Source organism: Oreochromis niloticus, linkage group LG2, assembly GCF_001858045.2.
Source record: "Oreochromis niloticus isolate F11D_XX linkage group LG2, O_niloticus_UMD_NMBU, whole genome shotgun sequence".
In the NCBI taxonomy this organism is placed as follows: domain Eukaryota; kingdom Metazoa; phylum Chordata; class Actinopteri; order Cichliformes; family Cichlidae; genus Oreochromis; species Oreochromis niloticus.
The window spans coordinates 34118592-34240487 of NC_031966.2; the positions used below are offsets into that span (position 1 = coordinate 34118592).

The following is a 121896-nucleotide window of genomic DNA, read 5'->3' on the forward strand; positions in this document are numbered from 1 at the left end:
TGGCATCATTATAAACTGTGGCACCTTCACACTGGACTCCAGATTCCTTGGATTTTGTACCTCTTCACTGTTCCTCTAGACTTTGGGACATTTGGTTTACAAAATAAATCCAAAATTTACTTTCATTTGAAAAGAGGACTTTGGACCACTAAACAAAAGTTCAGTTCTTTTTCTCCTTTGTCCAGGTGAGACGTATCTGACAGGTGAAGATCTCCAAAATTCTTGAATCAGCTTTCCTCTCAAGGTTGTGGTGATCCTGTCGCTTGTGCTCCTTCTCCAACCACACGTTTCTCTTCTTTTTATTAATAAGCGTGGAGATACCACCCTCCCAAAGATCTGTTGATCAGGAATGACCTGTGGTGTCGTTACCCTCCTTATTCAGGCTGTCATCTGGACAAATGTCAAGCCCAGATATTTTAATTTTTTCAGATGAGCACATTGTGAAATGCAGTTTGTTTTCCATACAATTTCTGTGACGCTCAACGTTGACAGTGCTCAAAGGCAAAAAGAATGCGTAACAGTGAGTGCCAATAAGTTTGTTTTCAAAAAGCAAACTTTTTTTCATTCCTGACAGGAGGAGGTCCTGTATCCCAGTTTGCCCCGGTACCCAACACAATATATCCTACCCAGAACCAGCATACTGGAAGCGTTATTCACAATATGGTGCTAGTCTCCCGCTTCTTTCCAGCTGTGTCCTTTGAACTCTGTATTCTGTTCTTCTCTGATGAAGGAAAGGGTCGGCGCTTAAAAGAAGCTGAAGAGTTCGCATAACTGAAAGGCCAGAGCAACTGCAAACTTTGACCGTGATCGCCATGATGTCCACATGACCACCGTGTAACTTGAACCTTGCAACCTTTTGGACCAATTAGTGTCACATCACTTCTGAAACCAAAGGTGTCCCCATGCCCAACACACACACACCAGTGAGGAGCGCCATGGGTAAGGACACATGCACATTCATTCTCAACCCACGGCCCCATCTGTTGCATGGCCCCTGTCAACTAAATGTCACCTGATGACATCATATGCTTGTCAACCTTTCCCCTCTTGTCTATCCCTCTCGCACACACACACTGCTCACACATGGTCTGACACAAGCAAAATCCTGTATGTGACACCTCCTGCCTTGTCCTTTTTGTCCCCTCCACTCATCTTTCTTCCTTCCTCTTGTCATCCTCACCCCTCCTTTCCCAACCCAGTTCGGACTTTTCAACTTTATTTAGCTCCTGTTTTTCAGTTTTCATGACCCTTCCTCAAACAATACCTTAGCACACTCACACTCATGTATTACTGCACATAAACTGGCATATACGTTCAAGCAGTGGTGATGTTTGTATGAAAGCTCACACACACCTTTTTGAAAATGGGTAAATAACTTCAGGACTATAGTGATGCATGGATATACCTTCATGGCCAGTAAGATGCCGTCATATTATATTTATGCACTCACTGGTCACTTCATCACTCTTCATTCACTTTGTGCTATAGATTCAGCAACGTGCTGGAAACGTTCCTTTGAGATTCTGGGCAATATTGACATAACAGCCTCATCCAGCTGCTGCAGAGGTGTGGGCTGCATATATGTGATGTGAATCTGTCATTCCACCACACACCAAAGTTGTTTTATTGGATGGGACCTTTTGATTGTGGAGGCCAGTAAAGACAGAATTAATTGGTCTTTGCTGCCATCAGCCTCATTTTTCTTCTTGATAAAGCTTATAGTTAGAGTTAGAGCTGGTTCCAGTGTTCATACCTAAATTCTAGAGCTGTAGGCCCAGCCTCCTGGTGAACACACAAATATATACCCACCACCTTTCCTCCCTTTCATCCTCCATGCATTTAAATCCTTCTATTGTATGTTATCAACCTTGTGACTTGTCTCTCCTGTTGTTTGTGCTGTTTCTTCTCTGGCCTCTCTCTCTGCCTGTGCCTTCCTGCGGGTGTCTCCGGCTCAGTAATAATTTTTTCTCTCTTTGCTCTCCTCGACCCCAGACTGTCATGGCGGACAGCCAGCCTCCCTCTTTTTCTCCTCACTGTGGCCAAAGGGAATTTTTCCTTTTTTTCTGTAACACTGTAAGGACTTGACATTAGCATGTAAAGTGCCGGAGATGGCATGCTATGATTTGGTGTTCTGTAAATAAAATAAAATTGAATGATATTGAATTGAAAAAACTGAAGGATTGTTGGAAAAGCAGTTCTGAGACAAACCTCATTCAACTTCAAGCTTTGGGATGAACTGGAAAACTCCTGACCTCATCATCATCATCATCAGAGCTCTGGTGTTCACAAATTTATCAATGCAGCTTTAATATATAAGGGCTTTTGAAAGGTTGAAATCATGCAGAGAATATGAAACACACACACACACATACTGCAGTTCTCTTTGGCTACTGCAACTTAACTCTATATATCAGTCACTCAGTCTTTTCTCACCTGATGCTAGAATCCTCACCGACTGCAAAAAAAGAAACCACATCTTCCCCGAATCAAACACCGTGTGCACCGGGCTGATTGCATGTAGACAACGGTGTAGAAATAAACTGGCTCGACTACCTGTGTGTTCTACATATATAGAACTCATTTTTACAAATTAAGAAAAGCTCTTATCGCTGGTTAATGATTATACACTGTGAGTGTGATCTGAAAAGAGGCTCCTCTAATCTGCAATGGTCAGTTGATAAATGTATGATGACAAGCCTGTGCACAGTTGGGCAGAAATTTTTAAAGTCTTTAGTTTGTTCCCAGCTTTTCAAAGCTGAAAACCCAGCAGTCAGGACTCTCGGGTGATTTTATAAAGAGACATATCCTGGTGCTAGCTCATTAATATTGATTAGAGGGCTGATTTACAGACACTATGGCGGCTCCCGGTGGGATTTCACAGGGATATGAGTACAATTTTATTGGACAGTTTTTAGAAGCTCTATGAAACAAGTGATGAAAAAAATAAGCCTCTTTTTAACTGTCAGCAAAGAATATCATAACACTGTAGATCACAGATTAAAGACCGTATCAATGTTCACAAAATATGTATACAACTGTGACGACAGTCGTGCATTTTATAATACGCTATCAAGATAATGTTACTCTTTTTGAACACTGGCAGACAAAAAATGACTCCAAAATAAGTGTGGCTTTTATAAAACGGCGCCTATTATTGCTCATTTCCAGATCCTTATTTTTATTTTTGGACACTAAAGTAGCTTTGCATGATTCACAGCTCAGTTCTCTTGTACTGGACCTCGGTGCTGCACTTCTCTTTAACCACTTTCTAAAATAAGCTTCAGTTATGTGTATATACACACAGATCAGGCATAACATTATAACCACCTGCTTGATTTTGTGTTGGTCCACTTTTAGCTACCAGAACAGTTCTGACCCGTCCAGACATGGACTCCACTGAAGCTGTGCTGTGGTGTCTGGCACCGTTAGTAACAGATCCTTTAAGATCCTGTAAGTTGCAAGGTGGATTTAACTTGGTTGTGCAGCACATCCCACAGAAGCTCGATTGGACTGAGCTGATGTCAGTTTGTGTGCAGAAGGATGGAGGAGTGGAGATATGGACACAAAAGAACAAGAGTGCGATGGTAAAGGGGAAACTGCACCCAGGAGAGAAACTTCTGGAACTCTGGGAAATTTTGTTGGTGTGTGGGACTGTGGCCACATACCTCATTTTAGAGTGTAAAGAGGAAGTAAAGCAACGAGCAGCATAACAGATCACTTAAGTAAGTAACATACTGCATTACTTTTAAGAAAAGTAATGAGTACTGTGTAATACATGACTTTTTTTTGAGTAGTGACCCCGACACTGTTCATCACTGTTCCTTCACTGCGTGCATGTAATAGGTATACTGTCCATTTGTCCCATATGGTTTTCCTCTTTCACACCTGCTGTTATTCAGGCCTGAAAAACTAGAAATGATCTTCCAGAGCCTCAAACCAAAGTTGAAACAGCTCCAGTCGCCTGCATTAGCTGAAGTACACAGAGTCTGTAACCTCATACAAGGTTTAAGCTTTTAAATCTCACTGAATTCCACAGTACAGTACAGCAATGTGCTATAAATAAAATTTATAATATCACCATGTCTTGTAAAATCTGTTCATACCAAGAGTAAAAATTCTTGCCTTTCCATCTCTGCTGCCATAGCAACCACTCCCCCCTTCCAGTAGGATAATGCACAAATAAAATAACAGAACAATGACAGAAAGGAGGATTTTACAAATGCAAAATGCTAATGCAACATGTTCTCCCGGTGATTAAATCTAAAGTGGGCAAAAGGAGGTACTATAATAATTCAGCCATTTACTGCATGAGTGAAGATCCCAGACAACGAGAGCTATTGACTAAAAATCAAAAAGGGAAAACTGAGCATATGGCTCATCTTCCTCTGTAATTCCTAGTTTAACACTCTCATGGTTACATGCGTCACAGCTGGAGCTGCAGTCACTAACTGCTGCTGCTGGACATTAAACAGCTTTGCAATCCCATTTATAGAAGTTTACACTTCTAATATTATGGTCATTAAATTCCATAAAATAATGAAGTTTAGATTCAAAAAAAATATAAGCTTGTTTTGTTTTTCAATTAAATTGTATTTGTTTAGGTGTTTTATATTGTGAGGTAAAAACCCAACAATCAGACGACCCCCCCCCCCCGTGAGGAAGCACTTGGTGACAGTGGGAAGGAAAAACTCCTTTCTCACAGGAGGGAGGGAGGACAAAAGGCACACTGTGGAAGAGAGCCAGAGGTTAAGTGAGAAACTCACATGAATTAATCACAAATCATGAATGTTTAATAGGATATCTACAGCTATTTAGCTTCTGCCCATAAACAATACAACATGCACAATATTCTGCACGGTGCTGTGCTTTCTGTGCAAACGTGCAGACCCCTAATTGTTCATGTTAACAACTGTATATGTCATTGCTGCTATAGACGAAGCCTTGTGCTTTTTGTGTTCCTCAGATTCTCCACTTATTCTTCAACCTTTGCTTTTCTTTATACTATATAGGAACTGATATAGGAATAACCAAATCAAGTCATTTTAAAAATATACTTTCCCATTATTTTTTCCACACTAGAACACTTGTAGATCTGGAGCTGAGTAGATGGGAGAGCTCCTGTCAGACCAATTTATACAGCAGCAAGTGTAACAAGAACTTTTTGTCTGACTTCACAAACTTTCGGGGCTCAGTTTTCATTGTACAACTTGAACGCAGATGTTGTAGAAAACCCGGGGACAGAAAACACATGTTGATGGTCCTTCTTACACCCAAATCTGAGCTTAAACAAACACAACAGGTTAAAGTTTCATTGAAGCTTGCAGGGAAGCACAAAGAGCTCAGAATCGCTTCTTCTTCAAATACACACATGGTGGAAAACTGGGGGAATGAAGATGGAATGAAAGAAAAAAGCTTAAGAGACAACAAGAAGGACAGGTTAAGTGATAGATAATCTTTGTTAAGAGGTTTGGTGAAGGAGCGGGAGTGAAGGATGGAAAGAAAATGAGCAGATACAGCGGTGCACAGACAGACATAATTATCACTTAGGAGACAAATGGGAGGAGCTGAGATTTGCAGAGGCCAGCTGCATGCTGATTCACGATCGGTCTCATTTACTTTTTCACTTTTCTCCATTTTACAGAAACTCCTGGCTCATCCTCATTTCTTCTGTTTTCCTATTTCACATTCTAAGGTAAAGGTTTTTACAATCCCTGCTCTCGCTTCATTCCTCTATCAGCGCAGTAGACTCTAATTTGTGAACGTCTAATATGTGAACTAATTTTCTCCGGTTTAAATAAAGGTTTAAAAAAATACAGCTAATTGGAAAAGAAGAAGAGGAGCAGTGAAAGAAAGGAAGAGAGAAGGAAAATATCTGAGGGGAAACGAGGAAGAACACAACACGGAAAGTCAAGGATATCATATTTTTCACTTCCTATAATTGGAGTGAAGTTATTGAAGGTTGTGTTGGACATACACTGGGGTTTTTTAATTAACTGGGCAAGCACAAATACCCACAGTATATAAAAGTAAGTTAGAAAAGCATCTAACCTGCCATCTCAGTCAGTGTGGGAAAAGTTTTGTGTTCAAAGAATTAATTGATATTGAATGAATACTTATAACGAACATTTATAAGTATAAATAGTAATAATAATAGTATTAATGATCCTTTTTTAATGATTGTTATGATAAAGTGTTTAACTGTGTTTAACTGTAAAGTATTCACTCTCTTCCTCCTCACCTCAAGCCTTATTTATTATTATTGTTGTTTCAGTAACTTATTGCCAGCCGACTGAGCCCTCCTGTCTCTGGAGCTGGCAAGAGCGCGCTAAACAACAACAACACTTGTTCATAACTTTGTACCGGCTAATGTTGGGCTGGAGCATCCTATAAATCACATGTTCCCTCTGATAAACAGTTTGATTACATTCTCATGTTGTATAAGTTTATTCACTAAGAAGAGAGTCAAGTTTTCTCCACGTCAAAGGTAGTTTCACAAACTCCACTACAGCAGCTAACACTGGCTAACAGCATCAACACAGTCCAGCATATCCTCGACAACTCACCTCAGTATTGCTGTCATCAGTCAGAAGTGAGCTTCTCGGACTCACTGACAAGTGTCGGAGTTCTTTCACATAGTTTTAAAGCCTCTTCCAGAGTAAATAAAGATGGACGCTCTAAAGCTTGTCGGCATTGACAGCTGAGGTAAACTGTGGACAGAAAGCAGGTCCATCCAAACTACAGCAGAAACATGCCACAAATTTAGGCATAAATCTATTGGCAGTCTAAATTTAATGTTTTTGATCTCTCATGGCTGATTAAAACATGTCCCACAGGGTCACTGCTAGGATTATGCAATCAAATTAGAGAGGTAAGAAAGCCGAAGTGCAATCTGCAATCTACTGACATCTAGTGGTGAAAACTTTACACACTGTAAATGGAATTAAGCATTAATCATCCATTTATTAATTTCAGACTTCATTGCTTGTTATTATGGAGGATTTCTTGTTCAAAACGGACTCAGACCATACTCTGAAGGCCCAGACTATGAGCAGTAGGTAAGGTTTTAAAAAGTAATAACTAGAGAATATTAAAATACTAGTTTAGAAACTGATGAGTAATGTCACAGTGTGCTCTTTTTTTGTGCAGTCTTATATACACTGTGCCAACCTCACTGTTGATTGATGACTCATGATTTATCTACAGGTTTTTATTTGAGAAAACAGCGTATGCATTTCCTAAGATGAACTTCTAAAATTACATCTTCAATATGATGTACCAGCCTTTCATATTGTGCTGTTTCATCCAGGCTATGTAAAAGCGCACAACACTGTGGAAAATATATTTCATAACCAAGGAACATATGATGTCTGCCACAGTACTGATGAAAAAACAAGTATTTGACTGCAGCTATGTATGAGTTCCTGTGGAGAGAGCTATAAATGCAATATAGACAGTAGTACACATTTCACATTTGTTTTTTATTTTAATAAAATCTTTAAAATCCCATCATCTCCAATAATTTTGACTCCAGTATATAATATTCATTTTAACAATTTTTACTTTTACAAGGAAAAAGGAAATTTTATGCAATCTCCTATATTCCTATTATTCTTTACGCTTGAAGTAACCAGAGAGCAATCAGAGTAACATCGTTAACTTTTACTACTGAATGCTTTTGTGACTCTTTAATGATTCCATGTTCAAGCTAATATGGGATGTTATGTTGGCCTCTGGGCAACTAAAACGAATGAGGCTAGGGGAAAACATGGTCTTGATTAAAAGATTGAATGGCACACAACATTCAATCTTCAGCGCCACAGTTATGTGCTGTGCGGCTGGGCTACAAGCCCAGTCATTAACCCTAGCCTCCTTCCAACTGCCAGTGCCAGTGAACATAGGCTGAGTGGCAGGTTTCCTCCAGAACATTCTTCAAAATGCAAAACAGGAATGTCTATGGGAGATGAGACAGCAAAATAGCAGAAAAGCAAAGCCAACCCAAAAAAAATGTTAATAAGTGTATATTTTTAAAAAAACAACTAATATCATAAGAATGTTGTTATATACAAAAGCATTATCAAGCAACTTATGCAGAGGCATTATTTGGAGGGATTTTGCTTTCCTTCCAGGAAGAAACTGATGTCATTGTGTAGGAAGTGCAGACTTGCCAACGCTGAATATTTTGCAGCGCAAACAAGGCACCAAGGCAAAATGATGTTAAATCAGCTTGGAAGGAGGGAAACCAATGTGGTGAATAGCTGTTCTGGCTTCTCGGGAAATAGAGCCTAATGCAGGGAGATATTTAATGATAAGAAGAAGAGCCAAACAGAAGCTGGCAATAAACCGAAGAGACAGTTTGGTGACAGAAGGGGCCATCAACAGCCAGAACCCAGCCGGAGAAGATGCAGCTGCACCTCCTCTCCCAAGATAGAGAGAGAAAAATATTTTTTTAGTTCTAAAAATGTCTTTTTTCTTTTAGTAAAAAGTAAAAGGTGTGTGAATCGATACAAGTATCAATAGTATTGATACCAACGCTGGTATCAGCTCAGTACTTTGTTTCTGTCCTCTAAGTTCAGTATGTAGCCCACTGAATTGTGTTAAATGAATTCTGTTTTTGGAAATGAAAAAATACACATCAAACATGTAAAAATAGTGAAAAACACACGATAGCTGGCAAAAATGTTATATATCTGGAGTTCAAACTTTTGGGAAATTGATACAAGATCCCAAAAGCATCACATGTCCTGCAGTTCAGGGTGTGGCCACTACAGCTCATTTGCCAAACAAGAAGCACGGCACTCCCAAGTATGCCTCCCTGTAGGAGCCTCAGTGCTGTAACCTCACCTGCCTAGTCTACCAACGACTGACTCAGCTTGTTACTGTAACAGCCATATCTGTGTCAAAATGGCTCCTACACTTTGTAGTATTTTATAGAAATAAGAAGCATGCCACATCTGATAGATGATGTTTGTCAAGGCAAACAGCGAAACAGATTTTCTTGCACTTTGTACATTTTTTATATGTGCTTTTGTGCACTCTTACATTTTGTGGTTATGCACTATGTACTGTGTGAATTTGCATATCCCAGATGGATTAGTTTTTTCTTTTTTAATGAATGAATGAAATGCTCTACTGCAGCCATGTCAGTTGTGGTGCACGCAACCTGTTGCCAAGGTCACTCCATCAATCAAAACAGGCATTATATGGCCTCACTCCTGCATGTTACCTGTAACTTACCTGTAAGTTGTATGCAAACAGAAACCTTAGAAGATTAAACCCCAAGATGATGAGATGTGTTCAAAGCCACTAAATGATGATCACACTCACTGCTGTAGAGAGTTCGCTTGGTGCAGCCATTCAGATCACTTTCATGCTAGCTACAGCCTCTTCCTGCACTAACAGGAAAACTGAGTGGCAGTTGGGCAGGTGGGTAAATAAGTGCTTTTAACACACCTGTGCTAAGACCTTGAGCATGATTTAAGGGGTTTAACAAAGATCCTTGCCATGCGACTTGCCGTTTTGTGTTATGTTTTGCTCTGTGTCATTTTTCCCTCTTTCCCAATGTGCGAGTGTGTGTATGTGTACACTGGTTTATGTGTATAGTCAGGACCGGAGGAGTTTCCCTCCTGAGGCACACACATGATGGCAATCACACACCTGTGCTGATGATCTCGTTGGGCAGCTTCATAATGAAGCAGCAATGAATCAGTGTTTGCTGGATTGTTGCCCGAACAGCAGTCAGTGAGGTTCATCTCTTACTTCTGTTAAACCTGAGATGTTTTGCAAGGAAATTCACCTGTTTGTCCCTGTGGGCAGGATTGGGAATTTGTGATGTCAAAGATAAGATAAGATGACCTTTATTAGTCCCACAGGTGGGAAATTTGTTTTGTTACAGCAAAAGTGCAAAGTTAGAAAAGCAGAAATTAGAAAACACTGGAATGCAATAAAATACAATAAAATAAAATAAAATACTATATACAATAGAATAAAATAGAAATAGAAATACTATATACAACTGAGTAGGAAAATACAAAAATACAACTTCGTCAGAAGAAGAATTGCACAAGAATTGCAAGTGGTGGTCAAGTGGTGAGCTGTGTGATTTCTGGGAGAAGATTGTCATTGTCTGGATTAAGCCTCAAGGAGCCTGGACCTCCCTACTGCTCAGACCTTGAACTGTTTCACTTTTATATACTGTAATAAAATCACTGTATTCACCTGGAAGAGGAAAGAAATATAAAACTGCTTTTTTATACCAGTGTGAAGCAAATTGTGAAAATATAAGGACTGTTTTTAATACTTGGAAGAAAATCATTGCACCTTAGACAGGTCTGCAGCTCATGGACATCACCAAATGCTGCTTTTCTTCTGAGGAAAATGAGGAAAACAGGGGAAAACATATCCCCTGTTAGCGTTCTATTTGCACTAGCTCCAAACCCAGATAAATGGAGAGCGCAGTGTCAAGAAGGGCGTCTGTTATAGTCTTTGCAAACAACAAGCATGTAAATTGTAAAGAAAAAGACTTCCATACTGGACATGGCATGGGATCAGGTTAACAACAGTTTCTGGCGCTGTTGGCCAACAGGGTGCCAATGTTAACTGTGCTACTGTTTCTACAGACAGAGAAAAGAGTCGTTGGGAGACAGCTGTGTAGGGGCTATGAGTGGTGAATAGAGGGAGCTGGCTGATACGATGTACAGATGGAAAGCAGTTGTCCACAGAGAAAATTCATGGATGTAGTGAAGGAGGACACGCAGGACGCTAAGGGATAGGGTGAGATGGAGGCATATGACTGTGGTGAAGCGTAAAGGGAGCATCTGAATGAATAGTGTACAGAGGTGAGAAAGTGACAAATCTCCTTGTTAAAATACTCTTTCACCTAACTCTGTATTAACAAAACCAAAGTATTGCTACTAATAACACACGGCCCTGTGATAGACTGCCGACCTGCCCAAGCTTGCCTCTCACCCTACGACAGCTGGGATTGGCTTAGCCCGCTCCTAATAACAATAACAATAACAATTGGGAAAGTGGATGGATGGATATTAATGCAACATAATATAGACAGAAACAGTACACCTGCGTCAGGTCACTGTCTCGGATTCGGTTTTTAAATCCAAAATATATCTAAAATAATAATAAAAAAAATTTTTTTAAAAGAAGCATACAAAGCTGCACACACACACACACACACACACACACACACACACACACACACACACACACACACACACACACACACTCTTCCTCTTCTACATTGGTTTCTGGTACTTTTAATTATCTTAAACTTTATGCGGGTCAGCCAGTTCAGCTGATGTCTGAAACAGGCTGTTCCAGCTCCAGCAGCACCGGGCGCTACCAAAGAAAGATTTCACCTCTCTTACTCATCATTTACACAAAATGTAAGTTTCTCAGATACTTTCACACATGTTGATGAATAAATCTGTGAAACAATGTGCATCAACATACAACAAACAACTGTTTTTAGGGCACCAGAATGAGCTGAGGTGCTGGCTGCAGTCTTGTTTTTGTTTGACACAAGGTTGCTTTGCTGTGTCTGTGAACTTCAGCTTCTCTTTGACTATGTACAGACTTCTGGCATCACAACAGTAACTACTTTTTTATTTTTAAAAAATCACAAAGCAATCACAAGTATATTATATCTCCTTTAAAGTTTGGACAAAGTGAGCTCTGACAGTTTAATATAGTCCTGCCTCAAAAATATGTTTCAGTTGTTCCAATAGTATTTGTGGGTATAAAACAGCACGAAGAAATATAACTTCAGATCAATCCAGGAACGTCACTGTTTTCTGTTCTCTCAGAAATTACACTGAAAGAAGTCATGGTATTTTTTTTTTAGCATACAACAGAAAACTATAATTATCCACAAACAGCAATCTGGAGTGTTGTGGTGTGTTGACACCACACTGGGAGCTAACACCCAGCTTACTGTATGAGAACACTGAGATAAAAAACTATAAAAGACTCATTTGATCGTCTGTGACTGTGTATGAGGGTCACCCGCGGGATGGTGGTGGAGGTCCTTTAATGTAAGGTGCTGGAGTTCTCCATACTTCCCTGCTTCTCACTTTTGGCTCACTGTCTGAGCACATCTACGGATCTCTCCATGTTCATTCTGTTTTGAGCATGTCTTCCCAGGTAGAGGCGTCTACTAAATATTTTAAGAATGACACTGACTTTGTCTGTAGTCTTTTTGTGAACTCTGCACCTTTCTTCTGCCTTGTTCCTGCATTTGATCATGATCATAAGTTACAAAGAGGGCAGTGGAAAATATAGAGGAAAGCGGGGACAGCATTTGGGTGCAAATTCATAAGAACTTGGGAGAACCATTGAAAAGAAAAGGCATGAAATCAAACGGTTAAATGATCAAACACACTCGTCCCCACAGAGCAGGAGTAAGTGTCCACAATCACAAAGCCACTGCAAGGCCAAAGGCACTCTGCTGCCAAGGCTCTCCTCTCCCTGACCTCAACTGCTCCTGCCTTAGGTACCGACCTTTGCAGTTGACCCCACTCAGTAATTAGGCTAGGGAGTGAGAGCAAAACACACCCACATTGACAAAATCACACTAATCCTTCTCGGACTGTTAACACACAATGCGATGGATAGCATGCACAGCAGCATTCAGTAAGGAACATTGTGTTGTGTTATGTAGCAGCCTTTTAATCGTAACGTTAGATCTGTAGCCGGTGACCACAAAAACATAGGACGTGGGAGTCCCGGTACAAATACAGCTCCTGAAATGTTTAAGTGCCGCATGATTATTAGCTAACATCCACTTGTGAGTGGAGAACGTCTCTTAAGAGACTTGTCTCAGACTTTATAGCTTAATGCAACAACTCCATCTTAGATGGTTACTGTGCTGTTGATGTCTGCTTCCTTCAGAATACTTATGTTAGTGCCTCTGCATTTCCAGCCAATACCCAGGACTTTGTGAAGGCATAAACCTCTGAGTTTGACTCCCATTTCCTGTCTAAAAGAGCGCATAGACTGTGCAGAGTTGTGCAAACGTACCAAGCCTTATTTCTTTATATTTTGATAAGAAATGGGAAATAGCTTAAGCACTTTTTTAAACATGCAAGCATGTGCGGAAATACAGTATATAAGACAAAAACAGTGTTTCTGCAATTCTAATGAGTGTGAAAGTCAATATTTGGTGTGAACACCTTTATTCTTTAACACAGCCTGAGCTCTCTGAGGCAAGCTGTTTCATCATTTCTTTGAGTAAGTCTCCAGGAATCGTTCTCCAGGCTTCTGTCCGAGGATGTTCTTTGGATGTTCTTCTTTGGATGTTGCTGCTTTTTATTTTCTGTCAGCATTATCCCACACAGCTCCACTAGTGTCGAGGTCCGGCCTCTGGGGAGACCAATCCATGACTGTTGTGTTCCACTGTGTGCTTTTCTATCCATGTTTACTGCATTGGCAGTGTGTTTGAGATCTCTGTCATTTTGAAAAAGCTGTTTCCAGTCAGATTCTTTTCAGATTATATTTGATGGTAGATCAAAATCTGACAGCTTTGCAGCTTTCATAATTCCTCAGTTTTAATAAGATGCTCAATCCAAACACAAACCATGACAGAGCCTCCACCGTGCTTTACAGATGGCTGTAGACACTCACTGTTGGATTTCTGGCCACCTCCATAGATATTTATGGATTCATCACTCCATCAGACCTCTTGGCACTGACTTTTAGTCCAGTTCTTCTGTCATTTGGCATTTGACTTTCCTAAGAATGGCTTAGGAAGCCTGTCTGAGGCTTCAATGAACAGTAGACGGATCAACTGGAGGACCAGATTCATCTCTCAGATTCTCTGTCAGGTCTTTGCTGGATTTTTCTTTCCTATTTCTCAAGGACATGACTTACAGATACTGTTCATCTTCTGTGTGTTTTCTTCCTGGTGCAAAAAATGCTATTTTATGTCTGTCAAGCTGTGTTATCGTTGGCATTTTTCATAGATTCAGCTAAAGAAATGAAAACAAATTGTGTTTTTGTGACATGTTTCTAGTAATAAAAGTTTGAAAACCCTTCAAAAAGTCTGGAGAAATACTGCTCACTTTTAAAATGAGAAGAAAGTCTGGCTCTTTGGAAGCAAAGTATCGAGAAATGACTTTCATGCAGTGAAAGTAAGTAAGTGTTTAATAAACCAACACTAGAAAGATTATCGCGTGTGAACACACCGTAACAGTCATCATCATCTACACCATGAAAAATGCGACTTGCAGTTTATCCAGTTAAACGTTAGCTGTGATGCATTTGCGTGTGTAGCACTGATTCTTGGTGAGTTGATATTCGCAGCACAGATGTATGGACTGGAGAAGCATCATGTCAGCATCAGTTTCCTTCAGTACCCTTTTACCTACCTTTACCTATTCTGTATGTGCAGATATGTGTGTGCCCCGACCTGCTGTGTTCCCCAGAAGACTTGCGTCATAGCACGACAAGTCGAGCTACACCGATACGCGAGTGTGCGTCCTGACCGTGTTGCTCCTCTGAGCTAAGCTTGTGACGACCAGCAGGATGACAATCTCTGCTACAGATCTCTTTTTTAGTGTATGTGTGTGAGTGTGTTGGGGAATAAGTAGGATATAGAGACGATAATTGGATTTTTAGATTCACCTCATTCTTTTGAGACACTTTTTTTAAACCTGTCCAATTACCTCTTTCCGTCTGGTTTCCTGTTTTCTCTCCACACCAGGTAGTGCAACATCATGGCATCCTTATACAAAAAGTCCCTCCATTGCCTCAGCCACGAGCACATTTCTTATTCCCGCTTTCACGCCTGGCTGGAAATATTTTAGACCCTATTTGATCAGAGAGGAGTCAAGACAAGACAGCACCCCCACCAACACAATTGTCTAACTCCCTGCTCCTCACATTTCCCCCATAGGTGTCAACCACTTTGTGAATCCACTGTTCTCCTAATCGGGTTGATTGCTCCCCTCGTTCTCCCTCCCCTTTGAGACGCTCCGTGGGCGCCGATGATTCAGGTTGATGTCAGCTTGGAATCAAGAAGAATGGCTTTGTCTCTGTAATGAGGTGTGTTTGAATGCATACATGCTTAGGTGGAGGACAGTGTACAGCTTATTCATTTGTTTGTGAATATGCTTTAGATGAACAGTCTAAGAGTTTAAATGTAAATGCATCTTTTGTGCGTGTGGATGTTAAAGTGAAGCTCCAGTGTGACGGTCACAGATTTCAACAGCAGTAAAAAGGAGCGTTTTTTTCCTGTTCATCATGGCGCACTCGAGTAAGCCCTGGATGCACAGTTTAAAAAACAGTTTAAAGCTAAAAAGAATTTAGAAAACCATTTCATGATTTTATCAAACCAAGCTGTGAGTCAGCGTCAGTGTGTCATGTTTTTTTGGATTTAGATGCTTGTAGGTGATGCATCATTGATTGCTCATTTCAGGAAACACACAGAAGCCAATAATTATATAAAAGCAAACGCATTTACTACAATTTACAAGATTTTCACCCCATCGTGCCAGCATACTCGCATATAGATGATACATTTTAACATGTGTGTGTTCTTTGATTGCAAAGCCATTGCATATGTCTGATTTGCAACCCCACAAATAATTTTGTCAGCTTTAGGATTTAGATTAAAGTTATGCTTCAGAAAATTGCTTTCTCACGTGATCTTGGTGCCTGTTCAACTCATGCAGCGACACACCTCAGTGATGTTGAACAGTTTAGCCTCAGACCGGTTCACAATCAGATGTCCTTTTAAAATACTTGTCAATCAGCCATGCAGGCTGGAACAGCTCTACCAGACTACAGCAGGGGTCAGGAACATTTCGTTTCAGAGGCAACTAAAGCAAGCAAAAGGCTGCACTGTGAACTTGGTAGACGTGGTCTAATCTGGTCTACCTGCGCCACTCCACACCACTGAGGCAGTGGAGCTGCTTCTCCCTCAGACTGATTTGACCCTGCTGCCATAAAGAACACTTCAAGAAATCATTCCTACAGGTGAACACATCTGTGGCATGTTAAATAGCTTCTCAACTAGTTTGCTTTGCATTATTGCCTTTTTGGCACTTTACACTTCAAGTATCATGACAGCACGTTGTGACAGTAACAAGATCTTTCTGATTATCAAGAAGGGAAAGTGAGTATAAAAGCTGTAAAGACTGCTGGTTTTATGGTGCCACAAATATTTAGAAGAAAACTCATTATTCTCAAGAGCAGGGCAACAGGTTCAGGTGAACACTGCACTGAGTGCTATGATTACTTTAGATTAAAAAGTACAGGGGAAAAAATAAAAGAGGGGAAATCCAGTGTGTGACATCAGGTCTGTATGACCATTAAAGCTCTGCTGGCACCAAACTCCAGTGACGAAATCTTTGTCCTGTAAGATGACAGTAAAATACACAAATGCTTGTGTTGTAGGTGTAAGGTGCTGAAAGCTGCTTTTTTCTGTCATCATTGATCCTTTTACCTCCGGAGTGAAGAGAAGCTGTGAGGAAGCAAAGACAAACCAAACTTTAGGCTTCTTGTCCTCACATATAGTGTGGTCCTCATCATCCTGCTTCAAATATAATTATCATACACAGTGATAGTGCCAATGTTGCTGACACTGTATATATAGTTTTACATAAATGGAAGCTAACATGTAGCAACAGAAGGAAAGGAAAACACACACTAATTAGCATAAATAGTTAAACTGTAGATACAATACAACATTGTTACTATTGTCCTTCCTTACACCAAGAGAAAAAAACAAATCGAGAAATGGAAAACAGCCATAATAGCATTTGCATGGATTTAATTATTTCCAGGTTAAATCTGTGTTTTAATTAAAAAGACATTTTACCAATATATCACTATATAACCCCCAATATCTGCACATCATCTACAGAGACAATAACAAAGACGGGCACCTCAACTTCAACTTTATTTATATTTCAATTTTGTGTAATTGGGATATTTATGTTTTAGGTCTATTTTATATTATTAGAGGTATCTTGTGATATCTTGTATATTGCAATATCTTATATTGGTACTTTAACTTGTTAGTTATTGTTCTTACTGTCTTGGAGCGACTGTGACCACATAGTTTTCTCTGGGATTAATAAAATATTCTGATTCTGATATCTGCTGAAAGTAAATCAAGAAATTAATTAAGATTTTCATTCTTTGTAATTTGGTAACAAAATTTAAATGAAAATCAGAGAAAATGATCGTTGTATTTTCAAGTTGACAGAAGATCATGATAATAAGTGCTTCTCTTATTTACCTCGATGGGATATAATTATGAGCTTCCAGATAAAGGTTGGAAACCAGTGGTGTTAATGGTCCTCAGCAGGACGACTGTAAAGAATTCAGAAAGCAAAATTCAGAAACGTTCCTTCCAGGCTAAAGGTCATGCACAGGTCAGTCAGCCCAGCAAACAGTGCAGGCAAGAGGCAAGTTGCAGAAAGTATTGCAAAAGGTCACACAAAGAGAAATAAATTGGAAACTGAAAAGTACAAAAAAAAGAGGCAAACCTTCAGAATGTTCTACGCCCTGAGGAGGGACTTTCCCCAAAATACTGTAAGAGGGACCCTGGTCCTGATAATAGAAACAGTCCCCAGAGGATACTGAACTCCCTGGGAAGTCAGGAAAACAAGATTATCTGTTGTCTGTGAAAGTTCTCAGTCATCCGGGTCATCGCAGTCTAAGGACTACGAGTTAGGGATGGGTATCGAAACCCTCTTGTTGAGAACCGGTTCCCACTGTTCCTTGGAATCGTTTGCCATTTTTGCAAACGATTCCCTTATCGATTCCAGTCGCCCCGAATGACGTCACCACGTTGCGGAGCGTCATTTACCTGGCAGGGCGCCTAAGCGGCTCAAACGCTCAAAAGTTTGGTTATACTTTACGAGAACGGATAACAACGGGGCAACCTGCAATACTTGCAAAGTACATATTTCATTTAAAGGAGGAAACACTACGAATATGCAAAAGCATTTGCTCACAAAACACGCGATGACCTTAAATGAATGTCTTTAATTCCGCTCCGGACTCGTGAATCTCAACCCAGCAGCAGCGGTAACGTTTGCACGTCCTCTCCCGTTAATGCAGCAGGTAAATAATCAGCTAACAGTGCATATTATGTTAGCGCGATCTGCCTTATTACAAAACCTGCCATTACTGTGCATTTAGGCGACCATGATGAGACAGACAGAGTCTGGCTGGCAGTTCTCGCTGCAGTCTACCGGTAGCGTCTCCTTTCAGGCCAGGATAGTTTGTGGTCAAAGGCTTGCACCCATTTGCCACAGCAGATGCCCCCGATTTTCAGTAAGTGAATGTGTTTAATTGTAGGCAGGGACATTACTGGATATTCTTGTGTAATTGCTACAGAATAATTTATGTTATACTTTGTTATTGCTACAGAAGAATATTTATTTTATTATTTTACATTTACAATTTTTTTTCCTGGGGACCCTGTGACACCCCATTGAAGAGCCGTAGGCTGTGGATCTCTTAAGAGCTCACTGTTGGGTTTGTAAGGCCATGTTACTCCTAAATTTCTATCTTGTTCAAAGAGAAGATATAAAACAAAGTTCTAAGCTAATCGACCTTAGTGTTCTCCTTTTTTAAAAGAATCGATAAAGAATCGAATCGTTAAACAGAATCAAAAATGGAATCGGAATCGTGAAAATCTTATCAATACCCATCCCTAACGACCATACAGGCATACATCATAGTCTGTCCATACACAGACTATGATTATCTGCTGGCTACAAATAAGTACATTGCTTTCAGGGACCTCATTTTTAATTTTGTGGTCAGAAAGAATTTTATCTTGAATAGTCTAAGGAGCTTGGAAAGAAAAGCGTCTGGACTTCTGTAAGTTTCCTTGAAGACATTTCACCTCTCATCCCCAAAAATAAATTAAAAAAAGATCAAACATTACCTAAAAGTTCTAAATAGGTTTGCATGTCATTAAAAAAAATAAGCATTTCATTCCCTAAAACCCAGCCGGTATTCTGGCTCCTAAAAATTGGATGTGGTTCCATGTGGCACACAGATTACAATCAGTTGATCACAGATACTCTTGATTTCAGTTTGTTATGTGTATAAGCCACACCTGTCCACATATTTTCTTCAAATCAAATCAAATCAAATTTATTTGTATAGCACATTTAAAGACCAAAGTACACCAAAGTGCTTTCCAGTAAAACCATGATACAGATAAAATCCCAATATAAAATGTAAATTACAGATATAAAGTATAAAATAATTACATAATCTAAATGCAGAGCCAGATGTAAATCACCCTAATTAGCCTTGAATGCCAGGTTAAACAAGTACGTTTTTAGACATGATTTAAAAGATTGAATAGAATCTAATGCGCGAATGTCAAGAGGAAGATTATTCCATAATTTGGGTGCGGCGATGGCAAAGGCACGCTCTCCTCTGGTCTTCAGCCGAGACCTAGGTTACACTAAGAGCAGATGATCTTAGTGCTCTCTTAGGGCTATACAGACAGAGGAGATCCGCTAAGTAATCAGGTGCCATATTATTTATAATTTCTTCCATTCCGACCTCTCAAACACCATGGGCAAGAGCAAACAGCTGTCAAAGGATGTTGGAGACAGGACTGTAGACCTTACAAGATAAGATAAGATGAACCTTTTTTAGTCCCATACATGGGAAATTTTTACAAGGCTGAAATTCAAAGGATTCAAGGATTCAAAGTGTTTATTGTCATGTGTACAGAAGAAATAGAATTTCTCTGTCCAATGAAATTCTTCCTTTGCTGTCCATACACAAATGCCAAGTTAGGTTGAAGGAGCACGATAAATAAGGATAAAAATAAGACATGACATTAGGATAAATAAAGATAAAAATAAGGATAAAAATAAGTAGGTGAAGAAAAGTGAGGTATGCAGATGTAGATGGATGTACAAAGGAGCTTAATGTGCAAAATGAGCTTAGTGTGCAAAGTGTCCTGATGTGCAAATTGCAGTTGAGGTAGGTCAGCTGTTCAGGAGTCTGATAGCAGTGGGGAAGAAGGAGTTGTTGAGTTGGGACGATCTGGATTTCACACTTCTAAACCTTCGTCTCGAGGGCAGAAGTGTGAACAGTCCGTGCTGAGGGTGTGTGGGGTCTTTGAGGATGGAGGCAGCTCTGCTCTGGACTCTGCGATGGTAGATGCTCTGCAGGCTACAAGTAATGGCTACAAGACCATCAACTTTGCTAAATTGCTAATGAAAAAAATTGACCAGTCAGCTGCAGCTGAGCAGCAATGTCCATCCAACTATTTTCACGGTTGTTGTGGTCGTGATAATTTTGTGAGGCCACATCGAAAAGGTCCCGATGAGCTTGCCAAAGTTCTACAAGTTGTGCCTCCATCACTTGTGTCCAGATAACCCGCTGCACTGCCGTGCTGCTCCGTCTTTCTGCTTCCATTTCTGTTGGCGCGTGCGCAGTGTGGGAGGCTGCGTTGACACCCTCACGAGGGTCAACAGGATTTCAAACAGGTTTGATTTTCTTGCGACCATACAATTGATGATCGAAGCTGGTCGTGAAGTGTTAATCGCTTCTCGTTGCCCCATGTGTACTACACGATGCACGACACCGTTAAGGCGAAACTCGGGCCGATCCCCAAAACGGTCGCACGACTGGAAAATTGTCTCAAAATGGGGCAAAAATCCCACAATGTATGCCCAGCTTTAGTTTCATGCTGTGTTGCTCCTTTTTGTTGGGATTAATGTTGGGGGAGGTACTTGCTAGGACACTTACTTTAACAGTGTTTTCAAGTGGACAGAGACAGCTGAGCAAAAGTTAAATTCCATAAAGCCACAAGAGGTTCAAGTAAACTTGTGAAGACAAGATGCAGACGAGAGGAACACAGAAGGCAAATGAAATGAAAGACTCAGGAGACAGAAGCAAAACAAGAATTAAGGATTACAGCATTAAAAAGGGCAATCTTCTGTTATAGAGCCTTGAGTTGAGAAAGTCAAGAAATCGGTTCATTACAAGGTAGCCTGCCATCCTAAACTGCATTATAAACATCAGGCTATATTAAAAGAAATAATTACTACTAACCTCATTGGAAAATACAGGTGATCAGCTGTCATGTTCATTCAGAAAACTCCTGCAGGGTAAGTTTTGTTTATGCTTTAAGCAGACAGAAACGTCCTTGCATGACAACGCAAGGATTATAACCACCCACAGTGCAACAACCATATAACTGGATTTTCTAAAGGGAAAAAAAATCAGATCACGTCACCATCGGTAACAAAATGAAAACCCTGAAAGTTCAAACTGGAATCAACATTAATGAAGTCTGTTTGGGACAAACAGAGCAGCACATGGTGACTGTCCACCAGCGAGAAAGAAACTGGATGTAATGAAGTTAAAATGCCAAGCAAATGTCAATAAGCTGAAATATCACAGGCGAAGCTGAATTTGAGTTAATTCTAAAGACAAACAGCCATGTGATCAAAGATGGCGTGTGATCTATTAGAGCGAGGGAAGCCTTCGGTCCCAGGAGTGGGGCGGATGACCTGCAGTGTATTAATATGGATGAGGCTCGTCCACTGTGGGTATTTCTAATTCAGTCTCATTTGCACACTTGCACATAAACAGGCTCTCATCTATTTGTCAGTTCACTTCCTTTTAAAGATTATTTGCCTCCCTCATCCTCTCTTTGTGTTTTCCCCCGAGGAGCCTGAGAACAGCAGTACAACAGTTTATTATATCAGCGATGAAGATATTAATTTGTTCAAAGAGACAGAATGAGTGAGAGTGGGGGGGAGGGGCGTGGGGCTGGTGGGATTTTGATAATGATTATCTCATTCATCATCTCTTCATCACTTCATCCTTTATCTTTCTGTTTCTGTCCTCGCTCGTCTACTTCATGTCTCCTTATCTTTTCAGTTTTATTCAGTTTGGAGAGAGAGCGCAACCTCAAATGATGACTAGAACAAAAACATATAAATAATTACAAATATGGAGTTATTATTTAAAATAAGCATTAAAGTTAAAAGCTGTTATTCAAATAAATATGGGATTAAGGTTTCTACTCCTTTAAATGCTTTGGAAGAACAGCCACATACATTACACCTGATAATGACTCTGATAGCGACTAATTACAATGACTTAATTAAGAAATGGAATATGCTTAAAACATGCAGAGTCCTAAAACAGTTCAGTAAGTAAAATATATTTAAAGAGGCATTAAAGGGCCCATTTCACACCAGGCATGACTCATTAACAATGTAAAAGAAAAAGCATTTTCACCTTAGCTTCAAGGAAAGCACACGGAGTCCTTAGCTGTTGAGCATTGATAACCCTCTATTCTAAAATATAGTATGACCTAGATTTTTATTTTTTACCTAAAATGAGTGGCGTAGCCCGTAAACTCAAGAAAGTGTTTGCAGATGTCAAGTAGCATAGCCTTATATAGGACTGGACAGTGAAGCTAAGAGATTAGATGCACTGCAAATTAAGACGGGACCAGCAACTGAAAAATGTTGCTTCTGTTGTTTGTCGTTTGTGTGTGTGTGTGTGTGTGTGTGTGTGTGTGTGTGTGTGTGTGTGTGTGTGTTAATATAATCACATGCTAACAATAAACAGCTAATAGCCAGCTTATTTTGATTTCTGTTCCTTCACATTATTATCTCCGCAGCAAACACTTCCTTGTGTTTTGGAAGATTGTATTTTTTTTCTACTTCCGTTGTGTTGGATTCAACTTCTGTTGACTTGGGGTTTTTTGTTTTTTCTATTACTGTTGTGTTTTAGTCCAGCGGTCCCCAACCTTTTTTGCGCCACGGACTGGTTTATGTCCGACAATATTTTCACCGGACCGGTGTTTAGGTTAGGGTGACCAACCGTCCTCTTTTAACGTTCTGTCCAGGGCGTCCGGGGGGATTTTCGAGATTGATAAAAATGTCCAGGTTTCCCTATATTCCGACAGAGGACCCATGTGTGTGACGTCATCCCCGAACTGCTGTTTTGTGAGCGTTTGTTCTGCGCTCACAGACGGGACTGACAGCGCGCAGCAACGCGCCTAATGATGTTTAAAAGATCCCAAAGCGCAAGTGCATCTTTTCAGACGAACTGCAAAAGAAATTTCCCTCCTACCGACCATAGCTGGACTGGCCCTCGGGCATACCGAGTACTTGCCCGGTGGGCCGATGGTAATTTTTCGTTTCTACGGGCCGATGGTTTTGTTGTTGTTGTTGTTTTTGTAACAGTGAGAGGTAGTGGTTTGGCCAGATGCTGGCCGATGTGTAAAAATAACTCAGTTATTTGGTGGTGGCTATGGCGGAGCTTCCACAGAGGCCAGCAGGTGGATGAGGGAAGGGGAGGCAGGAGGAGGAGAGACTCGAGGCGGCCACCGGTCCAAGTGTCAGGTAAACTGAACTTCAGGTAAGAAGTTATGACCTGTAGTCTATCTGGGTCAGATATAAACCAAGTTTAGGTGGAGTTTATTTTCGTTGTGCTGACTTTTTACAGTCAGTTACAATAACTCGTACTGCGTGCTAGCTAGCATGATGGAGTTTCTATACAGCTGGGCGGGTGCTGTGATGTTTGGATATGTGGTGAGAGGGAAACATGCAGATGAAACCAGATGTCCTTACTGAATCATCAGAGCTGAACAGGTGATGGAGAAACAGGTTTACCTTTTAGGTGACATGAATGAGTTGAAGGGAAGTTATGAACTGTTTCTGAGAAATAACACCAGGATCCTTTTCTATGTAGCTGACAGCTGGTAACTGTGCAGGGGCGGATCTAGCAAAGTGTTGCCAGGGGGCCAGGTAGGGCATTAACAGGGAAAGGGGGGCACAAAGAAATACTTTTCTTTCTTATTCTCATTTAAAATGTCTCGCTTTTATTAAATAATTATCTGAATCTTACAACCAAAGTTTTCATCTGATGTAAAATGTATAGAAATCATACATATACCAACAAGACAGTGTACATCACTGTCACAACAGCCTTTGTTTTCATTCAAAGGCTTTATGGCTTTTCCTATAATACCTGGTGAGCCGGTCTCTAGTCAAAATGCCCCGGTCAATTTTTTTGTCCCAGTCCAGCCCTCATACCGACCCAGTACTGGTAATTTTTCTTATGCAGATGAAGCATTATTTCTGTACCATTATTTAATTCCAGAGGTTTTTAAGCTATTTTTTTTGCACTTGTTGACTTGTAAAAGCCTATATGACATATTTTATTTCATAATTCATTAACCACACAGAGGAGGCATCGTTTAAATATATTAAATATGTTTCTTTAAGCAAGTTGTTCATGACTGAGCTAAGTGTCCTCTTTTTTTGGAAATCAAAATATGGTCACCCTAGTTTAGGTGTTGCGGATAAATACAACAAAATAAAACCAGTACCGGTACCAAAAAAAAGAAGATATATTCATAACACACAGGAAAAGACCCAGGGAAACAGAGTTAACAATAAAAAGGATAAAAAATAACAATAAAAACCCTGAAAACCATAAATTTCATACTCGAGCTTCAACTCTCGCGGCCTGCTACCAAACCGGAGTTTGGGGACCGCTGATTTAGTCTACTTCTATTTTTCTATTTTCTGGTGCTTTCTTAACTGCAGTGCGTTTGACCTCTCATGGCCACCGTACAGAACTTGTTTACAACCACCACATTTTCTGAGCCTGAAGCTAGATTCATGAGCTTGTTATTTAAGGAAAACGACAGTTAGCATTAGCAGTTAGCAGTTAGCATTAACCACAGCTTACCATGATAAAACTGAAATAGTCACTTATAGTGTACTATATAAGCCTGCTGTAGCAAACATATTAACATAAAAACATTTATTTGGAGCTGTTTTTGTCTCTCTGATAACACCATCATTTGAACTTTTCCCTCTGGTTTTGTACCCGAGACAGTCAGCAGCCATGCTAGCACCTCTTTGAGGCGACATTTACTGTGCACTTACACGATCCTCAGTGGTCTCATTTCTAATATGTAAAGTTATAGTTATCCATAAAATAAATAATTTACCCAGTTCAGAAATGAGCTTCTTCTGAAAGGTAGCTCAGCCTTAGAGAGGGTGAGGATCTCACCCTCTGAGTAGAGCTGCTAATCCTCCACATGAAAAGGAGCCAGTTGAGGTGTTTTGGGCATCTGAGTAGGATGCCTCCTGAGCGGGTCCTAGATGAGGAGGCCACAGGCAGAGATTACATCTCTCAGCTGGTTTAGGAACAGCTTGGTGTTTTATTTTAAGACTATATTGCGGGGTCAGCACACCTCCCCATATTTCATGGCCACCCTTTAAATAGATTTTCAGTCACCATGTGCTGCCCAGTGTCCACAAAGAAAAAGCTGGATGACATTAAAAAAGTCTTCTTTTTTTTTCTGCTTGCGTAGTGCGAAGAGCTGCAGAGAGCTAAAGAGTTGAGCGATTACTGCCTGCAGCTTTGAAGTGACACCTTCGTCAATACACAAAGTCATTTAGTTGCCAGTTTAGAGGGCTGCAGCTGTCTAAAACTAATGCATTCAAGTGCTACAGCACTGCAATAAATGTTAATGTTCACATTTTATGAAACTGATTTTGGGAAGGGCTGATTCTGCTTTAAAGATTGCGCTGGGAGTGCTCGCACTCTAACAGTGACAGCAGGTTAGGTATTAGCCTCTCTGTAAAAGTGTTTCTTTTATGTAAGAGTTGTGCACTAAACTTAATTTTGCCCTGTGTGCACACTGCACAAGTGCATGTTTGTGTACAGCGGCACTCGCTGACACGCAGAGCACGGTTGAGGGAGACAAATCACCTTTCTGGCCCTTCACGGTATGGGACAGCTCTTTGACAGAAGAACACAACACACAACAGTGCTGTGACACACACATATACATACCCTCGGTCCCTCACTAGATTCCTGGGTAGGGAGGCAAGCGACAAGCTGTCAGTGTGAGAGAATCTCTTCTTAATTAGCAACCTATTCTGATGACAACAGACTCGGGTCAAACTGTGCCGGGCTGCGTGTGTGTGGGCGCTAAGGAGCGTCGTTTGACTTCCCTCCTCCGTAACACGTCTGAGAGCTGAAAACACTCGCTAATCACTTCTGAGGCACACACCCCCACCGCCGTCACCAGCAAACTCACCCACGCACACACAGTTCATGATGCGTGCTGATGGATTGCACCCAGCGCGGGCAGCGTATAGCTGCTCTTCCCTTTTGTTTCTTGTTTGCTGAACAGATGCTTCATAATGACGCACACGCAGGCAAAACCTGGAGCTGCTCCATTCAAAATCAACAGGAAACAGCCTTTGTGGATTCACTGCTTGTTCTCCTAAATGATGACTTGTTGCGATGAGTCCTTTATCTGCAAAAAAACGACTTATTTTTTTTTGTTTTTAAAACCAATCAGTTGAAATGAAGGCATCGTTTTATGCCAGAAATAACCTTCTTCATATTAACTTTGTCCAGTCAGCAGTCTGACTCGCTGCTCTCTTCCCATCAACAGTGGCTACATGCTACATTCAGCCAGCTAAAGCTGAAGGCTGCACACTGGCGCAGAGGCATATCTTTGAATTAATGGCCATAAGGTTGAAGGTTGCACAGAAGGCAACTGACCCAGCTGTGTATGATGCTTTAAGTGGTTAAGTGCACATGATTTAATGATATCATTTTGTGTTTTACAATGATGTCAGAAGAGGTCCAGTTCTACGAGTGACTCGTCTGCAGCTGGGCTTTAATCCAAGCACTTGAATGATGCAATGGCTGCTTTGAATGGTGTCTCTTTAAAAAGTCACATTACGCTGAGGCTGGAAAGTGGCGTTTCACTGCTTTCTCTCAGAAAAGGTTTCGTGAAAGGAGTAAGTCAGGGTGAGAGTTACAGTGAGGCGGCGGTGGGAAGACTGAATATATGAATCGATGAACCTGAACCTCAGTCTGCATTTGCACAGAAAATGACGCGAGCAGCAGGGGCAGAGTTGCTGATTTAAATGTACAGCAGCTTATGCTAAACGGAGGATGCTGTGCAATTATTTTTAATCACGTTTGTGCATTTGCAATTGCGCATTCCTCACTGGTGAAGCTGAAGTTGAAGTTGGGGCCAGCTCCAAAAGTGAATCACCACAGACTCCCGTGTCAAAAAGCCCAACTTTTGCCATGAAAATGACATATTTAAAGCCTGTAAACATTTTTTGATCTCTATGGCTAATTTCATCCTTCTAGAACTCATCCAGGTGGATTTGGTTAAGGTTTAAAAGTAGAGATGTGACCCCTGTGTGCCGACGTAGGCTGCTATAGTCAATGGCTGTTAGCTACATGTCAGTAAATTAGAGTCACTCTTCACTGTGGACTATTTTAATGGTATTTCTGACAAACTGTGCCGCCTGCTGTTTTGGGAAGTGAAACTCTACTCACTGTTCTAAAGTTTCTCTGTCTTTTGCTTAGCACTAATTCAAAGTTACAGCTCAGAGATGTAGCTTGCTAGCCAAGCTTGTTAATGTCAGGTGATAACTTAGGACCACCCTCTAATCTAAATATGGCCACTCCTGGCTCCAAAAATAAAACCCAATAAGGCAGGAACTAAAATGGGTATAAAAAATAAACGTTGGTACCTCGGTGGTAGCGCCCTGCTTTTTATATGCAGCCTGTGGCAAAGGAACGTCTTAAACAACTCTCAGCTATTGAACTCTAACTTAAGTGTATTCAGAGCTTAACTCTAAGCTCTTGCACAACAAAGCTGAATTAACGCCATGTGGCTCTGTGGAGGAGACCAAAGCCCACTGAGACATATCCACTGTGTCTGGGAAAAAGAACATCTAGAGGATGCTGCTTAGAGTCATTTAGTTTTACAAAACCTCTTTGGATGGATGGATTTTTTGTACTCACAGATGAGGCACTATTAGGTCAGCAGACCATAAGATTAACAGCTGTGTTAGAAACCCTCTCTCATACATGCAGGTATGAGATTAAACTTTTTCTGACCTTTCTTTGCTCTCCCATTACAAACTCTGTACTTGGAAAGGTTAGTGTACCCGACCTGTCAAACAAAACCTTGTAAAAAAATAAGTTGGTTGTCCATGTTAAGCTTCTGCTATGCATGGCTATTACAGGAGTGCAATATTAAAGGTTTTTTGGGGGGGGGGGGGTTCTTCTCATCTCTAGACAGTTTGAAATATGCCTGGCACTATTGTCACTCAAGAATAAAAACAATGTGACCAAAACCGCTCGTTTTTCATTTCCGTCAGAGGTAGCATATTTCACGAGTTTTATTTATCAAATAAACGAGTGGAAGTAAAAACTAATTCAGATATTTCAAAAATGTGAGGTTAGACAGCTGACAGTTGGGTGGGAATGCCGCTGAAGTGTTGCTGGCTGTCTCTCCTGCCAAAAGCTGCCTGCCTGTGTCTGTGCGCACTGCTGCCCCTTCTGCTGCCATTATTTAAATACTTAACGCCATAAAGAGATACAGAATAAAAAGAACAGAATGGGGCCATGAGGCAGCAGTAAAGAGCTTGTAATGGACTATAAAACAGCAGTAAAATCCACACACTTACCTTTACAGTCCAAATAGGACACACACACACAGAAAAGCCGTATCTCTATTTGTCACAAATTGCCTTAGCCTGACACAGATCAAATGATGGTGATAAATAAACACACATGCACCTGAACAATTGCATCGAATGATGACACAAAGGGAACCGTTGTCTATACAACACCTACCGCTGTGTGTAAAATTTGCTTCAGAAGTGATTTTCGGTCTGCTGGAAAATGTCAATAACTGTAATAAAGGAAAATAGAATTGAGGAATACAAATAGGAATAGACATTGAAGCAGACAACGCACACAGGCCCGATGAAAGTCTTTGGCACGGCAGTTTGGGGATTTGTGTTTCAACAACACCCTGTATGATATTATCATCCAGACTGGTCCAGTGAAGCACACTGCCACCATCACCAGTCCTGTTGGGTACATCCATGACTCTATTTCTAAGCAGAAACCAAAAGTTGTGACTTCTCGGGCATGTGGAAAGTAATTCTTCACCATAAAAAATGTTTTGTACAGTAAATGTTTGAATGAAAGTGTAAGTTCTGATTCATAGTTTAATTAATTAACTTAATTTCATTTAATACGGGCGATCGTGGCTCAAGAGTTGGGAGTTCGTCTTGTAATCGGAAGGTTGCAGGTTCGAGCCCCGGCTCGGACAGTCTCGGTCGTTGTGTCCTTGGGCAAGACACTTCACCCGTTGCCTACTGGTGGTGGTCAGAGGGCCCGGTGGCGCCAGTGTCTGGCAGCCTCGCCTCTGTGCGCCCCAGGGTGGCTGTGGCTACAATGTAGCTTGCCATCACCAGTGTGTGAATGTGTGTGTGAATGGGTGAATGACTAAAGCGCTTTGGGGTCCTTAGGGACTAGTAAAGCGCTATATAAATACAGGCCATTTACCATTTACCATAATTGGATTAATAAAGGAAGTGTAGGAACCATATATCCTTCACCTAATCCAAGCTTCTGCTCCTGCCATAATTTTCTGGAGGACTGAGATCTGGAGACTGAGTAGGCCACTCCATGAGCTTAACGTGCTTCTTCTTCAGCCACTCCTTTGTGGCCAAGGTGGAAGACCCATCCACAACCCCAAAAGGTTGACTCTATTCATCTGGACATTTTCAATGGGAGAAACATTTCGTCACTCATCCAAGTGACTTCTTCAGTCTCAGCTGAAACTAGAACCACTGAATGAAAAAATGGGCTGGGAGGTCGGTTCCTTGATCATTAATATGCAAATTCTCATGACCATTGATCAACAACTACTGATCAAAGACCAGAATCAAGAATCAACCTTTTGGAATTTACTTACCTGGATGACTGAGCATGCATCAAGACCCATCCATCACCCATCTTCAGTGTTCTGCTGAGGGAATAAGGTTCCCGTTCAAGATTTTACGTCCTCTCACTGTATCTTTGGGTCATACTCAGCACTTCTCTTCCTCCAAACATGATCACGTTGGAGAGACGCTGATGCCAAAAAGCGCAATTTTGGTTTGATCTGACCAAAACACTTTCCCCCCAAGCCTTCTCTGAATCATTTAGATGTTCACTGGCAAGACCCGTACATCTGCCTTCTTGAGTACGAGGACGTTTGTGCGGATGTGTGGAGATTTCAGTCCATCACGGCGCAGTGTCTTACCAATGGTGTTCTTAGTGACTTTGTGGCGATCGTGGCTCAAGAGTTGGGAGTTCGCCTTGTAATCGGAAGGTTGCAGGTTCGAGCCCCGGCTCGGACAGTCTCGGTCGTTGTGTCCTTGGGCAAGACACTTCACCCGTTGCCTACTGGTGGTGGTCAGAGGGCCCGGTGGCGCCAGTGTCCGGCAGCCTCGCCTCTGTCAGTGCACCCCAGGGTGGCTGTGGCTACTACGTAGCTTGCCATCACCAGTGTGTGAATGGGTGAATGACTGGATATGTAAAGCACCACGGGGTCCTTAGGGACCAGAAAAGCGCTATATAAATACAGGCCATTTACCATTTGTTCCCAACTAGCTTTAGATCATTATTATGCTCCTCCCATGTAGTTTTAGGCTGATCCACCACCTCCAGACTGAGGGTGACTGATGGTCATTATATATCCTTTGACAGCTCTTTGGTTTTCCCAATGGTGGTGGAGAGATTGGAATGGAAGAAGTTAATTCCATGGATAGGTGCTACGCACACATAACAGGCTGGCATCAGTGTGTCTGTCATCGAATGATTGACTGTCACAGTTGTCTCTAATTCTGATTCACATATTGTGAAAATTTAGCCGCCACTTAAGAAAACCAAAAGACAAACAAATCCCCTCCTTCCACCCTCCTGTCACCTTCATTCCTCATCGCTTGTCTCCAGGCTACACGCTCAAACTCTGTTTCCTCTCACCGAAATAATATTAAAACAACCCTAGCAGTGAAGTAGAAAGAGGGGAAAAAATCCCTCTGTCTTCATTCAGGCCGCAGGCGAGACATCAGAAAGTAGACACCCTAGTTTCACAGTAATCTCTGTGCTGCTACCTGTAATCTGTACACTGAGACACAGGCTCGAAGCTAAAGCTCTCCCGTGTTTCTGGAGGGGAAGATTCAATTCTTAGACTTTCCAGCGACAACATGTGTGCGCCTGTGTGTGTAGCAAATACAGTTGATAGCACTTTGAGCTATTGTTCAATTAAAGACAGTTACTCCGTCTTCTTCTGTGTCTCTGTTCGCTCATTCTCATTCCGAGTCCAGCTCTCATTTCCTCCGTCCCTCTGTTACTCGGGGAGAAAGGGAAGGGAGGAGAGAAGAGGGTGGGTGGTTGTTAACCTTTATAGAGATGCCACTTTGTTGATTTTCCTCTGTGTTTCATCACACACTTCAACTAATTAAAGCCATCAAACACACACTCACACACAGCTACAGGCATTTCTTAGTCTGCTAATTAAAGCATCTGTTTTTACCTGATCTCTACTTCAAATACTTCCCTCTTTCTCTCCATCCCTCCATCACCACATCCTCCATTCAGCATAAGCTGCTGTACATTTAAATCAGCAGTTCTGCGTCTGTGCAAATGCAGACTGAGGTTCAGGTTCATCAATGCATTGATTCAATCTTCCCACCGCTGCCTCACTGTAACTCTCAGCCTCACTTCCTCCTGTCGGTGAAGACGCTCTGTCATCATTATAGTAACCTCTGCGCAGTTCAGCAGGCCCTACCGGGATTTCCCTCGAATTTGGACTCCTCACTTCCACGGACTGAAATTAGATTTCTGCGAGAAAGGTGAATCAGAGTTCAGCAGATGGTAGATTTTATCGATTTAAAGCGTGAAAAGAAACGATAAGCACGTCAAACAAAGGAGCCAAATGCTCTTACAGATAAATGCTGTTAAATTCTCACCAGTAAAAGCAGTGATTTCCCAGCTTTCGTTAAAGTGGCCGAGTGACTTGACAAGCCAGCTGCTACAAAACGTCCAGTTGTCTTTTCTCTTTTTTTTTCCAGTGGCTAATTAAAGGAGCAATATGATGAAAGAGGTTGTCAAATTTAAATGCTGACACTCAGAAAAAGACTCACTCAAAATGCTTTTTCTTCTGGTTTTCAAATGGACTAAACAAGAATGGTATTTCTTTCATTTTTGACTTTTTTTAGTTTTAGAAGCAGCTGAAAATGTTAAAATGTTAATATCAACTGTGAGACGGGAAGTCTGGAATCTTAAGTTAAACTTTAAATATTGTTATGGGGAACGGTAAGGGATATAGGCTCGCAGGGGGGTAACGTGTAGCGCGGACCAAAATCGTGTTTGTCAGCTCCTGTCAGGCGTTGACGCTGAAACAGAAGAAAGGTGGAATCTACCATAGACTGTATATAAAAGATGGATGTAGCCCTGAGCTAACCTTTAGCATACTGTGGATATCGTCTTTTTCAATGTTAAAAATTAGCATAATTTAGAAAATGTTGTATTCTATATGATGGTTTGAGACCATACACTCAAAAGACAGTTTTTACTGAGGTCTTACCGATGAAGCAAGCCGAGACCTCGACTTTGTGGATGTCTCTCTGCAGCCAGTCGCCCTCTGCTGGTGATTTAAAAGAATGCAGCCTTAACACAATTCCAGGTTGGCATCACTTTTCAGACCCAGAAGTCACGTCTATATTTTTTACTTTCTATGACTCTTAAGGGCCATTTTTACTAGCATGGTACACCACAGCAAACTGAGCTTTGGCATTTAAAAAAAAGTATTCTCAGTATTTACAAAGAGAGCACAGTGACAACAAGACTGTGTGGAAAGCACAAACTATAAGGAGGAGAATATTTAAATCAAGCCCACAAACTGATTTACTAATGTTTGCGACATGCAATTTACTGCTATTTGCACCTAAACTTAATGGTGAAACATGCATTTCTTATTTTTTGTGCTTGATATTAAAATGAACTGACTGTGTCTATGTTTAGAAGCAACTTTTGTAAATCACCTGTGAAATTCACCACACCTATGAGCTCTAGTCGAGGATTTTGCCTTGTTTAGTAAATTTGGCCTTAAATCTGCTTTTGTTCAAAAGGCCACCAGGGGGCAGCTCCTGTGGTCACAAAATGAAGTCGGGTTGTATTGAAGTCAGTCCGCTCCCTCCATCTAAACCCTCAATAAACACATTTAAGATGCATTTACGGGCTCAGTTTCTACAACTCACTGAATCCAACGTGATGTATATTTTGTCAATTATAATCCCCATTAGTGTTCAGAAGAACAACAAAGCAGAGAACTGCAAGGTTGGCCTGCCATAACGCACTAAGGTAACTACAATATAAGCATGCATTGTTCTTCACTTCACAGATCTTACTTGTCTGTTATTAAGGTTCAAAATATTAAAGGAGGAGTACCGGAGGAAGTCTAAAATAACAACTCTGGTCCAAGAGGTAAGGTCAAATGAAGATTTAATGAACACACGTGTGGGAGACAAACCACTGAGCAGAATCAGCATTGATCTCACTTAACAATACATGGAACCAAGGTTTTATACCCTTGGGGGTAATACAACGCCCCTTTTGCATTAAGCAGATACCATACATGCATGCGTCAATCCAAAACCACAAACATCTCCTAACGACTCTTGACACAGTTTAAAAGAACATCATCTCTCGTCTCCATCCTGGTGTCTTCCTGTCACCAACGGACGCTCGCTTATCTGTCTGGAACATCAAGCTCGGCTCTGCAACAAACTGTCACATCTGCAGGCACAATTTTGCAGTTGCAAGCAAAATATGATTAAACTCTTACCTACTCTACCTATTAATCTAACTACTGTGTGTGTGTGTGTGTGTGTGTGTGTGTGTGTGTGTGTGTGTGTGTGTGTGCATATCTGGGTGTGTGTGTCAGCCTCTGCCCTCAGTTTCACCTCTCACCTCTAAGGCTCACAGTCATACCGAGGCCGCTCTCATATGTGTATCAGTCTAAAACTGCCTATGTAGCATATTGACTAAATGTTTCACTGAAATGTCCTAACTGCCGTTACTCAAAACTTAATCTTCTGTCTAGTATAAGAATATAACTGGTGATAAAAGATAAGGATAATAACTCTCCAAAAGTTGAATCTGTTCATCTGGACGTAGCGTTTTGTGGGAGAAACGTTTCGTCACTCATCCAGGTGACTTCTTCAGTCTCAGCTGACTGCAGGTTTCCCCAAACCTTATAAACAGTACATTTGCATAATGACTGAAACCAGCCCACTGAGGGAACAATGGGCTGTGAGGTCAGTTCCTTAATCATAATAGGATAATAACGAATAACCTGGTATAAATGTGTTGTAAGCGTGCATGCAATTCCTTCCACAGCTCTTAGTCAACCTCACAGTAGATTGGCTGATCATAACGCCAGCCAAAAGTTTTTGACCCTCAATTAACAGACCGAGCCACAACTCCTTTAAAAGCACGGGATGCAATGTGTTATAAATTGAACATAAAATGATTATAGCCATTCCTTTAACAAGGGTTACAAGTTGCCAGTATGTTTGCTCTTCTTAATATAGTCTGAAGCTGTACTTGATTAATACAATATATATGCTACTGATTAAATGATAACAAAAACATCTTTCTTCACCCCACACTGTACACCAGGAAAATATTCTAATGTGCCAGTGTTGAACCAAAAAAAAGGAGAAAGAAAATAGTAACTGTGTATCTGTACTACTGACTCCTGCAGCATCTTTTTGTTTCTTTTTAAACACAAAAGTTTTAAATCTGGGAGCTGACCACCTACTCGCCGTGTGCGTACATTGTGTAACGCCTACGCAGTTCAAACAACAGGCAGCAAACCCCGGCCCTGGGGATGTGGACTGTCATGAAGTGAGGGTAGGACACAATGCGAGGATGACTTAAGAAGCACACAGTTCATCCGCTGATCTTTGTTACGAACCCTCCGCTGCGGTCATGAAGGTTTAGGGGCGACTGTAAGACCGAGATCAGAAAAATGTGGACATGCTCATAGAATTAGAATCCAGACAGAGCCGCTGCTCCTTAGTCTTAAAGACCGATAAGGACACATCCCAGGGCACGAATTTCAAAAGGACGAGACCCCGAGACAGATCCGAGCAACAAAGGAGGGATTACATGTCCCACAAGGCATCGCAAAGCCTTGGAAATCACCCAAGAAGAATTGGGTAATTTAAAAGGGAAGATTTAAAAGGATGGAACCAGCAACACAGGCCTTTTTGGCGCTACTTCCTCGATGACAAACAGGTGATAAGAAGTGGGTGGATGAAATTCTGTAACATCGGGCACAGATCAGAAGAACCTTAAGATGTTGAACAAAACCTGGACTCAAACCAAGCCTGGTTTGAATTCTGATGTGAAGGTTTTTGCCACTGACGGCTGAAAAATGTGTCCAACAGGCAAAAAATGGTGAGGTTAAGCAGCAATCACGCACTACAGGCTGTATTTCCTCAAAAGTCGCAACCCTTTGCAGCTTTAAGCTCTCTTATCTTCCATTTTACATCCCTCTCTTCCTCTTTTATGGCCGCTGCTGTCCTCTGTGCGAAATAACAATATATAAAAAAAAAAAACAAACAAATATTTGGTTTGCACTCAGATAGCAGGAAAATAACCTGTTTTTCATAGTCTGCTGCGCAACATGGTCGAAGCAAACCATCTTTTCTGTCAGAAATCCATAACTCTGCAGGATGTTCACTTCAACCAATCACAAAGCGAGAGTCTTGCCAGTGCTCCCCTCCATCTCCCCATGTCCCTCAACGATTTTTCCCCCCCTCCTGCAACACACACACACACACACACCCTGTCGAGCAAGAGACTCTGGGTTGGCAAATGAGTACCGCTGTCATTTGTCAGCTACATCCCAGAGGTAACATAAGGGATAGGCCACACAAGTGTGTATCTGCACAGGCAAGTGTCTGCGTCTGTGTGTGTGTCAGCTAAATCGGGCGTAGCGGTGATGTTGTATGGAATGATCAAGCGATTGATCCAAAATTTAGTCCAATGCTTCCCGGCTTGAACTTCACGAGTGACAAGGGAGAGGAGGAGGAGGCGGGGAAGGGGATGAAGAAGGAAGGAGTGGTGTGGAAAAAGGCAAACAAACAAAGAAGAAGTGTGTTTTCCTCCAAGGCTGAAGGTGATACACCACGGCCAGAGTTCACAGTCTCAGTCTGCATACATTTAAATATGTTCTCATCTTTTTAATCATACTCACTGCGCCCACTGAAATGAGCCCAGCCTGGCTCATGTGTGTGAATATGTTATTTCACAGTCTGAGATTTATTCTTGGGAGAGAGCCTCTTTAATTTACAGTACCATGAACTTGTCCAGTGTAATGCACTACTGCCATCCAGTGGTGGTGCAGTGGAATCGCTGGCTTCCAGTAACAACTTTAAAAATAGATCGAAAATTGTATGCAGAATCTTCAAAAAGCTTTTTTCCCCTCTTTGTGTTCAGTTTGAACTATGGCAGCCCTGTTCCCCGAAACACTCAGATATAGATGTGCAGAGATCATTTATATCATTCATATCCACACATGCACGCCGTCCCACTCAAACTGCATTGGGCAGTGCAGCCCTGATATCATCCATTACACAGTGATCTCCACTAATAGGGCACTCCAGTGGCAGGCTAATTCAAGAGACTGATTAGCATAAGTGAGCTATGGCTTTCATTAGCCTTATCAAGGATTCATAACGCTGACCAAAATGAATGGGATCCTCGGCACGCTGTCCGAGGCGAGCACCGAAGTCATTTACACAGGCGGCATTTTCTCTGCACCGCTACTGACACACACACACAGACACACACACACTGTGAGACAGCACACGTGTAGTGTGCCCGTTTTATCTTTAAGGAAATGGAGGCCACAGTTGATTGGCCACTGGATTTGATGACAGTGAGACGAGTTGTTGTTGCCCCGTTCTTGTCTGATATAACATTCCAGCTGCTCAGCAGTCCCGGGTCTACTTCTTCTGCATTTTTTTTACATTTCATGATGGGTTTATTCTACCACGAAGCAGTGCTGTTGTAACAGATGCAGTTTAGTCTTGCTGAAATATGCAAGCTCTCCCCTGAAAGAGAGATAATGTGGCGGGGAGCATATGTTGCCTAAAACCTGGATATACCTTTCAGTGCTGATGGAGCCTTTGCCAAGTGCAAGCTGCCAGGTCTATAGGTACTAGAATTGGATATCTCAAGACTGGTCTTGGTTTCGAGACCACTTTTACGTGGTCTTGGTCTTGTCTTGGTCTCACTGTCTCGGTCTTGCTGTCTCAGATCGACATAGTGGCCGGGAGATTTGGAGTCAACAGTATCCATGACACATAACGTAACGTTCGATAATGTGTCATGCGCAAAAGCATCAGCTCTAAGAGCCGTGCTTAGAGAGTGCTTTGTAGTGAATCAGAAGAGTCGACTCCCATTGAGCGAGAGCCGGCTCCTCACTTAATTTCCTTTTGCTGCTCAGCTCTCACACAGTGGCTCAGCTATGCTCCAATCCCTCCATATTGTGGCCAATCACATGCGAGGATATAGGATAATATCATTATGTGAAAAACAGAGAGGGTGAGAGACGTGACAGCGGTGAGGAGGGCTGTGCGAAAGCAAAAACACATAAATATGCCTGACACCCGTAAACGAAGCAGCATCTGGCTGCAGCTTAAAGACGTTTTTGTCTCGGTCTTGGTCTTGTCTTAGTCTCATCTTGGTCTCGATACCCTCTGGTATTGGTATTGTCTTGGTCTTGGTTTAGGCGGTCTTGACTACAAGTCTAATAGTTACCAATGCACCATCAGAGATGCAGGCTTTTGGACTGAGCGCTGATAATAAGTCAGATGGTGCCTCTCCTCTTTAGTCTGTGGACACAGTGTCCATATTTTTTCAAACAATTTTAAATTTTGATTCATTTGACAGCAGAACAGTTTTCCACTTGCTCAGCTTCTTCTTCACGTTCCTCTTCACTTTGTGGATGTCAGGTAGTGTTCCTGAGCACATGCACTGATTTCCATGACAGTTCTGCTGGGAGCCCAAAGGTTACGAACACCCAATTTGACTCATTTTTGGCCTTGTCCCTTGCGCACAGAGATTTCTCCAGATTCTCAGAATGTTTTGATGATATCATGAATTGCAGATTGTGAAAACTTTAAAAACCTCATAATCTTACATTGAGGAATATTATCCTAAAATTGTTCCACAATTTGTAAACAGTTTTTTTTACAGATTGGCAAACCTCTGCCTGCGTTTACTGCTGAGGAACTGGCATCAGACCAAGATAGGTGTTAAAAATTCTGCAGACTGAAGCTACAGAACTGCTGCAGACAGCTTAGCGGTATGTGTCTAACTGCAAAATCACAAAAAAGCACCGTAGGAACTGTGTGCACGTTAGGCTCTCAGTAAGACTGGAAAACATCCTCTATGGGCTATTAATGACATTTAGCCCATTTGAAGCCTGGAAGGTAAACGTGTGAGAACGCTGACTGTGTAAATGAACAGGCCTATCAATATCACAGCTCTGTTATATTTACATCTCTAACGTATTAATCCCTGATTTGGCATCCACCATAGAGTGTAAATATAAAAGTGGAGGATTTCAGGATTGCAGTAACTTAAAAAGTTAAGGCTTTTTTTAAAAAGTGATGCACATGCACTTCATGTTGTTATGAATCGTGGGGGGATTTTAAGAGAAAGATTTTTCTGTGAAGACTGACCAAATAATGGTTTTCTGCTGGACCTCGTCTGCTTAACTCACACCCGTGGATTCAGTTTGATATCGGCTGAAATCAGCCATTTTTAGATGTCCCACGTCACAAAACAACCGAGTATAGATTTTATAGACGCCATATTGGACATTAATCCCAGCTGTCTCCATGCCAGATGCCAACAGGGGAGCGAAGGCCTTCCTGCTCTCTCGTGGTTTGGGCTGGGCCTCTAAGTTAAAGACCATAAAATGTGTTCAGAGCGATAAATTGTTTCAACCAAGTGAAAGGATTTTTGCCTGGACAATCAATTTTTGGATGAAGTTGCGAGTCATGCTATGTTGCTGTGGCCTTCCTGACTCAGTGTAATGCTGAGTGGGATGCAGTGTGTGTATGTGTGTGTGTGCATTTATATTGACACTGGGGTGTCTGGTTGAGTAATGGGGGCATAGCAGAGTTTAGATGGCTTCTATCCTCCTTCCTATCCAATGCTGGAAAGGGTCATCACTCATACAGAGTGAGGGGGAGGCGGTGTGAGTGGGTGACAGTGCTAGTCCAGGAAGGACCGAGAGAGTAAAGAGGTGAGGACGTGTGCAGTGGCGAGAGAACGTGGCACACAAGACAGTTTCTCTTGTTTGGGATCGTACAACCTTTACCGCACAGCTACCAGCAGAACCAGTACAAAGCCAAAAACACACTACAGTCTCTGCAATCAGTGCAGAGATCCAGTCTCCCACCACACACAGCAGTAACTCTGTGTTCATCCCCCACTGCCACTGAGTTTGGTGGACGGATAAACAGAAATGGTCCTTTTTGGGTATTAATCCATGTCTTGGATTCACGCCATCACGTGGTTTGTGCTTTGTGTGTTCGTTCTGCTGCAGAAGACAAATGATAAACAAACAGCTACAGGCTGTGCAGCTTTTGTGCCGTTTTCTCTTGTTTTGGTTGGGCATACGATGTAGAGCACGCCCGGCTCTCGCGGGTCTATCGAGATACAGAGAACATGATTCATTGATTCTGAGAGGTCACGATGTTTGTCAGCATGTGTTCTCACTGAACAGAAGGCAGCAAACAACGTTCAAGTTGAGACAAATCCTAGAGCTGCCCGACAGACCATGTGTTTAAACCTTTACTTTTTACGTCACTGAGAGTCACAAATAATGACAGCTAGTATGTTAGCAGCATTTTCTGGGTAGCACAAAGAACCATTTCAGCTCTGGAATACATATGTAGCAAAAATGCTTGTTCACAGCTGAAGTAGCTAACATTCATACCACTGACCAACACTTAGGAACACTTTCATGGTCATTAAAGCTCACACTTCAGCAACACTGCAGCATGAAACAGCCATCATGAAATTTAACCTGGCCGGTGCTCACATTAGCATTAGCCATGTAGTAATATATCGACTAACTGGCTGTAGTTGGATCAAACATGAATAATTATTGCAGGTTAGATGTTGAGCTGTGACAGAACCAGGGGCGGCTCCAAAATGTTTTCATAGGGGTGGCCATATGGGGACCACTAAAAATATTTGAGGGCATTACAAAAACAGAATTTCCAGTTTTATTATGCTGTTGTCAAATATAGATTACTTGAAATATATGGCAAAAAAGAGAGGATGAAAATAATTGTAAGCCTAGTTAATTTCGTGCTATTAAAGTTGATATCACTGAAAATAGATGCATATGACAACAAATAAGAAATCCATAATAATCAGTTTTAAGCAGGAATAAATAAGAAGTTAACATTTCAACTCATTGTAGTGTTTCTTCCTCTTGTGCTCATGTTTATTAAGATAAGATATGATATACCTTTATTAGTCCCACAAGGGGAAATTTCATGTTAAGGCTGCCGACCTATTGCACTCAATGGCGGCGCCATCTTACCCTCCGACCATACATACATTACACAAAAACATCACATGGGGAAGACAGGTCAGAGGGGTATAACAATGGAAAATGCACAACATGAGGAAAGATAAGAAGAAAAAAATAACTCCCCCCAGACTGAGCTCCAACAGGGAGATCAGTTTGAGAACAGAAAAAAAACACCTCTGCACATAGCACATGAAAAAACTGTTAATACACCAAAGAAACACATGACAAGAATTATTACCAACATATGGCAGTCTTGACAGAGTCTTGGGGCCATCGGGGGAGCCAGCAAATGTTTTTATTTTGGGAGGGGGGGCAGTGTCCCTCCTGCAACCCTCCCTTGGTGGCGCCCTTGTGCGGAGCAGCAGGGTAAGCAGTAAGCGTAGCTGAACTCAGGAGAGTGTGGAGAACTAACCCGAGCAAATAAGAATGAAATCCAGAGCAGAGCAAAGCTGAGGATGTGAAGACCTGCAGACTGAGTGAAAAGCACAATACTGAACGCTGGATAAGAGACGCTGCAACTGATGCCACAATATATCCAAAGTGTATTTGAAACTGTTCTGTAATGCTCTTCTTCGACATTTTTTAGACTTGTTTATGAATAGGTTCAAAATATTTTACTCTGACAGTATGAGAGAAAATTATCTAAATTTGCTAAAAATAAAATGCAAAAAGATCAAAGCTTAATCTGAAAATTACTCATTTTGATAAAACCTGTAACTTGTGTTAAAATCAGTTTGTCTCGGCTGCTATAACTTCTGTTGCTGCAGGATCAAATTCTTCTCCGTGGTACTGAAAATAGTATTGCATTTGAAATTCCAGCATCGTGACATGGCCTTCTTAATGACTTAATGCTACTTTGCATGACTTGGCATATGTAATTCATATTTACATGCAACAGTGAATTCTTAATTTAGCCATGCAATATGAATGAAAAGGGAGAAAATGAACCTTTGAATAATTGAGGGAAAATTGTTGACATGAACATAAATTACAGGAGCAATTTGCTTTAGCGATGTGATGTCTTGTAAAAGGAAGCAAACCAAAACAGTACATAAAAGTAAAATATAGTTTATTTAAAAATATATTCAATAAAAAAATAATTTACATGTAAAAGAACACGAGGGTTCCCACAGTGGATTACGACACTGAGGTTTCAACAGGAAAAAAGAGAAACATCTTTGCCTTCACAGTAACTTACACCTCCAAATCTTAGGAGACAAGGTGCTACGTTGCCAGCCGCTCCCTTCTTATCACATGGTGTAAACACTTCAGCGTGTCCGATGTTTCTGGCCGTATCCAGCGATCGGTTTCTATAGAGCCCTGACGATTATGAAGAGAAAACCGCGGAGGAGAGGCGTCGTCGTCAGACAGATCCAGCGGTGCTGAAGAAAAACAAGTGAACACAGAAAACATAAATCTTCACTGTGTTATTAACAAGCTGGAAACAGGCGGCTACAATGCATCCTTTATATAAGAACAAATATTTGCTTAATATATATTGTTAGAATTTTATAATGATCGATATATTAGACCATGAGCTTCATATTCCTGAAGATGAGCAATCCTGGCCTGGGCTTTTATACAACGAGAAACTTATTTACACAAAAAATATGAAGTCGTACCAGCTGTGTTGCCACGACGACTGAGAGCCTGATGACCCGTCCTCTTCTGGTTTCCCCATTCCCCATCCTCATTCTGCCGCTGTCTGGTTACTGCGTGGTCGGAGTAATCATCATGACGACCAACAGGGTGGCCAGAAGCAGCTCGCTCCTGAAAAAAGGGAAGAAAAAAGTTAAAACTTCAGCAAATAAACTTCGTGTTTGACCAGGACTCGCGGATGGTTTTTAGGAAGAACACCTGTGGGCGCTGTGACTGTCTGGAAAGCCTCCTCCTCTCCCGGGCCGACAGCTGACGAGTCTTCTCGGGTTCTGGGGTTTGCAGCACTGACGAGCCATCGCCTAGAGGGTCTTAACACACACAATCAAAGTCAGTCATTTCAAACATCGCCGCAACTTTTTATGTGATCCTTGTCACTTAAAGCATCCTCAACATTAAAAAGTTCCAGATGTCATTTTGCAGTACACAATTTGGCCCCAATAAAATATAAACTTTCTCAATAATAAGATACATCCAAGTGTGCGTCATACTTCTCCAGCATGAGCTGAACAACACTTAAACATGAGGCACAACCAGCAGGAGGTAAATTATGTTTGTGATCCAGAGAACAAACGATGTCAGTACAGTAACAGCTCAAAGAACTCGCGATGGCTGTCTGCCATGAAGACTCGGGTCTTGTGAAGTCAGTGAAACGCCTGCAGCTCTATGGCTCAAAAGGAGAATGTGGATTTCACCGGCAGTAAAATGCTTTTATTTCAGCATGTCTTACCAATGAAAGCACTCTCTGACTCCAGCAGAGAACCTCTTGCAGATCCCCTGGTCTCGCTCCTCTGAAATACACACAGCTCTTTTCACAGTTCCACTCTAATAACTACAAGCTGGTGGATACGGTACAAATCACAGGATTTTTGTGCAGCTTAAACATTATTTCTCACCAGTAGATCATTTTGCTGTGGTGGGGACAGGTCGAAATAATCTGCAACACAAGTAGGATATCTTTAATATGAACAATGGATGGCACTTTGGGCCTGGACCTGCTGTTGAAAAGTAATAACAGGGTAAAAAAATAATTGAAATAAAGTCTGACCGTCCTGGACCGTAGACCTCTGGCTGCTCAACTGGTGATATGAATCCCTGTAGTCCCGCCTCCGTCTGCTGGTCCCACCTACTTCCACTAGTTTAGGATCTTCACTGGAGTCCAACCTCAATTCTTCATCTACCACATTAGAAGTAAATGTAAACCAATAATAGTGAAGTAATGTTGGTTATTAAATGAGTACAGTCAACACTTTGAGATCACTGTGTTACCTCTGTACTTGAGCTGAAGGGAGTCGTGGATCCGTAACAAATTTCGTGGCTCTGTATATCTAGAGTTAGGCCTACGAATCGGAGCCTGGAGCCTCAGCCTGGCCATATCAAACACATCCACCACAGGACGCTCGCGATACCTGGAGGAATGGAAACAGGTGTACACACAGAAATATCAGTCTCTATGAAAAGCAGAGCAGACTTTAGTCTTTTTTCTGAGTTTGGCTGTACTGGTAGACAATGCCGAGGATCAACGACGGTCAAAGCGATAAGCAATAGGTCGCCAAGCTTTTTAACTCATTTCCATGATTCAGTCATTGATCTACATCTAGTCTGCCTCGCTGTAATTTCATGTTGCATCTCCACATATACCAACACAAACATGTCTGGATGTTTATGCCCGCGTGTGCAGAGTGGCACACTGACTCATTATGATCAAATGAGAGATGAGATGGAGGTTATTTCTGACTGCTGGTTTGATTTTTAAATTATAACTCAGTAAGTCTGCACTTGCACAGACGCTTGTTTATCTCATCTCCTCAACTCCCACCCACCCCACCGCCCACCAGCTGCTTTTGTCAGTGGAAAACTTGTGTGTGAGGACAGTACAATGAAGAATGAGAAGAGAGAAAGGGGAGACATTGTAAACATACAGAATCAGACTGTACAAGCACAACTATACAAAGCGTTAACAGCCACTTGCATCTCTTCAAGTGGTTGTTAACATAAATACCCAGTCAGCCAATCACATCACAAAGGGAAGGAAAGGTGGTTTAGGTCACTTTGAACATCGAATAGTTGTTGGTGCCAGACAAACTGCTCTCAGTATTTCAGTAACTGCTCATCTGCTAGAATTTTCCCACACAAGTGGGAACCAATCAGCTAAGTAAAGACAAATGACAGTCCATCATTACTTTAAGAACTGAAGGTCAGTCAGAAAATTGCTAAAATTTGTCCACTTGTTGTGTAATGTGTCCACCAAGTGCAGTCGCAAAAACCATCAAGCTCTACGATGAAACTGTCTCACATGAGGACGACCCAGGAAAGGAAGACCAAGAGGCACACTGACCCAGCATGGCTACCACAGCGTCCTGTAGCAACATGCCATCCCATCTGGTTTACGTTTAGTTGGCCCATCATTTATTTTTCAACAGGACAATGACCCCAAACAGACCTCCAGGCTGTGTGACCGAGAAGGAGAGTGATGGAGTGCTGCGCCTTATGGCCTGGCCTCCACAGTGACCTGACCTAAACCTGTGGAGATGGTTTGGGATGAGATGGAGCGCAGAGTGAAGGCAAAAGGACCAAAAGGACCAACATGTGCTCAGCATCTCTGGGAACTCCTTCAAGACTGTTGGAAACCATCTCAGGTGACGACCTCATGAAGCTCATGGAGAGAATACCAAGAGTGTGCAAAGCAGTAATCAAAGGGCTGACGGCTATTTGGAGGAATCTAAAATATAAAACATGTTTGGAGTTATTTCACACTATTTTGTTTACTACATAATTCCAAATGTGTTCATTCAAAGTTCTGATCCCTTCAGTGAGAATCTACAATGTAAATAGTCATGAAAATAAAACCATTAAATAAGAAGCTGTGACCAAACTTTTACTGGTATTGTAGCTCAATGCGAATGATAGTGTGTATTAAACACTCGGTTTCACTTGAGCTCTTTGCATTTGCTAACGTCACTCTTCTTCATGGCTTTCTGAAGGACAAACAACAGCACAACTAAGAGCAACCTGTAACACAGTCCCCTGGTGACAACATGACAGCAACAGCCTGCAAAGCTGCTCGTCGACAAACACAGAGAAGAACACTTCTGGTGGTTACAATATGAAATATCTAAGTATGCAATGTGCATTAACTGATGCACAGCTAAATCCAATATATAGTCTGATAAATGTATATGCATCCATTAGTATGCCAAAGGTTACAGCATGAGTGATGAATGTGTTTTACCTGTTATTCAGAGGAGACTCTAAATCCTCCCAATCCGCCTGCTGCAGGTCACCTTCCAGGCGTTTTTGTTCATTGCGGAGCTGCCGACGCAATGCTGACAGCTCACTGAACAGATCGCAACGGTCTCCTAAAACACACACAGTCTATAGCTGAAACTGTGTTTTCAATATCATTACCCTTCTCAGCACCAACCTTCGCCCACTACAAAACGTTAAAGAAACACAGCAGAGTCAATGTGTAAGAAAGGACGGCTCACTCTAAGTGTCAAAGAAAATTTAACACTGTTTATGGGAGACTGAACCCAACACAAAGATCCTGCAGATATGATCAGAGGCGTCTATGTTTGCTCTCACACAGTACCTGCAGCTCGCAACTGGTTCCTACAAGCAGGGACGGGAGGGGACTGCAGACCGGACAGAGACCGCTCCTTAAAAACAAAAAGAATAATTCATGAAGGATTTTAGCAGAAAATATTCTATTACAGAGAACTAAACTAAATGTTTTCTAACTTTTAACTAAACTGGACCCAGAAATGTTTTAAAAACAGTGCAGATATAGTAGCCTGCGTTTAAGCCTTTCAAATATTAAATACACAACACTGCTGGTAACGTTGTCATTCAGTCATGGGTCACTTTTACTTTAATGCCTTTCACAGCATCATTCATCAAAGTACAGATGTGATCTGTGCAAACACTTGTAGAAAAGACTTGTTGCAGGTAGTTAGCACCGGCTAACTGTGACCTGAGTAACTCTGAAAAGTTATGCATAAGAGACATGACATTAATTTGTTCATGTGTAGCAGGCTGAAACTGACACAGTAAGTGTTACTCAGTGTGTGTGTGTGTGTGTGTGTGTGTGTGTGTGTAAGAGACTTACAGACGATGGGACTGTAGAGTGTTGGCTGTCAACAGTGGGAGGTCTGGGGGTATACTGGTGAATACCACATTTCTTCTGCAGAGTGGGGATTGGAGGTGAGGGTTCCCTGTGGACCTGAAGACACACAGCTTGTGATTTACTACATAACACTTTAAAATACTACAGTTAATATAAGCCAACTGATTATTTGAAATTTATTGTTCAGAATATTTGGATGTTATTCCAAGAAGGGTATAGCAGTGTAGCCACACACACACACACACACACACACACACACACACACAGCTTTATTTAATGAAACATAGTGATATAAAAATTGTTTCATTTTATTTTTTCCCCATCACCATGTTTATATTGTTCTACTGTTAATAGTATTTTGGTGCTTTGAGAATATCTTTTTCAGAAACCATCATGCCAGTAAAGCATGACTGAAGTGATCTGAACTGAGTGAGAGTGTCCTGAGTGGAATCGGCGACGGCCATTTTCATCTTGAAAGCTAATCAAAGGAAAGAAATTGAAAGAAGCAGCTGTCGCCCAGGAGGTAGGTGGCCCACTAACCACAGGGCTGACAGGCTTGTCCATCTGTCAGAGTGTCCTTGGACAAAACATTGAACCCCAACTAATTGCTCCCAGTGCTCACACCAGCACCATGCATGGTAGCTCAACTCCACTGGTGTGGGAATGGATAAACCAAATAGTGGCACTGTTTGGTATTTGGATCAAAATACTGAAGGGGTGTCTTCAAATAATTCAAGTGAACACACAGACACATACAGTATTTGTATGTTGGTGGTCAGCTGGTCTTTGTAGTTATGTGTGTCTTGAAATATGAAACACAAATACAACACCTGAGCATATATTTGGTCACATGGAGGATGATGACTTTTATTCTTCAACATCAAATGTCTGCTTCGCATCTCATATTTCTCTAACTGTTCCTTGTACAAACTGACTTTAACCCTGATAGTACTGCAAATGATTGTGTTTCACAATAAGTGTAAACAGTTAACAAAAATGAGAATTTCGTAAGTCGAGTAATCGAGTTCATTTTGTTCATCTGGACTCAGCGAGATCCAACCTCGAGGATCGGGTCCCTCAGCACAAAGACCAGTATAGTAACTGGACTGGTATTTACCGTTCTGCCCAATTTAAACACTCAAAGCACTTTCTCAATCACCCAATCTATCCATGCCTAAGCACTTTCCAACACACACACACACACACACTCCTGAGATACTAGCCCTGGAGTTCAAGTGCCAAAGCATTGAAAACCAAACAACTTCTGGCTGAGCAGATGGCTCAACACAGAAGAGCTACCTCATCACGCTGGGACTCAACCGGCTATTTACCAGCTCATAGTGACTCCGTCTCTGTCCAGGAGGTGTACAAGTTCATCACTGAAGCAGGATCACAGAGTCACAGAGACCATTTATGTGAAAAGGGAATGAGCGTCTCTGACCCACCGAGGGTGCTAAAATGGATCTTTCACCATGTTACAGTCCTGTGATTTCAGCCATTCCCCAGCTTTTTCTGATCAGTGCTCATAGTGATTAATGATTGGGACAATCTGCTTTCTGGGATTTTGTTACCTGGATTATTAAGTAGGCATCAAGTCAAACAATGGACAGTGTGATAGCATTTGCTGTACATCTGTGAACTGACCTCTTCCACTCGTGCCTGTCTCTCGCTCTCATACTGTCTCCTCAGTATCGCACTCTCCTTCTCCTCTGCTTCCTTCTTTATCCTCTCAGCTTCCTTCTTCCTCTGTTCAGCCAGCTGAATCAGCTCCTCATTCTTGGCCTTTTGCTGAGAGAAAGACAGTAAAATATTAGAGGAAGTACACAAGACAAAGATTTAGCGAAATGAGAAAGACTTGCAATGTGTTATAAGTAGAGACCATCACAACATCCACAATCCCCAGCAACATGCTTTACAGTCCAACCTGTGTGCACTTGTTACTACATGCGTGTTCACTCTGTAGGGGTTGGCCAACGCCCATCTCTGGACTTGATTTTAAATTCAGCTACACATCTGCACAGTTTCATGACTACATCTTGCACAGCACGGAAAAGATCGGTCAACAGAGAGGCATAAAAACACCTGCCAATAGGGCTGTGCGATATGACCAAAATCTCATATCCCGATATTAAGACATCTATCGTCCGATAACGATATAAATCACAAAAATGTAACATTTTCTGTAAATTCTGTGAATCTCGGGCAGCTCGACTTGCGTGAAGTGTTTCCAGCTGGGCGTCGTGTACCTGGAGTCGAGTGTTTTAACTGATGCATGAAACGATACATTTTTAGACATAGGTTGTAACGGCCGGCGTTTTCTTTGTATTTATTACACAGCGTGCTGCGGGGAAAAGCCTGTTCTAACGTTTGAGTCTAAGGTTTATATTTTAGCACCTGACGGCTCTTTTTTGCTTCTCATCCGTAAATACTCTGCATCTTTCACGTGATTCAGTTTTAGGGCTGCCACGATTAGTCGACTAGTCACGATTACGTCGACTATTAAAATCGTCGACGACTAATTTAATAGTCGACGCGTCGTTTGAAGCTTTGTAAGATCCCAAAAGACGCAGGAATAAGTAGTAGTATTTAAGAGTGTAATAACGGACTGAAACAGAAGATGGCAGCACTGCATGTACAAGGATGCCAGCTGCCGTTAAACCCCGAAGAAGAAGAAACTGTGTCCCAGAATTCATAGCGCGGCCCAGCGCAGTTGTCAACAATGGCGGCAGCTAGTTAGTTTTAATATTACTCTTATTATTCTTTCTGGGTCACAAAATAAACGTTTAACATATTTTCAGGTGAGAATGTAGCTGTGTAAACCTCAAATATCTGCTCAGTCTATCAAGACACCACATATTTTCAAAAGCGCTCCGACGTTTTCGGAGACGTCTGTTACCCACCAGCTCGATAGCGAGCCGAGGTTCTAGGCTCATTAGAGTCGGTGAGAACATCGGACTCCCGGCAAATCGTTTTCAAACTCACCGCCGTCTTTCGCTACTCAGGTTAAACATGTAATATAAGTCACTTAGATAACTTAAAAATGTTATTGTTTGGCTTTTTTTTAGTATTTTATTTGTTCCTGAGTAAATTGGTTTGGCTGAGAAATAAAGTTATAGTTTTTGCACAGCTGAATAAACGTCAAGCAGACAACTGATTATCAGAAGTGTGAGATGTTCGAGAATATACTCCGGTGTCCTGTTATATTTTAGATAGCAAGGAGCAGACGGCTGAGTTTATTAAACTTCACTGAAACAATCTGCAAATTTCATTAAAAGTGTAATAAACTATCATCTTGTCTTTATTTTTAGTTAGCACATACCTTAAACACTTCAAGCTGTAAGCTAATGATAGTTATATAAGAGCAGACGCATGCTGGTGCAATAAGCTGTACATTTTACGTCCAATGGATGCATGATCTGATTAGTCGACTAATCGCAAAAATAATCGGTGACTAGTCGACTATCAAAATAATCGTTTGTGGCAGCCCTATTCAGTTTATTTTGAAAAGTCTCAACAGGATCTTGAGCTTTATTGTGAAAGGTTTGTGGAAAATAAACAAGCGGACACGGCATAAAAACAAGCGCTTGTCCGTCTGTAGTGTGGTTATATTAAATATAAGAGAAAGAGAGAACTTCAGGAAAATATAGCCACTACAGTGACCATCAAAATAATGAAAAAATATTGCCGTAAACAGTTTATTTTGCGACACCACGAAACAAACGATAGCGTAAAATGAAACGATAGACGTTTTTATATTGTCATCCGATATATATCGTTATATCGAACAGCCCTACCTGCCAAAGTACTCAAAGTGACTTAGTCAGAGAGGAAGCCTTTCTCTCCTTCAGATTTTAGCTTCTCACCTCCATTTCCTTTCGTTTCTTCCTCTCTTGCTCCTCCTCGTACTCCCTCTGGATGCGAGCCCTCTGCTCTGCCAGCCTCTTCTCCTCCTTCTCTTCCTCCATCCTGATTCGTTCTCTCTCTTCTGCCCTTTTACGCATTTTCTCCTCGATCTGCAAACAAATGCAGGCTGATCAAGAACTAAACCATCAGCGATTTTCAACAACACAGCATAGCATATAATACCGACAGGAGAAATGCCCCCAGCGGCGTAGCCTTGTACCTGCTGTTTGAGGTAAGCTTTGTACTTGTCCTGCTCCTGGAGCTGTTGCTCTGTGGGCTGGCTGGCAAATACTTTGCCTCTGGCAAACTGCGGTGTTTGTACATGGGTGAAGCCTACAAAACATGAAACAGATCTTTCAAAATAAAAGTATCAGTCTCAATGCTGTTGTTTCTGGATATTCTGATGTGCTACTCGGTGGTGATGCCAGTTTCTGAACAAACAGCCAGTTTTCTTTGCGTTTTATAGCCGTGTGGAATTTTCTCCCTTCAATCAAGATTTAAATACCACACTGTAGTTTTCTCTGGGGCTTCAATGGAAATAATTTTAGCTTACAAGTGTCAACTTTTCTTTGTGTTATTGAGAGTGCAGGCTGTGATGTCAACAATAATCTGATAGCAAAACAAAGCTAAACAAAGCAAAGTCATATTTCTAGTGGTATGGATGCCACACTACCAGAAACCCTCTCATTGGGGTCCAGGTGCTCAGTCCGGCTGGCTGCCGCAGCAGCCGTGGCTCTCCTCTGCCGCTGCTCCGGGTTGCTGTACGCCTCCTCGTTCAGCTTGTGCATCTGACTGAGATCAGCTGCAGAGTCAGGCAGAATAAGTTAGAACAGCTCGTCTGAATTCGTAACATGCTGCACACTATAAAAAGACGGTGCACAGCGGGACATACCAATGAGATTTCCAGTGCTGTCCCTCAGCGGCGCTCCTCCTCCGCCTCTCCCCCAGGGCTGGTGGTTCTTCATGTCAGCCTCCAGCTGAGCCTCGTAACGCTCCCTCTCCTCCCTCTCCTGATGCCTCCGCTCCTGTTGCTCCTGGATCTAACAAACAGTATTTCTCTGTTTATTCAACACTCATCAAATGTCAGCAATCAACAACTATGTTCCCAAGACACTGTGAAATGTTCTATTTTCACCACAACTATCTGGCCAATTGATGAAGACAGTAAGCCTCAGTGATGAATGTTACCACTGTTTTCTCATTAAATGTGTCAAGATGCCTATTATATAAATTCAAAAACATAAAAAAAAAAAAGAAAAGTAAAACTGAATATCTTATGTTGACTTCATGTGTTCCAAGTTTTACATTTCAGCTCAGTTTATCAGAAGCTTTCAAACATGGGCTGCAAATATGGAACCAAAAAAAAGCAGAAGAATTAAGTTATTACTGCACCAGAACGACAAGGAACCAAAGCACAGCGAGGAACTACCTGGAAAACATTTTAGGGAGTCTGCAGTGATCTTGTATGCTAGAGAGAAGACCAGGGAAAAATGCACGCTAAGCAGAAGGAAAGAGGATTTTCACAATAAAAGGGGTCAGGGTGGGATTTGGTTATGAAGTAACTGAACAGAGGAGGATCTCAGAATTACTTCTACAGCTACTCGACTAATACAGAAGGACCTTTTGACTCCATATAACTTACATTACTTACATTACATTACACTAACTAACATCTATTTTACCTTGCTGTAAAGCTCGCCGTTTCCACTCGTGGAAGCTTCCTGTCAACACATCACACGCTAAGATGCAGTGAAATTCCATTACCTTCAACTCTCTACCAATACTGTTTTCAGCCAAATAACAAAGGAGGAGCCCAGCAACATCATCACCACAAATGTCTGTGATGGCCAAATTTATTTACCTTTAAATATGAACAGTTCTGAATACTTCTCTGGTGATTTAAAGCCCCCACCCCCCTACCTGTTGTTTCAGAGCATCCCTGTAGCTCAAAATCCTTTCCCTGGCTGATCTGGATCTCTCTGAAGGGAATATGTTGGCTCGTGATGGCCCAGTAGCCGTCTCGTTGCTGGGCCTGTTGGAGTAGTTGAGACCCGATGAGCACTTTGGTTGGCGTGTCTTACTACCATGTCTCACAGCAAACACAAACAGGAGTTAAAGCCACGTCCTTACCATTCTGTTGGAGACTAAAATGAGTTTATTTGGCCTGAGCAGGATGCACTAATATGATTGTGTGCGTGTAGGTATAACAGATATAATTACTGCCATCTTGGCTTCTAGAAAACTGTAAGAGTAGATATTTACTGCATAGGAGGCTCTGGAAAGCTGCTGTCGCTGTGCTGGCTGTGAGGGCTGTGGTTACCAAGCTGGCTGGGCACGGCTTCCCCCGGCGGTACATTCAAGTAGGGCGTGGGAAAGCCAGCACCAGGAGCAGGCATGTGCCCATCTGAAAGAAAATCAATCACATAATAAGCTAACAGTAGAACACCTGTCTAATATACCAGTTATACTCTGATCACATTTTCTGATGTAGACCAGAAAGTGTTTTTACTCCCGTGTAACAGAGACCCGGACTTACAGTAGGCCATGTTTGGATCAAGCATGCTTCTGTTGGCGTAGTAGTGATGTGGCTCTATGTAGGGGCTTCTGTATGCATCGCTCACTGAAGGAGGTGGGCGGGGATGAAACAGAGGATATCTGGGGAGGAACCATTTCAAAACATGTGATTTGTAACTAAATAAAATAATAAATCCTGAATGAATTTCTGGATTCAGCTGGGACTGGGACTAGTTAGTGTTTTTTTAAGTGTCTTAAAAGGGTTCATGAAGACCTGCAACAGTCAATCAAAAGAGTTTCATTCTAGTTTCTCTTTAAGGTCCTTTTCATTAACTGCAGTTGGGGCTGTGCGATATGACCAAAATCTCATATCCCGATATAAGACATTTATCGTCCCGACAACAATATGTATCACAAAAATTTTACATTATCTGTGAACTCTGTGAATCTCACGCAACTCGACTTGCGTGAAGTGTTTTCAGCTGGGCGTCGTGTACCTGGAGTCGAGTGTTACATAAGTTGAAACGGCCACAATTTTCTTTGTGAGTATTTATTACACGGCGTGCTGCCTGTTCTAAGGTTTTTTAGCACCTGACGGCTCTCTTTAGCTTCTCGTCCGTAAACACTCTGCACACTATTTCACGTGATTCAATTTATTTTGAAAAATCTCATATTCTTCAACTTTATTGTGAAAGGTTTATGTGGAAAATAAACATGCGGACAGCGGAGCCACGTGATCGTTGTTGCTAATGACAACGCATAAAAACAGTCGCTTGTCCGTCTGTAGTGTGGTTATATTAAATATAAGAAAAAGGGAGAACTTCAAAAAATTTTTACAGTGACCATCAAAACGATGAAAAAATATTGCCGTAAACAGTTTATTTTGTGACACCACAAAACAAACGATAGCGTATAATATGAAACGATAGACGTTTTCATATCGTCTTCCGATATATATCTTTATATTGAACAACGTTAACTGCAGTGTTTGTCGATTCTGCTGGATCCAGATTCTTAACACACAAACACATACTGGACACTGATTCCCAAAACAAAACGGTGTATTATCAGTCATTACTGTTTTGATCTCACTGACATGGGCCTTTATATTCTGTTTACTCTTCCACAGCTGCATTCAGTTCATTTAAACATGTCCTGCTGATGCTTCTTCACATTAAAACTCACATTGGACTGATTACAGCATGACATCATCGCTATTATTAACTGACTTCTTTATGAAAACAATGCAGACATATTTGGCTCCACTGTCAACAAACTTGCTGCTCAAGTGTTGCCTCCTGTCCTAATCTCAAGTGTTGCATTATGAAATCATTCAGACTGGAACTGGTGTAAAGTTTCGTATTACTACCTAGGGATGTCCATGGACGTCACAGGGTTGGCAGGCTGGCTGTTGGGAGGCAAACCACCTCCAGCTAAGCCCAGAGCAGAGCTATACTCCAGCAAAGGGGACTGGAAGGCCACGTGAGCCTGCTCGGGGGGAGGCATTTCCCTCTCTCTAGCACCAATCTTCTCGATGTCAGGTAGAGCACTTGATGATGATCTATCACCTGTGGTTACAGGATCTGACACCTGGCCACCTTTTCTTCTGCTCAGTCCAAACTGTCTGATTCGGTCCGGCTGGATAAAGAAACAGCTGATAAATATCCAGTATAAACATTCTCAGAGTAAAGGAGAGTTGCTTACGAGCTGTAAGCTGACCTGTTTCTCAGGGTCATTTATTCCTGTTGCTGCGACTTTCAACTCGAAATCTTTTTCCCTGAAACAAAGACACAAACAATTGTCCGCTTGTATCCATTTCTGCATTTCTGCTGCCTCTGCAAGTCATAACTAAGTGCCTAAAGTGGTGAAATATTTAGGGCTTCTAGTGAGCACCATAAATAAAGACGCACCTCTTCTTGTTGCGGTGCTGCTCAGCTATCTGCTCCTGCAGCTCCTGTCGGTAGCGCTCCTTCCTCCTCTGCAAAGCCTCACGTGTATCAGCTGTTCCTGAAAACACGGGACCGCATCTGAAACCTTGAATTCATTTTCAATAATTCTTTTTCACATTTAAAGATTTCATAAGTTTTTAACTGTATTTTCAGAGGAAGTCTTTTTACCTATTAAAAGACCGGTGGCAAACTCAGCATCTGCAGATTTGTTCCGCACTCTGGATGTCTGTCCATCTCTGGTAACACCAGCTGAATCTTCCCTAAACACACAAATAAAATGAGGGAGAAAGAAGTCACTATCTTTAACACTATTTTTATCATAAACACATAAAGCAACACTACAAAAACAAAACAACTTCTACCTGCCATCGGTCTTTGTAGGTCGTCTCTTCTCATGATTGCCATTAACTGCCATACGTCTCGTCCCTTCAATCAGCTCCAGTTCATCTTTACGCTCCTCTTCCTCTGACTCTTGGTCCGTTGGCCTCCCCAGCCTGTCTCGATGCCTCATGAGTGCTGGTGACTGCCTCTCTTCATCCTCAGCTAGGCACAGAGGCCTGTGTAGCGTTCTGCTCTCCTCTGTTAGAGTGGCTGCGTCCTTCTGTTTGAGCACAGACAGGTGTGGCTAGAGGACACACCATCAGGGTACACCCTGGACAGGTCGCCAGTCTGTTGCAGGGCTAACACACAGAGACAGACAACCATTCGCACCCACATTTGCTCCCGCATTCACACCTATGGGCAATTTAGATTAATCAATTAACCTAACCCCACAAACTGCATGTCTTTGGACGGCGGGAGGAAGCCAGAGTACCCGGAGGGAATCCACGCAAACACGGGGAGAACATGCAAACTCCACACAGAAAGACCCCGGCCTGATGGTGGAATTGAACTCAGGACCTTCTTGTGCGGCTTGTGTGCGAACCACCATGCTTGTTTTATCATGTTAGATGAAATCAAGTACAGTAACAAAGCTACGGTCTGATCTTTCATTATCACATCAGAGTGGATTAATGGACTGTCGAGCTGTCACTACTGCATTTGTACGAGTATCACTTGGAGTCGTGCTATTTCAAAGTTTACAGCTTTAAATTGCTTATAAAGTTAGATGAAAGCCTTTATTGTTGTAACAGTTTACTAGGGATGGGCACCGGTGTCTGACATAAACTGTAGTAACCAGACCGAAAAGCAGCGCACATTTCGGTGTTTTATTTCCTGAGCTGTGATACACTTTGGATTCTAGCCAATCATTTTACCTTTGCAAGGATAGTAGGCGGGGCCAGGTACATACGTTCTTTTAGAGCAGAGCTACAGATTAAAAATGCCCAAGGCGAAGCGGTCAAAAGTCTGGCTGTACTTCACAGCAAAAGATGCAAACTCAGCAGCCTGCAACAAGTGCTTTAAGCTGATACTGTGATACTGTCAAAGGAGGTAACACCTCGAATCTGATGAAACACCTGGCGACGCATAGCGTTTTTTTTTAAGCCGAGAAATGCGCCGTGTTTGATGGCTTGCTGCGAGACCTCACACCGAGCACATCTACTGCGGGTGTGGTGCCTGTTATCGGACCCGGAGTTAACAACATCCCCCAAAAACCCGAAGAGTAGAGTCCTGGCCCCTAGCCCTGCCAGCGTAGCAGAAATGATGAGGATGATGATGGCAGCAGCAGCCGTTCTCCTCTGCGTGAGTAGCTTCATGTTGTTCGTGTGTAATTAACGTTGAGTAGGCTAACCACATTATTACATTAATGCATGTAAGGTGAACTAGCAAACACCGTCGTAGTTACATGCGGCTGCCTTCTTGTTTGATGGCAGATACTCCCTTCACCCTGGCCAAAAAGGCTAAAATGACCAAAGAAAAAGTGGAAAACAGTTAAACATGAGAGGTTTTTGGACAAAGTTTGTGTTTTTTCCATTGTTTAAGCACTGCTTCCAGCCAAGAGTGAGACCATATATGCCCTATAGCTGCAGAAAAGGATAACATTGTTATCTTGTTACAAAAAAAACAGCTAAACATGAGAGGTTTTTGGACAAAGTTTGTGTTCTTCATTCTTTAAGCACCGGTTCGAGCACCGTTTAACCACCGGCACCGTTTCAAAAGTACCGGTTTGGCACCGGTATCGGATAAAACCTAAACGATACCCATCCCTACAGTTTACTCAATGTGTTTAGCTTTCTACGTCAATCACTGCTGTATTGTTTTAGCTTAGTTTTTAACTTTAGTCTTCACTAACATTCACATGGTGTTTGTGCACATATTGAGGGGTCTCCATCTTTTATACACACACTGAAGCCCTGAACGTTTCTCAGCTCTGACCCAACAGAGTTGTACGTAGGAAGGAAAATGTCTGTTTGATGTGTGACTGTACCAGCAACAGATAGTGCCAGCAAGCAGACATTGTACTGCTGCGTGCTACATGTGAAAAAGGACAGCTTCAGCACTGCCACAACATGATCCTCCCAACAATCACATGGTGATTCATGCAGGATAATGGCTTATGTAACATCTGGTAACAGTAGAAGTAACCGCTACACTAAATTGCCTGGATTGGGAATCACTGATGAAAACACGTGTGGGCTCTTTCACAGTGCATCTTAACTGTGTTTATAGTCTTTTGTGTTTATAGTGTTTTGGTAAACAACCGTTTTATCCCAAATGAACGAATGAGAAAATTCTTTTCAGCAGGACTGTTGTCATCTGCCATCCACTTTGGCAGCCAATCAGTAATAATGAGTAAGTATCTTCATTTTCTGCTATTAATAATGAAAAACATCCACACAGTCACTCTGTTCGGCCAAGCATCTAATCTTCAAATATATTAAAATCATAAAAGACATTAAGACAATTACCTTGACAGGCCTCCTGTTATTGAACTGGAGTAATGGTCCTGCAGTCTCAACAGGTTCAAACTGTTTTTTCTGTAACATAAAATAAAAGCAGAGATTAAACAGGAAAGAAACGCTGGTGTAAACTTAATGAGCAGACTGTAGCTAGAATCTAAAAACTGGCTTTGATGCTAGAGCTGCAACCTCAGGTGTACAGATAGGTACGCAACAACGCTAATGTTTACAGTCACGTGTGTAATATTTCATTTGTGTCACTGTATTACATGGAGAACAACTGAAACTGTCTTATTTTTTACTTTTTAACACAGGATTAGCAACATAAACAGGCCGAGCAGATGTTTAGTTGGGTTTCTATGTTTCTTATTCCTGACTGTCTTTCAATTGCCACACAACTTTGTCATATTTGTGACACAGCATGACGAGCGCTTTATACAACATGCCTCATTCACCCAATGTGTCCAAGTCCTTTCTATCTAACATCACATTCACACTTTGGGGGTTCAGTGGAGTTCAGTATTTTGCCCAAGGAAGACATCGAATCACCAACTGTCCGATTAGAGGATCTGTCCTACCTCCCGAGCCACCGCCACAGAAATCTGTCTGCAATCTCTCTCAGAACTATGTCTAAAAAAAATGTAGTTTATTGAACAGTTTCTCACCAATAAACTGCAAAGAAACAATGCTCCATTTTATTCTAAATCCTTATCCAGCAAACCTTTCCACGATGGGGAGAAAACCCCCACTCAGCACAGTCACACACATCTAAAGGTGTGACCTGGTCAGGCAGTCAGTTGGTGAAATTTGCCTCCTTACTGGAGATTTACACTTGAGCGGGAAATTCATGATATTGCTACGTTGTAACTGCAAAACCAACTGAAACCCTACATTGCAACTAAAGTGCACCTCCTTGGAAATGTAACTACATGTCAAGAATCAATCTAAGGCCTCACAAATGTTAGCAAATTGCTAGAGGGGACTGATATAGGAATGGATGTGAGGATATGTACAAAGAAGTGGACAAACTGGAAAAAAAAGGAAGATGACAAAGAGTGGGGACCCAGGTGGGGGAAAAGTCCCAGCATTTTATTTGTAGCTATCGGCTGGCATCATGTATAAAACACAATCACAATTTACTTAATGGATAATGTAGCACACACAAGCATAAATGCCAGCAACAATTTCAGCCACTTACATCAGTAAAGTCTACAAAGATTCCCCACAGAAGTCTAAATCCACCTCAGTGATGCTAGCAGCTCTCTTTAGGCTGTGATGATAGCGCTGGGTGAATTGTGACAAACTGTGATGTTTGGGTCTACTAAACCCCAACAATTTATAGAATGGAAACAGTTTGATACCTGAAAAATTCTCAGAAAATGAAAAAGATATGTGATTTTTTTTGTAAACCTGAGACAAGCGATAGCTAACTTGCAGCATAAAAGTATACATTTAGAATAAGCATTTGACACATATAGATTGAAAACTCAAACTCACTACAGTGTTACACACACATAAACAGGGCAGTGTGTGGCCGTCACCTCAGTCATGTAGCGCCTGTAGTCCATACGAAGCTCGTGCTGCAGCCTCTGTTTCTTCCTCTCGTACTCCACACCAAGGGGGAGACCCACACTGCAGCTCTCCTCTGAAAACACATAACATTTAACAGAGATAGAAGGTAAACAGTGTTATGCAAAACAAATCTCAACTGACAAGTGAAATACTTAACTAATATTTAACTTAAAGTATGAACTGACGTGACAAATTGTGGCCAGGATCTATACCTCTTCCCTGTGCTTTTGACTTAGGAGGGATGTTCTCCTTAACAGTAGACCCGTAGCCTCGGTAGGGTTTTGCCTGTCAGTCAGAAGAAAAAGAAGATTCACATTACTTCTTAGTTACAGCGTATAACGGCAAAGAGGGCGGCTAAAGTTTAACTTCAATAAATGTCTTATTTGGTCTAAAATGTGTTGTTTTTCAGATGCTTATCAAAATGTTTGCCTTGAAAATGATCTATTTCTAACCCACCTTCATTTCCATGTATGGGGGGTCTTGTTGTAAACAGGCTTTATCCTCTGCCACCCTCGCCTTGCGTTCCCTGATGAAGGTATCCAGCTCGTCGTCCATCTCCATCCGGCGAGGTTACACAACCGAGTTGGAAACAACAACTTAGTCCAGCTTACAGAGAGCTCACTGCAGCGAGAACAAATGATAAAACTGTATGTTATACAGGGTTCAGTACATCACGGCCGTCACTGATATGAACTGCAGCACACACCGGTTCGCATGCAAGTCGGTTCTATCTCTTTAATTTACCGTTGTCAGGCAACCGGCGTCAAGTTCCAGGCACGGATAGCATTAACCCGCTTAACTGTATTAGCTTAGCAACTAGCAATATAATAATGCAATTAGTATGTAACATGGAAAGTGCTCGTAACTGTAACGCCCTGAACGTGTTTAGTTCGTTTAAACCGACTTAAATTGCTAAGGTTCGCTTGCTTATTAGCTTTGACTAATGGAAAGCAAAGTAAAGCTAGCAAAAACACCACAAAAACACATGAAAGCTAATCTTAGCTAATGAGCACTTGGCTCCGAGCTGCTAGCGTTAACTTTCTACTGGAACTCTGTACTGTTGTTATTAGAATGAAGTCAAACCTACCATTAAGTGGTGTATGATTGCGAGGCAGTGTTCGTTAGCTTGAAAAGGCTGGCGGTGTCTTGAGCGATTGTAATATCGCAAACAAATAAAAGTACTTCCGGTCGCAGGTGTCGGAATAAAATACTGTGTAGGAATACTTTGTGATGTGTCTGCTATCAGAAACCATTCAAATTTGAAACTATGTATCCGTGTTAATAGGAACATATTTGTTTTTTATTAGAGAATTGATCAAATCAAGTTTTCTCTGTATCTCCATTATAAGCTAGTTACGAAATTTCATAATCGTTCACATATCACAGGCTTTTCAATCTCATGTTCTCTAGCATATCAAGAATATCTCTCCACAACGTTACATATTCCTTATGTACGGGGTACGACCCCCCCTTGGTCTTGGCGTGTGGATACTTCTTTGAGACACTCCGGCTTGCCCGGCCACGCCCCACAGGACACGTATAAAACAGCTGTGCAGACGCGACACCGGTGATTAGTGATGTTAAATTTGATTCTTTTTACTGAATCGAGTTTTAATGAATCACTCACCAAAGTGAATCGGGTTTTTTGAGTCATTTGATTCACTGAGTCAGTTGACCAGAGCGTGCAAAAAATGTACATTTTCACTCAAACTTAATTTGTTTTTTTTTCTTTTCATGTAAATCCTACTGCTAAGATGAGTGATTCTAAAAGAAAACAACTATTTTATAGAGCAAAAAAGAGCAAACAAATTTCTAAAGGGAACATTTATTTTGTTTATTTTTATTTTATTAGTATTTTCCTTAAATGTGTCAAATATATATTTTCTCATCTAAATGTCCACTGAGCTGTGAGCCAGGGGGCGGTAATGCGCCTTGACATTGGTTGCCAACCAAGAAGAAGAAGAAGCTGTGAGCCAGGAGGGAGGGGGTGGGTGAGTGAGTGAGTGACAGTGTTTTGGAAATGACAGTCTTCATTACAAAGCTTTCTTCGTTATGAATTAGCATACATGTTTTTATTGAACATTTGAAGAACTAGCAAAAAAACCAGAAACTGTTGTAGAGGACATAAAGTCAGAGACAGAAACGACAAGGAGCAGGTGCATCTAGTACAGGTAGAGCTGCTGCAAAAACCCACAGAGCTCAGCAGCCAGCGCAGCAAATTCTGGATCCTTTGCTTTTAGTTAGCAGTTAGCATTAGCAGCACATCCTGCGTCCGATGTGAAAGGACCTTTATGCTGCGCACTGTGACTCACAGCAATGGTCCCGGGTCAGCCCTGACTTTATGTTAAACTAATCCTAAAGTAATAATGGTATTTCTAACCACTGACATACCACAACTTTATCCTTTCAACAGCTGCTGAAAGTTAGGGGACCTAACTGCTATCGGATATTTATATAGAGATCCTCCAGCTTCAAACTGTATTACCCTTCAAGGACCTGCAGTTCAAAAAAGTGCCCCTCCGACAGCCAAACCCATCTGTTCTCTGATTGGATTGTTACATTTGTGATTGACATGACACTGACCAATCAGATGACAGGAAGAAAAATAGGGTCAAAATTCGTACTTGTAACTTGCAGGGGGTTTTTTGGCTAAGTCCACACACAAATCTTTTTTACACATACAAATCTTTTTTACGCACGCACAAATTCTTTTTACACATACAAATCCTGATTTACAAGTACAAAACTGATTTACAAGTACAAAATATTTATGACCACATTTTGAGCCCATAGGAGTGTCTTAAAGAAGTATCCACACACCACGACCGGGGGGGGTGTCATACCCCGTAGATATGGAATATGATAGATAGTCTCCCCCTAAGAGAACCAAGGTTACACAGCAACCGTACGATATATAGCTCAAATTCAGAGTTCAGATATATTATGCAAGAAATAGTATTTAAGCATATCTGTGTGTCATTTTAAGACCATTTAAACCCAGGAGACAGTTAATAAGGTTTGCATGTGTTGTTAACTTCACAAAGATTTAAAAAAAAAAAAAAAAAAAAAAAAAGACTTTTTGAAATGTCATGAAAATGTCAGAATTGAAAATTAAATGACCACAAACCAACTCTTGCAGGCTGTTAATTCCACCAGCCTACCCTACTTAGGAAATGTCTTTGTTTCACACACACACACACACACACACACACACACACACACGTACGTATATGTGTATATATTTTAAAGAAATACAAAGGTCACAACAGCTTTTTGTTTGCAATTTATTGCTTATACAAATGCTCTCTAAACAATTTTTGGTAAAAATAAAAATCTATCAATAATAAATCATAAATAAAATCATCACAATGACTTACATGACATTATATTGCACAATTATAAGCCTTATTACAAGAATCACAGAACACAAGTGTTGTTGCTCAGGTTGTGTGTAGAAGGAATGTTCAGAGGTCCGTGGGCTGGGACTCACAGCGGTCGCCTCTAGAGGGCAACAGCGAGTCTGACTGTCGGCTGTCTTTTTTTTTTTTTTTTTCTCGTCTTTAGTCAAGTCAGTCGATTATCTGCTCTAAAAATTAAAGATGAAACAAAGAAGTTGTCAACCAAACCACCATCATTTACATTTGAGCAAAACATTTCATTTCAGTCTGTTCTGGCACAGATGCTGAATGTCAGTGCTATTGAAAGAATTATAATTATTTTTAAAAGAAAAAAAAAGAAAAACACAGATGTGAGTTACTTAGGTCAAAAATACACTTTGTTCTTCTGTGATCAGTCTCGTCAGACTGCAGTCTAGATAGGAAGAAGTCCCTGTGGTTTCTCCCCGTCCAAACGCAGGTTTAGAGATGCACCCTTCTGTCAGCAGCTTTGTCAGGAGAGCGTCAGGCCAGCTTTTCACCGGTTCAAAGCAAATTTCTTTGAACAGAGTCTGCGTGCATCTCAGCTCTGACCAACGCAGCTTGCTTTCTGTCTGAGGATTAACCAAATGGCCCTCTCCCTGTCTGGCTTGGCAGTTTGTGATTGGTCAGCTACAGAAAGGCCTGAAAGACGAACCAGCCGATCCTCATTTTCATGCATGTGTTCAGATACTGTCCACCTCAGCCCTGAGCTCAGGACACAGCTCCTTTAGTAACATTTCCATCAACACCTAACAAACACAGGGAGACAGGGGAAAAAAAGAAATTGCTAGGAAATCTGGTTTTAATGAAACGCGGATGTTGGAAATGTGTGTCATGCTTACATAGAGAAGATGCTTATTGGCATTGGCCTCCTGCAGAGCACTGAAGATCTTGATGATGCCGTAGCGGGCATTCTGCTGCCCAACTAGATTTGTGAGTGCATCTGGTGGACAAGGAAAAGCATGCTGAATCAAGCACTTTATTCTTTATTTCTTTTACACTGCAAATATGTGCCATCATAATAAATGAAATAACAATAAGTCACGCCTGTGTGTGTGTGTGTGTGTGTGTGTGTGTGTGTTGCTACCTGGGATGTTGTCAAGTAGTTTCTGCTGAGCGCGCTCCTTGGTCTCAGTGCGTTCAGAGTCCGTTCGGGCTTTGATATGTGGCGCCAGCTTTCCATCAGGCCAGAAGGTGTCCCTGAACACACTGATGTAGCACACCAACATCTGTTCACAGAAGATCCAGTTTACAGTGTCCCGGATCTGTCTGAAATACACGAGAGAGGCCTGAAAACTTTCATCTCGGGTAAATGTACAGTAGGTGTTACACTCTCTACCTTGTATAGGTTAACAAAGCCTCTGGATCTGGACTCTACAGATGAGATATTTTATTGTGGATCAACAATACTGCCAGACCACTGACTAAAAGAGTACTTGTCAGTACTTACTTGTTGATAGTTCGTCCAAATGTCACCTGGACTAGTGCAATTAAAGTCTTCCTCACCCACTTAAACACTGAGTAGGAAGACAGACAGAGGGAACGTGGTCAGATAAACAGACTCTCTTGTGATGTTACACACGCTTGTGTTGGCGAATTCTAACAGTGTCCTGCTCACTTCCTCTGAGTTCAAAGATCTCTCCTATGAGCATGAAGCAGGGTTCAGCCAGAGCATCTTTCCGCCCGTCTGTTTCATCGTAGTCTGACAAGTCACTGTCGTCATCGCCATCCTCCTATGAAGAAAACGCGCAGCGCACATCATGCAAATGAGGATGCAGGACAGCCTGGGAATGCTGCTTTACTTGTCGTGCATTAGTGTGTACCTCAGTATGGGAGAAAAAATCTCCAGGTAACCTCTCCAGGAAGGAGGCCAGTGAGAAAGAGGATTTCTTCTGAATAGACATCACCTTCAAACGTTATATAAGATATCATTACTATAGAATGGTCTGCATACAATGGACAAAATCATCCAGATAACACAACCATCAGGAAGGTCTGAAACATGAAAGGATCCCTGTGAATCCACAAACACGGCCCTGTTATCAGTGTCTCCTCATTAATGATGCCAGTGTCAAATGAGTAGTGACCCTTGTAGGAAGCGGCTCTGCCAGTGTTGCTGCTCTGACACTGCACAAAGCCATAAACGTGCGTAAAAGAGCACCAATAAGCTGGTGGTAATTAGAGCAATAACCTTGTATTTAATGGCCCATATTTGATGTAAGTAATTACCGCTCATTAAATTCACAGGGTCATAATTTCAAGTAACAAACAACTCAAGTCAGAGAACTTTACCTGATTAACTAATACAGGAAACTAATGCTTCTTCTGGTTTTGGGTTTAAAATTGAGTTTTAATGAAGTTAAATGGTTATTTAACTTTTAAAAGCATTAAAACAGGACAAAGTGGTGGCTTTGAAAAGAAAGGAAATATGTGATACATTTTTGTCATTTCACACTGTACACCCACACCGTGGATTTGGAATAAGGACTTTAAGGTAAAAAAGAATGATTAAAAAACTGCTGTAACATTCATGAATTACAGTATTTTGTCACTGCACTTCCATTTAATAGACGCTAAATAAAATATACAATTGCAAGACAACAATTTCACACCCGGCTGGGGCTTGTTTCTTCATTATTTTATGAAAAAATAAAAATTGAAATTTATAGCCGACGACAGAAAAATCCAACATCACATGAGGTCTATGGGATGCAAACCTCCGGTAGTCATTAAACGTGAAGAATTAAGAAAATAATCATATGTACAATCTTATCGCTTATGAATCTGTAAAAATAGGGAAACTGTAACACCTACAAGATGATCTAATATGTCAGTTAAACCCATTGAGTTAACTTTATTTCAGATCCATTGTTGTTATGTACAGGCAATAAATTTAAAAAAAGAAATGTCCAAACACTTATGGAAATAAGCATATATTATTCCCTGTTCTTTTTAAAATTCAAATATGAGAAATGGCTTACCTTCAGATGCTCTGGAGACGGGCTGAGGAAAGCATAGAGAGCCTCTGACTGGCACAACCGCTCATCTGTTAGGAGACGCTAAAACACACACGCGTACACACGCACACACACACACACACACACACACACACACACACCTGAGGTCATCATCAACAGCTGTGATTATAAGCAGAAGAAGCTTTTGTGAGCACAGACTTTGTAAGGTTACAGACCTAGTTACAGTGTAATATTTAATTAAAAGAGCTCACGCATGTCATAGACTGAAATAGGTTGAGATTCAGCGCCCTGGTTTTTGTGTGTTATAATTAACAATGTAGAGATAAAGTGAAGCATTTGTAAATGTATCACAGCAGGTGATAAGAGATATAAAATATAGATGCAGCAGCTGCTCGTTTACCTGGAGAAAGGCGTTGAGTTGTGTTTTGCTTTTGTCCAAAAACTTCTGGTCAATGGATTTGAAGGGAAGCTTACTGAGTGATGGTAACTGGACCTTCTTCAGTGATGGAAAACACTGAAGGAGAGACACATTAACAGGTGATGATTTTACACTAACAGGAGGCAAAATATGTGTATTTTTGATTTAAATAGCTACTCTGTTTACTCTTGTTAGATTCAGAAATGCATTTACAACCATAAATTAGTCAGTAGAGCAGATCCACTGACTAAAAGCATGCAGCTCTCCAGATGTCACAGATATTAGATTTCATCTAAACCAATTTATCACTGTACAGTGATCTCATTTAGTCACACAGAGGACTGGAAATGCTTCCAGCAAACAGCAGTCTCTGCTTTCTGTGGCATGTAGGCTGCAGTAAATCCATCATCATATTATTTTTTTTGTTACGAGTCTTTCCATTTCAGTGCTACACAGGGAGCTGCTGACCTTACTGGTTTATTGTGCAGGAGACATGAAGCATTTAAACAACGAGGCAGCAGCAGCTGACACGTCTGTGTGCAGCTTTGGTGCCATGTTACCTCTGTGAGTTTGCGGTGCAACATTTGGAATTCAGTGAGTTTCCTCTGGACGCTCCAGCGACTGTTGGCTGTTTCTTCTCCTTCCACCAGGCTAACACACACACTGTAACAAGCTACAGTCTCACCACCTTCCTCTGCAGCCTGAAATACACACAAACATACACAATAAACCACCACCTCCTTACTCTGGAGAGAGCTTACTTGGGAATTTACAAAAAAAAAACCCAAACAAACAGATGTAGTATCCATACAGGGCGTATGAAAAAGAATCTGATATCAAAAGGTGACATTTTTTTAAAGTAAAGAATATAAAAGCTGAATGTAAAGTTTTATGCTGCTCACAGATCCTCTCTTTTTAACAGTGCGTGATTCAGTCGTTATCGGTGAGTGGCCTTGAAATTAAACTCTTTGAAATCAGAGGATTCTTTTTGACACAACCTGGATATTCTTTATTTAGGCACATTAATATATATGTGGTGGGGTGTGGTTTGTGGCTCAGCTGCAGGGGACGGGTGGAGCAGTGGAGTTCAGAGTGTACTGTCAGGGGAGGCTGACACACCTGACCCTGATCATCTAATGATGTCTCCCCTGTTAAAGATGTTGCCAGGACCGGAGGAGAGGGCGGTGTTGTGTGCTACAGGAGCAGGGCAGAAGGCTGCGCATGTGGGGAAGTCAGTCAATAAAGGACGTGTTAAACTGCAACGCTGCTGTTGTCGGGTCCTTCATTGTAACAATATATTTTTATAATTTAGTATAAATTTAAAAAGCATATACACACGTAAGTACACGAAAGACCAAAATGAATGTAATGTGAATGACTAGGGTCAGATTTAATGACAGCTGGAAAAACAATCTTTTAGCATTATAAAGCTACTGTCAATATTCATTAACATAGTGCAGTGTTAGGGCTGGCCTTAGTGCATGTTATTTGTAAGAGTTTTGAAGGACGAGGCACTCAGGCAAACCTGAAGTGTGTTTGATTAACATCCAAAAGTTACAATGTTTAACACTGACTTTTGATAAAAACATGCAGCCTGGTGAAAAACTAAAGAAAGAAAGAAAAATATATGCTTCTACACACATCAAAGTAACAGTAATATTTTCTCACACACACACACGATCTGACTGTAAATGATGATTTCTGTTCTTCTATGAATTTCATGTGCACTGTTGGTAGATCAACCACAGCAGTTTCCACTCCCACTGGGCCATTTCTGTGATTGCTGCATGAAGTTTAGTGAATCTAATCCTGTATAGATAAAGAATAGAAATGTGCTTGAGCTATACAAATGTATGTGTTGTCCAATCTATTTTCTATACTAAAGCATAAAGTATGCTGAGTATTTCATTATCTGTGCTGTGTGGCTCATTTCTGTTTCTTCTGTGCAAGAGCATAAAGCATGAAGGGCATGCTTGCAGACTGCTGTAAACTGTTTAGGTGAGTGCATCATTTGTTTCTACACTCAGGTTCGTTGTTTCCTTTTACCTCAGCTGTAGTTATCGTAGCCCTCCAGTTCCCCAGGTTTTCACACCACCAGTCGGTCCTTGTGATGTGTTGCTGAAGTTCGCTGTGTTCTTTTTCCATGGCTCCTATTTCTTCTTTTAGTTTGCTTACTATCTGCAAAGCACACACCAGAGGCAGATAAGCACGCGAGTTACAGTAAGATGGCATTATGCTGAACCACAGTAAAAGTCTTTGCATTAAGAGGTGTTTTCAAAGCACTACATTAAAGTTGTCACACATCTGTAGATCCTAACAGGGACCACATCAGATGAATGGGATTTTAAGCCAATCAGACATCCTGCAATTGGTTCCACTTCATTCCAACATCCCGATACTCAATACTGAAGTGATCCAACAGACTGTATTTAGCACATTGACCTATATTTTGTTACCTTCTTGTCTGGTTTGGGTGCATTCTGGATTGAGCCCAGGGCTTGTCGCTTGTACTCCAGTTTGTCATAGAGCTGGCGTAGTTTAGTAGCAGCATAGCTGGCCTGCTCATTGATTCCTTTACTGCCCTCGTCACACACCTCCTCTCCTGTATCTAGACCCTGGCACTTCACAGAGGATACAAAGAAATAGGCATCAAGACTCACAAAGAAAAACAAGTGTTAAACACATTCATGTAGAAGTGTATGCATGTGTGTCATTTGCGTATGAATGTGTCTCACCCCTTCTCCCTTTTCCTCCGGGCTACACCGCGATTGGCTGTGATGGTCGTCTCGTCTGATCAGCCTATCGTAGAGGTCGGACACCAGGAAGGAGGGATAGTAACGCTCTCTCATTGTCTCAGCAACCTGAGGCATGTGTGAGAGAAACACAAGTTTCCACTGTTACACACGCTTTTAATGATCGAAGTTCAACAGCTTTCTTTTGAGATTTTCAAGACATCCACCGTCAGCTGCTGTAGCTAGATGTAGCTGCAGCTGGCTAAGCAGAGCAGCACATACCTGTTCTTGTAGTTTAACAAAGACTTGTGTTCCTCTGTTCCCCACCAAACTCTGCTGGATCTCTTTCAGAAGAAACTTCTCCACTGGAATGTCTCTGCTCTCCACAAAGAACTTTTGGTAAATTTCCCCAACAATTTGGGGCACCTCATTCTGTCCAACACAACAAAAATTATTTTCTCACATACTTTTCTCACCGTTTTCAACATTTTTTGCTTCCCTTTTCTTTTTTTAATTATATATTCACAAACTGTTACAATGGCTGATGCTCATGACCAAAGTTTTGAATAACAAATAATCTGAATAAAATTATCTTACTTCTTCACTCACCTTTTTTTCTCCACTCACTGTGTTTATACATAGCTCTGCATTTATCATTAGTTAGTATTAATCTCTGGATCACTAACACGTCCTGTCTTCCTCCCCTCACCCTCAACCGGTCACGGCAGATGGCTGCCCCCACCAGAGTCTGATTCTGCCTGATTTCTTCCTGTTAAAAGGGAGTTTTTCCTTCCCACTATCGCTGAGTGCTTGCTCACGGGGGGGGGGGGGGGGGGGGGGGTCATTTGATCGTTGGGGTTTTCTCAACAGGCAAATGTGATTTGACACTATTTAAATAAAACTGAATTAATGTAATCCCTTTGAGCAAAAATCGCAAGTTTCTGTTTTTCTTATTTCTACCCTTAAGTCTTTATGTGGTGAGAATGCAAGTGGACATCCTAATTTTGGTCACATCAGTGGTGTTAAATGGAGAGGAGTGAAAATAGCTTGTTTCAGACGGTAGATGAACTAACAAGCTGCACCAAAGCATTTGATAAAATGAATAAAGTTTTCCCTTTTGTCATCAAGCACTCCCATTTTCTACTTTTGTGTACATCTCAGTATGAATGCTATCTCCTCGTCACACCTCTTGAGCTCCTGACAATGAAACAAGTAACTTCAAACAGGAAGCCTAATAAGCCGTCTTTACTTTGAGCAGTGTTGGGGTAAAAATCTCTAGAATGTGTGTAGTGGTTACCTTGTTGGCAGTTTTCAGTGTTTCCACCAGTTCCCAGAAGCTTATCAGAGCTCTCTTATCTACTCTCTCCATGTAAACTCTGAAATGATCCCTGTAACTTGGATTACACAGGATGTCATCAAACTGGAGAATCTGCATAAGGGGAAAGAATTTTTAAAAAGAACCAAAGTAATTTCACACCTTACAGGAAATAAAGAGAGACCGCATCAGTTACATTATATTTTAGTTACCTTCTGGCTTTGAGGCTCATCGTTGTCATCGGCCCCTCCTTCCTCACTGTTCTCATAGTTTGGCCCTCCAAGGAGGCGGATCCTTTTTTCACATTGTTTCTTAGCAACAGTCAGCTGATTGATATATCTTTTCATATCTCTGGCTCTCAGCAGGTCGGCCTTCATGGCTGCTGACTCTTTACCTTTTTTCTCTAAGGGAGAGGGAAAGCCTGTCTGAGCAAGTTCTGGCCACATAATAACACAAAGGCGCACAATCACCTGATGTGGAGCCACTGAACTATCGGGATAAAGCTGATACATACCGATGGCCTGATTCCATGAAAATGTGCTTCAAGCCAAGCACAACAGCAAGTGAACTTTATTGGTCATTGATTTTCAGATGCAGCATGTGAACGCACTTGCAGTTTCTACAGCCGACTGGCCTTTAAATGTACTCATGAATTCATTCACTGCTGAACAGGTACTGTGCAAGAGTCTACCAGGTGGTAGAGCAGGTCACCTACTGATCGGAAGGTTGGTGGTTCGATTCCTGGCTTCCCCTAGTCTGCATGCCAAATATCCTTGGGCAAGATACTAACCCCAAATCGCTCTCCGATGCATCCATCAGAGTATGAATGTGTGTGAATGTTAGCTAAAAGAAGCACTTAGACAAATGTGCTTGTGTGAATGGGTGAATGCACAAGTTGTGTAAAGCGCTTTGAGTGCTCAGAAGAGTAGAAAAGCGCTATATAAGAACCAGTCCATTTACCATAACAACAAACGGCCTGTGCAAACAGAAACCAGTACTGGGTCTCCAAAATCCCCAAAAGCAAATTGAAAAGTGCTGGTCCAGAAATTGTAGTGTAGTCCAGCAGGACCACACAGTATAGACAGGATAGTGTTTAAACGTGCACATGGAGACAGATTATGGACCGTTCCCCCCCCAATCAATGAGAATAAAAATTAGGCGCTGCACTGCAGGGCAGTTCAAATCCACTCATTCCCTTGTTTTGTTTGTAAATCTGTATCATCTGGTGCTGTGTGTCCATCCGTTTCAAACTTTTACATGTGCCAATACTTTCCTTCAGAGCCAGCCACCTGCAACACTAATGATGTATTCCCATCAGCCTTTGCTGTAGCACATTCACTACTGAAGTCGCTCTGGTGATGTCATAACCACGCTCACATCATTTCCTGAGCAGAAGCTCACACAGCTGTCCAGAACCATCACTTTCACATTCTGCTTTAAATGTCACTTCCTGAGTTCAGCCTCGTCTTTGACACGAGGCTGAACTCAGGCAATATTGCAAGTGTCTGACAGATAAAAGTTCACATCACTTCTCTGCATATTGTTGCAAAACAAGCAGAATTGTGACTGTACTCTTGTTGTTTACTTCTATGAATAAATGCCTATATTGCATACTAGCTAGCTTTTTAGGGGCAGTGAACGTGAACTGAAACGCTGCCATACTTTTGAGGTTTTAAATAGTGATGTCTTGGTAAACAAAGCCATCGTCTCATGCAGAAAACTGTAGTGCTGTCTGTACCTTTCTGCTTCTTGAGCTGAGGCAGGCTGCTGATGGTGGTGGCATGAATAATCTCTACCACGATCTGATACCTACAAAGGAGGAAAGACGGGAGACAAATACAATTATTGTTTCCTGAAATCAAAATGAGTGGCCTTAGATGAATTACGTCAAAGAGAGATGGAAATATAGTATGGAAAGTGACGAGGCCAAAATAAATCAAAACAAACAAAAAGAATAAATATTTCAGAAAGAAGCCAGTACTGAGCCACAATTTCTCAAACTAACGAGACAATATAGCAGTATCATGTCTACCCCGCATTTAGATCAAGGATATTGCTGCAGAGACATCGTCTGTTCCCATGGTAACCCCTGAGCAGCAAACAGATTTGGTGGTTAAGACTGCCTGGTTAACATGTTTGTCATTATGTATACAAGGACACACGTGGTTTGTTTAATTGGACTCTATGTAGGTACAGGATAGCCTACTTAAATGAGGTATCTACTGTGTGTCTGTGTGTCTGTGTGTGTGTGTGTGTGTGTGTGTGTGTGTGTGTGTGCGCGCGCGCGTGTGTGCGCGCGTGTGTGCGCGTGTGTGCGCGTGTGTGCGCATGTTGTCACTGTCATGCCTGAGTTGCTTGAGGAAATTGACATCAGTAGACGTTGATATCAGTTTGATAAAGTCTTCATAGGAGGCAGCGTAGGTGTAGGCTTTCTTCTGCTGCTCAGCCTGCTGCTCCCTCTTTTCCAGCTGAGACAACAACATCCTGTTTATGGAATCTGGATCGCTGAGTACCTCTACCAACGGCTTCAGAACTGGAGAACACACACAAAGATAAAAATACGTTGACGTAAAAAGGAAGGACGAATGCTCTTGATGAAGTTAGAACCACAGATTTCTGTGATGCATAATAAAATGGGACACTGATCTAAATGATTCTCGGTGTGGGAAATGGGGGAATGCAGTTCTAGAAACAGAGCAGCAGCTAGACATCAAGATAACACACATTTTCTTATGACTCTATCATTTCATCTGTTCCTTCTCACAGTAGGAACACAGATGTAATCAATACCCCTGAAGACAACAGCTGCATTCAAAACAACACTGACAACACACCTGCTCAAGAGGAAAGGATGACCACAGAGTTTGTAAGATTCCAGTTTTTCTTAGTTGAATTCCAACATTTTTGAAGTTTTCCGGTTTATCAGCAGGTAAATTTCCCAGAACAGCTCAAACATGCAGCAAAACAAATAACAAAAGACCATTGATTCATGTGTCAGGCCAGCAAAATTGCACATTTGTTTCACACCATGCAAACCAACGTGTACTCTGGAAACAAGAGCCAAGTGCAGCAGTAACAGTGTGGTAATCACTGCGCTCTGCTGCAATGCAGGACAAGAAGAAAAAGCATTCTGTATTTTCCTGTATTCCGTTTTCCTCTCCTTGCTTCACTGCCACACTTCCCTTATGAGTCAGTGCTGTTACAACAGCTAAAAGTACATTTTGCAATGCTCAATAATTACATGACAATTAAATTATTTATAACATGCAGTAGTGTCCAAAGGTTGTGAGCCACTCGTCATTTGTTATATTTTGTTACATCCCTGCCTGCAGCTGCCACACGTTTTCCTCTGAGGAGCCACCAGGGTGGAGCATGCTCTGCTCACAAATCATCATCCAACACTATAAAAAGATCTGGTGTGGAGTTGCTCGGACTCAGTGTGTGCCAGCCTGAGAGTGATGAGCTGTAGTGAAGTGCTTTGCCTGAGTTTGGACTGAAATTAATGGTGGAGCTACTAGTGAGCAGCTCGTGGCTGCTGGCAGCAAAGCCTTTTCCTTTGGCTATTTAATCGTCTCTCTGAGTTGAATCCTTTTTAAGAAAATTGTTATTTTCACTATTGTTACTCCCCTCATCCCCTGGCCTTTATTCAAGGACGTATCAGTGAGGAAGGCACAAAGACTGGACAGGCGCTTTGTTGCTAAAAGCCTGTCACAATAATATTTGTTCCAATTTCTTTAGTCAAATCTAATAAAAATGCCAACGGTAGGACAGTTTGACTGGCAGAAAATGCACCAACAAGGCGATCTTGTAAACCTTGTCAAGATATGACATGTACATGGTTTAAAATAAGGGAAAAAGAAAATGAGGAAACTGGCCAAGTCGAGGACAAAAGAAGAAGTCACAGGCATAAAAAGCAAGCAGATGGAGAGTAAGTGAAAGTCATGTAATAGGCAAAAACCAGCAAAGACACAGGACCTGAGAAATGCATCTGACCCTGCAGCCGATACTGCAGCTACCGTTTGTTCAAACGTCACCAGAAATGGTCTCGGAAGGCTGACTGTAAAGAAGTCATTCTTAAGGAATGGGAACAGGGAGAAAAGATCAGTGGCAGGAGTAAGTGATAATGGAGTGATGATTTTACCAATGCAGTAAAACCATGCTTGGATATCAAAAAAAGGGAACACACTGGAACACCATCAGCCACAGACTGGCCTCCGCAGAGCACCTCAACATTACCGAGGCAGTGTGAGATCATCGAAACGAACAAAAGACAGCCAACACCCAAAGAAGACCTTAAATGGCTTGAATGCCCTTCAAGCCTGGAGAACTACACCAGCCTGTGCTGAAGAATAAAGGTGATCATACAAATATTGACTTTCAAGCTAGTGAGAATTGTACAGACTGGTTTTGCCTTATATTATTGTATTCACATGTATGCTTGGATATGACTCAATAAATCGCTGCACCTGTTTCTTATTTTCCTGGCAAAATAAAAAGAAACGAAAGAACTCAAGAGTTCTACATAGTACTGTATATTAAAGAGTAAAACTATTCAGCAGAATATTGTATATTTATTCTTGGTAGACATTTATCAAACACCTGAAGAGCTGCGAGTATTATGCATCTATGTCAACAACACCTCTCAGTGTTACATCTTTCACTGAGCAGGTGCAACTATTAAACAACTAGAGGAAATGAGACACCATTTGTGTTTTTAATTACAACTGTGCTTATCATGAATTGTGTCCTAATGTGTTGAGTAAAGTTTCATTCTATTCAAATGAAATCCATTCACAGTGTATGTTTAATTCCCCAATTATGGGAGTGTGACACTGACAAACGGTCTGTGTTATGTAAGGCAGGAGTCCACCAAGAGGATGGTGGACATTTCATCACCATGTCTGCACTGTGGAGCAGTTTCAACTACTCTTGTGTTTAATGACTTTGAGTAGAGCCAAAATAAAGATATAAACACTCAAGGACTGTGCTACTTGTAATAACAATCCATAAGACAAAAAAAAGCAATGACTCATAAAAGGTACATTAAAACAGAACATATTATTCTTTGACAACAATAATGAATATATGTGACTTCACAGTTTGTGACCACGACCAATTAGAATCAGAATACTTTTTTAATCCCCAAGGAAGTTATGTACCTTTAGTAGTGATGACTTCAGTGAGACAGCAGCGTAGTGTGTGCGACTTGGCATCCTTTTGTGGCAGCAAACACAGCAGTAGTATTCTGGCTACACAGCGGAGGAAGGCCAGCTCCGATTCCGGACTGACCAAACAGGGATGGAGAGGAAACGGCCGAGCCACTTCCTCTGGTCTGGACACACACACACACACACACACACACACACACACACACACACACACAAGACACAGATTCAGAGACAAAGACAGAAACACAAAGAGACGGAGCTGCTGTGAAGTGTTATTCTGTCACAGCTTAGATGTCATATTATATTATGAGAGCTAAAGCTTCGCTGCCTCTGTTATTCATACTTCAGCAGTGTTCAGCTCGCAGTTTTTGCTTCTAAAGACACGCTGCTGCTGCTACATTGTTCCCAAACGATTAGAAATTAGGCAGGCCAGACATCACTGCAGTGCAATCAAATCATAAGTCTCGTCTGACTGGCCAAGATAATAAAACCAGATGATGTGTGAATCATCGCTCTGCCTGCTCTTTTTCCTGCACATGCCTGTGTGATAGTGTACCTGGCACACACTGAAGGGGGATTTTAATGCTGTTACGCTGGTCCAAATTGCAGCAATTTCACACCATCTGTGTACATAAAATTATGGTACTAGGTATGGACACTGGTGGGAAGGGAAATCTTTTCAGTAACAAATCAAAGATGGAACATATTTCCTGATAAACAACTGTGAGTCATACCTCTGTGCAAAGAAAGCTGTTAGAGGCTCAGCGGCTCCGACAGTAACACATTATTTGACTAGCTTTCCCATCCTTGATTTGCAGGTGATGAATACTGTGGGAGAACTTCATATAATTAAAGAGTGTGTGCTAGTACACCTTGCAGATGCAGCTTTGAGGTCGGTGAAGTGTGTGTGTAGAATCCGGATGCTGTCATAACACACTACGTTGACGAGGTCAATCTCAGCAAGCCTGGATCTCAACTGCCCAATCATCTGCCACCAGTCCTCTGACAGCATGGAGTACAACTGGCCTTCATCATGACTCAAAGGAATGTACCAGGACAGGATATAGTCTCTGTAGGCATAGTCAAACACTGCGGAGAGAGCGAAAGAAAATCTAAATGCAGTTTTTGTTAGAATAGACAAACAGCTGCAGTCAGTACTCTTCTGACAGTAACACCAAATGGTTTTTTTTACATTTCAAGCTTTTGATGCACAAAAAACGCTGTCTAAACTCTGTTTTCAATGAGCCACTGAAGAAAGCAACGGGTGCATCGAGTTTCATTTCCCCAAAGCCCAGGTGCAGCTTATGAAAGCTGGAGGGTGGTTCACACTTTCCATCATCTACTTTCTGTGCCCACTTTTCCGTAAACTGTCCCCAGCCCTCCCCCCGAGAGCTTATCCCAGCATTCATTCTGTGAGGGGAAAGCTGTAACTGGAAACGTCACCACCCCATCACAGAGCTGACTCATAAAGACCCTTAGATACACACAAAAAAAAAAAAAAAAAAAAATCACTGGCAATCCCTCAATTTCAAATGATGTAACTACAGGAAGAATGTAGCAGGAAACTACAGCACCTGGAGAAAACTGACAGAAATATATAAATAACACCCAGACTCCACACAGACGGCTGCAACTGGAAGGTTAATTTTAACCCTGGGAACACCATAGCTTAACAGTGAGCGGTCTGCTTTAACTAGCCGCTGAAAACCAGATTTTACTGGTCAAATCTTTAACTTACAAACTGCACAAAAAGCAAAATCACAGAAAACAAAAAACAAAAAACAGATGCAATCTAAACATGAGCAGCTCGTCCAGTATTCTAAACAGTGCTACATATACAAGAAAAAATGAATTCAACTGTAAAAATTAAATTAACATTATCACTTGAATAACTGCATACTGATCGAGTTTTGCTTTGAAGAACAGTGTGGCACGTCCCCTTCTCTGTGAAATTCAGTTTTAATGTGTGAACCAAACCAGTTGTTCTGTTTTGATCTTTTAACTAAATGCAGTCTCTCTGACTTTGAAGTGTATGCAGTGATCCAAGCTAACCCTCTGTAAATTACATACAGCACATTATCAACATCTGATCTGGAGGAGAAGCACCCTAATATCTCACAAAGGACATGACCAACAGCCGTCTTGTAAGGAACGACTGTAAAGCACATACTTTGTCACCTTCTTGGGGTTTTTCCCTTTAACCAGAGACATGCAAGTTAAGCGACCCTACAACCTATATGTGACAATGAGTTACTGCTGTAACCAAAATGCATCCGTTCAGTGTGCAGCCTTTAGGCACTGGAACTGACCAGAATCAGTGCTTTAGAAAACAGATGAAGAGGGGGGATGAATGCACTCTAATAACAGATAAAGACCAATCTTGCACAAGTGGATTTGCTCCATTTCTCAGTTTCCACTTCAAACAACATTATGCTCTTACACTACTTCTTCATCTCAGTTAAAATAAATAAATAAAATAAATGAGACACAGTTCAGCAGGTATTTTGTGTTGAGCAATCACAGTAAGCTCCTCTGGAAAGGTTCTAACTAGAATATAAGTACTCTGCTTGCTTTAAATGCATCACTCTAAAGAATCCCACAAAACACATCAAGATACATCAAGGCATCGGTTCACGGACACAGCACATCTTGATTATAAAGCTAATAATATCATAAACTTGTATCACACAACAACCAAAGGACCTTTTTTTAAAAACACACAGAAGGATGTGCAAACACACACACCCTCGGTTTAAATCCTGGAGCCATCTGTTACTTGGCAGGCACACACACTCATCTACTGAGCGTGCATAGGTGCGCGAGTGTCTGTTTGTGGCTCCCAGTGTGTACGCGCCTTTAGCGTTCTACTGGTTTAATGTGTGGGAGAGATGGGTGACAGGTCATGGTGGATGACAGAAGCAGAGCTCCATCAGTCAGCAATTTTGTCAAAAACAGAAGTTGAAACTTTTTCCATCAGTCAGTCATTTCAGGAAGGGTCTCCTAATACTACTGAGAGTGAAAAACAGATTTTACTGCTGTGTAAGCTTCGAGTTTTCAATATGAAAAAAAGCAAAGTTATTTTCAGAACAGAGCACGCCACAATACAAATCAACATGGCTATCCTTGTGAATCACCAGTGTCAAAGTGCAATGTTATACAGTGTGTTGTAATGCCACCAAAATATGTCTAATTCGATGACAGTGTTGACCCTGTAAGGTACTACATTTTAAAAATTCTGAATGACACCAGTCAGAATGGATGTCCTTATTAAGGTCATCTCAAAGTTTATGACCACAGCTGCTGTTCATGTCTTTTGTTTGAGAGTGGCAGCCAATCAGTAGCATTAATGGACGGTTCATAACACTGTTTCAGACAGTGTTATGAACTGAGGGGCTAGACCAAGGCCAAGTGTAAGATAAGCTACTACAGTAGAGTCCACAAACAAAACAAAAAAAATGCAGAGCTTGAAAAGAGCATAACTGTTAAAGGAAAAGTCCTTTTATGGAATTTTGAACTTTTTTTACTTGAAATTCAAACAATGAAATAACTGAAACTGAAATTTAGAGGAAGACACATTTGTGTTTGCTTCTGAAGTCCTTCAAAAAACTAGCATGAATAATCAATGAAAATCTTACTCTTCTCTGATAGCCAATTTAAAGCCTTTCAAAAAATGACCACACTTGACTCTCAAGTGATCTTACACATCTGACTGTCATATGATCCAATTTCAGAATCCTGATTCGCTCACACATTTTACTCTATAAAGACAGGATGCCACAAAAGTGCCAGAAACAGAAAAAGCAATTGGTAGAATATCAAAATCTCCTCACACATCAATAGCTCCTTATGTATTCACATAAATGTGCCACAAAACAGGTGACTAATTACCTTCCTTCAGGGCTTTGTCCACATTGTGCGACACCACCACTCTCCTGCTCTGGCTCGACTCCTGAACTGGCACCAAGAAGCGACCCTGAAAAGTAGCCAAACAGGCAATTCCAGTTAAGGAACAACATAAAAACAGGAAATACAAGGAGAGAGAAGAGCTAGGACTGAGAACTGCGCGTCTAATAGGCCTAAAATCATGACAAATGAAGCAGCCTAAACTGGTCACAGCTCGTGAAACATGTCACTCAGACTAATGTTTGTGACAATACTCATCCACTGTCAACATCAATAAGTCATAAGAGCCACAGAACAGCAAACAACACAAATGAAAGGCAGCCGCTGGGCTGAGGGATGCCACCAACCGGCTGCAAACACCCAAAGGCTTTCCTTAAAGAATAAATTACCATTTGTTGTGTGTATGCGTGTGCTCAGTGTGGCGAATCAGGCTAAATCCAGAAGAATGACTGTACCTCATCTATTATAGAACACAGCAAGGATAAAAGAGCAGGGAGACATCATCAGAGAGACAGAGGGTACAAATGCTGAGGTGGAAGGAAAATAATTGGGGCAGGGAACGAGAGGAGGGTGAAATGGTTGAGAGGGCCAAAACAGGAGGCAAAATGGAAAACAGACGCTCAACAGGTGTGGTTTGTCAATAACGCAGAGTGTGCGAAAAGCCCTTAGATATAAGTCTGCACGTGTCAGCAGTAGAGAATGTTTTCTGATGAGACACAGTGTGATCCTAATGAGATGTCGCACAGAGCTACAGTTTGTGTGTTCCTGAAGGTGTGCTGCATGTCCCTTAATGAGTTTGAACAAGCGGTCTGCTTACCATGAGCTTGTTGAAGAACTCCAGCCATTCAGAAGGCTGCCTCCTGCTCCGGTTAAAGCAGCTGACTTTGAGAGGACTCTTCCTGACCAGCAGGGCAAAGCTCCCAGCCAGGAAACACAGGAGGGCGAATGACACATAGATGAAGAGCTTTAAGAAGAACGAGGTGAGAGACAGGCCCCCCCATGCCAGCTGAAATACTACTGCTGCCACCACGCCCAGGCAGAAGGCTGGGACGAACCGGAAAGATGAGCCGATGGAGGAGGTAGAAGCGGCGGACATGGGCCCCTCTTCCTCTCCCCCGATACTGCTTCTCCCTCCAGCCGGTGATGTAGTGGTACTCGAGGGGGTGGGCATACTGCGACCCCACCATCCATATATGTGTCACTGCTAGTTATGCTGAAACGTCGCTCCGCTGGTCTGCACGCCAAGTCCCAGCGGGAGGTATACTGTGTACACTCGTGTATACCCTCGCCTACAACACTGTCTCCAAAAAGAGGCATCCCCGCTCTGACATCTCCTCACCAGACACACGCCGCTATGTTCCCCCACGCTCCTAGCGTCGGCCCGCCTGGCAGCAACAATCACGGATCCCCGAGAGCTTTCTCAGCCACAATACGGCGCTCCAGACAACAAAACAGGACACCGGGCTTCTCCTGGGAAAAGGCGTCAGGCGCTATCAGAAAGCAGAGAGAGGGAGAGAGCAGGGGAGTAAATGAATGGAGAAACAACCACCGTCACCTTGGAGACACTTTCGGTGGAAGGGTAGCTCACCGACTGTCGTTTACAATCTACGCTAGCAAGAAGCTACGCTAGAAAGCCAGCATGAGTTGCTGTTACCTGCTTTAAAACGAGGACGAAAACATCATAAAATACAAGGAAGAGTCAAGCAACCTCGAACTTCTGTCTTATTTGGCTGCCAAGCTAACTGCAACAGGCGGCTAACTAGCTCGCGTGCTAATTAAGCAATTTAACATCAGCTAACGTTAGCTTACTCACCTATCGTTAAAAATGGGGGTGGACGATAACACCGCTACATTCCCGCTTTTCGCTCTGTAAAAGAATGTTCCACAGGGCGTTTAGTAATGGATTAAAAGTACCATAAACGCTGTGAGAAAAAAAATGTCTCCAGTTCAAATGCCTCTGAAAGATAAAAACAAGTACTGTGTTGTTTTACTTGAGCTCCAGCTGACTGACAATCTCTCTAAACGTGAAAGGGTGTTAGCCAATCAGCGCCGGCGTTAACCACCGACGGTGCGTCTGTTTTAACTCTGGAGATAGTGTGAGTGGACGGGGCTTTCGCTTGAACCTATCTGTAGCAGGGAAAGCACCGCCCATCGGGCAAGTTGGTTATGCTAATTAAGCACACCGCCAGATAGAGGATAATAGTTGGCTTCTGATTGCGCAGATTTTTTTTTTATTTTACAGACACTGGCTTAAAGGTGATATTGTGTATTTACACAATGATAATTTAGATTTCACACATATTTTTTGCATTCCTATTTCCTGTTGCCCTCACCCCTATTTTCTATAATGATAATCACAGGCTTGCATTTTCTTATAATTGCTGCACTTGTAATGATTGGCGTAAATTTGTAGTTAGGCCATTATTAGCTCCAAAAGGCTTTATGCAAATAAAATAAGCCATCTTCCTTTGAAAAATCCAGCGATCCATAGATAATACACAGTTGTCAATTCATGAATTCATTGTCAGTCAAGTGAACTGGGTGGCTTTCTTTTATTGTCAGTATCCTTCTTCAGATTACATAAAAGCATTGCTGTTTGGGCGCAGGCGTTCAGTCCAGCCTAACCTAGATGAAAAATTAAACATTAACATAAATCGATTCATACATTCACCTATCACAATATGTAGGCAACCATCTGAACAATCCTGTACAAAGTCATATGGGAGACTACTATTTTCAAACAGCCATGTCTATGATGATTTAGAAATAGTGAGCCATAAACGGTACGGAATAAAGAGTGCAAAAAGTTGTGGATAAGGTTAAATTCCACCTTTGAGTGACAGTGATTTGGCATGTGGAGTGGCTAAATGTGCTTGGAAAACGTCAGAATTCAAATAAATATATCACTAGAAATTTGATATTTAAAGTTTTTAATTAAAGATCAGAAACACAAATACAACAGCATTAAAACAATGCAAATAGTTAATTCAGCATTATGAAATAACTCCATGGACAGGGAGGATTTGCATGTTTTATTTCTGGAATCATGGTTAAAATGCAAATAACCATGCATAGTATTTTTAAGCCTCTATTTGTGTGTGCCAAAGAAATAGAATCCATTGGTTTCAGTGCTATGTTGTCTATCTTTTCTGTCTTTATGACTTTATGACAACATCAACTCCTCTTACAGCTATTTTCAGTGACATGATAATGGCTCCTTTCAGTTCAACGTTTGCGCCTGTGTCTGGCACACACACTGACATCAGATTCCCCTTTACTCCACCAAAACAGACTGCTGTGTGTGCATTCTACTTCCTCTTGCAACATGGAGCTATAAAACAGGCATTTCATAAGCATCTCCTACTAAGATAAGCTACAGAATGGTTGTTTATTTTTATATTCCCAATACTGGTATAGGAAAAAAAGAATTTGAGTCAATCCACTTTTTACTTCTCCTCTTGCAATTTACCATTAAGATATAGTCCAACAACACAGGAAAAAAAATGTTTACAGTATTACTGTAAAATTACTGTTTGCTAATTAGTTTCTGCCCACAATTGATTTGAGATCTTCTTCCACCTGTGAATCGGGGCTGCGATGAACCACATTGGGGTCATCAATGGGAACAATTTCAAAGGCAGTGGGTCTCAGCTTCATGATGCTGGTTTTCAGCGAGTACCACCACCCTCTCCAAGTGTACCACACTACACCATCATCTGTTACAGAGTTGTAGTACCCACTGGGATAGTACTTGCCATTGAGATGGGCTGAGTGACACCTGGGGAGTGTGAAAAAACAAATATCCTTCTGTTACTTTTTATGATAATAGATGACTGATTAATGCTTTTCCATCTTTGCGAATCTTTTGATGAATGGGCAAACTCGTACTTGTTGAACCACCAGCCTCCTTTGTCTTCTTCGGCACAGTTTCCGTTGTAGTTATCGTTGTCCTGGTCATAGGTGCTAAATTTAATGCCTTGGTGACTGGCCCAGTCTGAAACCCCAACCTGATAGGTTCCAGAAAGAGCATCTCCAGCTGTACCTACATAGACTCCAAAGCTAAGGCAGTAATGATCCTAAAGGAAAGCATGTAATAAGAGATTGTCAGCTACTATAAGCTTAAAAATACAAGCTGAAGTACGATACAAGTCACCCAACTGACGGGAAACCCAGGGGAAGACCCAGAATCTGCTGGAGAGATTACATATATTTCGTCTGGTCTTGGAATATCTGGGGACCCACCAGGAAGAACTAGAAAGTGTTGTTGGGGAGTGGGACTTCAAGCATGCTGCTGCCATCATTTAACAACACATAAGATGAAGTTAATGGATGGACTGCTGGATGACTGGATGAATAAAATTCAATTAGACCGACTCAGAATGAGGAAACTAAACCCTCTTATTTTACAATTCCCAATTTTTAGTCTTTATGCTATGATAAGCTAACCAGCAGCTGATTGAACAGAAATATGAAGCTACAATCTCTTTCAATTAGCATCAAGCCTTTAAGAATGTTATAATCTCATAGAGAGAAGAAAACTAGATGTAAGATATATCAGAGACATGCATGAGATTCAGGGTTATTTTCCCCAGCAACAATCAAACACATTAAATGACTGTCAAGTCTACTATCTATTAGTTTAGTGGTCGCCTAGCATCATTACCTTTTCATCGGCGACTCTAAAGTTCTTGTACTCAGCGTAGCGCTGGTTACCATCGAAATCTTCCAAGTTGATTCTCAGAGTATAATTCCCTGGAACAAACACACGAACATAACAAAAATGGCATTTCAAAAGCAATTTAAAATCTTGACCCCTGCAAACACAAAAAAGATCTGTAGTAGTTTTTTAAGCAGTAATAACTTCTTTTGTGTACCATGTGATTTTATACATTCAAAGTTTTTGTACTCAAAGCTTTCTTGTAGTCTCCCTATAGTCCAAGTATTGACCAATCACATTACAACAGGCTGCATGTGTTTTATAGGAATTTAGCGTTACTAAACCGTGACGGTCAGATGTAGCTGTAGCTAGCACCTCACCTCCTCTAATAGCATTCACTTACCTGTACCACCCAACAGTGTTTGTGACGTTTGTGCATATTGCAACAGGAAGTCTGTGCCTCAGTTTTGGTGAGTGAGATTCTAGTATTTTGTTAATGCTGCTTACTTAACACTAATTAGCAGATATACTACTACTAATAATAATAATAATGGATTGCATTTATATAGTGCTTTTCAAGGCACCCAAAGCGCTTTACAATGCCATTATTCATTCACGCTCACATTCATACACTGGTGGAAGCAAGCTATGGTTGTAGCCACAGCTGCCCTGGGGCAGACTGACAAAGGCGAGTCTGCCATATCGCGCCATCGGCCCCTCTGGCCAACACCAGTAGGCGGTAGGGTAAAGTGTCTTGCCCAAGGACACAACGACCAGGACAGAAAGGCCAGGACAGAAAGGCCGAGGATCAAACCGGCGACCTTCCGGTTACAGGTGTGCTTCCCAACCCCCTGAGCCACGGTCGCCCCCGATATTTGTGTTTGTGTGTTGCACTATTTCAGTTTTAGAGTTTATGAATTCATCATGCTAAGCTATCAATGCTAAGCTGATAGCTTAGCATTCCACCTTACCGAAGTAGGATAGCGTCTGGCTTCAAAAAAATATAATAAAATAAAAAGATGATAATAACAATAATAATAATAATAATAATAATAATATGGTGGGGGCCAAAACACTATCGTTGTTGCGTCAAAATGTGTCCAAAACCTTTAGCTACGCCACTGAAGCCCAAGGACACCGACTTTTACCCACAAGTCATTGCGGGTACAAAACAAGAGCAGAGAGCAATGTTCTGCCATTATCATGTTCCACTTGATAATATATGGATATCAGTTTTTGCGCCTTTACACAATAAGAATAATATAGTACATTGTTAATACCTTGTTCGGTGATGTAATGCAGATTGTCATTTCCGAGCCAAAATTCTGCATCCATGTCCCCAAAACCGTTCTTGTACTCTTCCCATGACCTGATAGGCAGATAGACAATTTTTAAAATTTAAATAATTACCTTTTTTACCCTTGCTGTTAGATGTAAGACACACCTGTTAAATGTCTGAGCTCCGCTGTGCCGTCTCTGTATGATGGTCCAACCACCTCCTTCGCTCATATCGCAGTACACTTGGACTGGAGAAGGGCTGCCATTGGCTTTGATTCTGTATAAACCACTGGATTTGTGGCCAGCACTGAAGACCTGGGAGCAGTCTGACGCAGACACCCTCAAATTTAAATATGTAAAGACATATTTTGTATTTAACACATTATCTGGTTTGTGATTCTGCGACAGGAGATTTTCAAAGAAGATATTTTTAGTCTAGTCCTGAAGGTGTTGCCCTGACCTGCGTACTGTTTGTCCTGGCTCTGGTCACCTCTGACTTTGTAGTTGCGAGGCTGGTTCAGGAGCTGTAATCTGTGTAGAAGGAGCTCTTGTTTCTGAAGTTGGCCCTTCAGAAGATTCTCCCGCTCCCGCAGACGAGCCACCTCCTCATGGCAACTGTCTGACGCCTACACACATAATTGTACTGCTGTAATAGTAAGAATCATCATTCATTCTCATTCCCTCCTCTAGACATAGCATATGATAGGTTTATGACATATCATATGTTATGCTGACATACAGAGTGAAACATAGATTGTACAACAAAACTGAATCCAACCCTGTAACACGTCACTAAAACTTTTCTTTAATAAAAAATAAACATCAGCTTCCAGTCAAATCAACATTTATCAGTTAATGTTTATGTGCATTTGCGGTTTTGACAGGTTGAATAACTATAATTCTGAAATCTGATACACCACATAAGGTGCCATTGTTTAATACTTTTACTTTTATTCTTACCTTAAATTCAAGATCAGGCTGTACAATTCAAACTGAATCATGTGGGGAAATATGGACTGGTACGTATACAGCAGCCTTCCACTCTTTATTGCCTGCCTAAGCACTTTGCCTACTATTGACACATACACTCACACTCGGGCAATTTGGGGTTCAGTATCTTGCCTGTGGAGACCAGAAGAGCCAGTGATCAAGCTATCAAATTTCCACTTGGTAGGTAACCCACTCGGCCTCCTGAGTGGTACAATTTCATGTATCTGATCTTACAGTATGTTTAAGGTCATAATCAGCAATAGATTACCATAGCTTAGCTCAAGGAGCGGAAACAAGGTAAAACAATCTGGCCTTTCTTTCCACCTTGTTTCCTACATACTCCATAGGTAACGATGTTTGTCGTACACAACTTAGTGCAAATTAGTAAATTTTTAAACTTATCTTTTGATATGTATCACTAACCAGAGTGAGAACATTATTCTTGAAGATTTTATGTAATTTCTTGACCAGGAGCAGTTACTTGCTAGAAGTCCTGATTCCTGGGCCAGGTTTATGAGAATAATATACACAGGAAAAAATATAACATGTTAATTAGCTTAAGAGGGGCATTTTTACTTGTGATAGAGGGTGGCTGATTTCTGTTTCCAGCTGGGTGGCTGTAAATTAGACGTCTACAGATATGCAGTCAGTGTTGGTCAAGATCAACACACAAGATCAAATGTAAAGAAGCGTATTTGTTTAAAAAAGTTCCATAGCTGACATGTTATCTCATTTCATTGCTTCACCTTGTTTGTCTCCCTCTGTTTTAGAAACCACAATGAATCTTCATAAATATTTAAATATGAACTGTTCTGAGTTTGTATATATGTCCTGCAATTTAAAAAAAAAAAAAAAAAAACATTGTTGATTGGTCAATACGACACACATCTAACATCATACATTAGGCAGAAGAACATTTGACATTTTCTGTGGTTTAGGAAAAAATGAAGTTAATACAACTTAAAATTAAATTCAAATGATCAGCCTACCTGGTAAATTATGTACAAAGAAACGTGTCAGATCCACGTACTTACACACAGAGACTGGATATAAGCTGTCAGTATGAGCAGCAGCAGCAGAAAGCCTCTCATCCTCTTCGTGTTTGGATATCACAACACCAATAAGATAGAAGTCGCAAATGAATAAGTATTTCGCTTTATCCAGTTTGGTTTTATCTCTTTGATTTTTGCTCCTGAGCAAATGCTGGTATATGGATCTTCCCCTCAGCTGGAACAAAAACCACAATTGTGGCCAAGAAGAACAAGAAGAACTTGACCAAATACCTGATTCTCTACAGTGAAGAAATATGCAGCAAATATCCAGAACAGATGTCCGCTTCCCAAAATCCAGCCACAGTTTCAGGAAAACACCATAAAATGAGAGCACAGACTTCTTTCAAACAACTTTGACAGAATTCATTCCTTTGCAAAAATGTGCATTTGATGATAGTCCTCAGATCCATTCTTGCACGCGCACTTATCACTGATCTGTATTGCATTCTTTGTCAGTGTCATTAAAGAGTCAAGTAGTCATTTTGTTGATGAGCGAGTGTTGTGCCATTTGAAATAGATGTTACCAGCAGCTAAATGCCACTGAAGGTCAACTCTAACAGGAGCAGGAAGAGCAGAAGATATTTTATCTCAAAGGATTACAAAGAGACTCGACTGTACTTTGTGGCTTTTAGTGATTTCATAGTATTCAAAGGGAAGAAGAGGCAAGTTTTCTGTTGGCTGAAAAAAGCAGCTTTAATAACCAAAACAATGACAGCTTTAGACAGTGGTGCTGTAGGAGGATGTAATACTATATAGTAGTGTTATTGGCTGTCACAGCAGGCACACATTGTGTAAATATGCCTTTTTCTTCAGTAAAGTAGTGAGCCAGGGATCTCACATCTGTATGCTAAATATGTAGCTGGAGTAGTGGGGGGGGGGGTTAGCTGTCTGGGGTGATGAAATGCATAACAGGACCCAACTGAATACGAATACATTGGTTATGTTCATTTTTTTAGTTTTCCTAAGTAAGGGGATGCCATTCATTCCTTAGCCTTTCTTCTCAGCAGGTTCTTGTGAGTTTGTTGGGTTTCCTGTTCTGAGGTTCTTGCTCTGGTGCATGAATCTAGACACACATACAGAAACAGACATAAAAGTTTCATCAACAGTTTCCATGGCCTGCCAGAGGTTTAGTAACAATCCTACTCAGACTTTGTCCAAAAAAACCCAAAACATTATTATAAACTAGCTAAATTAGATAATCAGTGTCTGGTTCCAATAAAAAAGAGTAACATATAGGAAATTGTATATAATTTTATATATATATTACCTTTTGCTATCGATTTCCTTGGTGGTGAGAGCTCAGGATCATCTGATTGATCCTCATCACTCTTCTTATAGTAATATGGTTGATCAGGGGGACCAAACCTCTGTAAGCAAGCACACCACACAGTTAAAGATTTGGGTTTTTGGAGCTGTCGTATTTCTCTGGAGGACCAAACCACTCTTATGTATAATGTACCTTGTCTGGCCACATGAAGCTTATGAAGAGAACGATGGGGAGTCCAACAACAAAGACATAGAGACCCCAGAGCCAGGGACGCTGGAAGGTGGCCAGAATGAGGGTCTCTATCATGCTCGGCTAGAGCGCACATAAACAGATATGATATGTCATTAGATAAATAAAGTAACTGCACATAATGATGGATAAAAGATAAAAAATCAAAACAGCTTGTAAAATAATCACATGAATGTAAAATGCCAAAAAATTAGAAGAAGACAAGTAAAGAACAAAAGCACTGGATTTAAAAAAAAATGTGACAAAGACCATTATTCAGGGTCGTAAAATCAGCAGGAAACATGACTGTGACTCATTTTTATGCCATGCATTTCTACATCTGACCACTAGGTGGTGTGTAAGTAATCTAGGTGCATGAACTGCAGAACAAAACTACTATCAACCCGCATCTATAGTGGCAGATTTCTATGTTTTTTTAAGCATGCCTTAAAGATAAGATAAGAAAAAGAGTAATAGTAATAAATGTTTTTTCATAATATTACACTGTATACAATCTCTATACAACCTTTAGTTAATACAAAAAAATAATAAATGCAGCAAAACTCTTACATTTGCTGTAGCAGAAGCTGGTGTCACATCTGCTGCCAGCATCATGCACAGCACCAGAAAGCTGGTGTCCATCCCTAAAATACAAGTACAGATGTACACACACACACACACACACACACACATGCAGTGAGATCTGAATGTCTTTAGACTCTGTTTTTGTTTTTGCTTCAAACCTGTTTTGAAGTTTATTCAAAATAAAAGATTAAGATATTCCATTTGTTATATATAGTACAGACCTAATACTGTCTTATGATTCTCTAGAATTGGCATAGTCCCCAGTAAGTTCACAGAGCTGTCCCACACCCACCCACCTTCTTTTTAAATATTCTCATGTGACAGTATGACTACCCGTCTAATATTGTGTTGGTTCCCCTTATGCTGCCAAACCAGGCCTAAACAATTGAGGTTTGGACCATTGAAGGTGTGCTGTGGTATCTGGCACCAAGATGTAACCAACATTAAGTCCTGTAAGTTACAAGGTGGGGCCTCCATGAATCGTTCTTGTTTGTCCAGCACATTCCACTCTTTGTGATAGTGGCCACAGCCATGAGGGAGTACTGTTTCCATGAAAGTGTGTCCATAGCCTGCAACAATGCTTAGGTCGATGGTACGTGTCAAAGTAGCATCCACATGAGGCAGGACCCAAAGTTTCCCATCAGAACATTGCCCAAAGCATCACACTGCCCCCGCCGGCTTGCCTTCTTCAGGTAAGTGCTGCAAACAAACCCGACCATCCAAATGAAGGCCAGGTCACCTTCTTCCATTGCTCCAGTTCTGATGCTCTCATGTTCATTGTTGGTGCTTTCAGCAGTGGACGGGGTCAGCATGGGCACCCTGACTGGTCTGCAGCTATGCAGCCCTGTACTCTATGACGCTATGCGCATTCTGACACCTTTCTACCAGAACCAGGATCAAGTTTTTGGCAATTTGAGCTACAGCAACTCGTCTGTTGCATTGGACCACATGGGCCAGCCTTTGCATGATCCTGTCGCTGGGTCACCGTCATTCCTTGTTTGGCCCAGTTTTGGTAGATACTGACCACTGCAGACCGTAAACCCCCCGATCTTTTAATCTTAATAAATGATAAAACACAAAAGAAAACTTTGCGAATTGTACGTAGGACAAAAATAAACACATAGTGTTTTGACATGAGTCACAAACACTAAGCTTAATACATTTTCAGCAACACTCATACTGTCCACAGGTGTTACTGTATACACATGGATGCACTAAACATCCTTGGGTAAGACCACGTTCAAAGATTCTGAAGGAAGAAAAAACATGATTTCAATCATAATCATTCTTTATTTATTTGTTGTGTGACTACAATGATCAGGGGCAGGAAGATAAAGTGTAAATACAGCAAAGGAAAACAAGAGGATGAAATCAAATGCAAGCAAGAGAGAAAAGCAGAGACAAGAGAGATAAAGATTAACAATGAAGGGTGAAAATAAAAGAACAAGGAAGCAAATAAATTGTTTTCTTTACCTGCTTTTCAACAGTGATCTTTCCCCGTTCCTGGAGATCCTTAAAAATCACTTCCTGAAATCTCACAGCTATGTAGTGTTGGACTTTGCTCTAAAATCAGTTGCTGACATGACTGCAGTTATACAGTTACCATGTTATAATGGGTATGACACCGTTATTAACTTGCACACACACACACACACACACACACACACACACACACACACAGTATAAAAGAATGCATTCAAATCATGTAATTTATTGTTAATAAATGTTCAGTATTTTTGTTAAAAAATATACAGTTTTAATAACAAAATTGTTCATATTTTTTCAGAGTTTCTGAGAAACAGACTAAACTGCATGCTAAAAACACTGAAAATAATAACATGACTCATGCTGTTTTATCTGTGATCACTAAGACAGAAGGATGAAAGACGTGCTCTGTATTAATCTCTTTAATTAGAGCAGATGAAATGAAATGAAAGGAAATGGGCTGTGACAGAAAATGTGATCGGTGGAACACTTTGAACAGAAGGAGTCCTCATAAACTAAAAATGCACACTGTATGATAGCATAACGTAGATAAGAGGGACCCAGTCTGAAACCATTTACAGGCTGAAAGTCCCCTCCACACCATGAACTGAATCCCCAGGATATCTGATCCAAATGTGTTATTATTTCTTGAGAAAAAGAGGATTTTTTCAGATGAATGCTTAAGTTAATCATTTCTAAGTTGGAGCAAGCCCCACCACTGATAAAAGCTCCATGGGAAAAATCCTGCTAACAGACATACTAACAAAGACAAACCAAACCAACCACAGGACCAGAAAAACCGTCACACTTATGTGATTAAGTTTAAAATGATTTAACGGAATAGTAAGTCTTTTTTTTAAGTTATTTAACATAACAATACTATTGTACTTATATGAACACTGATTAGAGTCTAATTAAGTCTACCAACAAACTGGTCCATTCTCATAAACTTCTAATTAATCCATGAAAAATACAAAGTGGCTTTGTGAAAGCTGCCATTTTGCCACACAAATCTTAAATACAGTGGACATCGCTGCAATCGTGTTTTATGTATGTGGCTAGAAATAAGTGGCAAGATTGTTCTCATTCTCATTAAGCCTTTATGCCTCCATTCACCTCCTACACCCTTGCCCACTTCCCTTCCTCATTTGCACCTCATTTTCTTCCTCCTCACCTCAAGCCTTATGTCCTTAAATGAATTTGGGGCTTAAACATTTTCATCACTGTGGCAGTTAGCTAGTCTCAGCAGTTTAGGCATGCAAACCGGCTGTTTTCAGACTAGCCACTAAAAAGCAACAACAACAAAATATAAGCTAACATTATACCAGCTAATGTTAGGCTTAAGTGTCCTAAAACTCCCACTTTCCCTCTGATAAACAGTTTGATTACATTCTCACATCGTAAGAGGGTTTTGTTACAAAGTGTTCAAGTTCTGCACATCAAAGACAATTCAGCTGCTCTAAGTTCAGCCACATGATGAAGGAAAACATTCTGTTCATATCCGAGTTCAGTAAACTTTTCGACACAACTTTACGTGCATTCACTCTAGCTAGCAGTCAGTGCAGCGCATGCTGTATGTGAAAGGGCCTTTGTACAGCTGAAATGTGAGGGATAAGAAAAGAGGATTTAGTTGACTGCAATCTGCAATCTACTGACATGTAGTGGTGAGAGTTTACATACTGTACCTTTAATGCATGCCAGCAAGTAGATTAAGACATAATTAGGACATAAGTCAGCTGTATTTTTCTTCTTTAGGTTCCCTCTCTCTCAAGCATGGTTTATTTATTGCATTACTCTACTGTATACTTGCAATTGTATCTATATATTTAATCATAAAGGTGTGAGCAACTGTTCAGTGGTATTAAGAAAGCTTCACACTAAAAGAAACTTCTAAGAAGAATTTGTCCTGAATATTTCAGGAAAACTAATTTAAGACATTTTTTAAAATGAGTCCATCAAAATCGGAAGGTAATTTCACTTCGCACACCGTCACCACCAGAAATACTCTCATTGCCATCAGCATCTGACAGGAAGCCGCTGCCAGTTGCTGCTGTGGGGATGTTGCTTTCCAGGGCCGTTATTCGCTGTTTCAGTCGAAGCTGGGATGAGTTGAATTCACTCTGCAGACGGGCCAAGCATGTCTGAAAGTAACATCAATGTTATTAGTCATTCTAATTTTTCAAAAACAAAGAGCCATAATACAAGAAACTGTGTTATGAGAAACAAGACCACCAGCTACTATATTCAGCATAAGAGTACTGACTTGGAACCGATCAAGACTGGTTTCTAGCCTCTCCACCTTCGTCTCCAACTCCTCCCCTGCAGACACATTCACTTCCTCCAGAAGTCCCTCCTTCATCAGGATGTCCCGCCCCCTCTGCTCCAGCTGTGCCCTGGCATGGGGAAACTCCTGTAATGCCTCCATCAGGTCTTGTTTTGAAAGGCAGAACAGGTCAGAATATCCCAGGCTCCTAATATTAGCCGTGCGTCTATTCCCCATCTTGCTGCCGCTGATGTTTAGGATGCTGATTTCTCCAAAGCAACTTCCTGCGGTTAGAACAGCTAACTGTGTGACTCCATCCTCCCCAACCACTGCCAGGCGGCCCTCTTTAATTATGTACATCTCTTTACCCACATCTCCCTTGGATAAAAAACACAGACAAAAAATATATATTAGTGTTTTTAACAGCAACACTGTATCAAGAGAAATCAGAATCAGAATCAGAATCAGAAAGGGTTTTATTGCCAAATGTTGAGCAGGTTTACAACATTAGGAAATTGCTGCGGTACTTAGTGCAAACATACTGTTATACAACTCTTAAATAGACATAAAAATAAGAATTAAAAGTGCTAAGAGGATAGATATGTACATGAGTGCAGGTGGTGATCAGTGCCAAACATGGAATGATGCAGTGAACACAGTGTAGGGTCACGTGTTATTGGTGGGAACAGTCATATGGTTATTGTTCATGAGTCCAACAGCAGAGGGGAAGAAACTGTTCTTGTGGCGAGAGGTTCCGGTGCGAATGGACCGGAGCCTCCTGCCTGAGGGGAGCAGGTCAAACAGACTGTGTCCAGGGTGAGAGGGGTCACCACTGATCCGAGCTGCACGCCCCAGTGTCCTGGAGGTGTACAGGTATGATATGACAACTATCTTGATAACCGGGTATTGCTAGGTATGTTACTAGCTTCAGCTACCAAGAAGTAAAGGTGTCTATGAAGTTTCTGGCTATTGGCAATGATATGGAGCTTTTTTGTTTTTTGTTTTTTTTTTACAAGTGTTATAATGTTTTGCTTGTATAAGAATGCACATGGATGCACAGCCTTGGATGCACGCACAAGCTAATTCTGTGGGTGATCCAATAGCTTGTAACAACAGGTCCTATCCCCCTTACTTCCAAACATCCCCCACAGGACACAGATACATGGTTGAATGCCTTCTCCAAGACCACAAACGCATCTAGACTTGCTAGGCAAACTCCTATGCACCCTCAAATATCTATGAGGAAAAAGAACTGGTCCAGGATTTAACAACCAGGAAGAAAACCACATTGTTGCTCCTGGATTTGAGGTTTGACTAACAAGTGGGCTTCCCCCACCAGCACCCTGGCATAGACCTTGCTGGGATCCAAGTGAAGTTGAAAAGAAACCAGCACCCAATTTCTTTAATCCAAAGGCACTGGAACTTCCAAAGGTATGTCAACCAGGACAGCCCCACCACATCCAGAGCCTTAAAGAATTTGACTGAAGTCCCATCTGCCTCAGAGGCCCAGCCACCAAACAGTTTAGGAGAAGGCGTAAGAAAGTCGAAGAAAAACTGTTTTTATGAATTTACTGTTGTGTATGTGCTTCGTAAATTTTAGCAGAATTGTTGGACAGTGATGTTGGACAGCCCTTGTATCTATTGCATATATACAGTTAGGTAAACCAGTAAACGTGATACCTTTCTACAGATGTAATCTCCAGGACTGAAAACTTGCGGTCGGAGTTTTAACACCAATTCTACAAGGAGGCCTGCCTCACAGTCCTGGAAGATACGCACCTAGATCCAAAACAGACACAAAAGCAACATTTAGGAACTTACCTTTAGATCGTTTGACTACTTTTGAGGTAAAAGGGTAAGACATGGAAATAGAGACAAGGGTCTTTACCTTCTTAAGTGTGTCCAGGTGAACATTAATAGCTATCTCTGCTCTCAGTTTGTTAGGCAGACTCTTGAGGACTTCTTGTTCATCAATTGTCTTCTGATTGGTCCAAAGGTAGTCAAACCAGCGGATGACACGCTGCTCCAGCACCTTGCTGACATGTCTGAAGTGCATGTAGTGTTTGAGTCCATCTACACGTGTTTGAAAGGTTGCTCTTGTTGCATTCATATTAGAAATCATGGATCCAACATTACCCACAATGGAGGCAAATATCAGAACACCAACCTGGAGAGAAATACCAGCGGTAATTGTTTTAACAGACTGGAAAAACTAGTAAACACCTTTTGTATAGGGTTCGAGTCAGCTATAAACCTACCAGAAAGTCAAATATCAGGAACAGATATTCTTCATCTCTAACGGGTGGAGGAGTTTCTCCAATAGTGGTCAGCGTCATGGTGGACCAGTATAGGCAGTATATATAACTTCGTGACAAGGTGCCAAACTCAGGGTCAGATGCATTGGGATAAACCCATGAGTCAGAGCCCAGTCCCAGGATTTTGGAGAAGCTGTAGTATCCGCAGGCATTCCAATGGATTATGACCAGGATGTACAGAATCAGTTTACAGATGCGGAAAGCATTGGGGTAGCCTGTTCGTGTTTCTGTACGCTCAAAGAACTCAAAGAGACGGGACAGGCGCAGCAGTCTGTTGAATCGAAGAAGCGGAGTGTAGCCGATTCCAACAATCAGGTACAAGAGGTCAGTTGGAAGAATGGAGCCGATGTCAAACTGACACTGTAACGTTCGAATGTAGGTTTCTCTCAGACGGCGCACATCTTTGATCATCAAGCCTTGATCCAAGAAACCTTGATGTACATAATAAATGTAAATACAATGTCCCACTTCTGGGATTTTTAGAAACCTGAATTCCATCAGGGAAAAAAGAGATCAGTGTCATAATATTTCATGTTCAGTAGTTTCTTGTCTGCTTCATAATGGAAACTTATCTGAGTACCTGTGTGTAGCCGAACAGCAATATCCAGGATATAGACTCCATCACAGGTGTAGTCCAGCACTTGCCATATGAGCACGTTTCTCATCTGGAGTTCATCGAAACAAGCCCTAAAGAAATACAAACACCAAACACCTAACAAAAAGAAATCAATCTGCTATTTCAGACACGTGTCATTGCCCCAAAGACGTGTTAGTAAGAGTAATAACACAACCAGGAATCTGTTTCTGAGAGGGAGTTTGACCATTTGTATTAGAGGAAGCAGGCACTATGGGATCCAATATCAGCTCCCTACCTGACAACCAGCAGGGTCCAGTTGTAAAAAACTGCAGCACCAATCACCATCAGCCAGTAATAGTACGCATCATCAGATGGAGATAAGACCACAATATTACACTTTTTTCTCCTGACAAAGAGAACCAAAAAGACAGACAGTGAACATCAACTGAAGTTTCAGACTGTTTCCATGTTAGCTGTTGTTTCCTTACGTGCGTCTGGAGTGTCTGATTTCGTGATCTGCCTCTGAGCCGGTACGGCTGTGGCTGAACCTGCTGGGCGGGGCCTGTATGTCCATGTTAGCGGGGCCTCTGAACCGCTCCAGGAAAGAATCCGGTCGCTCCGTCTCCTCTGCCAAACTCTTCTGTGCCCATTCTCTCAGGGTCATCACCATACTGACTATCCTGAAGACAAACAGGCAGAAAGTCTGATTGATGTTGTATCCAGCTACAACACTATCATTATTGTACTTTTTTACGGTCATGCTGTTAATTCTCCATTATCATCTGAATATCAGCTATCATACCTGGACAGAGCACCTCGGCCACGAAAGGAATTCTGGGAACCAGCTTCTCTCCTGTCAATGGCTGCCATTTGCTGTAGCTCTGAAGAAGTGTCGTCACATATTGACTGTCCTCTGTGTATTCATGCACATACAAAACACATAACATACAAACCATGTAACTCAGCAAACAGTGTGTAGAGCAAGAGCTTTCAACAACTTTACTAAACTAACAAAACTAGTAGAGTTATCGCAAACAAAGCTGGGGATAAAAAAACAATCACCTCCAGCCCTATAGGCTGAACGATGAAGCCCGTGTGCCGTCACTCATTGTTTCTTGTTTTAAAGTCTGAAGTTGTTAGGTTTTTTTAAAATTAGACATCATGAAGGTGGACCGGATCTAACTGGGACCAACTCCTGGGACACTATATATTCCACGTGGTACCGTAAATCTTAAAACATATCTGTTGCTATGACAAATAAAACTTGAAACTAGTGATTAGGACCATAACTTTGTCAGGTTTGAAAATCGAGTGAGCAGTTAGTTCATTGTCTCATATCCTTCTGTCCACTTGGACTTCTTTTTGCTATCACAGTAGTCGCCCCCTGCTGGCCATTAGAAAGAATTTAAGCATCAACTAAACTGTAACTGTACAGCATCATCGGTGTGTGTGTGTGTGTGTGTGTGTGTGTGTGTGTGTACCTGCTAAGTGTGCTCTCAGCTCGGTCACTCTCCTCCTCTGTCCATGTTTTCACAGACAGCCTGTGAGAATCCTGGACCGGACCCGTCATCCTACGGACGCAAACACAGCAAGACTCAAGACATTTTCATTTTGTTCACTGCGAAAACAACACAAAACAACACAACAAAACACACACATGGAGCCAGGTCGGCTGTACCCAACTTAAGATCCCAAGCACCGTCAGAATATGTGTCAGAACACACACTCACGCATGCACACTCACACCCACATATCGCAATTATGTGGACCCACAGTAAGAAGGAAGGTCATCTAGTGCGAGGTCATCCTTTGTCGAGCATCACCACAGAAACCAGATGACATAGCAACAAGCTGTACAGTAGTTATGACAACAGATCATAAGAGGGAGAGACAGAAAGGCAAAAGTGATCCATACTGCAAACCTGATAACTGTTCTGATGCTCCAGCGTTCGGGTGCTCAGTCCATCAGCTCAGATCCTGTGCATCTTGCCAAAGTATTATTTCTTTTTAAAATACTTTATTTCTACAGGCCATAAGACATGAGGAACAGACTCTAGTGCAATACACATGTGACACGGTGGATAGAGTGAACAAACGTAACCGATAAAAGGAACGATCACGTGGTACTCGGGGAAAAAGCATTGTTTAAATTGCAAATTGTGTGTGTACGTGCATATATGTGCGTGTGTGTGTGTGTGTGTGTTCCTTTTCACCAGCATGCTCATCTGAATTCAAGAATCTCGTTTGAAGTGGGCTCTGATCTGGAAATGTGTCTTTGTGCATGTGTGTATGTATTCTGCTGATTACTGAGAGAGAAGCATGTTTTTATGAGTGCACCTGCACTATTTCAGCTCTGTTCAGATGGATTTCAAAACAACACAAAAATATACCCATCTATCCAAAAATGTGTTTTGATTGGTTGTGAAGGGATGTTGACATGTCTGTTCAAAATGACAGAAAACACGAGTGCCTTTCGGGGTAAAAGTCATTTCTGGGATCGATTGTCACGCATAATTGGCTCAGTTATAACCAGCACACATTTAGAAAGTGAAGCAGCTGCCTCTCAATCATGATAGCAGCTATCCCTGCAGCAGTGATGACAAATACGCCACACTGCAGACACATTAACAACCTGTCAGAAGCACAGCTGACCTGTCCCAGTTTTCCCTGTTATACTGCAGGACAGCTGCAAAGGTTTAAGCCTTTGTTTCACAAAAACAACTCCTGCTCATTTTAAGCCTGGAGATAGTCACCTTGCTGTATATTCAATAAAGTTAACTGCATTCCACCCATGATAGGTCATGCTACTGTGCACGCTGCCTCCACTGAAAACATCACTTAAACCCTTGATGGATTCTGTCATTTTCCTGAAATAGCAAATCAAATATAATGTTGGTTCCCATCAGTGTATTAACACCTTTTAGCTTAATGCTTTGTTTGTAAATCATAGCTTAGCTCCTTTTTGCTTCAGATAACTCTGAATTCGTATTTAACACTCTAAGCCAGGGGCATCAAACATAAGGCCCGGGGACCAGAATCAGCTCAGCGAAGAATTCCAACCTGGGCAGCTCGAAGGCTTTGGAAAATGTGAAGGAGTGCATAGATTTTGAACTTTAAACTGTTTTTTCATAAATGTGACAGTTTTCTGTTGATAAAGACTTTCACACTACACCAAATAGATAGATAAACAATTCAATGGAAAAGTTACAGTTTTTCAACTACCTGCCACATAATAAGCTACAATTCTATTCTATTCTATTCTATTCTATTCTATTCTAAAAAGCCTTTACTAATTCTTGTACATGTACAATAACAATATTAAGTCATCTCAGGGATTAAGTGTTTAGCTAAAAGTCTTCACACTGACACAAAGGGGATTTTCTCTGGTCCGGCACATAAAGAAGGGCTGTATGTGGCCCACAGTGTAAAATTAGTTAGTTAAAACAAGGTTATGGATCGCTAGCACTGCTATTGTTTGCTGTTTGCTTGTCTGTGCATACATTTGGCTGTGATTTGTGTTTTTGAGTCCTAGGACCCGCCCCCTGATGATAGATGTAGTATAGTGGCTTCTGCCTCAGCTCTTTCTGCTCCTTTACGCTTCCTCGTCAAGCAGCCTTTGTGATAGATTGCTGTTCCTTTTTGGTTTTGTGCTTTCAATATTGGTTAATATATGAGCTTCAGGAGCCTCCCTGTGATCCTGATAAGGATAAGCGGAATGGATGAATGGATTGATGAATATGACCTTCATTAGAGAGTAAATGGTTGTTGTGTTCCAGCCTTACGAGCCAACCGTAACAACGTCCTGATAGTTTCTGCAAAGTTTATGGAAATAATTAGTAATTAGATTATTAAATCTGTGACAGGACTGCTGCTATCTACCTGAACGAATGTGACTGGTGTTTGTTTTAGAACTTAGATTTTACACTATTTATGCCTCTTTTTTTTTGCTGCTCTTTTTTAAAAACTTATTCTTTTTAAACTGTGACACCTGGTTAGAAACAGTATTTCGTTTCAGGCTGGGTAACACCATACGACATGACAATAAACTTCTTGAGTTCTAAAAATAAAAAAAAGTAAAATGGCCACTTTCTTAGGACCAACTGTTCAGCTATTTGCTAATGTGAATCTAATCAGCCAACCACAGGGCAGTAACCCAACAGATTTTTGGCAGTGCAGGAAAACGCACTGAAGTTCAGTTTGAGCATCAGAATGAGGAAGAAAAGTGATTTAAACAACTTTAAATGTGGTGTGGTTGATGTTATCACACAGGCTGGTCTCTGATCTGCTGGGATTTTCCCACATAACCCTCTGTATTGTTTACAGAGAGAAGAGGAAATATGCAGTGTGCAGCAGTTCTTCTGGCAAAAATAACTTGTGGATACCAGCAGTCAGAGGAGAACCAGACTGCTTCGAGCTGACAGGAGGGCAACAGTAACTCAAAAATGGTAAATGGCCTGTATTTGTATAGCGCTTTACTTAGTCCCTAAGGACCCCAAAGCGCTTTACATATTCAGTCATCCACACATTCACACACTGGTGATGGCAAGCTACATTGTAGCCACAGCTGCCCTGGGGCGCACTGACAGAGGCGAGGCTGCCGGACACTGGCGCCACCGGGCCCTCTGACCACCACTAGTAGGCAACGGGTGAAGTGTCTTGCCCAAGGACACAATGACCGAGACTGTCGGAGCCGGGGCTCGAACCAGCAACCTTCAAAACCAACCAAGTCATATAGAAGAGCACCTCTGAATGTGCTATACTGTTAAGCAGATGGGCGACAGCAGCAGAAAACACACCAGCTGCCGCTCCTGTCGGGTAAAAACAGTACACTGATGCCACATTTCACACATGCTCACCAAAACTGGACAACAGTAGACTGGAACCAGGTTGCCTGCTCTGATGAGTCTTGTTATTTGCTGCAACATTCATCCTGCCTTCTATCAGTGCTTCTGGCAGGTAGTGGTGGTGTAACGGTGTGGGCTGATGCTTTCTTGGCAAACTTTGGGAGGATTGAGCATAAATGGCACAGCCTACCCGAGTACTGCTGCTGACCATGTCCATCCCTTTATGACCACAGTATACGCATCTTCTGATAACGATCCATGTCACACAGCTCAGATCATCTCAAACTGAGGAGTTCACTCCACCCTCCCAATCCAGTAGAGGATTTGGATTAACCTGCTGCTGTTTGCATACTGACTGAAAACAGTCCATTATTAAATCCAACTCTTTAATGTGATGTTTATGCAGCGCACACACACACACACACACAAAAGAAATGACTGGTATATATAGTGTGCTCTTAAAAATTAAATTTTCATTTATCCTTGATATCCTGTTTCAGTAGACCAAGAACATTCAGAGAAGCCTCAGCTGTGCTATCAATTAATTACATGTAAAACAGTCTTAAACTGCTAAATACAAATAAATACAACATCCTGCTATTTGTGATGGAATGATCTAAATGGATGGAAAGCGAAATCTCAATAATAATATTTAAAGAAATTGAAATGAATGACTGTTATTGGTTCTGTTCAGTAAGTAAATGTGTGGTTGTTGCAATAAAACGCTTGAAACTCCAACAGAACAAATCCCACAGAACACAAAACTAGATAATATATGAAAAAAGATTTTATTATGTAACATAACAGACGTAATTGTGCACACAGCACGTTGAAAGTATTGCTCGCATCACTTTAGATTGATCCAGACTAAACCTCTGAGGTCGTTTATTGCAGTCATCATGGCAGCAAAGCAGAGCTACTGAATTGAAGTGTTATAGACCGTCTACAGACATGGTGTCGATGCTAGAAAAAAGCACTACAGATGTGTTGTTCTTGGTTAAAAATCCTAGTAAAAGCATTTAATACACATTGAAGGTTAAAACAGTTTTCAGTTTTGTATTCTGTGAATATATAAACTGCCTGTAATCTAGCACAGCTTTGGTCGTATACATGAAAGATTATTATGGCTTAAGAACAATAACTGACACATGGGAAGTTGAGAGGATGAAGCAGCTGAGAAAACGTTAAATATGTTCAGCAATGAAGGAAAAGCAGCATTAGGTGCTTCTATGTGACATGTGAAGTAGTTGTTTTTGAATATTTGCCATGTGTCATAACTTAAAGATAGACAAAAAGACACAATTTCATATTTTCTTACAGGTTTCCCCTTCACACGGTCCTCGCATGCATTGCTCAGACCCTGTGATAGTCAGTGCTCTATTAGATTCAACTCGGCGAGCAGCACAGACGACGATCGCCGCTCGTAAACGATCGTAAAAATGAGATCCAAAGAAAAGCCCCAAACCAAACCTCGACGTTTAATGTCATGTAGCCGTTAAAGAAGTCCCACTTTACTGCACTTTACTGTTTACGCTCAGATTGGATTCACTCTGTTTTGGCTAGCTCAGAATAACCACATAAAACAACAACGCAGTACACCTATGCCCACTACACGTGTGTCTGTTTGTATTTAGGTGCAAGCGTGTCTCCTTTAAGCTTTCTTCATCCCTCTCCCCATCAGGCAGGCGAAGATGGTCATCACCATTTTGGGGTTGACCTCTACCAGGTCTTCAGGCAGGGCGTAGACTTTGGCACCAATCTTCCTCGCCATGGAGATGGCATACCTGGAAAAAGGAAGGATGGTTATTAGAGCGTATCACCTCATCATCTCAATAAACACAATAATCAGAATGCCCCACTGCCAGCTAAGGTTCTAGATAGCAATGTAATGAAATACAAAAGCCCAGTAACTACTGAAACAAACAGAGAGCAGCAGAGGTGATTACTTGGCATTGTTCAGTTTGTCTTCATCTGACAGATTTTCCTTTTTAACCAGCTCAAAGTTCACACTCTGCGGCTGGATGGCATCAATCAGGTCGAGAACTGGCAGACTGCTACTGATTGTTTTGTCCTAAACAGAGGAGCACACAAGCATCACACGTCCACAGCTGGCCTTTCACTCTTCACAAGCAATAATCCACAATGACGAAACAGAATATACATGTGAGGATAGCTCACATTACACTAGTAATTGGCTAATTTGTGTAATGAATCCATACGTTCTCTGGTAAAATGTAACTTTTTACCTTAAAGGTTTTTATAGAGGAAGTCTTGCCAGCACCAGACAAAGTCTTGTTGACCCATGAAATGATCAAATCATCTCCAGCAACTTCTCCATGTCCAAGGTCTTCAAGGACATTTAACGTGTACCTGCATGTGGATGTGAGAATATTAGCCTCATCATTGAGCACTATATTTCCCATAAGCCCCGATGTTTTTAATCATCAGTGCACCGATGTGTCTCATCATAACAGCTCAGTGCATTAAACTCAGTGAACTTGCTGAGAGAGCTCTGACTTTTTCAGTTTCCATCCTGAATCAGCAGCACCCCCTATCTGTCCTCGACTGTACTGCAAACCCAACATAGGAATAAAAAGAAAATCACCTCCTCATCAGCTGCCACACCAGTGCCAGGGTTAGAGTAGCGTTTCCGTCGTACAGGTCCTGTCCACCAATCCCCACCAGGGAAAAACCGGCTTTTTGCTTCCCCAGCTGCACGGCGTAGTTACAGTTTTCAATCTGCAGTGCGCACAAAGACATTTTTGGGATCTGCAACTTGTTCTTTACACTTTACACACTGTCCCAACTTTTTGGGAACCCTAGTTTTTACACGCACACAAACAAAACATTGCAAATTTCAAAAGCCACATTTACTTTATAATAGAAAACATATCAAATGATTAAAAAGAGTAGATTCCCATTTTAAATAATAATACTAAAAAAGGTCAATCTGTAGATGCAGTTTTAATGCAGTAAAATATGGATTTATGAGATTTGTTAATGTTGTTGATGGATGTCCTTAATATGGTCACCTAAGCTTAGACTGTCAGCGTAGAAGCTCCATCCATCTACTGATTAGACTGTCTTTGTATGAGGGGCAGCCAATAAGAAAACAGTTGTCTTAAAGAGACGGGAGGAATGTGTGTCAAATGTGAAACAAAATGAGGTGCTGCACCAAGACCCAATCTAAGACAAAAGGATTATTCTCAGCCGTGAATAATGCAAAGCTACTCTTCTACAGTCCAAGAATAAATATATGAAGCTGGAAATGAGCATCATACACACCCATTAAATGTGTATGTGTCGTTTCCACGTGAACATCTTTTATAAAAACTGTTCTTTGAATGAAGCAGTTTGTGTATTTACCTTTTTTAAGTGGCCTCCTCCTGTTGCTTTGAACGGAGGGCGATTGACTTTGTCCCAGTCCACTGGAACCTTAATCTTTTCATAAAGCTGCAGAATCACTATGGCATTCTGCAGATCACTGTACATACACACAGTGGCGTGTGAGGTGAACATGCACATGTGAACTACATATCAGAGTGTTGCTAAACGGTACAGATCACACACTGACCCATAGATATGATGAACATTTGGAGAGACGCCGAGAGAGTTCATCCAGTTCCTGAAAGTTCTCTCCTCCCTGGTCTCACCTGGAGATCGCAAGAGACAGACTCAGCCACAGGATCTTACCTCAGCGACTACAGGAGCGAGAAAGAAATACTCATCCATGCTTACTCTCCACAATCCACTCTTGGTTCTCTGGTTTAGTGAGAGCCGGGTGTTTGTTGAAGAGGGTCGCCACGAAGGCCATGTTGAGTTTAGCGTTTCCACTCACGACATCGGCGGCAGTGACAAACTGCCTGCAGCCCAGACGGTTGGCCTGCTGCAGCATGCACTCTGCTCTCTTTACCAGATCCTGCTCCTGTGACACACACACAGGCACAGAGGTGTGTAATATACATGTACTTAAAAGACAGATTCATCCTCTGTATTGGTTTATTTTCAAGCGTTCAAATAAAGAAATTGAACCATTTTCTCTGACATCACTGGGGCATTTTTCTACTGTGTGTGTGTGTGTGTATGCAGGGTGTGTATGGAGGGTTAGGCCTGACTAGAACAGCACTACAAACAAAGAATCTACAAGGCAAACGACACACTGCCTTTCAAGCAAACTCACATATAGACCACTCATTTCAATGTTAACACGGGGAACGTCCTCTTTGCTGCCATCTGGGGCGATCTGCTCGAGCAGGTGGAAGTAGGCCTTGGAGTCCTGCATGGAAACAGAGACAGACACGTGTCAGACTGCACTCATGTTTATTCCCAGCGCTAGAAAAAAGATTCTGCACCCGCAATCAATATGGAGTAAAACTCAATTAAATGTAACATTTATATTCTACTTGTAATTAGCGTAGTTTGATTAGTTGAAGTCAGCATTTTGAGAGTAAACATACATTCAGGGTTGATTTCAATAGCATTATATGTTGTTGCAATATGTGACAATACTCATGCAAAATAAATGTAAATGTGCATTTAATGTGTAAATGTGTGCAAAAATAAATGTGCATTAACAAATTTTTATGTGAGAGTAGAATACAGTTAACTGCAGCCAACTATAGCCACCCTGCCTTTGCTTTTTAATATTTTACTGAACATCTGTTTCATCTGTGCCCAACCTTTTTTGCACCACGGACCGGCCTTTAAGATGTCGCGGATAAATACAACAAAATAAAACCAGTACCGGTACAAAAAAAGAACATTTATTCATAACACACAGGGAAAGACCCAGGGAAACCGAGTTAATGATAAAAACGATCTATTTAATTTGACCTATAATTATTTGGCTCATGCTGGGCTTTGGTGGAGACAATCAGTTCATCCTCTACCTGAAACAAACTACCCTCTGTCTTTAAAGCGTCCCTCCCCTTTAGCCAGCTTCCCTCTGATTGGCTGTCCCTCATAAAGAGAAAGTTCAGAGAAAAGCAGGTAGCTGTGAAATGACCGTATTAGGAATGTGAAATCAAACAGAGCCGAGAGTGGAAAACAAACACTCTTCTGTTTCACAGGGACTATTTGTGCATATTCTGCCCTCATCATTTAAATATTCTAGTTTAATGTTTAATCTAAGCAACTATTCAAACACCTGTGTGTGAGAACTACAACCCATGAATAAAGTGTTTATACTGTCACAGATATATTAGCCTGAAGAGAATGTGAGATTTTTTTAATTGTGACCCAACATCTGTAAAAGATCAAATAAGGCTTCAGCTTCTGATACCAAACAGTGAAGCGACTGGTTACATTTTCTTACCTTAACATCAGCAGAAAAGTTTGATATCTTCATCCCGACTTTCTTTAAATGGAAATTGACCCAGCGGAGCAGCAGCTCTTCAGGACTGAGCTTCATCAGTTCCTCCAGACTCTCACCTTCCTCTAGCAACGCTGCAATAGCTATACAGAGAGAGGAATGACTAATAAACTCCAGCATGTATTTAGAGGACAACTGCTATATTAACTTCCATGTTTTGATCCTGGGACTCTCCTGTTTTTATCTACTATAGTTTAAAGTTCAGCCACCAGTCTAATAGTGTATATATACAGCCTGGACAGGAAACCCATCACCACCTGGTTTTAACTAAGCAAATAGGTAGGAGCCTTCCATTAACACACAGACACATCCTGTACATGTTTGTGTCTACTGTACGAGCCTGTGGGGGCAGGGTTATAATCTGAGGCTATGTCCACACGTACACGGGTATTTTTGAAAACGGAGATTTTCCGTTTTCGTTTTAAAAAATAATCCCGTCCACACGTAAAGGCAGAAATGAAGGAAAACGCTGCTAGGAACATGCCAAAGCAGCAGGTGGCGCTATATTCCTAACCGTGTAGAAATGTTGGCCAATCAGAAGTCTAGAAGCCTCGGTGGGAAATAGTAAACAAAGCTGGGGCATAGAAGCAGAACCGAGTCGTATGTGTGGAGGGACAGTAACTGTGTGTGTATATGTAAGCATTTAAACACTGCAGAGAGTACAATTAACAGTAACAGTATTGTAGAAATTCATTTCATCGAAACAACAACGTGGCGCACACTGTGACGTCAAAAAAGGCGCACACCTTTGACGCTGCGTTTTCTCCGTTTTTCTCGTCCACACGTAAATGCAAAAACGGAGTTTTAGAAAATATCCACCCTGGCCGGAGTTTTTAGAAATCTCCGTTTTCACTGACCGAAAACGCCGTTTACGTGTGGACGAAAGGTGCAAACGCATAGAAAAATCTGCGTTTTCAAAAATACCCGGGTACGTGTGGACATAGCCTGAGGCTGCTTCAGTCAGTTCAGGATGACAAAGCCAGGATTCACTGGGCTCAAATTGTCAAAGAGGGTTCAGATTTTGTCAAAAAAACAGTGCAGCTTTGGATAGAAGTAAATGCAGTGACACTGCATAAGCTTAGTGAAGAGCTAAAGGCAGTTCAACGGGACATTTTAGAGCAAGTCACTTTTTTGTGGCCGGGAAGTGAAATGATAGAAAATATAGGAAAAACAAATAATGGGTCCCCTTTAAATTGTGTTTTACTTTTTGCATGTTTGCAAAATTCCCTCTCCACAGACGAATCTATCTGCACTTCTATGTGCTCCACCTTCATTGCGGCTCAGCTCGATATCGGCAAACAGCCCTATCTTGATAATCTGCCAGAGGAGCCCGAGCACCAGGTGAGGTTTCCCCTCCTTCAGATCTTGAGCTCCGATGTTGACGACCTGGCACCCGATGGCTGAAGCTGAATTCAGAGCCAAGTTCAGGTTCTCCTGTAGGATATGAAGGGTCAGGGGTTAAATCGCTTTAAGCAACCACGCGATTAAGATGTGAAAGGGAACCAACTGACCTGTTTGGTGAAAGGAGTCAGTTTCTTTTTGTTGATGGTTCTCTCGTCGATGGTGTCAGGCACAGAGAGGTTGATCAGTTTACTGAAACAGTGAGCGTGAGGGAAGCATCTTAGCGCACTGCCTGGACGTGACACTTGAAAACAGCGTCTAAAGAAAACTGCTTTACCAGAGCATGATGCCATCTCCGACAGCTTTAAACAGATCCTCGGTGTTGGGGTTGATGGGGAGAACGTGCTGACAGTCGGGATCCTTCTCCAAAGCCGAGTTGAGGTAGTTGGCAAAGGCGAAGCGCTCCTGCTCTGAAATACGACAGAGCCAAGTGTCAGATCGGTTTCTGAGATGACTAAAACCTGAGGCTGTTTGATCAGAGAGTTCTCTGACTCCACTGGGCGGTGACACCACACATATCATATAAGGCGTTACTAACCAGAGATCGAATGTTGAGTTCCTGCACTTGAGAGCTCGCTGGTGCCCCCGATGGCTACAATGCCTTCTTTCTTGTTGAGCGCTTTCCTGAAACTCTGGGCTATGCGGTCATCTTTGAGTTCCTTAAAGAGCTGAATATATATGCAAACACACACTAACTTACAGACAATCAAACCATGGTTACTGTACATTTGTCAAGATAATAACTGATATAAGTCGTTTATCACTTAATATGTTATGGTAGTTTGCCTTTCTCTATAGTACATTAGTATATAAACAGAATTTTATGTAACATGTTTACTTTTTCGGTTGTTGTGAGTAAACTGTTAGTAAAGCTGTGAATTACTATGGTTAGTTAGTTAACTAGTGTTACCTACAGCCTCGAACTCTGATAATTCAATTTTGCTGTCATTGTTCAGGTCCAGCTTCTGGAGGAGTTGTCTGAGCTGATATCCGGGGACAGGACAGCCAACCTCTCGGAAGAGATTGCCAAGTTCGGTGGAGGAGATGTACCCATTGCCATCCGCATCTACACGTGGTGGGTCGAGACAGGAAATGAAATGAAAGAGAATTTTACTCAAGCTTAAACTTCTACTCTTTATTTCTTTATTTACATTTTTCCAGATATGCAGGGCAAGATTTAAAGTGCTGCCATTGTGACAGCAGAGCGTTTCCTCACAGCAGCATGCTCCATGCTGAGAGTCAGTGCCCTAAAGTCTTGATGTTTACTTTGTAGTATTTTCCATTGAAATGATGTGCAAATCATGGCATTCTTTTCTCTGCTTACATGTTACACAACTTTTTTAGAGTAAAATTTGCTGAATTGCTCCTTTAGACCAGCGGTCCCCAAACTTTTTTGCACCACGGACCGGTTTAATGTCAGACTGTATTTTCACAGATCGTCCTTTAAGGTATGGCGGACAAATACAACAAAATAAATGATACAACCAAGACAAAAACTGTGGTATTTTGTAAATATAATAATAAACGTGAATTCACTGTGTAATTGTGTAACTTTATTAGCAGCGTCCTCCTGAAATGCGCCGACAACATTGAGAGTAGCATCCTCCTCTCTCCCCCTTAATGCTCTCTGGTCGCTATGGTAACATGTAAATATTTCTTTCAAAATAAGACGCGATAAAACAAGTATAAACTACATGAAGATATATAATTCACCATAACGCTAAATCAATGAGAGGGGAGACAATGACACCTGAAGTGTATTGCTTATGCTCAGCCTGCTCTGCAATTTCGTTTTGGTAGCTGTAACCACAGAAAACGCCGCTTCACACAGATAGTGTGTGTGTGCTGTTGTGGCAATCTTGGGGTATTCTGCCATGACTTTTATCCAGAGTACCGGCCTGGTACCAAAAAATGGGAAAAGACCCAGGGAAACCGAGTTAGCGATAAAAACCCTGAAAACCATCAATTTCACACCCGAGCTTGAACAACTCTCGCGGCCCGGTACCGGTCCGTGGCCCGGGGGTTGGGGATCGCTGCTTTAGGCAATAACGGGAACGTTATCAAAGCTTCTGTCTGCCAGATCCTGCACACGCATACAGGCGCGCACAAAGAGCGCCTTTAACAGTCATATACACCACACAGTCAAAAATAAGTGGCTAATTCATAGATATCTGCAATGTGAACGCACACACACAAACACACATTTTTACTCACCCACTTTGTTAAAGGCCTCCTTTATCTCCGCCATCTCCTCGGCACTGAAAGACTTTGACATTCCGACACCTGTGAGACACCTGACACCTACACAGGCAAATGATGCACGTAAGTGCTGCGTACCAACTCCGGACACGTCACACAGAGCATCAGGAGTAATGACCATAAAAGGCTTTTAAATGCCAATTCCTTATGCATGCATTGTGACTGGACTGGCTGCAGTGCTTCAGTTCGCCCTGTTTCAATAATTTTCTTTTTAGCAAATGCAGATTTATCTCAGTGATTACATTACTGCTGGTTGGAATAGCATTTCCCAGCTTTCCGTGATAGCGCTTAAACAGTCTGTTTGTTTAGTTTCAGATACATGGCTGCACTTGAATAAATCAGTATGCCTCAGTATGACATACAGACAGTTGTATTACTGTATTATTCATTATTTCTGCATTTACTGTTAAATGCTTCTCTCAACCTGGAGCCAGCTGCAGATCTCACACAGCAAAACTCTGATAACTCCGTCAGGAAGAAGTCAGTAGCTTGAGCTATCACAGGCAGGGCTCTTTAGCAGTGTAGTTACACCAGCCTATCATTGCTAAAATCTTCTAAAAGAATAAAACAGCCACAGGCATTCACTGGCCATTTCATCAGGTGCACCTGTTCTTTGTTGGCATACTTTAGGCCCCTTAGTACTAACCGAACATCGTTTAAACACCATCTCAAAAGGACTTTGTCTCAGTTCCCTGTATGCAAATGTCCTGCACAGTCACCAGATCTCAGTACTAAAGAGGGACTCTGGGACATGGTGGAATGAGAAATTTGCATCATGGATGTGCAGCCAACAAATCTGCAGCAACTGTGTGATGTTATCATGTCAATATGGACCAAAATCTCTGAGGCATGCTTCCAGCACCTTGTTGAATCTATGCCATGAAGAATTAAGGCAGCTTTGAAGGTTAAAGGGGGTGTGACTCAGTACTTAGAAGGTGTAACTAATGAAGTGGCAGGTGAGTGTACATTACAGCATAGAGCCTGAGTGGGATAAAAGCCATACACCAATATCATTTTTGAAAGCAGCTGTAAATAGAAGAAAAGAAACTTGGTGTAATGACACAGGTTGTCCAGCAGAGCGGCTCCAAATACACTGTTTACAGTATTTATAGCAGCTGGCACCAATTTCCATTTTCAAGGTCAAAATTTCCAGCAATGATACCAAAAATATTAAATGTTATTAGGGATCATTTCATACAGCCATCCAATAGGCCAGTGATTATCAAAGTGTGGGCCCCCCCTGGTGGACCACGCAGGTACTGCAGGTGGGCTGCCGTAATAACAGAAATTGAACTAGAAATTAATTAAATGCATGTACAATTACATACTTATATTAATACATTTATTTAAAAAATATTTATATAATAAAGGAGTTTTAACAGTGGTAATAGGAAGCAGTTAGTTTGATATTACTTGCTGCTCTTGTATTAAAGTTTGTGTCCCAGTGGCAGGTGGGTGACACATTGGCCTTAACAATGTGCATTTGACCGGGCAGCTTTAGCAATTTATACCCAGCAACCTGTAATGTTTTTGATGGTTTTGAGTGAAATTTTAAAGTAAATACATAATTTTCTCTTGTATTTCGATTAGAGTGAAGATTTAAGATATGGTGGACCTTATGGGATTTTCTGTTTTTTAAGTGGGTTGCAGCACTCGTGACTTTGGGGATGGCTGCAGAAGGCTAGTTTAAGTGTTTCCTGAATACATCTGTTTTACCTGGAAGGTACATGAAAAAAAACAAATTCAATCAAATCAAATAGCAAATACACAACTCTGTAGAAGCTTGACCACTCATTGCACAGTTCATAATGATGCAGTACTGTGGCTATACAGGAGGTAGTGAGGCTAGACTGCACTGTATATGATTTAGTTTGAGAACGAGTTTTCTGCTGCAGAGACCAGAGCCCAGTTACTAGAAGGCATTCCAACTTGATGTATCACACACTCAAGACAATCAATAGAACATTCAGGCAAATAAAGCATTATTAGCATTAGACATCACTGCTGTCTGTCCCCGAATATCACATAGAAAAAGAGAAATCAAAGGTTTTGGAAAAAAGATTTACTTTATGTTGCTAGCTTTTACTTTGTCTCCAGAAAAAAAATCAGCCCAGGAGACTCTGGCAGGATACTCCTAATAGTGAGTGTTTCACTTCTCTGTTAAATGAAGTTGGGGAGTTTTTTTCAAAAAACTGAGCTCCTATTAGGGCTGCATCTCTTGAAAAAAAAAATCTCTCATGCACCCTGATCATGTTACAGCATGACAAACAAATTAACAGGCAAAGCTGAGCGTCAATATGCAAACAGTGGTGTCTCAACCAGATACACATGGATACAGGCACTTGAATACAAGCCTTCTAATATCTCTATAAAAACTAGAAACAAATGCCCCTCCCATGTACTCTGTTAAGAAGACAACAGTGGTGGTCAGATGGCAGTTAGCTATACCCAAGGTTATTTGAATAAAGAAAGGAAAAGCATCTCTCCTAATGCAAACCAGCCCAGCAGAACATGCTGCTGCTTTGAACTGAGCAAACAGCATAAACGTATTAAAAAAGTGGCTGTTTTTTAACATTGATTTCACAAGGTAGGTTTCACAGGTTTTCAAGCTTTAAAAAAGCAAAACTGTGATTCGGATTACTTTGAAAATATCGTCATTATGATCTAAACATTTTAACTGTGCAGCAACTCTTTCACAATACTCAGTTTTACAGGAAATGTACATATCACACTGCCACCAGGTGTCACTGCTTTTGGAAGATCAGTCCTTCAGATGGACATGTCCTTGCCAATAAATGCAAATCCTTTTATAAGTATTATTATTAGTGTTTGTGTGTGTGTGTGTGTGTGTGTGTGTGTATGTGTGTGTGTGTGGGGGGGGGCACCTCAAAATTGCCCCTCTGTTGTAAGACGTGACACTGACTGAACAGCACTGCAGCGCCGGAGCCCACTGTAACATTCTGGGCTGTCTGGATGCAATTTGTACTGCAGATTTAGATTATGAGGAGCCCGTGCACATGAATGATGTTTACAGCTTATAAAACCTGACACATGCTCAGTGTGACGACGCACTTCGTCCGGCCGCTGCTGCTGCACCGTCCGCCAATCACATTCTAGCACTCACTGAGAGAAAACGCCACCTTTACTTCTATTACCCAAAACACCGTTAAACGTGTGGCTGAAGCCCGAGTGCGAGTTTTATCAGACAGGATGCAAGTAACGCACAATAGGCTGTAATAATATATGCAACTTAGAAGTTATATAGTATTCCAAGAAGACAAAGTCATGAAATAAGAATAAAAGTAATGCACAAGGTGACAGTTTTGTTCAACTACCATGTGTGCATGCCATGAGCCAATTAACCCACAAATACTGCGTATTTTAGCGAATAATCTGAAATATTATTGAATACCATTTCTACAAGCATCCCCACATAAGCTGTAAAATGTGATTTCTAAATGAATGGGCGGACAGCTGGTGCGTCGCAGTGTTTTCTTCCGATGCATACAAGTCTTTACCTCCTGTCATTAGTCACGGGAAAACGCCCTGAGACGCTCATTGCTCTTACCTGAAGTCGGCTGATGGGGTAAAATCACCCGGGGAAGCCAATCTCTCTGTCGGCCTCCCCCTGCCCCTCTGTCCCGTTTTCTTCTGCTGACGCCGCCCGGAGAGGGGAGCTCCGCCCCCTCTGCGCCACCCTTTCCCTTAAACAAACCTCCTCATGCCCGCGGTCATGTTTGAGCATCAAGCCTGAGAAGACAGTCTTCGTGGTTTTCTTCGGAGACAATGGCGAAATTTGCCAAGAACATAAAGTTCTGCACCAATAAAACAAAGAGAAACATGAAAACTCACTTATGGCCAACTGACGTGTAATTCTAAACAAATAAAATGCAGTAACACTAACAGTAGCTTAATTAGCATTAATTGCTTGTGTTTATCAACTTCAAACAATAAACCCATTGGTAGGCAGACTTGAAGAAGTACGTTATATATCCACTGAGTAGTTATAACTATTTTAGCCTATTATGTTTATAACACTGTAACTATAATCATGTGGAAGCAGGTCTCACATCTGGCATCTTTTCACAGCTTTGATAACTTATTTAACAACCACTTACAACCTTTTACTTAATAAGGGCATTTTTGGTATGTTTAACAGTACAGTAAGAAAAATTTCTAGATTATTTAATTGAAAATATATATCGATATATTGTACATGTAAACATTGGCTTAAACTTAGAAATAATCTATTAAAAATACACAGAAGTAAGCACTGGGTTGTGAAAGGCGGCATGTTGCCCCATCATCTTGAACACAGAGACTGGTCACATATGTAATCCACCTTTAAAGGTTACTTTTAGTTTAACGATTACAAAAACTTTACTAACGCTGGCTAACAGCAGCTAACAGTGGCATGAACAGCGGTGTTTACGGACAAAAGTTTAGGATATCTTGAAAATGTATCACTGTAAATAGATGTGGACACTTTGTATATTGAGATAAACATGGACTAACAGCCTACTGTCACAATACGAAGAGTGAGAAGAGAGAATTCTGTTAGTGGTGAGATTTTTTTTGTTGTCGTTACAGTTTCACTCATATTATGAGCACTTTATGTAGCCAAGATAGCACCAAGCTAAAGGGGTGTTCACAGATTTTGAATGAGTTGCTCAGTTTGAGATTCTTTTCAAATAAATACTCCCACATATTAGCATAATTTTTCCGTGTGAAATATGCGAACCATTGAGGAACACATTTACATTATTAAAAGTTTAATATCAAAGCAGTTGCCACACCCATGTGCCACTGAAAGAACACCATTGGCAAATGTTTATTTAAACTCACATGCAATTGCTATGTGCACATAAGCAGAAGAAATTTTAGTATAAAACATAAAATATATAAAACATATCAAGCATGCCACAAAAGGGACCCGTTTCTTTCTTTGGGCAGCATGAAGATGATAACAGTGGGTGGATTATATTCTTAAACTTAGTTACAGCACTTTCAGAAAGACATCTACTGTGATAAAGTCTACTCTCCACTGCTGTGTAATCAATTATTGTAAATGTAAATGTTATCAGGAAATGATCAGACAGCAGAGGGTTTTCAGGAAACACTGTTAAATGTTCAGTTTCTATGCCATATGTTAAAACAAGATCTAGAGTGTGATTAAAGTGGTGGGTGGGTTCTTTTACATTTTGAGAGAAGCCAATTGAGTCTAATAACAGATTAAATGTGATGTTGAGGCTGTCATTTTTAGCATCTACATGGATGTTAAAATCACCCACAATAATTATTTTATCTGAGCTGAGCACTAAATCAGATAAAAAGTCTGAGAAATCAGAGAGAAACTCTGTGTAAGGCCCAGGTGGACGATAGATGATAACAAGTAAGACTGGTTTCTGAGTTTTACAGCTGGGGTGGACGAGGCTAAGCATCAGGCTTTCAAATGAATTAAAAGTCTGTCTGGGTCTTTGGTTAATTAATAGGCTGGTGTGAAAAATTGCTGCCACACCGCCCCCTCGGCCTGTGCTTCGAGGTTTCTGGTAGTTAGAAAGACTCGGGGGTGTTGATTCATTTAAACTAACATACTCATCCTGCTGCAACCAGGTTTCTGTAAGGCAGAGTAAATCGATTTGTTGATCAATTATTAAGTCATGTACTAACAGAGACTTGGAGGAGAGAGACCTAATATTTAATAATCCACATTTCACTGTTTTACTCTTTGGTTCAGATGTGGATACTGTATTGTTCTTTCTTTGTGATTTTTTATGTTTAAGTTGTTTGTTGCTGGTTTTTAGTTTGTTTTTTGTCTGTTTGGGAGCTGACACAGTCTCAATGGAGATGGGTTTTTGGGGGGGTAGCAGGAGGAGAGAAGCTGCAGAGAGGCGTGTAAGACTGCAACTCTGCTTCCTGGTCCCAACTCTGGATAGTCATATTTTAGGGGGTTTAAATTTGTCCATATTTTTAGAAATGAGAGCTGCTCCATCCAAAGTGGGATGGATGCCGTCTCTCCTAACAAGACCAGGTTTCCTCCAGAAGGTTTGCCAATTATCTATGAAGCCCACATCGTTTTTTGGATGGATCAAATTCTAAAATGCATCACCACCAGTCATGTACTTTTTTTAAAATTATAGTCTGCTTCAGATTATTCTACAGATTATTACATTTTCTAAAACAATATGTATCAGTGTGTGTAACGTGTAAACTGTCAGAGCCCTGCTGCTCCTACAAGTCTGTACATGCAGGAATTCCTCCTGCTCCTCCTCCCATTCCTACTGTTCTCGTACCTTTCCTTCCTCCCCCTGCTCTGTGATGTCTCTCTCCTTCAGTGGACTGATGTGTTTCATCTTGTCAGAACTGTCACAATTCCTTGATTGTGCCAGACACGGAGCAAGACATTTCCAGAAAGCCACACAGAGAAGCCATGCAGTTCATGGCTGTTATTGTAATGAATGAATCCAGTGATGCAGCAGTAAACTGAAACCAGTGTCTAGTCGTTTTTGTAACCTTATACTAGACTGGCTTAATGAGTGCTGGATTAGACCACACTGGCTCGTGCACAAAACACTGTGGCTAGATGCGATTGAACCTGATTGTCCTAGAGAATGAGCTCTGTTTGCCCAAGCCTGGATATATTGAGTAGTCTTTTAACAAAATAAAAAAATCTCCTCCAGCCAGCCCGGGGATTTGGCTTTAACTGACGTCAATAAATAGCGAAGATCGTTTTTATATTAGAAGTTATAGAAGGGCTTTGGCAGAAAAAAGAGCATCTAGAAAGGTCACTGTGCCGCCTCAGCTGATTTCTACTCATATACCTTTACAACTAAAGTAATAATAAACTATAGTTAAGTTACTGCAGCTCAAGCTCAAGTTAATGATCCAGTGCATTTGCAACAACTGCAATAACATTCGTGGCTAAGGAGGACACTGGTGTTGGAGTGGATCGGCCTCTGGAAGGCAGACTTTTAGAAGCATCCCCTCATGTTTCTTTGGAACTAAAAACGAAAGGTCAATTATCAGCCTGTGCTCCAGTTTTGCAACTATGTTCTCACTGAAAGACTCCAAAATCATTGGAAATGTGTTGAGCGTATTCTGTGCTCACAACTTAGCCCCAGCTATCATTGTGTGTGTGTGTGGAGTTCACTGACTCACTTCTGCAGCTATAGAGGAGGCATCTTTCCTGCCCTGTACACGTTGCAGTCTAAGGCACACATGCATTTGCATTGTACTATGCATGTATTTGTAATTATGCATACCTGTTTATAATGTGGTTTAAACTCACTCGTTTATCCTTAAATCTGTTGTGTAGCCTGTAAAGGTGCCTGAGTGTACTGATTTATTATTTAAGATTGGAAGCACAGCTGCTCATAAGCGACTACATTTTTTAAATACATATATTTTTAAATAAAAGCCAAATGCCACCCTGTCGAAGTTGGTCCAGATCACATGCTCTGGCTCCAGCTCCATTATTAATGCCATAAAGTTGGGCGTTTTAATATAGGAGTCTATGGGCACTGACTCGTTTTTAGAGCCAGCCTCCAGTGGTCATAGCAAGCAATTTTTGATTCTTTTAGTTGTGCTGTTGTGCTTCCACAACAGCACAACTACGATCAGTTGATCTCAGTTTGGTGCCAGGAGGAGGAAAATTTATAGCTTTTGAGGAGCACAGATATGGACAAAACCTTTATTTATTGCATAAAAGAACAAGAAGGTGATGGTAAAGTGTAAATTGCATCCAGGACAGAAACAACTGCCTTATTCTGCTGACACAACATGAGCTCTTTGCGAGCATCCGCACGGACAGCATGCAAATGCTAAGCTAGCACCTAGAGTGATGTTACAGCTGAGTGCATACTGACCCCAGTCCAGCAGCCACAACATGAACTTACACAGGGAGCAAAGGCAGTGCTCAGCAGGCTCTGATCTACTTCTAAAAACAGAATTATTGTGGTTTGAAAACTCTTGGGGCTTTCAACTTTGCATTTTGTCATTGGTTCTGTGTTCATATGTAATAAAAGAATGACTTATTAGAATAGAAGTTTGTGTCACTTAGCGAAAAACATGGGTTGGTTGTCCCATTGCTTCTTATCGCCACATGAGAGGGCGCTATAAACTGTGTTGATATCACACGTCTGACCTAATCTGTCCATTTTAGTGTAGTGGTCATTTTGTGGAACGCACACTAAACGGACCACGGACCAGTTTATGTCCGACAATATTTTCAGGGACCAGCCTTTAAGGTGTCGCGGATAAATGCAACAAAATAAAACCAGTACTGGTACAACAAAAAAGGAAGATTTATTCATAACACACGGGAAAAGACCCAAGGAAACTGAGTTTGCGATAAAAACGATGAAAAAATAATGATAAAAACCCTGAAAACCATACATTTCACACCTGAGCCTCAACTCTCGCAGCGCGGAACCAAACGACTCCCGGACCAGGACCGGTCCGTGGCCTGGGGGTTGGGGAACGCTGATCTGAGACATTTATTTAAAAGCTCAAGGTATTTCCTTTGATGTGAGTCAGCTGTTCATTGTTTCAGCTAGCTTAAATGTTTGTCAGTAGGTCAGATGGGGAAGGTTGTCTTGCTGATGCTGTGGTTGGTTGTCACCAACTACTGGAGAGAAATATTGATCCTAAAAAGACAATGTTCAAACAAGAAAAGAAATGTGCCCACAGATTCTTCCCACGGCTCCACAAGTGGAAATCTGGCTAACAAACTAGATTGTACCCATGGCAATCCAGGAGCATACAATATGTCAAAACTGTGACCTGTGTGACTCTTAATGAGACAGTTTGATATTAATGTAGTTCCTTTTTGTTCTCAGATGTTTAGAGCACATAATAAACTGATTTGCTCACTACTGTTAAGGCTATGTGCTGGAAAAGTTCAAGATAAACAAAAAGGCCGTTTGTCTTTAACAGATACCAGGAACTGTTATCTGTCGGGAGAAATGGGTAAAGAACTTTTCAGACCGGAATCTCACTGACCCTGAAAAGAAGGTTTTAGCCAAAGGACTCAATTTCTCCATTTCTCCGCAACACTTGCCCATAGTGGACCTCATCACAGCCACAGAAACCGCCATACGGATTAATAAATTATCACAGACCGAAGCAGAGCAAATCAGGATGAAAGTCTCAGCCACCCTCTCCAGTGCCAAAGTCCCTCCGTCTAACCTCACACTACAAGAAAAGAAGGCCGTCGCTTCCCTGAGCAAAGACCACAACATCACTATATTACCAGCGGATAAGGGAAGGTGCACCGTGGTCCTAAACACAACAGATTACCACACAAAGATCACTACTCTCCTCAGTGACAACAACACCTACGAAGCTTTAAAACGAGACCCCACAAGCAGCTACAAAAAGAAAGTTATAGCTTGTCTTCAAGACCTTGAAAAGGACAAAATCATTGACCGCCTCAAATATCACCGCCTTTATCCAGGGGATGCCATACCCTGCATTTATGGACTTCCTAAGATCCACAAGGAAGGGGTCCCACTCAGACCCATAGTCAGTAGCATAAACTCAGCCACTTATAACATTGCGAAACACCTTGCTACCATCCTGGCACCTCTCGTGGGGAACACCCCACACCACATCAAGAACTCCACCGACTTCACCGACAAGGTCCAGAAACTTACCCTGGATCCAGATGAAACCATGGTGTCCTTTGATGTAGTCTCTCTCTTCACTTGCATACCCACCACGGAAGCAGTGGAGACTGTCAGAAAACGACTACAAGAAGACAGCTCCTTGGAAGACAGGACCAACTTCACACCCGATCAGATTTGCACACTGTTAGACCTCTGCCTTACCACAACATACTTCAAATACAACGAAGGCTTCTACAGACAAAAACATGGCTGTGCCATGGGCTCCCCCGTGTCACCTATTGTAGCCAACCTTTACATGGAGGAAGTGGAAAGAAAGGCTCTTGGCTCTTTTAAAGGGAGAGTACCCAGCCACTGGTACAGATATGTAGACGACACCTGGGTCAAAATCAAGACACAAGAAGTGGAATCCTTCACTGCGCACATTAACGCCGTGGATAAAAACATCAAGTTCACCAGGGAAGACACTAAGGATAACTGTTTGCCTTTCCTGGACTGCGCTGTGCACATTGAAGAGAATGGCAACCTCAACATTGAAGTTTACCGGAAGCCCACACACACGGACCAGTACCTCCTCTTTGACTCCCATCACCCTCTGGAACACAAACTTGGAGTAATTAGGACCCTACACCACCGGGCAGAACTTGTTCCCTCTAAGCCTGAAGGGAAAAAGAAGGAACACACACATGTAAAGGAAGCACTGAAAACATGCGGTTATCCTAACTGGGCGTTCATAAAGTCAGCAAAGAGGCACAGAAAAGAAGATCAGACACCAGCGAGGGAGGATAAGAAAGACAGACGCAACAACATTGTCATCCCCTATGTAGCCGGTGTATCAGAGAAACTCAGGAGAGTTTTCTCCAAACACGACATCCCAGTGTACTTCAGACCCAGCAACACACTCAGACACAAACTGGTTCACCCGAAAGACAAAACTCCAAAACACAGACTGAACAACGTGGTGTATGCTGTACAGTGCAGTGAGGAATGCCCAGACCTCTACATTGGAGAGACCAAACAGCCACTTCACAAGCGCATGGCACAACATAGAAGAGCCACCTCCACAGGACAAGACTCAGCAGTCCACCTGCATCTTAAGGATAAAAGTCACTCTTTCGAGGATGCCAATGTTCACATATTGGACAGAGAGGACAGATGGTTTGAAAGAGGAGTGAAAGAGGCCATCTATGTCCACTGTGAGCGACCATCTTTGAACAGAGGCGGTGGTTTACGACACCAACTGTCTGCCATCTATAATCCAGTTTTGAGTTCCCTCCCCAGACGCCTTAACGCCCACTCACATCCTGGGCCATCTGACCTCAGGAATTCACATGACAAGGTGGGGCCAGGTTTCACAATGGGCTCACCCGAAACCCTGGCTGATTAGGTCCCACACCCGCTTTCACACCTTGGCGCATGTGATTAGAGGATCACCAGGGGGTCCTTTGTCCCTCCTTGGGGGGATACTCCCACTGGGTTTAAATCTGGGACTCTCGGCCATTTGACCTTAGAACTGAAGAAGCTTCTCGGATGAGAGGTGAAACGTCTTCAAGCAACTCAAAGAAGTCCAGACGCTTTTCTTTGCAAACTCCTTTGACCAGGAACTACTGATATTTTTTAATGGAAATGAATCACTTCAACATACAGTGATCTGTTCTCAGGTGTTTTGTGGCTTTAATAATGGATAGATTATATCAGCACTGAAACTTCCTTCGTTTCACTGCTCATACAGTCCCAATCATGTTTTAAGAGCCCTTGAAAAATGGGAAAAAATCATATTTTGCATTGTTGGATCCAAGTTTCCAAGGTTCCAAGTAGAGCTTCAACATGCAGCAACAAGAAGAAATGGGAGTGAGACAAAACACTTTTTTGAGCATGCAATACTTTCTGTCAGGTAGTCAAACTGTCAGGATGTTCTGATGGCAAAGGAAACGTTCCCTTTTTGATCGTGGTCGGGTTGTTGAACTGCATAAGCAGGGTCTGTCACAGCACCATTGCTGCTGAGGTGGGACGCAGTAAGACAGTCATTTGGAATTTCTTAAATGATCCTGAGGGTTATGGAACGAAAAAGTCAAGTGGAAGACCCCAAAAAATTTCACCTGCACTGAGCCGGAGGATCCAATCTGCTGTCCATCAAGACACTGGACGATCCTCGACCCAAATTAAGGCTGTTACTGGTGCCGACTACAGCTTCATAACCATCAGACGGCATCTGAGACTGAAAGGCTTCAAAAACAAACGTCTTCAAAGCCCTCGTCTCCTTGAACGCCACAGAACTGACCGTTTGGACCAAACATGGGACACTGAAAGATGGAAGAAAGTTTGATTCTCTGATGAGAAAAAAATTAACCTTGATGGTCCTGATGGTTTCCAACGTTACTGGCATGACAAGCAGATCCCACCCGAGATGTTTTCTACACGCCACAGTGGAGAAGACGCCATAATGGTCTGGGTGTTTTTTCCTGGAACAATGGAGCTTCAGGAGGTGCAGGGGCGTCAAACTGCTGCTGGCTGTGTCCAGATGTTGCAGAGAGCATCGCTCATGATTGAGGGCCCTCGTCTGTGCAGTAACAACTGGGTTTATCAACAGGACAACTCTACAGTACATCCTGCATGTTCCCCTGATCTGATTGTTTCCAATAAACTGCATGCTCAATAAAATGTTTTGTCTCACTCCCATTTCTTCTTGTTGCATGTTGAAGCTCAACTTGGAACC

At 41.5% G+C, this 121896-nt stretch overlaps 5 protein-coding genes and 1 long non-coding RNA gene across 15 annotated transcripts; 1 reads left to right on the forward strand and 5 right to left on the reverse strand.

Moving 5' to 3' along the window:
• Nucleotides 1-41547: 41547 nt before the first annotated feature.
• LOC102082506 (centrosome and spindle pole-associated protein 1) lies at nt 41548-60540 on the reverse strand. 7 transcript variants are annotated; one of them, XM_025898448.1, is made up of 29 exons: nt 60143-60540; nt 59512-59676; nt 59241-59340; nt 59025-59128; nt 57493-57561; nt 55006-55268; nt 54812-54903; nt 54605-54728; nt 54414-54471; nt 54064-54332; nt 52717-52835; nt 52443-52584; nt 52101-52212; nt 51863-51901; nt 51073-51220; nt 50854-50982; nt 50401-50513; nt 50141-50290; nt 47922-48065; nt 46260-46373; nt 45744-45810; nt 45384-45510; nt 43421-43560; nt 43200-43328; nt 43048-43088; nt 42882-42942; nt 42353-42462; nt 42118-42265; nt 41548-41877 (listed from the first exon to the last, which is right to left on the reverse strand). In XM_025898448.1, the coding sequence occupies exons 2-29, from the start codon at nt 59614-59616 to the stop codon at nt 41720-41722; spliced, it is 3375 nt and encodes a 1124-aa protein (XP_025754233.1). In that variant the 5' UTR covers nt 59617-59676; nt 60143-60540; the 3' UTR covers nt 41548-41719. The 7 variants fall into 7 exon arrangements, with proteins under 7 accessions (XP_025754233.1, XP_025754250.1, XP_025754245.1 ...); XM_025898465.1 differs by having other exon boundaries at nt 59268-59340; nt 60143-60539; XM_025898460.1 differs by having other exon boundaries at nt 55006-55244; nt 60143-60539.
• A 1785-nt stretch (nt 60541-62325) lies between these two features.
• snx25 (sorting nexin 25) lies at nt 62326-81049 on the reverse strand. 3 transcript variants are annotated; one of them, XR_266723.4, is made up of 23 exons: nt 80799-81049; nt 79803-80475; nt 78971-79055; nt 75955-76171; nt 75074-75246; nt 72261-72447; nt 71653-71723; nt 70127-70317; nt 69897-70028; nt 68882-69031; nt 68603-68728; nt 68324-68488; nt 67914-68045; nt 66428-66568; nt 65850-65963; nt 65453-65530; nt 64295-64378; nt 64090-64204; nt 63922-63988; nt 63559-63740; nt 63314-63414; nt 62813-63220; nt 62326-62641 (listed from the first exon to the last, which is right to left on the reverse strand). XR_266723.4 is itself a non-coding variant. In XM_003451798.5 (22 exons), the coding sequence occupies exons 2-22, from the start codon at nt 80154-80156 to the stop codon at nt 63155-63157; spliced, it is 2931 nt and encodes a 976-aa protein (XP_003451846.1). In that variant the 5' UTR covers nt 80157-80475; nt 80799-81049; the 3' UTR covers nt 62444-63154. The 3 variants fall into 3 exon arrangements, 2 of the variants coding, with proteins under 2 accessions (XP_003451846.1, XP_025754255.1); XM_003451798.5 differs by having other exon boundaries at nt 62444-63220; XM_025898470.1 differs by lacking the exon at nt 80799-81049 and adding an exon at nt 80574-80642 and having other exon boundaries at nt 62444-63220.
• Nucleotides 81050-81917: 868 nt separating this feature from the next.
• Nucleotides 81918-87249, reverse strand: fgl1 (fibrinogen-like 1). 2 transcript variants are annotated; one of them, XM_025898481.1, is made up of 7 exons: nt 86945-87249; nt 85411-85546; nt 85087-85246; nt 84923-85011; nt 83649-83737; nt 82874-83061; nt 81918-82763 (listed from the first exon to the last, which is right to left on the reverse strand). In XM_025898481.1, the coding sequence occupies exons 1-7, from the start codon at nt 86999-87001 to the stop codon at nt 82526-82528; spliced, it is 957 nt and encodes a 318-aa protein (XP_025754266.1). In that variant the 5' UTR covers nt 87002-87249; the 3' UTR covers nt 81918-82525. The 2 variants fall into 2 exon arrangements, with proteins under 2 accessions (XP_025754266.1, XP_025754264.1); XM_025898479.1 differs by having other exon boundaries at nt 85381-85546.
• Nucleotides 87250-87629: 380 nt separating this feature from the next.
• Nucleotides 87630-97739, reverse strand: LOC100704274 (cyclic nucleotide-gated cation channel). The gene is made up of 15 exons (XM_003451800.4): nt 97605-97739; nt 97164-97253; nt 96485-96595; nt 96171-96362; nt 95978-96088; nt 95686-95792; nt 95049-95536; nt 94679-94957; nt 94471-94569; nt 92791-93168; nt 90516-92668; nt 89028-89101; nt 88422-88541; nt 88230-88329; nt 87630-88025 (listed from the first exon to the last, which is right to left on the reverse strand). The coding sequence occupies exons 2-11, from the start codon at nt 97250-97252 to the stop codon at nt 92483-92485; spliced, it is 2040 nt and encodes a 679-aa protein (XP_003451848.1). The 5' UTR covers nt 97253; nt 97605-97739; the 3' UTR covers nt 87630-88025; nt 88230-88329; nt 88422-88541; nt 89028-89101; nt 90516-92482.
• A 3559-nt stretch (nt 97740-101298) lies between these two features.
• On the reverse strand, nt 101299-113254 carry LOC100709190 (plastin-3). Its single transcript, XM_003451818.5, has 16 exons — nt 113126-113254; nt 109513-109599; nt 108213-108364; nt 107837-107966; nt 107576-107708; nt 107409-107490; nt 107166-107331; nt 105841-105980; nt 104707-104802; nt 104265-104451; nt 104101-104179; nt 103893-104010; nt 103132-103265; nt 102773-102896; nt 102473-102597; nt 101299-102310 (listed from the first exon to the last, which is right to left on the reverse strand). The coding sequence occupies exons 2-16, from the start codon at nt 109571-109573 to the stop codon at nt 102178-102180; spliced, it is 1860 nt and encodes a 619-aa protein (XP_003451866.1). The 5' UTR covers nt 109574-109599; nt 113126-113254; the 3' UTR covers nt 101299-102177.
• On the forward strand, nt 106485-107319 carry LOC112842191 (uncharacterized). The gene is made up of 2 exons (XR_003213908.1): nt 106485-106532; nt 107135-107319. It is a non-coding gene; the product is annotated as an uncharacterized LOC112842191 (long non-coding RNA).
• Nucleotides 113255-121896: the final 8642 nt, after the last annotated feature.

Coding starts and splice junctions, on each gene's coding strand:
- fgl1 (XM_025898479.1), bottom strand. CDS start 87,001: ATGAGAGGCTTTCTGCTGCTGCTGCTCATACTGACAGCTTATATCCAG. Junction 83,062..83,648: donor TTAGAGTCGCCGATGAAAAG/GTAATGATGCTA, acceptor GCTTTCCTTTAG/GATCATTACTGCCTTAGCTT. Junction 82,764..82,873: donor GGAGGCTGGTGGTTCAACAA/GTACGAGTTTGC, acceptor CACACTCCCCAG/GTGTCACTCAGCCCATCTCA.
- LOC100704274 (XM_003451800.4), bottom strand. CDS start 97,252: ATGACGGGTCCGGTCCAGGATTCTCACAGGCTGTCTGTGAAAACATGG. Junction 96,596..97,163: donor GCTGAGAGCACACTTAGCAG/GTACACACACAC, acceptor ATGAATACACAG/AGGACAGTCAATATGTGACG. Junction 94,570..94,678: donor ACCTGGACACACTTAAGAAG/GTAAAGACCCTT, acceptor TTTTGGATCTAG/GTGCGTATCTTCCAGGACTG.
- LOC100709190 (XM_003451818.5), bottom strand. CDS start 109,573: ATGTCAAAGTCTTTCAGTGCCGAGGAGATGGCGGAGATAAAGGAGGCC. Junction 104,180..104,264: donor CCAAGAGTGGATTGTGGAGA/GTAAGCATGGAT, acceptor TGCGATCTCCAG/GTGAGACCAGGGAGGAGAGA. Junction 102,598..102,772: donor CCTCTATAAAAACCTTTAAG/GTAAAAAGTTAC, acceptor TCCTCTGTTTAG/GACAAAACAATCAGTAGCAG.
- snx25 (XM_003451798.5), bottom strand. CDS start 80,156: ATGCCCACCCCCTCGAGTACCACTACATCACCGGCTGGAGGGAGAAGC. Junction 70,029..70,126: donor ATGAGCCTCAAAGCCAGAAG/GTAACTAAAATA, acceptor CCCCTTATGCAG/ATTCTCCAGTTTGATGACAT. Junction 66,569..67,913: donor CTACGATAACTACAGCTGAG/GTAAAAGGAAAC, acceptor TGTGTATTTCAG/GCTGCAGAGGAAGGTGGTGA.
- LOC102082506 (XM_025898448.1), bottom strand. CDS start 59,616: ATGGAGATGGACGACGAGCTGGATACCTTCATCAGGGAACGCAAGGCG. Junction 46,374..47,921: donor GACAGGCACGAGTGGAAGAG/GTCAGTTCACAG, acceptor GTGTGTCTTCAG/GTCCACAGGGAACCCTCACC. Junction 42,463..42,881: donor GTCAGAGAGTGCTTTCATTG/GTAAGACATGCT, acceptor GTGTGTGTTAAG/ACCCTCTAGGCGATGGCTCG.